Source organism: Xiphias gladius, chromosome 16 (assembly GCF_016859285.1).
Source record: "Xiphias gladius isolate SHS-SW01 ecotype Sanya breed wild chromosome 16, ASM1685928v1, whole genome shotgun sequence".
NCBI classification, from domain to species: Eukaryota; Metazoa; Chordata; class Actinopteri; order Istiophoriformes; family Xiphiidae; genus Xiphias; species Xiphias gladius.
Window position 1 is genome coordinate 10,553,325 of NC_053415.1, and position 121,983 is coordinate 10,675,307.

At 39.3% G+C, this 121,983-nt stretch overlaps 4 protein-coding genes across 7 annotated transcripts; 1 reads left to right on the plus strand and 3 right to left on the minus strand.

Moving 5' to 3' along the window:
• Window positions 1–27,535: 27,535 nt before the first annotated feature.
• On the minus strand, window positions 27,536–30,899 carry c16h3orf38 (chromosome 16 C3orf38 homolog). The gene is made up of 4 exons (XM_040149360.1): window positions 30,680–30,899; window positions 30,035–30,210; window positions 28,722–28,966; window positions 27,536–28,328 (listed from the first exon to the last, which is right to left on the minus strand). The coding sequence occupies exons 1-4, from the start codon at window positions 30,804–30,806 to the stop codon at window positions 27,965–27,967; spliced, it is 912 nt and encodes a 303-aa protein (XP_040005294.1). The 5' UTR covers window positions 30,807–30,899; the 3' UTR covers window positions 27,536–27,964.
• Window positions 30,009–39,527, plus strand: zgc:152951 (uncharacterized protein LOC569013 homolog). Of its 3 annotated transcripts, none has more exons than XM_040149357.1 (12): window positions 30,009–30,121; window positions 31,170–31,959; window positions 33,587–33,826; window positions 33,967–34,084; window positions 35,351–35,533; window positions 35,713–35,907; window positions 37,019–37,092; window positions 37,476–37,673; window positions 38,045–38,182; window positions 38,283–38,372; window positions 38,533–38,676; window positions 38,977–39,527. In XM_040149357.1, exons 3-12 carry the CDS (start codon window positions 33,587–33,589, stop codon window positions 39,103–39,105), a joined length of 1,509 nt encoding a protein of 502 aa, XP_040005291.1. In that variant the 5' UTR covers window positions 30,009–30,121; window positions 31,170–31,959; the 3' UTR covers window positions 39,106–39,527. The 3 variants fall into 3 exon arrangements, with proteins under 3 accessions (XP_040005291.1, XP_040005292.1, XP_040005293.1); XM_040149358.1 differs by having other exon boundaries at window positions 35,381–35,533; XM_040149359.1 differs by lacking the exons at window positions 35,351–35,533; window positions 35,713–35,907.
• Window positions 39,528–41,779: 2,252 nt separating this feature from the next.
• Window positions 41,780–56,067, minus strand: LOC120801966. Of its 2 annotated transcripts, none has more exons than XM_040149355.1 (12): window positions 55,917–56,067; window positions 53,412–53,557; window positions 52,925–53,006; window positions 52,464–52,599; window positions 51,540–51,742; window positions 51,117–51,253; window positions 50,704–50,845; window positions 48,940–49,224; window positions 47,692–48,837; window positions 46,808–47,598; window positions 44,994–46,078; window positions 41,780–44,880 (listed from the first exon to the last, which is right to left on the minus strand). In XM_040149355.1, exons 1-12 carry the CDS (start codon window positions 56,040–56,042, stop codon window positions 44,876–44,878), a joined length of 4,284 nt encoding a protein of 1,427 aa, XP_040005289.1. In that variant the 5' UTR covers window positions 56,043–56,067; the 3' UTR covers window positions 41,780–44,875. The 2 variants fall into 2 exon arrangements, with proteins under 2 accessions (XP_040005289.1, XP_040005290.1); XM_040149356.1 differs by lacking the exon at window positions 55,917–56,067 and adding an exon at window positions 54,457–54,797.
• Window positions 56,068–61,639: 5,572 nt separating this feature from the next.
• On the minus strand, window positions 61,640–62,836 carry htr1fa (5-hydroxytryptamine (serotonin) receptor 1Fa). The gene has a single exon (XM_040148974.1). The coding sequence runs from the start codon at window positions 62,834–62,836 to the stop codon at window positions 61,640–61,642; it is 1,197 nt and encodes a 398-aa protein (XP_040004908.1).
• Between the last annotated feature and the right edge of the window lie 59,147 nt (window positions 62,837–121,983).

Below are 121,983 nucleotides of genomic sequence, written 5' to 3' on the forward strand. Positions count from 1 at the left end.
TTACAAAGCGTGTCCTGATTCTGAAGTACTATTTCTTTAGTGTTGTGTTAAGGCTGACAGTGTTTATGAACTGTGTAACTGTGTTCTGAAGTCACCTCATAGAAACACATGACCGAGGTTTCATGTCAGACTACCAAATGATGCAGTCACTTTTCTTTTAAGCACTCAGCGGTGTGTTCTTTTGTGCAAACGTGCAAAACAGTGTGTGTGTGTGTGTGTGTGTGTGTGTCTGAAGCGCATGCGCATGTGCCGGGCTTCCTGGAGTCCTCTTTAAACTGTGCATCCAAGCATGACTAACTCGTCAGCACAAGAGTCAGTCCTTCCCCGCCATGACATTGCGGCGTCATTTAGATTTAGACGTCGCCTATCATCGCTCGGGCAGCATCTGAAAATCTCCACCCCACAGAGTTTGTATAGCAACACACTGTAGCACTATAGCAATGCACTTTGTCATTATAACTAGTGGTGATGAGATGATGCATCACATCAGCTGGTCATCCCAAGTCTACTTATCTGTCTCCATTCCAAATGATAAACATGTTTTACAGAAAAAAAAAAAAAAAAACTATGAGACAAAGATCAGACCAAAGCAATGCAAACCTCCCAGAACACCACTTTTGAGCAGGAAGAAAAGTATTAAATGTATTAGTTAGTCATTACATACAAATGCAATATGAAATACAGACAATACATATAAATATCACATTGAGAAACCATATGGTATAAATGCACAAGCACGTGAGCTGCCATTTAACTCGATGGAGCTAACTGGAGTCAACATTAGAGAAGCATACAGTAGAGGCACACCGGTATTATCCTGTATGTTACAGTGTATATCAAGGAGAGAGTGACAGTTCTCCATCAGGGCACGACTCATGACATTCAGCAGCAAAGCGCGGCTCACTTACAGTGTTGTGCACACTGCTGCCTGAGGCTGGAAACAGAATTCAGATTATAAACACGCACAAAACACTTTGCCACAGTTTCATCTTCCATAGGACTAAATATGGTACAGTAGTTGTCCCTTCACCTACTTGTAGGTGCAAGTTGTAAAAATATTTGTTTGATACAAGGGCGGTGAATTATTCAGGGATTATTTAATAATGCAGAGATGTGAGGGGGAGACTCAAAACCATGGCAGTGAAAATTGCTCAGCCTTGCCGCCTGGAAGCTCTTGCCACAGATAAAGAAACACGCCGTATGCATTGCCCTGTTTGTTTCTAATTGGTAGCCATACCTAGTCTTCCCAGAACCACAACCTTCATCCACACTTCATTTTGCACTTATGTATCCCCTTACATATACCCCATTACTGAGTAAAGTAGAGAAAAAAATGCAATTGTGTTCTGGAAGCTGGAAGTCCCCTGAATGCACCCAGAATAGCACATAACTCAGTAGCAGTAAGTGCACAGATTGTGTGTGAGTGTGTGTGTTTGCATTAATCTGGGGATCTTGCAGATACCGGTTTGACGCACAGACAAGTGCTATCGTTACAAAACAGATGCACTTGTCACCAAACAGAGAGGGCCCGAGAAAAGTAGAACTGAAACCGAGATGATATAACATCCCCTCACATACGCGCACACACGCATACACACACACACACAGCCTACTGGGCTGATCTGTTTAGGTGAGTCACCACTTCTTAAAGCGGCAGTGGGTGGTTATAGCACCAGCTTTAAATAGACTGCATACAGCATGGAGTCAATCTGTAGAGTAACAGACTGGCAGAGAGAGAGAGAGAGAGAGAGAAAAGACAGGGAACACAGGAAAGTGAGAGAGAGATTGAGAGTGTGCATTTGAGTTTTGCTGAGTGTGTTTTGCTAAGCTGGAGGGCTAGGAATCATCTCACATCCGTCATGGAGGCTGGTTGCGGGGTCAAACTCAGTACTGTGGCGAATGGCCCTGTTATCACAAAGCTTTACATTCGCTGCGCTGCCTTTTCTCAAAGGCAGCAAAACAGGGCTGGAAGACAACCAAAAATAGAGATGCCCAATTAGAACTGCTCCCAAAGCTTTGATGGAATTAGCAGTGAAAGGGGGCTTGCATAACCCACCCTCCCAGAAAACGACAAAATGTGCAGACAGCATATGCAACGCTTGTCCTATTTACTGGAAACCAGTCCTGGGTCAATTTTCTGGTGCAATGAAAAAAATTACACGAACAAACTGTGCAGTAGGTGCCTTCCTCTTTCTTGTTGTCCCTTTTTGTAAAGCAGATTTTTGCCCACTGTTACATTAAGTTTCTCCCTGTGAGCAACTGTCTAGGAGTGGGTGTGCAGATATGCAGATATGAATCCTGCTGTTTAACTTGCACATCAGCAGCAGCCTGGTTGCCTCAAGCGATATAGCCTCACATTGCAGAGGGCGGAAGCTTACAGTTATCTCGTCAGGTTACTTTATATCTAGCACTTTTTCTTAAGCCTCCTAGTGCCAAACATTGAGAGGCACAACTGTCGACACCACCAGTGTTTTAATTAGATAACACCTTTCAGAAATCCGATTTCTGAATATTAAACATAAATATTGAAAGAGTGTATTTGAAATGTGTGATGAACGCATTTATATTTTATTGGCTGGTGCACAAAAAAGGAGATCTTTGTAAAAGAGTTCAAATCAAAACTGACTACATCTATAAATTTGAGTAGCCATTGATCAAAAAATGTCACCGAATGTATTTTCAAATAAGCCATAGGCTGCTGATGAGTATCAAAAAGTGTGTACTTGTGGAGAACCTTTTTTTAATATAATTAGATGAAACCCTTGCTTGAGGATAGCATCATCTATGAAGTTCTTCTTCTGCTGTAGCTATGTGATTCTGCTTTGTTCACAGCAGAAAAAGATGTTCTTTCATGCGGTGTCCCACTGTAAATATAGCATTTTTCTACCTTTGTACAAACCACACACGGCGCTGGTTTTGCTACAGTCTGTCCCCAGGGGTTTGATCATAGCCCAGCAGTCAACAGCTCAGCTGCTGAGTGTCAACAGTAGAAACATAAAAGCAATCCAGCTGTCCTGGAAAACAAACAAGATTATCATCACTTTGGATATTCCAGGACTTCATTTCTGCCTCCTCATCCAGACATGTCATGTTTATAGAACACAGAAAATATGGTATGAATTGGCTATGAAACATTCAAATGGGATTCTTGGTGTCTTGCCATGGACATAAGGATAAATCTGAAACAAAGCCAGGATCAAAATTTTATATTATCTCCAACCATTTTAGTTTATATCAGCAGGAGCTTTGAAAAGCTGCCACATTTTTCATTTTCAATTCCAAAACAAAGGAATTTGAAAGGCTTTTAAAAACCCATCTGTGGTAACTATATTTTAATCAATAGTTACACCAGAGGAACATAAACATGTAAAATAAAATTAAAAATTGAGTCAAAATGTTTTTAGATCATTGTGGTGACACCAGTTTGGTGACTTGCTCTTTTATTCCCTACACATTTTTTTTTTAAAAAGGACTTTCATTTTCAGTTGTTTAATTGTGTTTATAATAGCATATTGCAATGAAAATGCAAGTGTGTATATAAATGTGGTTCATTTCTAAGAAGACTTCTTAAAGATGTCTGTGATCCTTATTTGATATTCAGGGGATTTTTTTAATATAACAGTAAGGGCCGGCTGTCAGCTCCAGTGTTTCTGGTCTGTGCCACCTTATTGTTAACCCATGGGTGATGACGACACAGCACCCTAGCATGACATGTGCTGACCGACAGAAACACAGGACCAATCACATGATTGGCTGACAGAGGAAAATTACAGATCAGCTACTGTAGGAAAATTTTGTCTGTTTAAATGTAACCATCCATCATTTTGACTATTATGGGACAACAAGTATTGTGCAGCCAAAGCCTGATATATCTTCCAAAAAAAATATTGGAAACACATCATTAAGGCCCACTGTAACGTTCCTTCATTGTGCATGTCTTCATAACTTCTGCACCAAACATGTATCAATCCACGGTTGAAAATAGACCCCCCCAAAAAAATTATATATATATATTCATGGCAGGTTTTATAAAATCCTCCCATAACACACTTAAACTGTAGATAACACATATGTTATAATAATAATAATAATAATAATCTTATTACCAATATATTAGTCGTACTGCTAATAACTTGTCAGGGTGAGGAAAAGACTGGACAGGCCCAGGCAGAGGCCAACCTCAGAAAAGGGGGGTTGAAGAAGAGAGAGAGAGAGAGACAGAGAGAGAGAGAGACTATGGCAATTAATGGGTTAAGTCTATTGGGCAACTCCCCTCCTGCTCCCTACCCAAGCAGACAGCGAGAGCGGGAGACAGAGAGGCTGATGTTTGTTGGTTGCTCCTCTCACTAAGTAAGGAGTTGGAGGAGGGCGGTGGGAGTGGAGCGAGTTGGGGGGGCGCCACTAAGCATGCTTAATCGGACAGGACAGTTCCTGCTTATTATAGAACCAAGCACGGATTATAAAATCTGAATCAAACTGCCAGCTGAGAGCCACGAGAGAACCTCCTCCTCTTCAATTTTTAAAGTTTTGGAAGCGCTTGACACTGAGGTGGATCAAATAGCACCAGTTTGCGTGCAAATACTTACTTAGCGAGCCACCACGGCAGGTGAGCGGCGCTGCAGCCCCTGTTAATTACACCACAGGCCCAACGACCCTCCACCCCATACTCATGCCCCCATCACTCCCACGCCCTGCCAACTCACCAACTGTCAAAATCACCCCCTTGAGTAGGCACAGTTCATTTTTTTCCATTAGTTTTCACAAGAGCGATGACAAATTCATGTTTTGGCTGCTGGGAACTGGTAGCAATCACGGAAACACCACAACACCCAAACATACAGGAGAGAGAGGCCGGGGAGAGAGCAAAGAGTGAGAGTCAGGGACAGTTAAGGAGAGGCTGGCAGCTCTGAGTGAGCTGCTGGCCAACCTTTATCTCTTCCAAATTAGGCTCATATGCAGCCTTTTTGCATTAGCAAAATACATTTTGGGTGAAATATAATGCTGTCTTGATTAAAGTATTTCTTCTGCATATCAGACAGAATGTTAATATTGAATATATCTTCGAAGTTGTCAATGCCAATGTTTCTGAATTGTGTATTCCTATAAAATTGAGTGTGCCAACACTAGTAAATTTAAGATCTGTTTAAGGTTAAGTTAAAGTTGTATAAATGGTTAAAGGGAAATTCCAGTATGTTTCAGCCTGGCAGAGTTCTCGTAAATGTTGCTGAGGTGTCTCCAAGGGTTGTCGCAAACCTCCTTTAAAGAGTTTCAGAGAAACTCATGCTAAACAACTAATATTGGATCAAGCTGTCTGAGCCTCCTGCAGCTTCCCAAACAAACATAACTTTTACCGGAATCATTTCAAATGCTTGTGCCTGAGTCGACCAAAAGTAAACACAGAAGGTAGCCCCCTGAAAAAGCCATTATTGCTAACTGCATAGGGATCTACATCTGCAGCAACTTGCCAGCTTTCACCATGGTTATTCTGACAAAGGAAGGAAACTCAAAAAGATAAAAACAGTGGCGGGTTACTAGGAAGCATTACTATGAGGACAATCATCAGTCATTTCACTTGATGAAGACGAAAGTTGGAAGCAGTTGAAAGACAACAGTATCATCCCAAAAGACAACGTACCTCAGGAAACTCGCGGTGTTCCTGTGGTCATTGTTCCCCAGTGCCAACTAAGGAGGAAAACTTTTTCTGCAGAGACTGACCTGTTCATGTCAGACTTGGATGTCCATAAATGTACCCTCGGACGAGAGTGAGACCAGGCTCTGATCAACATTGTTGTCCTGAAGTCTGTGTTTCACTTCCCCGAAATCAACTTGGCCAGACCAAACAGTTAGCTCTCCATACAGTAAGATAAAAGTGATTACTCATTAATAACTCATAAATAACTAATTAAAGGCTATTTTATATGGGGGACTGCAATATGTATAACTGACCAGCGATAAAAAAATAGCAACTGGTGTATATTATATACATTTTCCTTGACCGACATTACAATGGTAACATAAGCTGATAAGAAAAAAAAGCAAGTTGCCTCAGATGTAGATCCCTATGCAGTTAGCCAGTCAACCATAAAAGGCAAATGACTGGCTATCGTCCTCATTGTAGTACATGAAATAATCTACAATTGTATTGATCTTCATTAGAAGACATTTCATCAGAAGACATTATAAATGCAGTGAAAGCAAGATGTAGATCCCTGTGAAATTAGCTGCAATGCCTTTTTTAGGCTGCTACTTTCTGTGTTTACTTTTGGTCCGACTCAGAGACAAGCATTTGAAATGTTTCATGAAAAAATCATGTTTATGTGAAAAGCCTTGGAAGGCTTATGCAGCTTGCGCCCATTTACAATGTTTTGCATGAGTCCTCATTTCCCCAAAGCTTTACGACAGATGTGATGACTGCAAAGAAAACTCGCCAGGTGCCTTTTAATGACAAAAAAAAACTTGAAATGGGCCTCAAACTTGTTACTAAACTAAATAGCATTTTCATCAACATCTTATCCAGGTTGTAATTATGAAAATTAAACTCAGTTTTATCTGAAAGTTCAAATATTACCAATCGAGAATAGCAGCAGGCACAGCTCTAAATCTTGAACAGTATAGTATTTTTAATAGTATTTTGATAAGACAAATGTAAATACCAGCACTCACAGATAAAAAAATCTTGTTTACTGTGGGGCGATTATTTATATGTGAGTGCCGGTATTTTGTTTGTCAGTTCTGATGTATCTGACTCGGAGCTTAATAATATGGAGGGGGTTAAAAACCAAACAAATACAGGCACTTCTTATCAGCCAATGTTCATTGTTCAAGATAATTAAACCTTACCTGAATGTAAAGTGAATAGTATTATATCGTCAATGCACAGTATTTTTCACTCACACAACCAACTCTGTAAACCCTCTCGAGTGGTCTGATGATGTGGACACTCACAATTCATAAACATGGGAATTTATCCCTTCCCTATCATCCATTTAACATGACGTGAACTCAGCATTGGCACTTCAGATGTATAATTATTTCCACCAATCACAGTTTCAGTCATAATAGGATCCACATGGTCAACAAGTGAACCAGTCAGTGCATAGCAGTGCCTGTTGGTGAGTAATACGTAAAACTCACTTGATCTTTACAAATTCTTGCAAGTAAACCACTGACCTATAAAAACCACTGGGTAGTTCCAACTGCTCTGAATTAGAATGTGCAGAGTGGAAATAACCCTGCATCATCACGTTTCTGAAGTTTTTATGTTTTCAAGTGGTCTTGTGATCTGAATGGGTTGATTAAGGCAGCGCTGAGAGGATTTAAACTCTCCAATGTAACTAAGCCGGGGCTGGTAAATACGTATCCTGCTCCTTGCTCAGAAAGTTTCCCAAGTTGCTTTCTGAAGCATATTGAAATGGAAAAACAAGTATATCCTGCAATAATCCAACACATGCAACTCTGCAACAGTATATTCAATCCAGTTAAAGTTGATCTTATGCATAGAATCATGATATTAGATTTAAGCCATATAGTAGTTTTACTGCAGCAGTGGTTTATAGTGGTAGTATTCTAAAAGCTATAGCCAACTGCTAACACTAACTGCTTGAAATACACACAACAACATGCAATGTCAATCCTACATTTAAAGGGGCAATGTGTATTGAATTGACAAACTGTAAAGTTCCCACTCCAAACAAATAGGGGGAAGCATTTTCCCAGAAAGTTTGGGTGTCCACCTCATTCATAAGAAACAAGGAAATGCACTCTTTGGTCCCTCCTACCCCCTCCCCTTCCCCTGAGCCATAAGCGCACTGGGATCAGGCATAGAGGGACAAAATCCCAGTGGGACGCCACATTGGTGGGACAGTGGGTCAGTGGGCTGGTAGACCGTCAGAAATAGTGGCGGCAGGAGAAGAGGACGAGCCACGAGAGGTCAAGGAACGCAAGGTAGAGGGAGAGCAGCTAGAGCAGCAGCATCAATAGCTGAATTGAGGAAAGAGTGGAGGAATGTCGCTGAGAGAGGCTACAACACAGGTCTATAACCTACTAGCAGTTACTACTTTATTCATCCTCTCATGTTGGACTGAGGGCAGACGGGACCCTACAGTGACAGTGACAAATTATCACCTCTTGAGGTACAACGGGGGGTATATTTAAACAGGACGGGCTGGGGCTAGCTGGTTAGCATGCTAGCTTCAGTAGATATCCGCAATACAATGCATAGACGTCTATAACATAATGTCAAAACTGTTATTTCCTGGCATTCTGTTGATTATCTTGGTTAATTTCTTTTTATTTTTAACCAATACTTACGCATTGCCCACTTTAATGTGCTTTAGTTTTAATTTTTGATGGAGATATGTCCATATACAGTTATACTCTATTCTATTCTATTTGTGTGTGTAATATTTATATTTGTGAGCTGAACTTACAATATTAATTTGTGTGCACTAATTAGTTCTTTTTTTTTTTTTTCCACGACACCTGCTGGTCTCTGCATAGTATTCAAACACCCTGTATTTGACCGTCAGCCTTTGCCTATCTGCCAGTAGGTGTGCCATCTGTGCCTGCTGCCCCCATCTGTAATGCTTACTCAGCCCCATACCATATGTTTGGTCATTGCTCTGTGTCTTGCATCCACTGACTGCATCGTTATTCCACAAATCTGTCTGCTTGTCTGCTGGTCTTTGTCTGATGCGTGTAAAAGTTGCCAAAAAGCACATAACCTTCATTTATTAAGGGGAAGTTTCACAGAGAGCCAGCACAGCATTACAATCAGATAAGGCTTTCCTACCTCAGTGTAGTTCAGTTAAGTGAAAGCTTTGTGTTTGAAGGAGCGTGTCTCAAAATAAAAGTAAAAATCTTTCAAAATAACATTGCCCTTGCCTGGTCCTCCTCACTCTCACCAGTTCTTCTTTCTGTCCCTTATACACAGCGTGACCATCACACTGCTCTGTTCGAACTCCAAACTCAAAACCTTTTTATAAATGGTCACATTAAAGAGCATAGTGCAAATCAGTGGTTATAATCTACCCTTGTCCAACCCCAGAGTTTTGGGGGACTCACTTAGGACACTCACACATCTGCACAGCTGTGCTGGGTTTTGAAAAGTCTGTAAGAGGGAGGATAAGAAGAATATTCCGTGACTCACTTTGTTTTATCATAAAATGCTTTTTGATGTCTATAATAATAATAATAATAAATGTACTTATCCTTTTGGGGGGACCTCCCTTTCTTGTGCCTTGCAAAAGTTCTCCTGCAAAGGGCAGGGATTAAGTGTCACTGAGCCCAACTTGGTTTAAGTACAAGTAATTCGATCAAACCCCCGGTATATACTGTACTGAAGACAGTGACTCTTCTCACACGAGTGACTGAAAAACCCCTGATTTTTGAGTGATTATTTCATAGCACCAGAGTTTGAAAAATGGTTAACACAGGTGTTTTTGTTTAAAATGTAAAATGTGAGCAAAAACTTGATATTGATGTAAATTGCACCACCTTAATTCACCGTATGCAAAATAGCTCATTGCATTGTAAGACCAAAGGCTATTTTTTCATTCGCAAATTCAACAAAGAAGCTTTTATATTACGAAATACACTTGGGAATATCTGCACCAATTGATATTCCTGCATTAGGATTCGCCGACAGCAAACAGCTACACTAGACACTACACTGATAATCTAAGACCCATGCATACAAACATGCTCACACACACTAGCCCACAGGTGCAGGGACATATGAGCACAAACTCATATTGTGTCATCTGTCTCTCAGCAGTAATTTAGCAGTCTGTGATGAGATCTGACTGGGCCAACATGATGAGAAAGAAACAGAAATGCGTTAAAAAAGCTCTTTTGGCTCTTTTCATAGTCTGTTTGTGTGTGTGTGTGTGTGTGTGTGTGTGTGTGTGTGTGTGTGTGTGTGTGTGTGTGTGTGTGTGTGTGTGTGTGTGTGTGTGTGTGTGTGTGTGTGTGTGTGTTTGTTTTCTGTGTGTGTGTGTGTGTGTGTGTGTGTGTGTGTGTGTGTGTGTGTGTGTGTGTGTGTGTGTGTGTGTGTGTGTGCGCGCACAGGCGGACAGAGGAGGCTGTTAATTACTGTGATAGAGAAAGGAAGGCTTGTCACATTAGTCCCCAGGTGGTGATGACAAAAGAAGGTGATTTACATGAAGGATATGATGGAAGGTTAACGGAGGGCTCATCAGGTAGAAAGAGATGATTATGGCTTCAAAAGTAGTGTGTGTGAATCTGACAGAGAGAAAGAGGCAGGGAGTGTCTGGGCATTTATATGCATTCTCTGTTATTGTCCCTTTCTAGATGTGATGTTGACCTTTCTTTGTAACAGTTTCCGCTAACACTGCAATTTGAAAAACATAGACTAAAACTGCCTTCACTTTAATTTGAAATGTTATCAAGCAAAACCATGAAACAAAATTAAAATATAAAGAGAGAGCCAATCCAAGTTCTTAAGAATTTTAATGAGATGAGTGTTTTAAAGATTATTTGGTGGAAGTTTTTAAGGGCCGACAGAAATTCTCCATATGAAAAATAAAATGTAGATAAACACTGAATAAATAATAGGTTTGAAAAAACATGCAAATCAGCATCTGTCTGCCTGTTTCTTTGGGTTTATCTCAACCTACTGAACAAGTTACCCAACATGGAGAAGCAGTAATATGAAAGAGAAATCACAGTAACAAGAAATACAACACAAATCAGATGAGAAAGAAATGAGATTTGAGAAGATATGGTATGAGATGAGATGGGAAAACAAGAATCAGGATGGGATAAGAAGAGATGAAATTTGAGACAAGTCAAAAATGTGTGAGACAGCACATTTGTGAGACAAGATGAAAACAGATGAGATGAGGCAACATGAAATCAAAATGAGGCAAGAAAAGATTAAATATGAAACAAGACACAATGTCAGATGAGATGAGTTGATGCAACAGGAACCAAGATGAAAGAAGAAGTGGCGAAATATGAGATAAGGTAAATGTGTCAGGAAACGTGCAACTAGATGAGACAAAAAGACAATGAGAAATGTTCAGACAAGATCATATGTAACAGGATATGTGTGATGACACTGCGACTGGACAGAACAAGACACAATGAGATTAGAGTGTCAAAATTTGAGATAAATCAAGATAAGGCAATCCTAAATGAGAAAATAGGGGACAGAATGAGATGATGTATGGTATGAGATAAGAAAAAAAATTAGTCACCAAAATGTGACAAAAAGAATCCATCAAATGAGATGGATTGAGATAAAATTGAGATAAAGTGAGAACAAATTAGATGAGATAGCACGTCCGTCTGGCTTGGTTGGCTAAACTGTCTACTGTGTATTAAGACATTTGTTGCAGGGCATTCTTTCTCATCTTTGGTATCTTTTCTTTCTTTAGTACAAATCATGCCAGATGAGACTAAATGAGGCGAGATGAGACCAAATTAAACAGTAAGGATGCAGCTGTGGTCTTTGTTCTCCAGAAGTTCTCTGATGCCGTATGAATGAGACACGTGAGAAGGTGAGGGATCAAAAAGGGTCACCCACCAATCCACACAAAATGAGATAAGATGAGGGGAGAAAACTCAAGTTAAGTCACAATGAGACGAAAAGAGACCAGATGAAACGTCAGAAAGAGGTCCGTTGATTTGCAGTCTCCTGCAAGTTCAGTGATCCCTTCATAAATCAGGTCAGACCAGACAAACCAGGACCAGGACAAAATGAGAAAAGACAAAAAATTAAATCAAGATTAAGCAAGGTGAGAAAAAAAAACGACAGATGACACAGCAAAAAGAAGTCACTGTGTTGAGACAGTCTTTTCAGCTTCATAGCAACAGAACAGAGTCTCCAAGAAGCCTGCAGATCCTTATCAGCAAACCACATCCTGACCCCCTAATCACCGCAGATGTGATAAATGAATTATCTGTCTCTTCTGATCTTTCTAACTGATAGAAAAACTACACTTCCTCCTCTTCAGGGCACAATTCAACTCCAGTGAACTGCCACCATTTCCCAGCCTCACATCTGCACCCCAGCTCTGATCGCATATCTATGGTTCAGCAGGAAGAACAAGAGAGATCACACAGTCAATTGCCTGTCATGATACATTGGTTAAGAGCCAGCCGTGAAAACCAATGATTGCAATGTATGTCATGGCTCATAAGCAGCACACGTTTGAATATGAACACTGTGGTAAATGGTCAAAGAACACCTAAGCGGTGAGCAAGAAAGACATAAAAATACTGTACTTTCAAATTAGCTAAGATAATTCATGTAAGGTTTGTACTTAAATTGAAAAAAAAAAACCAATTTTGCTTTGCCATAAAAAAAAATAAGTGTAGTTTATTCAGTATTAGTTTTTATTCACAAAAAAATTCCATGTATTTACCTGAAGTATAAGGGAGTAATAGGGCCAACAATTTCAAGAATAAAGTTGAAAATTTACAAGAAAAAAAGTCAAAATATTTGGAGAAAAAAATCAAAGGCCTAATATTACAAGATAATACTCCATTACATAGTAGACAGGTGAGAGCAGTCTGTCAGCTTTTACATGTTAAATGAGTGGATGACCTGAGGTTACAAGTTTTACCAAGCAGCACCTTAACATGAAAGATTTAAGGATATTCCATGAATAAAATGAAACCAGTTACATGATGTATGAGTCAATAACTGGATGTATTTTGAAGCAGCGGTTGGAGCATAGCGGGGACTTCAGCTGAACCTGAGAGCGCAGTCACGGCATCAGAAATTGATTAAACCTCAGCGAGCTTTCTGAAAACGACATAAAAGCCATCCAGAATCTACATATCATACACTATACTGTATATTACTGCTCTGCACTCTGCTGGTATATCTCATTCAGACTGACACAGTGACACGACGACAGACACCTCTAGCTTAACTCTTAAATCTTTTAATAAGGCATAAATTCCACACTTGGATGTTTATTGTCCACACAAATGCTAACAGCATCCTGGAGTGCGGGAGACAGTCCCAAACTGAGATATAAACCAAGCACATAGTGACTTTCCCAGTTATGTGTGGAGGAGAGACTGACATACTGTAAAGGAAAGTGGCACTGCAATACAAAAACAAGTCTTTGAAGAAGAAATAGTAACTGTAGACTACGGTATGGACTGTCAGGAAATGTTAAGAAATGCACATTCAATCAACACAATCTTAGCATAACATATGACATTTTGCCTTCAAATCAACCTACTTTATTCTATTATGATCTGTTTCCCGATATATTACAAGTTTTTTTCTCAAAATGTCACGTGTTTTCTCCAGACGTTACTACTTTTCTCTTGTAATGTTATGACTTAATTCTCGAAAATCTCAGATGTTCTTTTCTGTTCTTGCCCTAATACTTCTTTGTATCTTCGTCCAAAGTGACTTCCGCTTTTTTCACCATACATACACATATCTGCAGCGTGCGGACAGGAGAGGTTGGGGATAGACAAGCCAACCCTGCAATGAATGGACTTCCCGCTTTACCACCTGAGGTTCAGCCAAACCCGAGAAACCTTAGACCTTAACCTTAACCTGAAAAAGGTAACGACACCAAACACCTCAGTTTATTTCAGACCTCTTTTCATGCTTGGTTTGGTTTTTGCCATGTTCACGTGGTGATTAATTTATTCAGCGAACAAAAGTTGTGGTGCATGGTAAGTGTGCACCTGATGGGGGAGTTCAATTAGGCTAAATTAAGAGACAAAAAAGGTTTAGAAAGTTGATAAGTAGGCGGAAAACACACAGAGAAGGTTCTTCGGTATGATTGTGATTCCCATCAGACCCTCTGTTTCCTTGCACTGTGCCTTTGACTCTAATGTCAATTCAAAATCTGTGTCTATGTAAACAACATCTTAAACTGTGAAAGTCTATTAGTGCAATACTACATATGTGTGTCTAATATTACATAAACTAAATACTTCTATACTTCAAAGTTTTCTTTTGTTGATCCATACAGGTGATGCCAGTGCTTACCGTGTGATATTTGAAATGATCCTCTCCTGGACATCCCTTTTGGCTCTGGTTTCTGCTCACCCAGCAGTGATACCCAGCCAGTGATACTTGAGTTACTCTTTGAAAATACAACCAGTTCCTTACAGCACCATAACAATTTCGATAGAACTACCTCGGAAGGAACTACAGAAAACCTCTAAGAGAGTTCTTTACAGCACCATAAAGAGTCGTGAAACATTTTCTGTCACTATGGTTTGATACAGAGTGTAAATTTACACTGACCTGCTGTGAGGTCCAAAAGTTTGCTTCATCGGATCTAATTCTGCTTGGCTTGATAACAATGCCACTGTTGCGTTACAGGGAAATTGATTATTGTCACGTACCTCCACCTTTCTCATCCCCTTCAAAGAAAAGATGCAAAACGATAACAGATAGCCAGTTAATGACGCATGAATGATTAAAGAGCCCCGCAGGGAGAGGTTGTCAAACACTGCAGACAGTAAACCTTTTTCTGTGTGTGTCATCTTCTGTTTATCTTCAGCTGGGGGCAGGAGATACACAGACATGTTGTGCCACAAGGTGAACTTGAGGGAGACCAGGTACATTTTCCAAAAATATAGATAGATGAACAAATAGATAAACAAAGAGAACAAGACGCAGGATAAGGGAGAGGTTTATCTCACAATGAAAGGAGTCTAAAGTAGGAGGTTTGGAGCAGAGTTAGGACCTAATTAAATGTACAGGCATATTAAAAAGAACCTAGCAAGTGACCTGCTCTAATATGAATTCAGAATGGCATGAAAAACCAAAACAATATAACGTCCTCAGCTTAACACGGGCCATTAGACCCTCACATTAAACTCCCCGACACACACTAAGACTATTAACCCCACAGTACACACCAAACACACACCTACGGTGACTCACTTTGCAACGCTGCAACCTACTTTTTATTTCATCTCTCTCTCTGTGACCCTCCCTCTCATTCCTTTGATCAGGAACTCTCAGGAAATAGATGCAGGATCTACATCCGTGGCGGCAAGCTCCTCTCATCACTTTGCTGTGCCAAAGCTTTTTCTATCAGCAGAGCATTCGAGGCACCCAACATGGAAGAGAATTACACCAGCTCTCAGGGTGCAGCTTTTCTGTCAGATAGACTATGACTGTGTCTCAGGGCTAGTAAATAATCCCTAAGTGCTCCTTATTTGACCTCAGATTGATTCGTTGGTAGAGTAAATCTCATTGCACAAAATGTAAAGCACTGTAATGAAAGTGTGAAAACAGTCTGTTGTAAATTAGTAATTTAGTTTATGTCAATGAATCAAACATTAAGAAAACAATACATTAATAAAAGCTGCATTGTAAATGGTGTTTGTAGAAATGAATGCAACTGCCCTGCTGTATGGAGATTTTCAAATACATAACAGTAGCATTTCTCTCATGCTATAAATCAAACCTATGATGTGTATATACAGCATGTTTTGTGGGTGTAATTGACAGCCTCTTTAATTTCCTAATCATATTGGATCTTATCCATCCATCTATTTTCTGCTTAGAGTCAGGTAGCAGTGGCAGCAGGCTAAGCAAAGTATTCCAGACGTCCCTCTCCCCAGCAACGCTTTTCAATTCCTCCTTGGGAGCCCAAGGAGGTCAGATGAAAAATGTCATCTCTCCGCCGTGTTCTGGGTCTACCCAGGGGCCTTCTACCTAATTATTCACTGATTTATCCGTAGACTGAATATCAGATATCCAGTTTACAGATATTCTCTACAAGTCAGACTTGTGATCTGGCTTTGCAAACAAGACTGTTCCTCTTCTTTGGAAAAGTACTTCCCCTTTTTGATGTAAGTGTTTTATGCTGTATCAGGTCTTTAACTTACAATACCCACTGAAGTTCCATCCATCCAATCAACCATCCATCTATTCATCAATTATCCATTCATTCTGTTTGGCGCTTATCTTGTCGAGGGTCACAATGTGTAGACACATACAGCATATACCCGAACAAACTAAATTAAAATGAGCACAACAAATTTATTATAGCTTGTGTTGGTGGGGTTAAAGGAAAAGTTGAGCATTTTGGGAAATAGTCTTATTTGCTTTCTTGCAGAGAGTTAAATGAGAAGTTTGATACCACTCTAACATCGCTACCACAAAAGCTACTGCCAGCAGTTGGCTTATATAAAAGACCGGAAATGGGGAAACAGCTAGCCCTCCTTTGTTTGCTGTGGACTATTTCTTATAAACACACAAATCTGCACTTTTGTGGATGTATACTGCAGACTAGCTTGTCCAGTTGCAGCCATCCTAGTCTTGTCACAACAACCTCTTTGCTGTGTACTTAATATTTTCACCTACCTCTCAGTGCTGGGGAGGATGGCAATGTGCAGATACTGTACTTTGCAACAAATTTCAGCTTAAAAATATTTCTTGGGTCTAACATTTTGTGAATGAAAGTAACACCTTTGATTGTGCCCACTGACTTGGCACTTACAGAACCTTTTTAGGACTTTGAAATCCAATTGCGGAAAACAACATAATAAAAAAGCCTTGAAAACTTGACAATAAAAATGAAATCCATAACCAGTATCACCCGTCACCTACAGCATATTTCAGTTATCTTGATAATATCCTAAAAAGGAGGATTTTTGGTGATTCAACTGCGTTGCTGATCCAAGCACCTGTAACACAGATGTGGCCCATTAATGTACAATGTTTAAACAGACGTTCACATAATGGGGGTCTCCGAACATAAATACTGTACATGAACTACTAGTGCTATATAAAGAATGATCAGAATGTGTTCTTAGTGGAGCAGATGGTTGCAATTCTGCCAGCACTAACTAGCGCTGAGCGATTATGTGTGATGATAAGTTGCTTCTCAGTTGAAAGCCTATCATTAGGCTTTAATTAAAGCAGTAGCCAGGGCGGGTGACACTGTCTGCCACAGATTCCTCGTACCCATGGGTGGGAGGGGGTCTCACACTCTCTGTCTTTCTGTCAGAGCCACGTGGTGCACATGTGTGGCATATGAATCCCTTTTTCCTTTCGTGTAAGTAGCTTGGTATACAAAAACTCACACACACAGAGATGGCAGTGTCTGAGACTGGGGGCAACCAGTATCGCCTTGTGTGGTCGAGTGTCTAGACTAAGTGCATGCCCAATGGCATTTATAAGGGGGATGGCTGGGGAGAGGGCAATGAAAAGTCCTATGAATTAAAGCAGCCTTTGACTATTTTTTGGACACAAGAGCCTGTCAAACTCATTGCAAACTCTTGTGCTAATTACAGTGCCCAAAACAAGTGCATAGTCAAATTGACAGAATGTATTCGCACAGCACAGACATTGAATCACGTAATGTGCACTGTAGCCCATTCTTTGCTACTCCTTGTCCACCAGAATGACAGTTCTCTTTACAAAATGAATGAGTACTGTTCTTTGCGCTTGACCTGAGTATAAAAACTGAAAAAAACACTTATACCATCTGTATAGATGAATTAATAAAAAACAACTGGGAATAGATGCTGTACCCCAGGCCTGATTGAAAAGTCAGAGTAGGACAAAGTTGCATTTTGACACTTTTGATGTTTATGCTTAGGAGTCGCAGGTACAGTAAGTCCTAAACTAGTCTTACCAATGTAACAGAATGTAAAGTTTTAGAGCACCATGGCTCAAGATCATCATTTAAACTGCTTCTTCAAGTGATTCTTCCTGTAGATTTAAAGTTATACAGTATCTAATTATCTATATATATGGGTCTAAATAATTAGAATTTAATACTGTTAACAGCTCACTCTTTTTTAATGTTTTAGTTCCACACAGTTACATTAGATTTGATGATGAGGTTTCAGCTTTTAGCCTCGCTGTAATTCGGTGAGGTGTTCGCATCCATATTGGTTATAGGACTCAGAGCACTTTGTTCTCAGGGTCCGTGGACTGCAATATTTCAAGGAAAAAGCAACAAGTGAAGATGGCTGTGATGAAGACGTGGCAGAGCATCAAAAAGGATGATATCATAATGTGTCAGCTAATGTCTGTGGGTTGCAGACTTCACCCAGGACTTTTTTCATTGCATAGGATGTCTAACAGAATTCTATGATCTTAGAGTTAACTCAATCAGTGTAATCAGATGTGCATGTAACACCCTAAAATCATAGTTAAAAATAAGCACTTTAACGTCACAGTTATTGTTTCATTACAAATCAAATGTATGAAGCCAAATAATAAAAACATCTCATTGTTAAAATGCTGTTTGCCCAGCCAAGCGAAAAAAAGCCAGTATCTTAAATTAATTGCTTTAGGGAAAGCGCATCGCTTAATTCTGACCGTCTTTGCGTCTCCCTCCCTTTGTCTGCATCTCACTGACTCTTAACGAGCACTTTGAAAGCATCAGGCATCAGCCAGCATCCTTATTAAAAGAATATACAGTTTAACTGGATGCCATCAATACCACTAAACTGCTGGCGCTGTATAAAATGTCAATCAGCCTGCTTGAGAGGCTGGCCATCAACTGCTGCCGCTGGAAAATGCTGATTTGAATGCTCCTCACTTTGTTAGTATCTCAGGATTTATAGAGGCAGGAAAGAAAAACACTGCAAACAGTGCTTCCTCTGTTTGAACAACAAAGAGGCATTTATATAGGTGTCGTTTTTCGGAACATCCGATGCAAGCCGCAGATCTTTTCATTCAAGAACTGCCAGCAAAATTCAAATCGTTGTGTTTTTTATTTGTAACTGGCCCTGCGAATGAAGACTCTAAAATCACTCATAAAATTATAATTAATTTATCTACCATGTTAGTTAGTTTGACGTCAGCCTCAGAGAAACTCTTGCATGCTTCCCACTAGAGTTGCCAATGATATTTGAATTTGTATTATCTGGAGTGGACATCACTTTTAACACCTTTCCTACAGGTTAGTCCAGTTCAATGTGCTTTACATTTAAACGCAAATGTTACTGACAGAAGAGCCAAAAGCCTAAAATGAAAGTAAAACTTATGCAGGGAATGCAAACAGTTTAAGACAGAAAAATACAAATTTAGTAGGAACTAAATTGTATTTTTTTTTCTGAAGTGTATTTGCCTGATATTACGTTTAGTAAAAATATGGAGAACCTGAGTGTTTTCTATGGTACCTCCAGATCCTTGGAATCTCTTTTGAAAAGCCTGTTTCCACACTTTATTTAGCTGAAGAATGTGACCCCTGAAAGTTCAATTACAGTAAGTGATAACATGGAGTTAACCCGATCCCTTATTGAAACAAATTTGACTGATGGACGTCATTTCAGACAGCTTGGGTGTGTTTACGCCAATGGAGCAAGCTATCCAAACACCTCGAGCTGTTTGAATTAATGCTGTACGCACAGTAACCACCGGGAGAAAATGAAGATGGATGACCCGGCTATGAAAAACATTCCCCGGTCAAAGGTCACACCCATCACCTTATATGCAGCCACTGACTCTCTCAACCCATAATCCTGTGTGCCAGAACCAATATAAACATACTCCTATATAGTCAGTGTTGAAAAGTTAAAGCTTCTTGCCCCAAAGCCTGGAGAAAACTTTATTTACTGGCATCTCACGGGAAGTAAACAAAATATCTCAAATGTTTTAAATCCAATTGCAAGTAATTCAGTCATGATCATCATCTCTGCCATTACCGCTGCCGCTCCTGAAATGAAATCTCAGAGTCATCTTGTCCCCTATTAGCTGTGCATTACATTACAGCCTAGGGAAGGTCACTGCAACATGCGTAGACTTGTTCTGCCCTCCTCCGTGACACACAGAATAAATTCATCGCAATAGCTGCAAAGTTGCAATTTCCTGCAATTTGCTATGAAAGGACATACTTCTAGGGACTCTATGGGGAGAAGTCAGCCTTCACTTGCACACCATTTTGCCTCTCCTCCCTCTTTATTTGTTCCTTTTGTCTTGTGTCGCTTTTTCTATGTCCCTCACTAAATGCAGTGTAGACAATTTCCATCTGAAGCCTGATGATATCAAGCTTAGAAATGTTCCACTTTGTATGATTCTGTTCTCCAGATGGCTATGATATTGTGATTTCTTGGTTTTAGCACAGTATTTTATTTCATATATACAGTGCACTTTCTGGTCTGAATGAATAAATAGTATTAAGTTCTGTCTGATGTTACTGTTGTGGACTATTATTACAAATCGTAAAAAGTTGCTGTGGGGGGCTGGATGGTGAAATTAGAAGTCTGTGGGCAAGATTCTTGTATACTTGTTCTTCAATGCATGCTTTTCTTTAAGGTTTTTCATGAACACTGTCTTTTCTGTAACAAAGCCTCAGCCTTTCTTTATAGCCAAAGCCTCACATTTTCCCCCTGCAGCTCCATACACAAAGAAAAAACTAAATAATTCATACACTACATTTGTATCAAAGGTGTATCATCCTATGAAATGGTCGGTTTGTTCTCCAAACAGGCTTAAAGTGTGTTGTCAGCACAGCTTGGTAGGACCAGAAGTGCTTACCTCTGCTGATAAGGCTCCACTTGGCTAAGAGTCCCCTTCTTTCAAAAAACAAACGCTCCCCCACGTGTCTCTTCATCATCGCGAAGAATCTTCCATCACAGGAATGGGAGGCACATCGTGGGCTGCTTGAGTTATAAGCTAATTGGTGAATAGAGCAGAAGTTTGTAAACTGCATTGGATATTCAGTGGAAAGAAAAAATAATAAAATGGGGGCTATTTTGCTGACACATCTGCAGCCGGTTACTACAGTATGCAGCCAACTGGCAGCTATGACGATGATGACATATTGACAGAGGCTCCATGGGGATACTCCGAGCTCCATCGCTTTGCTGGGCTCAGGGCAAGAGATTTCTGCTTTGGGGTTTCGTCGGGGGAAATCTAGACGGGGTTGATGACGCCTGCGGGCTTCTTGCATGAGGATGGATGAGTACATTTGGCTGTCAGTGGTGAAGAGACCTATCTGGCTCTGTCAGAGGTCCACAAGGGAATGAGAAGACACAAGGGGCCTGGTCTCAATAGGCAAATGTAGTCTTCCTACATACCTTCCTCATCATCCTCATCTTTCACAGGCTGGAATTTGTGGTATTTTTGTCTGCGAGTGGCTTTCTAATGCCAGGATGCCTTTATTGTTGAGAGAAATGGATCTATCTTCATCGATTGCTGCTTTAGTGCAGAAGGTGCTTTCTAACCCTCCCTGAACTCCAGTATCTTTAATAAATAATGGTATTTTTTCAGTGGTGGTAGGTGGAAGTTTATGTGCCAAGGGAGCCACTTTAGATGATTGGGAAGAACCCAAAAGAGCCCTGTGTGAGACAGTCATTGATTTCACTGTCTTTCTCTGTCTGTCTGTGTTGTTCGGGGCCTTCAGGCAGTAGTCTGGTAACCCAGAACGAACACTATGGGGTCTGAGCGATCCCCAGCCCAATCAACAGGGTGCTTTATCAATCAATATGACCTTCTTGAGCACAGATTCTTCTCTTTGCTTTCACCCTCCAGCATTTTTAGCCCCACAGCCTACACTGCCAACTGGGTAATGTAAACTTTTAGCACCTACGGAGCTGATGAAATCTGTGTTCATTATTTGGATGTCCTTTAAAAAGATAACGTAAAGTAATATAATGATGTGAAGTACTCTGCCTGTCTGCAGGATTCCATGCAGCCGGGAGTACATTACATTTGCAACCCACTGGCATGACATTGAGTTGTTGAGTCACTCCTTAGTGAACCATTAAAATCAGTCCTAGAAAATCTCAGGAAGAGGGTGAAACAAGCAGTCGATTTAATAAATGCATATAGCCGTCTTGGGAATTTGCGTCTGGAATGTTTTCATTTTCTCCGACTGAGGACTGGTTTGCTAATTGGGTTACGTGGGCTCAGCGAGGAAGTTGTCAAGCTTCAGGGGTTTTTATTTGTGCCTGGCCATCAACTCAAGCCCAGGGCAGTGACCCTCAGGGTGACGCCCCCATGAGGCCCTTTAAGGTACAGCTGTCTGCTGAATCAGTCCAGAAGCCTCGCTTTCCCAGAAAATCACAGGTTCTGAGGTGATAGTGTGACAGAGGCAAGAGGCCACACAGCTTGGTATTATGGGAGGGTTTTACTGCTCCTTAGGTCAGCTTAGTAGCTGCTTAGGAGGAGTAGCAGCCACACTTGGTACGTCACCCTCAACTTTAAAGGACTAAAAACTAAAAGCTGATGATAGTACTTTGGACGATAAATACACTCTGAGAACGTTTCATTTTATACACACACACACCTGCATGAAGCTTTTGAAACTGCATGTGACTTGAATGTGTTATCACGGAAAAAGTGCCAGTGTTCCTGCTTTAAATATTTCAATTGCCAGATATTTTTTGGTATTGTAGATACACACTGTATTTACACTGTATCTACAATAAACAGACACTCACATTTAGTTACATGTTCATTCGTTAAGCGAGCAAGCGAGTTTTAAAATCTCAGATTCTCTCATTGGTATTGCCACTGAGCTGCTGTATTTAACCTAAATATGCTACATTTGCTAGGTGGAAATGTTTGCATATGAGCTTGAAAATGTAATGAGTCAAAGGTATAAATATGGCTTGACATAACATTTTTCCCACCAGTTTTGAACAAAGCCTGTATATAATAACAAGGCCACCCTGCCAGCCCAGATGTTGGGATTTTACCAGATGTGGTCCACCTGCTGAGATGAGGACACTGACTTATGACCAGCAGGTCAGAGCAACTTTCTTCTTGTCCCCTGCCTTACAAAGAGAGAACCACCAGGGTAGAAACAGACACAGACCACAGCTGCTAATGACATAAACATGCTCAGCCATTGATGACACAGAGGATGTGTTTGTATTTGTGCATATGATACATAAAAAAAGGCATTACAAATATTTTAGATGACAGATATGTAGTGTGTATGTCATAATATTAAGAGCACTGCCCAAACACACTTCCTCACCCACCCAAATGTAGTCATTCTATAGCTGCCTCCCCCTTATTTTGAACCGTAATGGCAGTGTTATGTGGGTGTGCTGAATGTTTAAAACAGGCTCAGACAAAGAAATCAATTTAAAGAATGTTGAATGTTTCATGCCATACATAAAATGCAAGGTTGTGTCCATACAAATATGTATATATGCCCGTCTATGCATTACTTTGTATATGTGTGTGTGTGTTTGCCTGTCTAAAGGCAGCTCCAGTGGTGGTGGCTTCCTGGGGAATTGAAATTAATGAGTGTAATCAGAAGCACACAGCGAGCCAGGCAAGGGCAATTAATACAAGCAAGGCGAGCAGAGCCGCTGGTTTGCTCGGCCAGGCATGGCTGGAGCCGAAGAGATGAAGGATTAAGATGCAACCGCAAGCAATCTCCACAGCTTTTCCGCACACAGCAGATGTCCACGGAGGGAAGGCACTGGGAGCCTGGCATCGACACGCATCCGCCAAACGGCCACTCGGTCAGCTTGGCCCAACGCGAGCTGACAACCTCCTGGCAGCCTTCAGATAACACCATCCTCTCTGTTTAGTTCGAGAACCAAGGGAAGGCCCTCACCCAGGGCCCCTGCACTGCATACGAAAGGGACTCGGTGCAAAGCTGCACAGTGGAGCTACTATGTGTGAGAGAGAGACAGAGGAATGTAAAGAGATAAACAGAGAGAGAGAGAGAGAGAGAGAGAGGGCGGGTATTGTGTGCAAGCCCAACTCAAGTACATCTCAATGTGAGGGACATTTTTGTTACCCCTGTGTTCCCTCCATGTTTTCCTGATTGAAAGATCCTTCGATGCATGCATTCCTTCAAGCATACATATTTGCTTCAGTACAAATAAACACACTGGACCCAGCTGCCTTCAGAAACAGCTCTGCTTGTTGTTTTCTTTAATTGACACTAAACGAGAGTGTCACCGCCCAGGATCTTTTCACTCAGCCCTGGCTTTGTTGCCTTGAATGGCGTTCGTTCCCCTGTCGGTCTCGCATTTCGACTGTTTACGTGAGATAATGATGCATGTGTAAGGATACACCGCCAGGCCAAGAGAGAGGCTGATATGAACTGTGACAGCTGCCTCATCGGTCCAAACCAATTTGTGTTGAAACGGAACAATGATGTCAGCTCAGACATCGGGGGATGTAATGAAGAGAGATGCTATAGGGGCAATGTGTGATGCACACAGAGAATAAAGGCTCAGGCCAACTCCCAACAAGGGTTTAAAGGTCATGCAAGGTCAAACAAGCATGAGGCCAAACCTGATTCTATATAAAACACAATGTTTTCGAACTCATACCCTCTTTGTGTAATGCCCTTAAAATGTAAATGTTATTGCTTAACTTGCAACTGGAGTCTAGGTAGACCTTTCCAAGAAATTACCACTGCTTTGTGGCAAGACATGACTGGACAAGATGCTGTGAAGTAATGTTTTTCTCTTCAGGTATTAAAAAAGAATGGTTGGATGTTCAAAACATCACCATTTTTGTTAAAATCAACTTAACATTTAAGAATAATTCACTTGTTTATGTGGAGGTAAAGCAGTGGACCGATTCAAACCTTGCAATAAGCCACAACAGTCTTTTAGCTCTATAACACAAACAAAACCAAAAAAAATGTATCCCCCCTCAGCAAAAGATAAAGTATAAGGTTTGAGAATTGTGGATTGTGGCCTTAACACCAGTGTCAAACACTGTTGACCTCATTCCCTCCTCCACAAGTTATGTGGAGTCTCAGTGCAGTTTTAGTGTGTGCCGGTTTATGAAAGAGTGCTGGGTTAGAGGGCAACTCAAACAAAATGACAAAACAACTCCATCAAACTTTGATTGAATTCTCCTCCTAACTTGTTTGTCGGCAAGAGAAATATCATTGCCTATTGATTGATTCTCTTCCGATTCATAAATCTCGTTCTTTATTGTCCAGGGAGTGCATACTATAGAGAGTATTGTGTTAAAGCTGTCGCTGACACCGTCACCAGTACCGATAAATTACTGACACTTCAATAACGTGAAATACGTGCTCTTGTGCCTATGAGAGGCAACAGTTTAACGTGTCTCTCATTTAGAACCCCATTACTTTAATGGAGGAAAATTCAAACTCGAAAAATTTACAGTTTTCCTCATGGCTGTGGCCAGATAGAAATTGCCTGGTAACATCAGCTCACACATATTGCTCTTAGTAATTGATGAGTTTTCTCATGTAATAGTGTTAAAAGGATTTTTTCCGACCCTTCTTTTCTTGGCCAGGGATCAAAGTCTTTCTTCTCTCCGGTGTAGCTTGCCTGCCCTCTTCTGGCCTCATGTCGTCATGAGGTCAGGTCACGTTGACTTATCACTGACCAAAAATAAGAAATATTAGGTTTTTTTGTATAAATATATGTCATTCCAAAAGCAAAGTGTAAAGTGAGTACATAAGGATACTACATACCTCAAACAAACGCTGAAAGTGAAAATTAAAATAAATATCCACGATATTGTTCCTCATATTGCATAAAATGCCTGGAACTACTTCAAGGACTCCTTGAAATCCCTGACAAAATCCTGGGTTTCCCCAAGACCCACTTTTAGAATAACTGCTGTAGACATTAAAAAAAAAACTTAAAAATTCAGTTTGGCATTAATGGATCTGTAAAGCCATCAGACTGTCAGAGAGTGAAAAATGGCTGTAGCATGAAGCATTTAATAAAGTAATCTTTGATAACTAATGAGGCTGTTTCTGAGAGCAAAAGGATCATCCAATCAGTCACAATCGATGTAACAAGACATGGATTGATAATTAAAGCAGAAGTCTCTATGGTTCACCACCAATAAGCTATTTCAAAGAGCCATGGATCTAAGTTTTAGCATGTTTCTTTATGAAAAACACACTTCCCTATTAGAGAAGGGGAAGAAAAAAGAAAAAAAAAAAAACTCTAGGGAGTCAAAACCATCACCAGACGCCACTGAAGTCGTATTTTTTAACCAGTGCGTCAGAGCTGCGCCCGTGGCCAAACCACTTATTAAAACACAGAGAAGCCAAGTGCCATAAAGACAGGAGGCGAGCAGCTTGTTATTATTCTTTCTGAGAGGTGAACAGGCTGAGATCAATGGCTGTCGTGGTTTCCCCTCACCACAACTATGGCCCAGTAAAGCACAAAGGGCCATGCAGCTCCGACCCATACAGTCAGAGATATTAACTATTCCAGGCGCCTTTGAAAATAGCTGCCAAGAATAATTTCCCACATGTAACATTTACCACCGAAGCCACAGAGTCACACTGGCATATGCCGTGCCCCACCAGACCCAATATGCCCTGATTAGGACGTCAGAGTAGAATCAATGGGAAACCAGAGCCACTTCATTAATAGAGAGATCATTTGGAGCTTGTGAAATGCATTGTAGATGAATTATTATTCATTTTTGTCACATTATTGGGGCCATATAGCATATCAGTGAAAATGCTGTATTTTGCAGCTGAAACATAGCTAAAAATACCAGTTAGTCAGAAAGGAAAAGCTGCTTTGGGGATAAATCTTGTATTTCCAGAACTAATGGAGACAGTCAAGGCCTCTCATTGGTTGTTGCTCAGCTGTTTTACTGTACGGTGAGGTCCTGTGTTAATGTAATCAAACCTGTCTAAAAGGCATGGAAATGATCAAATGTAGGAATACTGAAGCTTGGGCTCATTTGATGTAGAACCTGGTGATAAAGTAAAAAGGATCTGTTCTTCTTGAAAATGACGTGATTATACTGATTTTCTTCAGGACCTTCACTAGAGAAACAGCTGATGTTGTATAGTAACCCCAGAGACATGGCACTGCACAGCATCTGGACTCGGTATGAACAAGTTACGTAATTCAAAGTAATCCCCACTTTCTGTTCTGGTTGAGGCCGAACGAGACTGACATCCATCATGCACATCTTGCGGCAAGCGACACTGTGTCCCAGGATATAGAACACACAGAAAACAAACAAGGCATTTTCCCTACAGCTGTGTACTATTCTATCAAAATGTAAAAATGTTCCGAGAACGAAACTGCATTCTGAGACAGATATTCTACACTACCACTGGGAATCACAGGAAAACTCAATAGACATTCTTGTCACAATATTTTGCGCACTGTAACGGTAGTAGCATGACACAGTTGATTCAGCAATATACGGTACTCTGCAATGAAGTCACCATCGAAGGAACATCACATAATTGTCACTACTGCACCCCCGTGCAAGTGGGAACTTTCCTGTTAAAGACGAGGAGTTCAGATGATTAGGTGTCTTCATAGCAACCGCTATAGTGTTGACTCAGCATGAGACAATCAGACAACCCTGCATGTAACTGTTGACCATTCAGTAATATCGCATCCCTCTAAGAGGAGCATGGAGTAAGAGGGTTAAAAGATTATGTTGTAAAATAGATTCTTGGTTCTGCAGACCCTTCACATGTCAGATTTGTAGTTTGTACTCTGTTATTCAAAGAAAAAAAAAAAAACTTGTGCGATTCAGTATTAAATTTCCTGTTCTCCTGTGTCTTTGATTCGGCTCCTATGAACCCAGAAGCGAATTTGATAAAAACTTATTGAAGAATCGAAGTAGACAGAAGAAAATCCACAACAATACATAGAGCACAAGTGTACACAAGTGTTAATATAATCTTTATATCTGATATAATACTTATTTACAAGAGCGTGTCCGTATTTATATTTTATCTTACAAAAGGAACAGGCCACCAAAGCACATTATGCTTTCCATCAAGGTACAGTGTGTTTGAAGCAAAATGTTTCCACAACAAGAAGCAGCAGAGACTTACACTTTCTGCAAAGCAAAAAGCAATAAGGAAACCTTTATGTTACATCACCAATTTAACTCCCAAGTAGATTTAGATGCAACAGTGTCCACCTATCTGTACAACCTGAAATGACTGCTAAATATAAGTTACGAGAGGGGTTTGAGACAGTAAAGTTGCTATTCCTAGTCTCTGAAAACAACAGCTTGGGTAAATGTGTTTGGGCAAGTTAGATGAGTGATGAGTAAAGAGAGTAAAAAAAAAAAAAAAAAAGAGTGTCATCATCTGCAGAGAAGCTGCAGTTCACTGGAGTTGTAACTCAAGGCAGGCGCTACCACCTCTGTCCCGCCCAGAGCATCCTGCCCTCTGATCTTCAGGTTGACAAACTTGATCTTCCAGCTGTTGTTTTCCAGTGGGGAGCGGATGAGGCCAAATATTTGCTCAAAGATGCCCAGACAGGCTGCATCTCTGTGGATTGTCCCAGCCACAGCCACCAGCACTAAGCCATGGGGGGAGGCAAGGGCCCTGAGGCCATGGGGTTCCAGGTTGGGGCTGAAGAGGAGGCGTTCTTCCCTGGTCAAGGCTAGGAGACGAAGGCTAACCAGTTCAGCACCCAGGAAATCAGCCATCTGTTCACTGCCAGCTCTGAGAAAGAGAGACACAGCTCTATCATCAGAGTTTGGTTTTGGGTTGTTTTTCCCTCAGTTAACTGTAACTATGTGTTAAATTCCGATGTGCTTACTGCATATTTCAAATTATTCTTATTCTAAGATTTTATGTTCAGAACAGTTTTCAGTTCAGCTGTAATGAAACTGAAAAAATTGAAAAATGTATAACCTAAACATAGTTTCTACGTTTCATAATTCAGCAGAGATCAAATACGTTACTCCTTACAATTCAATCCTTCAAGCCAATTTGTAATGAATAAATGAAAATACATAACTGCTGTGAACACTGAAAGAAAAAGCTCCCAAACACTATCAGCAACAGCTCCATGATTTAATAATGTTTCCATCTAATTGTTAATGATGTTCTTACCTAGAGACAAGACATAGCTTCACATCTGGCCAGAAGTGTTGTGGTCCCCAGTCCTGAGGCTGCTGGCCCAGTGAGGGGTTCTGACTGTTCAAGAGCTGGAAGAACCACTGGCAGAACTGTTGGCCAAGGACCTGTGGGTCAAAGCCCACCTCAGCCTTCAAGTCTGTGGTATCAGCTGCTGGCTCTGTGGGCCGTATCTGTCTGGTCTCATCTGTCTCTCCTTGAAGGCTTTCATCAACCACGGCCTTAAAAGGAATGAGAAGTTTTTGGTATACTCAAAAATACTGCCAATTCGTGCCTCAGGTACCTTTTAGTAGATATGTTCCACTAGTACAAGATTCCAACTGCTACTAGTTGACTTTTTTTTCCTGTGGGGAAACAACATTGCACTGACCACCTCTGACCCACTAATGTGACCTTTCCTTATTACCTCAAAGGCTGCAAGTTATACTAGCACAATCACGTCAGAGAAAATAATAAGGAAGTCCTGCACACTGTCTAAGGCTTGCGAGTGGAACATTTTACTGAACAGACATTGTTCCCACCCAGCAAGGATCTTTAGTGGGTAGTCTACGAGCCAAAATGTCACCCCTTCATTATATGGAAGAACACTTGATCGGTAAAACAGCAATAGCTAGTTCTTCTGCCTCATTTAAAATATACAAAGTGGGATTGATGTTTTTTTAACATTTAATTAATAAAATTTTAATTAATACATACTTAATATTTTTTCTAAATCACAGTAGCATGCATGTACTAGTAAATGTTGAACAAACTACAAATAGACCACCAAGTAGCATCAGTGGATTTACATCAGGATGACTTGTTTTGTGCCTCTGCTGAGGCATCTAACAGCCAAACGATTTTCAGCCAGTATGACCTGGATGGCATCTCGCATGTACAAAGAATGGAGGTGAAGGATCACGGCATCCTCAACGCTGCTAGTGATATTTTTGATCCTATTTTGAAATGATTTCAAAAAGTACCAATGTCTTATCCACTGGTATTAAGTCATTTATATCCTCTGAAAACTTTTCATTTGTCATACAGACTACAATGACCTTTTTTCCAGCTGTCCACAGGTTAGTTAAAAATGTAATGAGGGATGCCAACCGAACACACCTGATTCAAGAAATTATGGTTTTCTTATTATTCCAAGCAGCCCTCAAGTTACTTATCTTCTAGTCTGCCTTAATACGAGGTTGTGCTGCCCATTGCAGGCTAAATGTCACCATCTCCCGTTTATGTTTTCTCCATATATTCAGCCATATCAGCATGATGGGACCAAGTGACTTGACCTCCTGTCCCTGTACCTTCCCGGACGACCAAAGCTCCAGCGTCTTCTTGACCAGTTGGTGTTTCTCGCTGTTCGGGGGCATCGCCACCCCCTCTTTGGCCAGGTACTTGAAAATGAGGTCACGGTGAACCTTCTTCCTTCTCAGGAGTTCCTCAGCATTTTTAGTGAAGGACAGAATTGTTTCCATAGCCTCTGTATGAACAGACCGGCATTAGGCACAAGATGGTTTCATTATCTTAAAACAATATATTTTAGGCCGAAGTGAAATAACACCAGAAATTACGTTTTTTGTTATCCCTCGTGTCAGCACACGCAAAAGTCCTTTTTGAAAACTGGCAATTCATTCTTTTCTTATTGGTAGATCTGCAACATGTATCTTAGCTCATTACTGAGGGGTTTTTTGCGACTCGCTGAGGTTCTACAGAGACTTGTAGACCACGGTCTGTTTTGTTTTAGTGTGACAAGCCGACAGCACATTGAGAGGCTATGTATCTATAGCGAAGGATATTTTAACAAATGCTCGTATAAAGTTTTAATTGATGTAATACGGAGCTTATGTGTATGACATTAACTTTTTGAGTCTGTCAACATAAGAGAAAATTAATGTAATGGTATCCTAGCTATCATGCTCTTTGCTATCCGGTACAGATTAAAAACATACCTGTTATATTTTCCACAACTATCATCTTATTCGTGACTGTGTCACTAAGTGACAGTAAGTCAGCTTTTGCCATGAACTTCAGTATCTTTCTACATCCAGAACGCTCTGTTACAGACAGTCCTGACATCTTTGACAACACGAAACAAACATTTAAGGTTCTCTTCGTCCATTAATGTCCTGCTAGAAAAGTGATCGTACAGAAACAAGTACCAGTCAAAAAACGTTCCGCACGCTACTGTACATCGAGCAAAAGACAAGGGGGGGTTTGTTGCCTTTATTTACGTAGGAAATATTGGAGTATTAAATTGAAATACGCACAAACTTCCTTATAATGGAGCAAACTACAAATTTTTTACAGCCATCTTTGAACCAAACTGGGAATCTTTGATAATAATAAAAAGAATGAGAAGACTATAATAACAATAATATATGATGAAATTAACTTTAATGTCATTCAAGTTTGTTAATGCTCTAAATCCCTGTTTTACAGGCCAAATAATCATATATGGAAGCCTCCCCATTGTGCTGGTTGCTTTGGGGTTTTACCAGATATTTTGCTGATGGCTTGCAGCTCACTTCACCGACCCCACGACACAAGTCGGGCCCCCCGAAGTGTTGCCTGGGCTTGTGGGCAAGCCAGCAGGGTCGGGAGCAACTATCTAATAGACACTGGTGGCAGAGGTCCAGGGCTCACAGTGCACTGGAGCAGAGGATCCGGGGCAGGTCCAGCCTTCGGGAGCACATACAGCATAAATAAAGTGTTCCACATCTTCTGTTGTGTCTATTAGGATAAAGTGATATTATCTACTGTTACGATTGAAGGTAATTACTTCATGGCCAGATGATAAGTGAAATTTTATAATAATTTTATTAGAGATTTTAAAGGCAAAATAGAGTTTGCAGGGGTAATAATCTATCGTCATGTCAAAACATATGATTGTGGTTTGTAATGGTAATTGAGATCATGGGACTAATGATTTACAGTCAATAGCGCCAGAATACTAAATTTATGAGGAGCACCTGAAGGCATCAAAAGAAAAGATAGCTAGCTTAACTAGCATCAGCCATGTAGCGGTTTAAACGGGCTAGCCTGCGCAGTCGTGATGATGTTGCTCTTAGTGCAGCTGGTTAATTTACGTGCAAGAGAAGCGACCCTCCGGACGGCATTAGACGTATTTATTCGGTCATTTGTTTTAAATAAGAGGATCAGGACTAAGAGGATCAGTTGTACCACTTAATCTTGAACCCCCGTTTCAAGCAAGGGAGTCCAACGCTGAAAGGTAACGTCGCGTTACTGTTGTTATGATTTTCTAATATTCACAATAGCAGACGCTGTTCCATACGTTAGCTTAGGTAGTGTATGGTTGACACTATATCTAGCGTCAAATGGTTACTCACATGTTGTGTAATGATTAAGTCATTGTTAAATTTGTCGGTTAAATTGCTGTTTAGTTATTGAAAGACATTTGTAGTACCATTCCAAACTCCATTAAAAAAACTTGGGGAATTTAATATAGCCATACTGTTAGTAAGGGTTCATAACCCTTTAGATTAAACAACCATAAATGTCATTCTATAAATCGGGGTTACCTTACATCGGCTTTTAATTTCTTCATTCAAAAAATCTCAAGATTTACTTATGTCCAGTCATCTCCCATAAAGATTTGGGACCAGTTATTATTAACGTTGTTCTTAGATTATGAGCATCTTACAGGTGAACGGCGCTAAACCAATTTCATGTCATGCACTAACTATTGATAACTTCATTAAAAGAGGCAAAACTGTGAAACAAAAATTAGGATCAAAGCCTTGGACCCTGAGCCACGTTTTCCTACTGAAATCAACATTGATCCAGTATTTGATAAACCCAGACTAACATTGACTGACTGCTCGCCTAAAGCTCTGTCGGAGTGAATGAGGAACTGTGTCATTGGCTAACTTCATACAAGAGCAGTTACCAACATTTCACTCAGTTGAAATACACATTACTGGCCTGATTCAACACACGGAAATGTTCAGAACTGAAAGAAGATTCAAAGGGCCGTAAGATTAGTGGTTTTGAATCCCTCAACTGGCCAAGAGAACGTCATGCTAAACAAATATTGAGATATAACTGAAAGTACATCAAGCTGAGGACGACAACATGATTCTTTCAGTATATTTTATTGTGCGAGAGCATTTGGAGAACTGTCCCCCTCCACAGAGAACACAAAGCCATAAAGCACAAATGAACCGAACTCAGGACCCATATACTTACTGCGTATATGGGTCCTGCGCATTAATTTTAATCAGACAGACATTTTCAACTCTGTGAGTATGGACAGAAAAAACAATTGCTCTTTCAGGCAGTGCATAGAGATATACCAGATACGTAAGCATCAGCATGTGCCAGGTCTCATCAAGGGAGAGGGTTAAAATAAATCGCAAATTTTCAACCACAAAATTTTTTTGATCTATCACACCCCCCCTGAAATGTAGAAAACAAGATTTTTATTTTCTTTAATGTGCGTATATATGCAGTATATACACAGAAGTAATCTAACATATATGCACATAAACCTACATGTACATATGCACCACATGAATATACAACACATACAGTATGCACTTACACATCTACACACATACACATGGAGAACAAAGCTACTGTATTTTAAGGCTAGATTCAGGCCAAAAGGTGAATCCACTATGCTTAACATAGTTGAGATATTTTGGATAAAGCACCTACTTGCTCAGTAGCTAAGAGCAGAAAGAGGGATACTAGGGATGAACTGTTTTTGCATAAATTGGTCAAACTGTAAGCATGTAAAACAGATCATTAGCGAAACGCGTGGCGCTCAGCCAATTTTCTCTGGACAGCTACAGCTTAAAACTCTTGTCTCTGTTGTCTCACCTCTATTGCTGTAGATGGGGGAGTTTGAGAGCAGTCCTCTGGGCCGGGTAACAGTGTACTCCATCCAGGGCTGCCCACACTGTATGCAGGCTAAGGCCACGCTCAGGCGTTTGGAGGTACCAGTATGTGACGTGGACCTGGGTAGGCATCCGGAGCTGAGAGCCAGAGTGAAGGAGCTGACAGGACGCAGCACAGTCCCTCAGATCTTCTTTAACAACGTTCATGTCGGGGGCAATGATGACCTGCAGAAATTGGTGAGGAGGAGGAGAAACACCCAGTGAACTTAGTGCAATGTATATTTTTGAACAGTGTCAAAAAATCCTACTTGTATCTACGCTTATTCAAAATTGTGTTTAAACATGTATGTAAGTGTTGATCTGTCTCACCTCCTCAGGCTCCTGAGGAGCTTCAGAGGTTGGTGAGTCTGGTCAAGGAGGAGCCTCTTCCAGCAGAAGCTCCACCGCTACCAGAGGAAAACCAGTCAGAGGATACAGCTGGGGAGACTGATGGAGGTGAGGGGAAAAAGTGCAGAGCACTTGCTTTTACCAGATCACTTTGTTGCCTTCACATATGGGAGAACAGCCAATTATATCTCTGGTGAGAAATTTGGTGTAGAAAGAGTTTCTTCTGCAGTGAAAAATGTCTCTAATGCAAAGTTCATGGTGTGTTTAAGTATTGTACACTTATTTTTCTGTCATTGGGTTAAATCATTGTGCAATGTTAGTTTGGAAACAAAATCAGTTTCAGTTTGGTTTGGTCTGCTCTGGAATAAGTGTGACACTTTGTGAAATGGTGAAACTGTAATCAGTGAGGAGAAAATCGACTCCCCAGTAGAGTGAATGAATCAGGAGCGCTGGTTTTGCATAGTCATCTTTGTAAGGAGGTGAGCCAAGAGCTACGACTGGTTATGAAATAATGCTGGCATATGTGGACATGTTTGGCTAACAGCAGATTTGTGTGTGTGTGTGTGTGTGTGTGTGTGTGTGTGTGTGTGTGTGTGTGTGTGTGTGTGTGTGTGTGTGTGTGTGTGTGTGTGTGTGTGTGTGTGTTTTATCTCATCTCCCAATCTCCTGTTGCTACAGCCAACACAGACAGTTGATACAGGGAACTTGATACTCTGGATGAGTCCAGAAGCACCAGGCTGCCTCACAGTAACTCATTATATGTGATTACTAAGCTGCCTACAGTGTGGACAATGTCTGCCCACAGGAGCACATACACAGCTGTAGTGTTAGCTTTGATGTAGTATTAGCAACATCATCATAAATAGTAGGAAGTCAAGATCAAATAGGAAGGGCAGTTCAAAGTGTTGCCATTGTGGAGTTGCCACACCAACCAGTAATTCCAGCTCCTACTGCCACAGTAACTTGACAATGAATGTTAATAGCAGAGTAGCAGCTATGTTTTGGTAGTGAAGTGAATGTATCAGTCATTTCAAATCACTTTTTCTTTTCTCCGTGACACCTGCCAGCCTTCATATGAAGGCTCCATCTATGTCGACAAGGAGGTTTTCCTACATATTTTCCCAAAAGGCACAGCATATTTTCATTTATCTCAAGTTGTGTCTTTCTTTCCCCGAAAAGCTGTTTTACATTTTTCAGAAAGAAAAAATGTAAAACAGCTGTGTCAGAGTAAAAGATGCTATGACCTGACCCAATTCAGGTGACATCATTTCCTCTAACCAGATACATTTTTGTGCACATGCTGGACTGCATAGTTGCACATAATTCTCTCTCACATGTGGGTGTGAACATGTCTATTTCTGTTTGTTTGTACATGTGCGGCTTGGCACATTCCTCCCCTCAAAGCGTTTAAGTGTGAGAGGGATGAGTTGGCGGGACTGGTAGAGGACCTCAAACATGGCAGTGTGATTGGCAGTCAAAGGAGGGGGCTCACTTTATATAAAAAGAGCTTCTCAGGCGAACAGCTGGTTGACTGGCTGCAGAAAGAGAAGGGCATGGGTAAGTAAGGCTGTAGACCTGCAGTAAAACAGGCTTTCTCTGTTCTGGTATTTTTATTTAGTAGACATTATTAAAAATAATCTGGAAACTCATTGAACTACCTCAGAGTGTCCTGATTCATACAAAGTATAGCCAAATCCAGATGTTTACACTACTGACTGTGGCCATGTGTGTGCTAGCCAGGGCTGAGGCCTGTAACATTGGCCAGGCATTGTTGCAGAAGAAGTACATGGTCAGTATGCGTGGCTGTGGGCAGCAGGATGGCACTTTTGGAGAAGGGAAAGACACCATGGACACACTGTACAGGCTGCTGGAGGATGACCCTCATGCAGCCCTCAACGCAGGACAGACTGCAACCTGCAGTCCCATAAAGGGTAGGTCAGGACCGGTACAGGGTTTGGACATACACACATCGCATTCCCGGTTCACACTGATTAGTGTCCTTCAAGGCTCTCTAACCCCTGTCCCTTGTATATGATAAAAGGCTGTCATAAAAAAAAGTTGACATCATTCCATTGGTGACTTCCACCTCCTTTATGAGGCTTTTGATCCAGCATGAGCATGAGACTCTGTTCTTAACCTTGGAAATATCAGTAGCATTTTGAAAACAAGTAAATAAATAATATAACTCAAGGTCCACTTACTAACTTTTTTGCAACGCTTTCAACTGCAATTCACAGTCTTCACCGGTAGATGGAGTCTGCTCAGTTGCTATAGTTGTCACCATGACAACTGAGCAAGTGAGCAGATGGCCAATAAATACGGATGAAAGCTCAAGAAAAAAGCTAGTAAGTGGAAGTTGAGGTTTGTATTAAAAAATGTTTGCAAAGTTAGTCATATAAGTCTGTTGTACAACTTAATGAATTGACTGCAACATTTTGTTTAGTTTGTGTCCCACTGTCTCAGTGTTGTTGCCATGTTGCTGTTTTTTTTTTTCTTTCTTTAATTAAAAGTTTTTTTGCATATACTATTGGTACAAAATATCATCAAGTGTTAGTTTAAGTTCAGAAATATGAACAGAAGAAAAAAGCTGGCCTGAAAATATATATCCTTCAAGCCCTGTTTCAAAACCATGTTTTGCTTTGCTGTGGGTTTGGTGTCATCTTTTGTCAGATTACTACTTGTTAGCTTTTAATTAATTTTCAAAGATTTGTGTTCTGCGATGGTGGTGAGGCGTATTGCCTGGCTCTGTGTTGTTGTATTTGTAACTGACCGTGGCACCCCTCCAGAGGCTAACTAACAGGCTAATCTGTGCTGTGCTACACAGAGGTGGTTATAATCTCTGCTTTTCTCAGTGTGTCGGTGTTGTTATGCTTGGCTGTTTTCCTCTTGAATTGATCTGCAATGCTGTCTTTTCTCAGAGGTAATGTTTCCTAATGATGATCTCATTTGTACTACTTCAAGGGTAGCCTGATCCTTGTTGCAGTTTGTAAATGTTCTTCCCATTGAACCATCTCTCTCTTTCTCCCTCTCTCTCTCTCTCAGCTGCTGAACTCTCTTTGCTTTTACGGGAAATGATTCTGAAATTGTTCTCCGAGCATCTCTCTGCTGATGGCAAGGTAACGTCCTCATTGACTACGGAGGGCTTCTGACTCACGGAGTGTTTTCATCTGTGCACGTGTCTGTTTTGTACCTTCAAGGTTAAGTATGAATCTGTGGCATGCAATGTGTACTATTGCGTTAGGCAGGTTCAGGTTTCATGTGCAAGTGCTAGCAAATGGCTGTGCACACAGATTTACCTTGTGTGTTTGTCATCTTGTGGCCTTTTATGACCCATTTTCATGTTTTTTTTGTTTTGTTTTGTTTTTTTTTTAAGAGATTTTTTTTTTTGACATGGCCTCACATTGTACGTCTAAAAAAACTTGCCCACGTTTTGTGGTGGCTTTACTCCTGTATATTTTGAGAAACTGAGCGTATATATGTGTTCTCCTTGCTCCCCCAGTCTGTGGACTACAAAGGCATGTCAGAGAACCCCGCGTTTGAGCGTTATTCTGAGTTAGCCATTCAGCTACAGAGGGTGGAGCTGCTTTCACTGAGCCGGGAGGAGAAGTTGGCCTTCTTCATCAACATCTACAATGCCCTGGTCATCCACGGGTATCTACGCCTGGGGGCCCCAACCAACATGTGGCAAAGATACAGAGTAGGATCAGATCAAAGTTGCCACACTGTTTTCCAAAACCCTCCATACATTTTCAGATAATTATTCTGCAAAAAAGCATTTAAAGAAAACATTAAGGCTGAGCTAATATTTCTGTGCTGAAGTTCAGCATAGGCATTTTTTTTTAACTGACTTACACTAATTACAGTGTAAAGATAAAATATATGCATTAAATGGCATGAATGAATGGTATGAATCATCATGTTATCTTAACTTTTTATTGTATTTTCACATCCTGTGGGCAAAAGGGTTACCATTTTAGGATATTCTTCATTTTTGATTCAGTTCGCGTGTTGTTAAACGGGATTGGATGAAATTACATTAAAGATATTTGTTTCCGTCCCATTTTGTAGTTCTTCAACTATGTGAGCTACCTAATTGGAGGAGAGGTGTTCACATTACAGGACATTGAGAACGGCGTTCTGAGAGGGAACAGGAAAGGTGTCGCACAGCTTCGAAGGCCTTTTTCCAAAACAGACCCACGGCTACAAGTATTCAGACATTCTGTCAAATCACAAATGAAACATTTCACTCATTCTGTAACAGTATTCTCTGGAGTAACTAAATGACGCTTCTCTTGTCGTCCACCAGGTGGCCCTCCCAGATGCTGAGCCCCTCATTCACTTTGCCTTGAACTGTGGCGCAAAGGGCTGCCCGCCAATTAAAACATACACTCCACAGGTAAGAGGATGTCAGTTCCGGTGCTGTTGTTTTATTGTATTATTAGTCTGAACTAATGGGAATATACTGGGCAGTGTTCTGCACTCAATGTACAACGCATCTGGTGATACTAAGAGCTTGAATGGTCTGAAATGAAGTATGATCTACTCAAACCTGTCAGGACATTGACAGCCAGCTCCGCACAGCAGCTGAAGCCTTCCTGGAGAACGACGACGGCTGTCTGGTGGATTCTGGGAAAAGAGAAGTGCGACTCAGTCAGATATTCAAGTGGTACAAGGCTGACTTTGGAGGCACTGATGAGAAGGTAGGTTTAACTCCAGCTGCTGTATCTGTATATAGATAGAGACACTGAATCAACATTCGCAGTCTCTTTCATCTGAAATGATAGTATACTACAGCATTTAAACGTTTTTAAGTTATGTTTAATTTATCAGCTCTTGTGTCTAAGAATAATAGTGGTGGGTCTAAGCACAGTGCAAATTACAGTTACCATTCAAGCACTGCAAATGCTATCAGCCAGTAAAAAACATGCTGATATTTTCAACCTTCAACCCAACTGTTCACCTCACTCTGGGGTATCTTCTCATGACTCTCTTCACTTCAGCTGCTGAGGTGGGTGTTGGAGCACATGGGGGACTCGCCGAAGAAGGCCAGCCTGCAGGGCGTCCTTTCTGCCGGGAAGACCAAAGTCAGCTTCCTCCCGTACGACTGGAGCTCCAACAGCACCCACTGAGCGTCAACACCCAAACACCTACACGTCCAGCTACACCCTCTGTCTCTTTGCATCTGTCCACTTTCCACTGAGCTGCAGCTGCAGCTACTTAAAAAACCAGAAGGACGGTGACAGCGTGTTCGCCGAATGCAATGCACTGGTCCCAAAGCTCATGTAAATGTTTTTATGCAAAACAAACTGTAAATCCAAGTGGTGAAAGGGAGGTGTTTGCACTGTACCATCGAATCACACTTCTTTTGTAGGCTTATTCTAACTGTAAGGTCTTATTGTAAGCCTCTACACCCTGTGTTTGGAAGTCATATATGAGTTGTACTTTCAAATTTCAAGTAATTACAACAGAGAGCTTATTTTAGAGTTGCACACAGAAATTTTGTAATGCAGCATATTTAATGAGATAAAATGCACATAAAGCGTGTTATTGACTTCGCCTATCGATGTTTCCTATGTGAAATGACACTCTAAAAAATGGCATACATATCACAAATTATTTTAGAGTGTATTATCATAGAGAATGTTAAACAAGCATACAACTTAGATCATGAATATGGTTTTCATGCTTTCCAGTCCTAGTCTTTAAACACCATGTCAGTAACTCAGGACTCATAGATGATCATGATCTTCTCCGTCCAAATCAACCCTTCGCTCATCCGACCGCACTGCCTTGACAAGCCATATCAAAACCTTTTGAGCATACAAACCCACTCATTCATGAGCAGTGGACTGCAGATTCTCCACAAAGCTGCTCCATCATTCCGGCACCGTTTTCAGTGGCTATGAGCGGGGCCGTATCCTCTGACATCCCCATCTTTATGGACTGCGTCCTTTGTAGGATCCAGCTCCTGAATTAAAATACTGTACAGCAACTGTGTCCTTGTTAAAGAAACACAGACAGATGCAGTGTTCAGACTTTTGCATGTTATTATCAGTTTTTATTCATAACCCCAGTAATATTTTGTTTCTCCCTCTCTTCTCATGAACCTACATCTTTGTCCACTCCTTTTTATCCAGGTCTTCCATTTGAAATCGCAAAAGGGCTTCTACTGTGTTTTTAGCAGTTATTTAGTAAAAAAAATCAGATAATGTGAATAATGGAAACATTTATCAAAACTGCACCCATCTGGGATGCACTCTCACATTTTGCCTGTTTATCGCCAACTCTGAAAGCTGTTGAAACATATCTGCACTTTATTCACATGGAAAAATGTTCACTGTTGGTCTATCTGAGAATAATGTGCCATGTTTGTTCGGCTATTTATTCCACTATGTCTGCAGAAACTAAAAAAAAAATCTCAGTCTTGAAAAATATTTTTCATTGCCCAAATCAGTAGTCATGAATACAATTAAATGTAGCAGTTTAAATCGTAATTCATTTTCAGAGTTTGTAGATTGTCTGTGTTTAGTTTCCACCTAAACAGGCCTACAAACGTGTACAGTACCCTTTCCATTTTTTTCTCTACATGGAAATTTAGCTTCATTGGTTTTCACTTTTACTTGGCCTTAAACATTTGTAAGCATCATTTTTAACATGCTGGATCATGATACATTTTCTAGTGTGATTTTTTATTTTTTCCCCACATATTCAGTCAGTATAACTGTATGGTTGTAAGGAGCGTGAGACTCGGAAAAACTTCTGTTAAGGGGGCTTTCTGTGTTTTCGCATTTTAGGACTATCTCAGGTCACAGGAAAATGTGAGTGGAAACAATATTCAAGTTGTTTGATGTCATCAGTTCACTGTATGCTGCATGTTGTTAATACTCTTTACAGTTTTGGCTCATTCTGTATGGTCTACTTTTGTTTGCAAAGACATTGTGTCGTGTTAAAATCTTGCACATTACTGTAAGCGTTAGTTTCTCTGTCTGTAAGCTACCAACAGAACATCACCAAAGCAAAAGGTTAAATTAGCGTGTTAAAATTGGACTGCATTTGCTGCATGAGATATTGGAAAAGCCTCCCATCCTGAATGCTGGCCTGTAGCAGAACTGCCTCCCTGCCACTGCTTGTTTTCCGAGCCTGTAAGTTCAGCCGTTACTCGCCATTAATAGTTGGACCTTAATACTTAACCGTCATTTAGACGCTAGTGTCGGAATGCAACAGTGCAAATCCTAGTTTGATTAAGGCAGCCATAATTAGACTCTGTCAGCTAGAATGTGCAGCATCACCAAGTCGTAACAATAGTCTGCACTTTTTCTTTGAATACATGCCTTCAGTGACAATGCATCCTTGGCTTTAATTATACTTAACTCCATTAATAAGTGAGTGAGATTACAACAAAAAGGGAGAACACTCTGTGGACTAAAACAAACAGAACACAAGGGTTGTATTTACATTTTCCCCAAGGCGATCCCTGTATTTTTCAAATGACCTCATGTATCAGGAAAATGTGATGCAAAAACTTTTTTAAACAAACGATTCTAATATAATCATTCTATTTTCCTCCTCCCTGGAGGTTAATGAAGCAATATGTTTAAGTATAGTAAATATGCAATGCTGAACTACAATAAAGTATATATTGAGTCAGTCTGCTTTCTCTTTTACTGTATCATCTCATTGCATGTAACGTAAGAACTGCAAAACTGTCTTTGGTTGTTCATGTACATGAATAATGTGCAACAAAAAATATATACCAGTAACATAACTATCATCCATGACAACAGACTTTTAGATTCATCATTTGTTTATTCAAACAAATTCAATCTCCTTTTCTTTAAGAAAAATAGATAAGTAATCATTACCTTTACAAATCCAATCTATGAACATCTGTACATATAAATAAGCAGGTTTAAGTGCACAGTCCCATAAAAACATTACATTAAAAAGTTATCAAACAGATCAACCATCTTAAAAGTATATACATAACAAGGAACAATGAAAAATATTCTACATAATGAGTTAAACTGCGTAACAATTAAAAACTTTGAAATTCAAAGCAAACTGGTACTGTTTTTAATGTTCATCTTTACCTACAGTCTAACACTGATTCAGTCTTGGCACTAATAAAAGTGTGAATAATGCATATGCTGTACAGAGAATTAGTGTGACAGTATGAAGGCAGATTTACATGGTTTCAGACCTTTTGGTCACGGCTTTAACGAGTCTAGTGATTCATGTTGTCTTACCATGACCAGAAGACTAGTCAAGAAAGGCAAACCCAATCCTGTCTAACTACAAAAAACAGCAGCCCACACATATTAAGCTGAAAACAGCTCCTCTTACAGTTTTAAGTCGCTGTATGTGACAAAGGTTTGGAGGATGTATTCAGAATTAAAATAAAGTTGAACAGTTTAGAGATGTGGAAAGAGGACACAACCACCACACTTCCACTGTTACTGTCATGTCTAATGAACCTCTTTTATACATCCTCTCTACAAAGACCAAAGCTCAGAGTGGCCCATGATTTATTTGGAAGACTGTAAATTCTAAACAGAGAGGGCAACATGCACTGATCTCAACTTTCCATCAGTTATGCCTTTTCACAATATTTCATACAGGTGAAAACTCTGGCTATGATGTACTGCATGTAAAATCCATACTCTTAAGAAAAAAACAGGATTGCTTTTAGATCATAAGCTGAAGCCATTAAGGATGCCTTGTTTCTGGCATCATTTGGCCTCTGCCACTAAGAGTTTTTACCAACAAGGCATGAGAAAACTGATTCGAAGCTAGATCCTTTCAGTTTGCTGGCAACAATCTTTTCTTCTTAAATCTTTCCAAAAAATAAATTAAACTAAATGTTCCAAAAAGTCTGAGTGGAGACAGAGAAAAAGAAACCCTTAATAAGTTCAAATTAAATATGTGAACGTTTTAAAAATATGACTAAAAAAATTACAATCTCGCAGGCTTACTTTACCTGACTTCAGTATATGACCCAAATGGGAATGCACTATTAAGTGTCAACAGGTTAAACTGAAAGACAACCAGAAATGAATGATTGAAATGCATTGGCATTTCTAGTAAATGGCATTGAGTAATTTTTGAAGCTATACCAATTTCTGAAGGGGATTCCTCCATTGCTTTGTATGGCCGTGACTACTGAAATGTCTGATGCAGTATGGTGCAAAACACACCTAATAAAGCATTTTTTTGCTTATTTGTCAAGTGACTGACAGCAAGATTTGCAGATGAGTGTTTAGTTATAAGGTACTTCTATGTAGAATTGATAAAATACCAAGAAATAGACCAGGCAGACCTGGACTCCTCCACCTTCTTATGATTAATTGTGTATTGTGATAGATTACTGACCTCTAAGCATGTCAAAGTATGCTAGAAAAGGCAAAAGCATTTCATTTATCCATACATCCAGCTTTGCCTCCTTCTACCTAGTCACTAAAAATGAATGACTGAAATAAATTTGTCAGTACTTGCTATGGAATTTGCTTGAAATTCAGGTTGAAACTGTGTGTAGTTGCTTCAATAATGATGTTTTAGAAATGCATATACATTGAAGAGCACTATGTTTACCTAAGCAGGTTCACAAACCATTACCTCAACATGACACATACTGTTTCAAATGGTACTATAACTTTACCACAGTATGTTAAATCCAGCAAAAGTTTGTCATTACAACGCTGGCATTCTGTGAGAAAGGAATTTTTTTTTAAAAAAAGGAATACTGATATATGTGTGAAGTTATTTTATGGATGTACGTACTTTGCAAAACAATTGTTTTTTATTCTAGGGAGGTCATCCTGGCCTGTATATTGTTTCTCAGTTCCCAGACATTTTAAAGTTACTTTTAGATATGCTGAGAAAACAAAATTTGTTTTTATGACTAATTTTGTTTGAAAAGGTGAATAAATATTATCATAAATTATGAGAATTAATAGATTTTAGGGTTCCCGCGACAGTCAGTGTTACCGGGGTAACACGGTGTTCAGGCACATACAACTTTCCCACCAGCCCCACCGACTTTTTTTTTTTTTTTATATAGACATAAAACCCATTTGGTTCATTTATGCGCATAGTGGTAGCACCCACATTCATCAAATAAAAAACTCTTAATTTGTAAAATACCAGTTATAAATACTCAATGTACGCTACAATTATAAACTGAAAGTGTCTGGTCTGTGCAACAGCGGAGCAGAGTTGCATCACAGAATAGCGGAGTCTTATCACGGGATGAGAGGAGAGTTGACCGACAAGATGATGGTGGAGGATTTGGTATCAAAGCGAAAAGCAAAAGCGCCTATTTGGCAATATTTTGGATTTAAACCTAATGCCAAAAGGGAACCTGATAGCATTAGTGAGGCAATCTGCAAACTTTGTCTGAAGAAGGTGGCAGCATCTGGAGGTAACACGCATTCGTTTCGTTCAAAAAGTAAGGGGAAGATCTAAAGATCTAAAGTTAAATATCAGTAAGCGCTCTGCAGATACTGAGCCGACACCATTTCTTGAATCATGTTCAGTGTAATCAGTAGCACTGGTGTTGTCATGAGTTTATTACCCAGTGGGAACATTTCCCCACCGTGTCATCCCTAATAAATTTATCGCTGATTTTTTTTTTTTTTTTGATTGATGATGTTCTGAAGGAAAAACAATGTGTTCAAAACTGGTTTTAGCTGTCAAAATTATTGCTTCAGAAGGTTTATAAATTAATAAAATCCTCCAATTAACCATTTTGGCACATATCCAGCCTTTATATCAAACTGGTATCCAAGAATTAAATAAGTACTGTATTGAGAAAGGGTTCCAGTGTCCATTTATCTTCAAGGCTTGCCCTGAGCCATGTGATGGAGTATAATGGTCAGTCCAGCTTCAGCTCCTCTTCGTGCACTAATCTAAAAAAAAAAAAAAAACACAAAAATGATTATCCAGTGGTTCAAAGGGGTTAGAAATATTCATATAATAATGGGTTAATACATTTTTTAATCAGTGAATTAAGTACACTTACTTTCATCATCCGAATCGAAGCCAAAGAGTGCAGAGCAAGTGTTAAGGGCTTGGTGTTTCTGTAAATCTTCTAAGCTGCTGAAGGAGGACAGACATTTGTCGCAGCGATGTCTGATCTTCTGTTCAGGGGCCACATAATCTACCTGCTGCTCCTTCTCTTGGACGGGCTCCTTCTTTTTCTTATTGCTCCAGTATACATTTTTCCTAAGAGCAGCCTCATTAGTGGACCTCCTCTTGCGCATTGAGAGCAGAGATTCATCCAGGTAGGTGGAGGGTGGTGGCCGGATGAAAGGAGCTTTGACAAAGGTCGCATAGGAGGGATCTTCAGGTTTGAAGGTTTTGTGCTCAGTGATGTGTGGCTCTCCCAGTTTCTGCTGGACTCCCTCAGCCAATGTAGACAAGTCCTCAAGGTCTCTGACATTCAAAGGGTCCCACTCGATTGGCGTTCTTTTTCGACACTTCTTACTTGGAGTGGTTGCAGCAGTGCCAGTGTGGGAAGTGAAGATCGATCCATCTGACAAATTTTTTGTCACATCCTCATATCCATTGATGGTGGCTTTGCTGTCGTCCGTGGGCTCATAACTCACTGTTTTCTCAGAACAATTATCTGATCTGGAAAGGTCTTCACTACTGTTTGGAACATTTACTTCACAATCCTGCTCTTCAGTTTTGCTCATTTCCCTGAGATCCTCAAGATTAGAGGCCTCAACGTGATCAGGGGTGGGACTGTCCCTCGGCCCCTTTTTATTCTGCAGCCATAACTCCTCGACCTTCACTCTCTGCTTCCACGGAGCTTCAGCATTTTGTTTTTTCTGTCTGCTTGGTCCCAACTCTAGCTCCTCTCTTTGAGGTGCTGGGATGTAGTGTCTCCATTCATGGTCATAGAGGCCCTGAAGGGTTGAGAACAGCTTCTCACAGTCTGTGAAGGGACACTGGGGTCTGAAGGGCTGGTGGGTGGTGACATGGTCCTTCAATTCTTGGTGTGTCAAGAAATGCTGGTTACACTCTAGATGGTAGCAGAAGTGCTGGAGAGGAGTATCATGGAGCTTCATGTGGTCCTTATAATGCTGGAGAAACTGTAACTGCCTGTTGGAGGAAAGCACAGTCAGTACAATAAGTTCTTCTAAAGAACATATTTTGCTGTGCAGAACATTTATCAATGGACTGAGTAATAAAAATAACTCTTTTTGAATATATAAAGAACAGTGAAATTTAAAGACAATTTTTGTACATTTGGCACCTAGGAAGGAAAAAATAAGGAATTCTGTACAGTTACAGACTTTTAAAGAAAAAAGCATATCAAATTTTTTCCCCAACATGCAGGTTTTTGATGGTTGTGAACCTGAATATTCATTCACTTGACTTTGCCACTGGATTTACAAACAACCAATGGTTGGTCTTTCAAATGCTGAAATCCAAAACAGAACCAAAACTTGTATTTAAGATAGAAAGGCACTGCTTTAATCTCTACTAATGTGTCATCATCCTCAGTGTTTTACATTATCTGTCCCACACGCATTTGCTAGGAAAGTATGAGTTGCTGATTGATTCATAACTCAATTAAATTTGTGATTTAGGTACTAGATGTAGAATTGGAAATCTGTATTAGTGGCCAGCTATACCAGAAATTAATACTACACATTCTGTAATGTATGAGCGATCCAATTCCCCACCTTTTAATTGCACCTTTTACACAGTTGAAGATTTTTTTTAATAAACAAAGAAGACACAGTCATTAACAATCAGTTATGTGAAAATTGTGACATTAAAGTCTAGGTAAGTTAGTCTGTGATGCTGATATACTGTACATCTTACCTGAGACAGAGGGTACACTTGTGCTTGGCCCAAACAAAAGTCTTCTCCAGCACTTTCTCTTCATTAATATGGCATTTGATAGCGTGCTTTGTTAGTGTGGTGCTGATCCTCAAGAATACTCTATCACAGGACTCTGAAGGGCACAAGTGATATATGATGTCCAAACCATAGCCATTTTCTCCTACTGGGTTCTCCTTCCCGTCTCCTTCCACCTCGTTCTTCATTACAGATGGATCTCTTACAATCACCATGCCATCTTTAATGACTACCTGCTCATCCTTGAAATCTACCTGCTTGAAAATATTTGAATTAGGGTTCTTGCACTTTTTGTGAAGCACAGATGTCTTTTTGATGAGGGTGCGCAGGTTTCTGATGATTCGATCTTCCCTCCTGAGGCTGGAAACTTTAGTTTTGCCTCCAGGTTTCTGTTGAGGAGTTTCCTCATCAGAAACAGATGTCGGATTTTCACCCTGAGGCTGGTTCTGATTTTCCACATTATCTGCTATTCCATTAGCAGCTGGAGTGTCCTCAGTGCATGGGTCCTTATCAGGGGGTTTTTGCTTGCACATTTCATCAATGTGTTCCAGAACATGCTTTTTGGCAAAAGGAAGCTGTTTAAAGCGTTTTCCACAGAGTATACATCTTAGTTTAGTACTTTTAAGGTGGGAGAGAGCATGCCTCATGACATTCAAGCCTTTATAGTCTTTGCGGCAGAAGTTGCAGTGGTGGGTCAAATGGGCATATTGTTGAGTTCGGAGTACTCTGTCCTTCCATGTTCTCTTGGCTTTCACCTGAAGAAAAGACAACAAACCATTGAAATCACTGCTGTATAGTTTATTCAAAACAATACAACTATTAGATAAAATTAGAGACAAATAACTGACCTCAGTATTTGAGACTTCTGTTACCACTGTGGGTTGGGGCTCCTGTTTTGCATCACCATTAAGCTCATCTGTTGCTGAGGATTCTTGAGGTTGGAGTTTCTCATTGTCAGGCTTTTTGGATTTAAGGGAGTAACTGTGTAACAGTTCTATTGGACAATCCAGTAACTCTAAAGGTGGTCCATCAAGCTCAGGATCAGCTTCAACAGCAAGCTCTGAACTAAGCTGTGTTTGAGATTCCTCTTGGGTTTGTCCACTGAGCCTGCTAACAGAGAACAAGTCAGTATGTTTCCCAAGTCCATTTTCTTTCTCAAGGTCAGTCATCTGCTCAAGTTGATTTTCTTTTTGTTCACTTTTTTGTCCAAGTTCATTCTCCAGATGAGGCATATCCTGCTCTGTGACTTCTGTGTTCAACTCAAAACCAGATGTGTCCTCAGTAAGGAATATGTCATTATCAGGGTAAGAGAGTTCCAGTTTCAGTAAAGGCTTCCTTCCCCTTTTTTTCCCTTTAACTTTGACCTTCTTCTCTTTAACTGTCTGTACCTGCTCCACTCTTGGAAGACCCTGCAACCATCTTTTCTTCTGACCTTTCCTTTTCAAAATTTGGCTCTTCACACATCTAGACAAGTACTCTCTCTTGCGGTTTAGAGGGAGCTTTGCAGAAGCAGAATTTTCCATGTTAGTGTGATTGCCTCTTAGTGAGTACATAGGCTTATTACCCGAAGACGTGGATTTGAGATTGTATGTGATCTCTGGATCATCACCAGGGTCTGCCTCATCATCAGACACAGAATGTTTTCTCCTCCGCAGTCTTCTCCTCCATTTTCTACTCTTCAAGAGATCATTATTTGATGGAGAAACACACTTTCCTACCTGTCCACCTATAATCTGCTTTTCTGGGAGGTCTTGTTTAACAAATGTAGCTTCAGTGCACTGGCACAAATTGAAACTCTGAGTGCATGAGTCATTTAAACAATTATTTGTTAACAGCTCTTCACTGTATTCAGTATACTGTATACTCTCTTCTTCCTTCATCTCATTTAGAACAGCAGCCTTCATGACCTTGTCACTTATCAACTCCAAGCAACGGGTCCTGAGGGTCAGGAGGTTCCAAAACTCAGGGTCAAAGCACAGGCGCTCCTTCAGCATCTGAAAAACAGAGATGTTAAAATGTTAGGCACAAATCCTAATGCTAATATATCCAATATATCATATGATGCTGAAGGTATTCCCCTCTTTACCCCCTCCAACCTGCAGAATATGGAAGCGAACATTGGTCCGGACAGGGCTGTTGTGGGGATGGGGCTCCTGGTCAGGATGCATGTAAAGCAGGCAGACAGTTCGGTAAGCCTCCAGGCTGCGTTCCTGGCAGAAGACCAGTAGGGCACACGCTCGACAAATCTCCAGGTCATGAGGCAGCAGGAAGGCGATGGTCTTGCAAACCAGTGACCGGGTTACAGAGTCAGCCGGCATGTCACATAGCTGCAAGGCCCTGGCACAGAGCTCCACACAGACCTGGATTCCTTCACCACCCACCTGTTCAAAAAAATAAACATTAGTTATTTAATAAGATATATATATATATATATATATAATATATAATTATATATATATATTATATATCTATTATATATATATATATATATATATATATATATATATATATATATTATATATATTATATATCTATTATATATATATATATATATATATATATAATATATCTCTATATATATATATATCTCTATATATCTCTATATATATATCTCTATCTCTATATATCTATATCTCTATATATCTCTATATATCTCTATATATCTCTCTCTATATATATATATATATATATATATATATATATATATCTATATATATATATATATATATATATATATATATATATATATATATACACACACACACACACACACACACACACACACACACACACACACACACACACATAGATAATAAAATGGTGGATAGAAGGAATGACTAGAGCCAAAATGAAAAACATGTTAATTTTGACTGCACAAGTGTGCACTGTTTACATTTTATTGCAGAGAATATTCAGACTTCATCACTTTTTGCACACTTTATTGCATTGTAGATTTTATTTTAGATAGATAAAATTGATATTTTTGGTCATCAAATCTCATCAATCTATACTCATTATCCCATAATGACAAAGGGAGAATATGTTTTTTAGAAATCTTGGCTAATTTATTAAAAATGTCACTGTGCTCCTGAGAAAATTCTAAACTTTAGAAATGGTTTTATACCCTCGACATTGTCTCTGCCTCACCACAAAATTGTGTTGCAGAGGCCTAGAGAGAGTTCCTTGGACCTTTTTGGCTTGTGTTTTGTGTTGACATGCAGTATGAATTGTGGGTCCTTATATACACAGATGTGTGCCTTTCTAAACAATGACTAATCAGTTTGATTTGCTGCGAGTTGACTCTATTCAAGGATTGATGGATAAATCTCAAGGATAATTCAAGCAAACAAGAAGCACCTGACCACAATTTGGAGTACCACAGCAAAGGGTCTGAATACTTTTGTGCATGACAGATTTACATTTCTGATTTTTTAATAAAGTAGCAGAAATGTTTTAAAACGTGTTTTCACGTGTTCCTTATGGGTTACTGAGAATAGACTGAAGGGAAGAAATGGCACTTCTATCCATTTAAAATGAATCTACAACAAAATAAAGTTTGCAAAAAGTGAGGGGGTCTGAATACTTTCTGAAGCCACTGTATATAGTTTATGGCTTTGTTTTCTGCTGGAGAGTGACAACACCAAAGTGAGGCTGTGTGCTTCAGACGGTTAAGTTCTAATCCAACTAATATCTTCCTTAGGTATGAGACATTGAGTGAGACCCTTGTCAGATCAAAGTGTTACCAGCTTGTCAATACATGATTTAAATGCAAGCTTCAAACAATGTGCAGAATCTTTTCTTATCCATTGTCCTGAAAAGCACAATGTGGGAAAAGATGATGCTGAGATGTCATGTCGCACCTCTGTGGTGACCAGTTTGACGAAGGGGAAGATGGCTCTGACATTGGTAGCAGAGGCAGCAAGTTGTAAGCACTCAGCCAGGAAGCCCTGTCTGGAAGGATGGGCCCTAAGATGCAATCTACTCCAGATGAACACCAGGTCCCTGCAGGAAGGCAGCAGCACATCTAGTTTTGTTATATTTTCATTAAACAACAAATGTCATAATTCGTGAGTCAATTAACAAAGGGGCACTGAACCAAATTAAGAAATCAATGTATGTATCCTGCCAATAACTCCCCTTACTGTAAAATTCATGTATATACCATAGACATATTGAGCAAACACTGGGCAATTTACAGAATGCTTCTGAAAGTTACTGAAAGTATATATTTAGTTATATTAGTGTGATGTACTTGTCTGAAGATTATACTTACCAGATGTAATACATGTCTCCATTGTGTAGATGCTGGGTAAGGAAAGCTTTACACAGTGACAACAGGAGCTCATCTTTTTCAACGCTCTCTGTGTTGCAGATGATCTCCACTGCATCACGGCCATCTATCTCCGCCATCTGAGGAAGTAGATATGTAGAAGGACATAAATACATATAAAAAAAAACACCAAAAAAGTAAATCAAAATACATTACAATTAATGAGGGATACGAGGAACAGAAGAAACTATTTTAAATATTCTTGTCTATCAAATGTTATTCTTAGAGAATGTCTTTTTCATGACTCTATTCACATCATCGTCCAACAATCTATACAGACCAAATCATTAACTTTTTCTATTCTCCATTTTGGCTAATGTAATCTTTTCCATTTGCGCTTTCCCTTTGCTGCTCTTCGTCTCTTACCTCCTTGTGAAGATGTTCATGCAGTGAGGCCTTATAGAGGCAGGTCAGGTAGGCCTGATGGAAGTACAGGTGCTTTCCAGCCTCATGATTTTCCAGGCAGCTTTTAGACAGGGCCATGGCCTCCTGTATTCGTTCACAGGCCTGCAGATAACGGACCCGCAGCTCCAAGAATACTGGCAACTCTGAGCTCAAGTAGTCCTCAACTACATGGGAGGGAATCACATGTGTTAATGCACATGAAATGGGGGTATTTACATACAAGTGTGGGCTAGGGTCATTTTAAATAGAATAACGCTGATGGGGGTGTCATTAGTATTCCATAATGGCCAATGAGTTTTGACGATCTCCGATACAAAGGGTTTGATGTATTGTAATATCTTAGGTATGTAAAGACGCACCCACAATCTGATTGGCCAGCGGTTGTCTTATTATCTAAGTAACCAAAAATATTTTGATAACTTCTAACCACAACAGCCTGGAGAGCCTGCAAACAAATCTGATGAACACTGGCTGAGTGGTCTCAGAGGAGTTTTAAAAACTAGAATGGAACAAAACAAAAAATAACAGAAAAAAAACTGCATAGAGCATGACATCAATAGAACACAGCAGCAACTGAACCTCTCCATCAAACAGTGTGGACTAACAGTGTGATAGTGATTAATGAATGACAGACAGGAAGGTGAGGCTAGAACACAATCTGTCACGCTCCCTATCAATCCATCCCTGCTGCTCCAGAGCTGTGTGCTCTCACAACTCCTCTCCTACCTGTACCACTCTATTAAGCTGGTTACTTTTATTGATGACACAGCCCCAATCGGCCCTATCAAAAGTGAGTCTGGTCACAGGAGCGGAGTGCCCCACTTGACAATGCAGTGCTCTCTGTGTTCATTCCCTCTCAGTTATTAAACATGATCACGAGCCTACCCTCTTTTGGTGGAAAGTCTGCCTCCTTGAGGATTCCTTGCAGCACTGGATTCTCCCATGGGCCTCCTGCTTTGATGATCTGCTTCACATGCTGAAAGTAGCCATTCCTGTGCCTCAGGAGCTGAGAGTGACACTCCTGCAAAGAGTGGTAAAAAACTGGTTTACTAAAATTTCCTTTCAGAACACACACCCTTTTTGTGAGATGAACAATCACAACATTAAGTGTTAAGATACTTAATGGCATACTAAAACAGTCAAAATTATGAGTAGCTGTGGGAAACAATGGCTCATAAAACATTGGTGTAAGACTGACAATGTTATATTGGTTTCGGCTGCTTGTAACTGTTACTTAACACTGAGCACCGCTTACTAATGACGGGTACAGCAGCTATGTCTTATGAAAGTGTGTTGTGTGAATAAGAAAAAAAAAAAAAATGAGACAGTGGGTCAGTTTTTGTCACCTGAAAGGAATCAAGGATGTCTTTTAAAGGGTCTTCCACAAATTCTTCTTTGCTGAAAAACAGCATCAGTTCAAAGAAGCTCCTGCAAGACAGTGAGAGAAAAAAAAGTTTGCCAAAAAACAGCAACTTACTGTGTCACCCCTTAAGGCTGTGTGGTATTCACACAAAATAATTTTTGTTTACAGTTTTAGTCTACAATTATTATGTTTTTCGCACCAATTTATTGTTTTGCACTCATCCTTAATTTATGTTCTATGTTTCACTGTGGTCCACGAAGAACAGCATTTCGTTAAAAGAAACTGTTTTTTCAACAGGGGTTATTCATGCTAAAACAGATCCACACATCGCTCCGAATGGCAGCAACTGGTTCTGTCCTGAAGTTGACGTACCATGCTTTCTGGTAAGAGTTACTGAACTACGAGTGGAAAATAGAGTATGTCTGTTCATCTACAAAAAATATTCAGTTTCCAAGTAAGAAACTACTTACAAGGCCAGACTACTGAGAACATAGTGGATATGCTGACAGTCATCAGGGAAGGCAGCAGTGGCTTTGGTGAAACTGCAGAGTGCTGTCCGCAGCACCTTCAGCTGGGGAAGAGGAACTTGCCATTGCCCTGTGTACTCCTCAACCAGCTGTCCAGAAAGAAAATAGAACGCCACAAAAACAATGAAGATATTTCAATACAACAAGAGTTGCGAGTTAAGAGTTATCTTACATCTCATACAATCCAACACTACAAGCGTTCTTTTACTTAAAAGAAATGGGCTGCAATTGATCACCACAATTACTTTTTTCAATTTAGCAGTTAAACACTTAGCTGACAAAATTCAGCACAGTCATATTTTTTCTTTTCTATATACGCATTTAAAAAGGTAGAAATTGCCATTTTTGCCCATCAATCTACACTCAATAACCCATAATGACTAAGTGGAAACATGTTTTAGAAATTTGTGAATTTATTACAAATCAAACCTGAAACCTGTCAATTACAAAAGTATTCAGACCCTTAATTCAGGACTTTGTAGAAGCCCTTTTGGCGGCAAGTACAGCTTCAAGCCTTCTTGGGTAACACTGCACACCTGGATTTGTGCAGTTTATCAAATTTTTCCTGGCAGGTCCTCTCAAGCTTGGCAACTGGGAACTGCCATCTTCAGATTTCCTCACAGATGTTCTATGGGGTTAAAACTGATCTTTGGCTGGGCCACTCAAAGACAGTTAAAGACTTGTTCCAAAGCCTCTACAGTGTTGTCTTGTATGTATGCTTTGGATCATTGCTGTGCTGAAAGGTGAACTATCGCCCCACTGTCAGGTCTTGTACACCCTGGAGCAGGTTTTCTTTGAAGGACCTCTTTGTATTTGGCTGCACTCATCTTTCCCTCAGTTCTGACCAGTCTCCCTGTCCCTGTTGCTAAGAACCCCCCCATAGCATGTTGCTGCCACCACCATGCTGCACTGTAGGGTTGGTATCTCATCACAACAGAGATTTTTTCCTCATGCGCTCAGAGTCCTTTAAATGCTGCCTTTTACTCACAAACTGATTGATGGAATGATGCCAAGATGGTCGTCCTTACAGCAGGTTCTCCCATCTCTGCAGAGGACTTCTGAAGCCCTGTTAGAGTGATCACTGGGTTCTTGGTCACCTCTTTGGCCAAAGCCCTTCTTGCCTGGGTACTCAGTTTGGCCAGACGGCAAAGTCTAGGAAGAGTTGTGGTGGTTCCAATCGTCTTCCGTTTCATAAATATTGAGGCCACTCTGCTCCTTGGAACACTCAAAGCTTTAGAAATGATTTTATGGCAATTTTAACACGGAGGTCTGCAGAGAGTTTGTTGGAATTCATGGCTTGGTTTTTGTCCTGACATACAGTGTGAATCGCGGGCTCTTATATAAAAAGGTAGAGGCCTTTTGATACTACTGTATGTCCAATCATTTAAATTTGGCACAGGTAGACTCCAGTCAAGTTCTAGACACATCTCAAGGATAATTAAAGCAAACGGGATGCAATCTTTAACACAATAAAGCGGCAAAAAGTGAAGGGGTCTGAATACTTTCTGAAGCCACTGCAAATGACTGTTTATTGTAGTACTCCCTGAGCACAACATGATGACCACAAAGTCACAAACTACTTATATTACAAAACATCTTCCTAACTTTCATACTGTCGCAATCAGATTCTTAAGCAGTGTTCGCAAACGCTGTAAAGCTGCACCGTGTGTAGTGTGGTGTAATACCTTGTTATGTTTTACAGTTCAACATGCCCTGGCTCTGTTCTGACAGACATCTCCATGGTAACAGACCTCTCCAAAAGGAGGGACTCACCAGCGTTAGATGATTGTTAGTAAACTAATTCGGCTCGAATATCGTTAATCACAGTTTCTTAAAAACAAGGCTGAAATCAAACTGATTTGTGACAGGGGCACATCCAATGAGTTCACAGTCCTTCTGGGCTGTAGTAAGTTTACCTTGTACTATTTAAGCTAACGTTACTGCTGATAACGTTATGTTACATGATGACTGAAAAAAAATTAAGTTTTCCGTTGGTGGCTATACATTTGTATGTATTTACGTTACCTAACCTGGCATTTCATATCAACTAGTGGTATTTGAGAGCAGAGCATGTAGTACTGTCTCATTGTTTAATTAAGGGTTCATAATAACTGCAGTTAAACAGGTCGCTGGAAGACCTGATACCGTTAATTAGCTTAGCTTAACGGACTTGCTATAAAGCTAAATATTATCAAATATCAGGCAGCGATCTCTAAAAACACATTTACTACCTGGAGTTACTTAGCCAGGAGCTCAGTTTATATCTATCTACATGCTGTTTACCATGTCTGTGGCGCTGCTGGTGGGTTATGCCACACTCTTAGCTAGCTACACAACTGTATTAATAGAGCTAGTCTGGAGGCTAATGTTAGCCAACGAAGCTAGTAGCGTTAGCAATAAACAGACGCCGACTCGGTAGACCACAAAACAAAATGGGGTCTAACATACCTCACAAAACTCAGAGCAATAGTCTTTGCTCTTCAGAGACGACTCGTCGCTGCAGTGTCTTTTACACAATGTGTCCAGGGCTGATTCAAGTCCGTCTGTTTCCAAATCACTTTCGCTGTCCGCCATACTGGCTGCTGTATCCAGCGCATAGTCAAAGTTGCCAGGTTTGTAAGATAGCATCCTCCTATCTCCCACGACAAAACACAACCAACCTGGCAACACCGTCACGACACATGTATTAATAAAGTTTTTTAAGTTTATTGACACCATACAACAGACAACCATGTCCAACCTTTTAAAATGTCCCTTAAAGCTTAAAAGGATGAAGTCTGGTTGATTAAAATTAAACTATTTGACAAAAGGGACTATTGACGGAATAACATCTAGAAAATATCTGTAGCCTGTTGGCCCCTGGTTGGCCCCTGTCTATGGAGGCTGAATGTCAATTTGCTACATGATGCCATTGGTTTGAGGCGGAAACATAATCTTGAGCAAAAGATATGAATATATTGATTATCCACTGTCAAAAAAAACAAAATAAGTTATAAACCATAGCCTACATTTTTACTGATGCCCTAACCTGCAGACAGTCATTGAGATGCATGTTCCCTATGAAAATCAACTTGTTTAGACTCCAAACTTGCTTGAGATAGTTATTCCATCATAGTGAAGACAACTGCTATTGACTTTTAGCTCTCCTTCTTCAAATTAATTTAATAATTTATTTATTATTCTGACTGTTATACTAGTTTACTACAAACAGGATATCAAGATTGCTGAGACTAGACCATTCTGCAAACTTTGGTTCAATTTTATATGAGATGGCAGTTCAAATATCAGAATAAATGGTTGACATTTATGTAGTCATCTAACAAATTCTCTTTCTGTGAAAGATCAGATTACTATTATCTTAGATATCAAGGAAATTGTTTACAGTAGAATTTACAATAAGCCATTTTTGAGTGTTACAGGCTCAAATGTAGATAACCCTTAAAAACAAGGAGAATAATTACATACTCAAGTACAAGGTTACAGCAATTTTGGCAAAATGTGAAAAAACTATATAGAAGAGATGAATGTTTGGCTTTCTTTTACAAAATATAATATAGTCAGTAGTGATGAATGTCAGACATTTCACCTTAAAAAAGATTCATGCCCATATTTGCCTATAAACTATGTCACTTAAAAAAGAAGAAGAAAAAATACAAGTTAAAACAAAAATATAAAAATAGGAAGAGAGCAAAAGAAAAGAAAAAGCACAGGTGATAACTCTTCTCCAAAGAGTCCTTTGAGCCTAAAAGGCAAATTGATGTCAATTATTAATGGTAACATTAACATCAGAAAAGAGCATGAGTGTCCTGTGCAGAGTATCCCTGTACCTTGTAATTGTTTACTATTAGTGAGAAGGAATTTGGAACAAACTTTACCATCGAGGACAACAGTAGTTATTTTAGGTCTTGCAAAACTCAGCTTGAGGCTGGAGAAATAGAGAAGACTTTGTCTCGTCTTTGCCTGATGCCTGCATTGATGTTCCCTGGTGAGTGTACATACAGTTATGCTGCAGCAGTTGTTTGTCTGCAATTGAGAAACACTAGGCAGCAAGCCCCTTTCATAACAGATTGTGGGCTCAGTGGGTTTGTGAGAGCATCTCACAAGCCTGTGTGTACATGGATACATTATATATAATACATTATATTCCAGACTCTGTGAAAAGATTTGAAAAAAAGTAGACACTTTAGTGTGGGTCATAATAGCTTGTTCAGGGGCAAAACACTTGTAAATCGCTGGTGAGACCGGTTCTGTTCCTGGCAGTGCCCCCTCTGTTGTAGTTGTGTTTTCCAGCACCATAGTCATGAATAGTTTTGGGAGGGATAGCGTACACTTCAATTTATTCAATTTCTACAGCCTCCCTTAGTGAGCTGTGGTTCAGAGTTAGCACTTTGCTGCCTGTACGTGTTCCACAACAATGGTGTGTGGAGCTGGAACCGGATATTCATATTGTTTCTGGTGAGAATAGGTTGGAATAAAAGTGACATTCTTCTTCCCACATTTTCAAAGTAGACGACTGCATCTGAATATGATCCTCGTAACAATAAGTTTGATAAGCCAGAGGAAAAAGAACTCTCTGTGTTAATGAAGATTAACAACTGGCTTTGATGGGAGGGCTGGGTAAGATGTGGATACAGGAGGTACTCTATTACAAATAGGCAAGAGTAAATTTAGGTATTTAGTTTATGGTTTACTGTTATCTTTGGGAATATTTCTTGTGTAGTTTTATAAGATAACTTATCCGTTCCACGAAACATAGCCTATGAGACAGAAAGAACATGTACATTTATGCATTTTTGTTATTAGTGAGGCCAAATTAACAATACCATAATTCCAGATTCATGAATCTCTTTGTTGTGGCTGTGAAAGAGAATGATGCAATTTATCGGAGCCGACTGAAAAGTCTGCAATCCTTCTACTGGCCACAAGGGGCTGCCATCATATCAGAATATGGTAACTATCACAATCAACAGCAGAACGTCAGGAGACGAAAATATGGGGTTGCAGTTTATCCTATCAACAGTCATTTACACCTGTACATTATCAGTGCGTTATCATTTCTGTTATTCCCTCTACTACTACTATTACACATATCAACTATACTGTAGTCATCTCACACATCAGTTCATCACTCAAAGAAATTATTTTTAACTCAGAGAAGAACGGGGATATCATTCAACAGTAGACTGTTTATTATTGATTATTGAGACAGAGAGACAAGAAAGAAACAATATACAAATACTGGTCATACTGTCAGAGATGTATGTAAATATATGACACACTGTGTATTATCTCCCTGGCATACAGTACACCCTCTCACTTGACTCATCCACAGAATTTCCATCAACATATCATGTGCCCTCTTGGAGGCAGTAAAGAAATAGTAGTTCTATTCCAAGTACTTGAGTGGGAGTAATGTAATGAGGATCTCTCCACCAATGGTTCTCACATTCATTAACTTAATGCTGGTTCTGGTGTAGGAGTGATATGAGATGAGGTGTCTAATGGCTCCAGGACAAACAAATAAATAATACTTTTTAAAAAAAACGGAACAGAACATAAAGGCTTGTGCAAAAATATCAATTAAAGTGGCCGCATTTTATAGAACCTGTAACCCTAATACCTTAAAACTAAAAAATATGTGTTATTAATGATATGATTGGGTCCCAGAGCTTCAGACTTAAGGCATTCTTAGCTGTTAATCTTATATAGTCCTGGCTGAAATCATTGGCACCCCTGAATTTTAAGTACAGAATTTATAATATCTTCAGAAATAAATGCAAATGAACCAATTTTGTATAGTCATAATATTTTAATAAAATGTCCAAGGTTACTAAACAAAAGATAATAAAAAGAAAACAAAACTTGTGTACTAGTGAAAAAGTACAAACACAAAATGTACACCGGACACAAATATAGGCAGCCTACACTAATATTTGGTTGCAGAACCTTTGGAAACAATGACAGCCTCTAAATGTTTCTTGTAGCCATCTAAAAGCTTCTTGCACCTGCCTGCCGGTAGTTTCTGCCACTCATCCTATGCGTTCAAGTTTTTTTAAGTTAGCAGGAGTCCTTTTTGCAATGGCAATTTCAGCTCTCTCCAAAGGTTTTCAAAGGGATTTAGGTCAGGACTCATTGCTGGCCAATTTAAAACAGTCCATCTTTTCCTTTTCAACCATTCTTTTGTGTGCTAGATGTCTGCTTTGGGTCGTACTGCTGAAAGACCCAAGACCTTTGCGTCAAACCTAGTTCTCTAGCACTGGGTAACACATTTTCCTCTAAAATGCCTCAGTAATCTTCTGATTTCATCATTCCTTTGATACATTCAATGCCTCCAGTACCAGAGGCAGAAAATCAACCGCACAGCATGATAGATCCTCCAACATGTTTTACTGTAGATAGGGTGTTCTTTCCTTTATGGGCTTCATTTCATCGCCTATAAACAAACTGATGCTCTGCATTTCCAAAGACCTCTACTTTCATTTCATCTTTCCATAGAACATTATCGCAGGAAAGACTGCGACTTACCTTGAAAATTTTTCCAAATTTTTCCTTTTTGTGCCTTTTTTTCAATAGTGGTGTCCCCCTAGGCCTTGGCCCATGGAGCCCTACTTGGTTTAGTGTGCAGTGTATTGTATGGGCTGAAACCACCAGTCCAGTTTGCTCCAGGTCAGCCTGAGGCTCTGTCTTGCATGGTGTCTTTTTCCACAATCCATAATCAGCCTTCGCAAACTTCTCTCATTGAGTTCCTTCTTAGCACCACATCCTGGAAGCGTCTTAACAGTGCAATGACTGCGAAACTTCTTGATAACAGTACAAACTGTTGTAACAGGAATTTCAAGATTTTTGCTGATTGCCTTGTAGCCTTTGGAATTGTTGTTTTCTGATATTAGAATTTCTCATGCTCTCAGAGAGCTCTCTTGTCTTCGCCATTGTGAAAAAGAAACCAGAAACAATCAGCCCCTTTTTATGCAGTAAAATCATCATTCATTGGTTAATTCAGTTGATGTGAACACTGAAAATTAAGCACAGGGGAGTCCTATTTGTTTTTTTTATTTTGTTTGAATAACTAATTTAAATTCACCAAAAGGGTGCTAATAATTGTGTCAAGCATACATTTTATACTTGTATTTTTGTTTCATTATCTGAAAGGTTTTTTTTGTTGTTGTCTTTGTTCAGTAACTTTGGACTTTTTTTTATTAAATATGCTGATTATACAAATTGGTTCATTTGCACTTCTTTCTGAAAATATTTTAAATTCTGTACTTAAAATTCAGGGGTGCCAATAATTTCAACCAGGACTGTATAAGATTTACAGTTAAGAATGACTTAGGTGTGAAGATCTGGGACAAAATCATATCATTAATAACACATATTGAAATGTGGTATGGTATGTTAAGTTCAGGTGTTGTGAAGTTTATGAAACCAACCAATAAATCCATCTACTCTATAATCCGTTTTTCGGATTGTCAAATGAATTAAGTCAGCATCATTACCATTATTTAACAAGGAGCTTCAGCAGTCTACAAATCTATATTTTAAATTTGTTGGAATGTTTTGCGAGGCTGAATACATACCACATTCAACAACTACTTCTGTTAACAATTACTGTGACAGTCAGTCAGGTAAAAGTCACCTCCCTTAACATCATGGCCACAGAAAGTCACAACTTGGTATGCTGTGGTATTTTATACATGTTCTGTATTTCAGCTAGCAGCTTGGACTAGATAGAAGGGAGGTCATTAGATTGAACAGACATGATGGTCAGCCATTTCAAAACCTTTGAATGGGGCTGATCACTAATACTCAGAACCCAGACCTCAAAAGGTCAGCAATTGCCAATTTTCTAAAAACCAACACATCAGTGTCCCTTTGTACACACCAATTAACATCAAGGAGATCTGGCTGTTCTATTAATAGGACTTGGATTTCAATGTGGAACATTGCTGTAAAGCTGATTTGCTGAGCCGGTGCCATTTAGGCTGTTGAAGTGCCTGTTGGAGTGTCTGGAAATGGGTGTCAGTCCTCTCCTTTTTGAGATTATTCTCTCTCAGGCACATTGAAGTCAGTATTCAGTCAGTTTTCTCTGACCTGATATTAGTTTGTCCCCTCCTTGTTTTGTTTGTATGTTAGATGGTGTATGGGCATGATCATGTTCTGTGTAACTGTAACCATCAGAGATAATGACTGCACCTAACGAGTCTTTGGAAAGCTTTTTTGAAGTCTTCATTAAAGATGGTGTAGATGAGGGGGTTGATCAGTGAGTTAAGGTAGCCCAACCATGTCAGGAAGTCAGCCATCTCCATTGAAGTACTGCAAGAACTGCAAGTGTTGACAATCACCTCCTTTACAAAAAATGGCAACCAACAGATGACAAAGGCCCCTATTATCAACCCCAACGTGGATGCTGCTCTGCGCTCCCGTGAGCCAGATATCCGCGGTCCTTGGTAAAACTGGCTCCGACGTGACTCACTACGTGACTCATGCCGGCGCGACTTGCAGTGGAAAGCCTTCACTGAGACTCGTACACGTTCACGTGGAGGTTCCTCGGTTGAGCCTTCAGAGAAGGACTTTTCTGGTGGGCTTATGGGCTCTGGACTTCGAGGCCCCCCATCCACATCACCATCTCCAGCAGGGTACGATGAGGGGATCATGCTCCCATTGGTCATGCATGAATGACGGCTGGCTCGGCTGGCCTCCCTGCGCATATAGAGGGTCTGAGCTGCCCGATAGATTTTGTAGTAGAGGATGAGGATGAGCATCAGGGGGATGTAAAATGCTCCGAGGGTGGAGTACAGGGTGAAGGCCATGTGATGGTGGATGATGATGCACTGGTCTTCCTGGTCTGCATCCCCGCTGTAGTGCCGCCACAGTAAGGGAGGAAGTGAGATAAGGATGGACAAAAGCCACACCACCGCCACCATTGCACCAGCCCTGGCCCCTGTGCGTTTGCGAGAGTACTCCACTGCATCAGTGATGGCCCTGTACCGGTCGATGGCAATTGTAGCAAGGTGCAGGATGGAGCATGTGCAACAGGTGATATCCACACTTAACCAGATGGAACACACCACCTGGCCCATGACCCAGCTCTCTTTCTGGATGTAGATGATACTGAAGGGCATGACCAGCACAGCTACCAGCAGGTCAGTCACTGCTAATGAACAGATGAGGTAGTTGGCTGGGTGGTGCAACTTGCGGGTCACTGCGATGGCTGTGATCACCAGGCAGTTGAAGAACGTAGTCAGGATAGCAAGTACAGACAGAGTCAGCGTAAGCAGGATCTTACTGGGAGGAATTTTAGTGGTCTCCAGTGAGTCATAACCACCGCTGCTTGTTGCAAACACCCCTTCAGTGCAATTGGGGAAATCCATTCTGCAAGCAGAATGGAGAGACAGTTGTGCATTAGACATAAAGGGAGCTTAGGGAAAATGTGCTTGTAAAATTCCTTTTTAGGAGCAGACAAATGATTTATATTTATTTTATAAATATTTATCTTGTGAGGTTATATTTTCACCCTTGTCTGTCTGTTGGTTTATTTGTCAGCAGGATTATGCAAAAAGTACCGACCTTTTTTGCACCAGTTCAGTGTGGATCTGGTTAAAGGGGCAGATCCATGAATTTTTGATCACTTTCCTTAACATTGCAAGAAAGGGCATTTTTCACCTTGGTGGAGGTATGCACTCTACTGAGTGCCAGTGTAGTTATTTAAAATGTTCATAATCTGAAATGGAGTTTACACAGTCAACAATTTACAGTGCTGCAAAATTCACTTGTTACAGCAATTCTGTTATTCTTATTTCTTATTCTGGTATAAAAGAAGGTTTTCATTCAAAATGAACTTAAAATGTAATGGACTTTAAAAGTCAATTATCTAAGGACTGTGTTCAAGGTCTTTAAACTTGGTTGGCAAAGCACTGACAATCTTTATTTCAACTTGCCCACAAAAGTTTGACGAAAAGTCTGAAATCTAAGAATCCAGTTCTACCTGACTAGGCTATATTGTGTTGCATCTAGTGGTTTTAGTGTGCAGCAGAGAGTGTGCTCTGATCTGTCCTGCCTGCCAGCTCTGCCATCACATCACTACTGTCACTCATCAGCACCTGGGAGAAAGGAAAGGGAGAGGGAACAAAAGAGAGAAATAATGAGAAAGAGAGAGAGAGAGGAGGGAGGGACGGAAGATTGAAGACAGAAAAAAAACTTACTTAAAAGCAACAAAGTAAAGATACAGCCAAGGACGAATACACTTACATAACAGTAAAAATCACAGCAGATGCTGTGAATGTTAATGTTAACATGTCTATGTTAACCATTTTCTCTAAGCCTGAATTGCGAATCTTCTTGTAAAATGACCAATTGAGTATTCACCAATGTCCCCCCCCCCCACACACACACACACACACACTTCCCCCTCAAATTTGGTTTTAGAATGATAATGAGGTGTTTGGTTTTTGGTTTTTTTTGTAAAATGACAATCTAAGTTTTGTTCTAGATGCTTTTAAAACTTGATAAGATTCAACTTCTGTAAAAAGCACAGAAAGAATCAATTTTTTGAATTACTGGCATGAACACACTGAATTCAAACTCATAGAACACCAAACAAAAATGTTCTGAATCTGCTGCTTCATTACAAAAAGATCAAGGTTTTTATACTGGAACTATGTGAATGTTGGTTGACCATTACTTTAACAACAACCACTATGATTTAATCAAAATGTTCAGGTATGACTGTTATTGCAGCCCTCCTTCACGCACTGCATTGCTCAGTATCCCGAAGACATGAGTGGGAACTGTTGCCATAGAAACACAAGAAGTACAGTAGTTTTACTAAATGTGGTTATGGAGCAGAGGAAGCCAAAGTCTGAGTGTCAGGCCTCTACTGAGACCCTTTGATTCCCAGGTGGCAGGTCATGGGGTAGGTGGATGGGTAAATGGGGTGGCAAGGCTAAGGCTACATGACAACTAAATGAGATAAGACATTTCAGTTCACTTAACCCTCACATATGGTAAAGTCTGTGTTAATATAACTTACCATGAACACTTCCAAAATTTGTTTTTACCAGTGGGCCATAGCTAACCATCACTGGTGCACAATCTTACCCTAATATGAAATGCTCCAGGTAGCATCAGATGACAAATCTAGGTGGAATTGGGTTATTTTCATTACCATTACAATGTTGACAATCTTATATGATATGTAGGAGAAATTCACCGAGAGCAGTGGCATATGATGAGTAATGTTTTACTACCTCCCTCAAGGTGTGGGAACTGGCCATCCCTTCTCAGACTGAGTCACCTGGGTCATCTCTGCTTAGTCTTTTACTGTATAAAAGAAATCATATTTCTACCGTTTAAAACAGGTGCTGACACAATGAAGCGTTTGGGTTAATTCACTTTAATTTCTGTCACTACAAATCACAGTATGTATACTTAGAATTTTTGCTGTATACACAATTTGTTGGAGATACAACTCTTGTTTGCTTTTCCCAGCTCACTGCTGACACTGTCAGAACTAGTTTTGAAAACAGCCATTTTAACCTGTTGATTTTATAATTGCTTTCGGGGTCGTTACAAGAAAATTGCTTCCTAAAGTGAAGTTTCACCAAACACTTTATTAAAGCAGACTCTTTAAAACACGAATGGTTTCAGCTTATCCAGAACAAATTGCATCAGAACAAATGAATCAGAAAAGAGTATATGTTTACTTATACCTGTGATTCTTGTCTTTAGAGAAAATACAATTGCCTCCCTCTGTGTTCTGATGGAATTCTACACTTTACCCTCGGATGAATTTGGAAGAAAATGGTACTTAATATGCAGATTACTTTGCACAGAATAAATAGATGATAATTACTACTTCACTTCTGCTGCACTCTATGTCACTGCACTGATGTATTCTCAGATGTGCACCTGTTATTTTTACAGTTATTTCCACAAATGTATATGTAAATATACAGTATGGGCATAGTGCAGTGTTTTTCTATGAGTGTGTCTGTGTGCACGCATGTATGTAAATGCAGTAATTGACAGCATTCGTTAACAGTGTCAGCCTGTCATTATATGCAGCAAAGAAATCTACTGCTTTTGTCTTGAAATGTTCTAAAACATAGGCTTTCTGCTCAAGGCCATCTGAAGATAAGCTACAGTGAGCCAGTGTGAATCTGCTCTCTGCTTTATTCAGAACAAAACCAAGTGCCCTTGCATAAATTTGTGAAAAGAGGAAACAGCTTCATTCACTGACTGATAGCCACATTGTTTTAATATTATACAGTAACTTTCAAGTTTTTTTTTTTTACAGTATTGCTACATTACTTTCCTTGATGAATTATCTACTCATTAACCGGCACACCCTGATACTGTTCAGTGATGTTTAATGGGCTTTGTGAGCTACAATAAGCTGCAGCAATATTGTATGATGGTGCAGTCTACACGCAACAGCTTCAGGTTGTGCAGATAACAAAGAGGCTGACAAAGCAGAAACATGTTAAAAAATACTTAAATATTTCCACAACTTTCATAGATGAAGATATAGAGATTAGTTTAATCCATCTTCAACTCACTCACAGCTCAAACACATATGCCAACCTGAAAGCACACACAAACCAGTATACATCTACACACAGGCAAACTACAACTTCACTCACTTCCCTGGCATTCAACCCCTCTTTGTCTCCCTGTACAAGAACAGGGAAACTGCATATCTCATGTGGAGTACAGTCTCTGAATAACAATCAGTTTGGCCCAGGCAGGACATCAAGCGTCCTAGTGTTGTTGTGAAAGAGGACAGTTGTGAAAAAGCTGACTGTAGGAGTGACAGCTCTGGAAAGATGCAAAATAAATGACTAAGTGTAGCAACATAAGGGGGCACAGCAACTCTGGTTTGTCTATGGTTAGGTAGTAACCATAACTAGGTAGTTTTTGGAAAGTGACACAATGTTCATAATTTTACACCACCACATCGATTTGAAATATAGCCATTAAGATATGATTGAAGTGTAGTCTTTCGGATTCAATTCAAGGGGGTTTAGCAAAAATATAAAATTACAGCCATTTTTATAAATAGTCCCTCATTTTCAGGGGCTCAAAAGTAATTGGACAGACAAAACTTGGATGAAAATCCTTGGCAGTCAATGACTGCCTGAAGTCTGGAACCCATGGACATCGCCAAATGCTGAGTTTCTTTTCTTGAGATGCTTTGCCAGGTCTTTACTGCAGCTGCCTTCAGCTGCTGTTTGTTTGTGGGTCTTTCTGCCCTCAGTTTTGTAAGTAAGTGAAAAGAATGCTCAGATGGGTTGAGGTCAGGTGACTTACTTGGCCATCGAAGAATATTCAATTTCTTTGCCCCGAGAAACTCTTGGGTTGCTTTCATAGTATGTTTCGTGTCATTATGCATCTGTACTGTGAAGCACTATCATATCAGTTTTGCAACATTTGACTGAATCTGAGCAGATAGTAAAGCCCTATATACATAAGAATTCATCCTGATACTTCTATCAACAGTCACATCATCAATAAACACCAGTGACCCAGTTCCATTGGCAGCCATACATGCCAATGCCATAACACTGCCTCCACCATGTTTGACAGATGATGTGGTATTCTTTGGATCATGAGTTGTTCCTTTCCTTCTACATACTCTTCTCTTCCCATCGTTCTGGTACAATTCATCTTGGTTTCATCTGTGAAAAGAATCTTGTTCCAGAACTGGGCAGGATTTTTTAAGTTTTCTGGCAAAGTCTAATCTGGCCTTTCTGTTCTTGAGTGTTACCAGTGGTTCGCACCTTTTTTCTCTTGATTGTGGACTTTGACAAAGATACTCTTTCTCTATGGTGTTCTTGACCTGGCTAGATGATATGAAGGGTTTTTCTTCACCAAAGAAAGAATTCTGCGATCATCCAATTCAGTTGACTTCTGTGGTCTTCCAGGCCTTTTGGTGTTGCTGAGCTCGCCAGTGTATTTCTTCTTATTAAGAATGTGCCAAATTGTTGATATGGCCATTCCTAAAGTTTCTGCCATATGTCTGATAGGTTTGTTTTGTTTTTCAGCCTAATGGCTTCCTTCATTTGCACCGACACCTGTTTGGACCGCATGACGAGAGTTCCAATAAACAGCTACCAAATGCAAATTCAACATTTGGAATAAACTCCAGACCTTTTATCTGCTTAATTGTTCATAAAATAATGGAGAACAGGTCACACCTGGCCATGAAACTGACTGTCCATCAATTGTTCAATAACTTTGGAGCCTCTGAAAATTAGTAACTGTGTATTAAAATGGCTGTAATTCCTACATGGTTAATGTGATATTTTTGCTAAACACCTTTGAATTAAAGCTGAAAGTTTACACTTCAATCACATCTTTATGGCGGCTTCATTTCAAATCCATTGTAGTGGTGTAGAGAGGCAAAATTACAAAAACTGTGTCACTGTCCAAAAACATATGTACCTTATTGTGTTTGCATCTGCTGTATCTATTTAATTTGGTGGACAGAAAAACAAAATGCTGCTAAGGACACTCTAAGGTGATGAAATATAATTTTCGTATTCTCCTGAAACTAAGTAGAGATTCATTTTATACATAAGTGAAAGTAAATATTAATTCTAACTTTCTGGGACAGAAAAGTGCCCCACACAACAACATGATAATGATAAAGTAATATAATAAACTGCATGTTTATGGAAAGGTAATGGCATGGTGTGACGCGAATAAGTAAAGGTCTCAGTTTAGGGCTAACTACTTGTACTAAACATTTCCATTATATTCCAGTGTTCCTTTTTTCATTCAGCTGTTGTTAATTTTTAATCACATTTTGACACATGATCAGAGACTACTAGCAAGAAAATGTAGCTCCATACCAAGGATGAATAAAAAGCAAAATATTTCACATAACAATCACAAGTGACTAAAAAATACTATATCTTCTAATTGGTACTGTGAGTCTTATTTTTTAGTGACTCATACCCAAAGACCTGCATTTCACAAAAGGGTGATATCATCCCCATTGTTCTGAGTGGGCTAAACTACTGTCATGTCCACTTTGCAGCAGTCACTGTTCACACTCATTGACCTGTGTCCTCGTTTCAAGCCTGACTGGATCATTTCATATGTGCCACAGCTGGGGTTTCACTGCACGAACGGATGCACACCATGTTAATGTCAGGTCTACCTACCTGCTTCATGCAGATAGAAGTATTAGCTGGTCCGATGCCCCCTGAGGACTGAATTTGATGGAACTGGTTCAAGCACTCACCGGGTCCAAACAGTGAAGAGGTGGTGCTTCTTTTGTTTGTTTGTTTTTATTCATTCTAAACACGTAACTACTGGTATTGTACTGTTGAGTATATACAGTACGAGTGTAGTTGATAAAAGGTGACATAAGGCGGATAGCTTGCTGCGACTCATCTAAGAAAACACTGAGCTTGTGCAATAAATGGACGAGGTTAATTGTTCTCCCACAGTCAATGTTGTTTGAGTTGTGTTAACCAGCTTTAATTGATACATTATGTTGCACACATCTAGATGTGTTTTGGATTTGCATGTTTTAAAGCAACATTACTTTCAGTGATACAGTATTTGGTTTTGAATTAAGTGGTTTAAGGCATTTTCTGGTATGCTGTGTGTAAATTTTAGGTGTTCAGCATGTTTTAACACAACAAAATACTGTGGTTGGGATAACAATTTGTGCCTGCTATGATTTTTTTTTTCACAAAATGCTTTACTTTAAAATTTTCACGTCAGAACACAGGATGTTTCCTACTTCAATGAAAAGTCAATTGTGCTTGTCAGTTGTGTATGTGCACTGGAGGGTTTAACTTTCCACATCACACTTGTGTATGTTGCAAACTGGACCATGATGTGCTTACACAAACCCCTGCTTGTATGTGCATGACTTAAACTCTGGTTTAAGGTGAGCGAGGAGAAATTTTCTGTCTTGAATGAATTTCTTCTAGTGTCAAACTCTGCGCATACACCATACTGCTCATTGGGGGCCAAACATCCAAGTAAAGTAACAATAAACAAAACAATCTTTATTTTAGTTTTGAGTGGAGGGTGGCTTCATGTGATGTTTGTGTTGGCTGAAACTCTCCGAATGATCTATCAGTGGCCTGCTGTGCTGAACATGATGGATTGGTCAGTCTGAAAAGCATCTGTAGGTCTGTACGTCTCTCATCTCTTCTGCAGTTGGTTTATGTGTGCCCCCTACACTCAACCCCTCTGAGGTGAATGAAATTTAGGCAGAACCCTCCAGGAATTTAGTGCAGTATAGACTTAAACTTCACCATCGTGTTGACTAAGGCAGATATACATTATGCATTCCTGGACCTTAGCTTGAATTGACTTTACATAGAAGGCAGCCATTCCAAATGTCTACCCTATGAATGACTAACACATACATGCCTCTGAAAAGTTGGTGACATTACAAAGGCCATGTGACAACAGAGTTTATTTACAGGAAGTGTTATCTTCCTGCCATCTCTGCTGTCAGAACGTGTATAAGTATTGGGGGGAAGAAGGTAACGAGCAAATTTACGGAGGAGAACAAATGTTGTAGTAAGTGGAGATATTTTGAGTTTATGTCAAACGAAGACATTAATTTCACCAGTAAATGTAAGCTGAGTCCAGGTCAGAATCACCTGTCCACAGCAAGAAAACGATTATGAAGCAATCTGCCAAAGCACTTTTAGCACTTATAGCAGCATATAGATGTTAAACATGGTGGCAGATGATGGCAAGAGCGCCTCAATTACTGCTAATCCCACTACGATTCGTTTTAGGAGAGTTGTGCGGCAGTAATACAGGGGAGGCCTGTGGAGGAGGTCATATTTTGCATGGCTATGGTATAATCATCATCTGTCAGGCAAATTCTGAAACAAAACAACAAAAACAGCTAATGGTTGATATGGCTTCTAGAAAGTAGTTCTAGGTAATGGGATTGCTGTACTGTACCAGCGATCAATCAATCACATTACCTACAACTACTTTCTCGAAGCCATTACAATTTTAGGTTGGTAATAGTTATACCTCTACAAAGTAATTTCCCCAACACAGCTCAACATCAGCATTGTCCACAATTACAGGAAAAAGCATCCACTCCAGCCTTTATGTAGTGAAGAGAGAATTAGAGATTTTCCAACCAGAAAACATATTTGGAACTAAATCAACAATACGGGTTTAATGCGACTATGGCAATAAATGCCAAAAGCAGTCTGTACTGAGTTTAAAATGAATGGGTAACTGTTAAGAGGTGTCTGGCATCAACAGTTTTGTGAAGACTGCATGAAGGCATTCCCTTTCAATATGCTGAGTACCTTTGAAGCCGACATGACTTGTAGCGTGTTTGATTTGTAGTCTTTATTGAAATGTGAAAGTGCTGCATCAAAGCACATTATCATTGAACTTGCTGATCCACAGTTTACCTTGATTAAGTTTTCAACATTTTTTTGACTTTGTGGCATACAGCCCTAAGTATCCAGGGGCTTCAAATCTACACACTGCAAAACGACCACACAAACCTCAGACACTGTGGGGAGGAATTGGACACACACAGTTGCTTGAAAAATTACTTTCCTCCCTACATCACTGAATATCCTGACAACACAACCTTTACAGCCCAGTCCCACCAATCCTCTCTCTGTGTCCTCATCCAAATCACCAGGTTATTGAGGGAAACAGCTGAGTGTGTCTTAGTATATACTATATTAGTATAGTGTGTTCTTGCATATAGACCTTTATAGAATTCTACAGACCTGAAGCCACCCAGGTAATGAGTATGAAAGGAGGCCAGTTGGGCCTATTTTAATGCAGCACTTGTCAGCTGATTATCACAAGGACTTAAAAAGACATTCTGGATGTCTATAGACAGGTTTTTAAAAATGCTTAGAATTTACTGCTCGGTTAGTTAACTTTACACAGCCCCTTAGAAAGTCAAGGGAAGTGAGTTTTATTGGTATAGTTTATCCCAAAATCACAAATTCACACCCTTTAGACTCTCTAAAGTATCACTTTGTTTCTTATTTCTTTAGAGCTGCCCTTTAATAGTCTGTTAAAACTTTTGTATGTTTTTTCTTTTTCTTTCTATCTTTAAGTGTTTACTGTCAATAGAACAGGAGCTCTTTTAGAAGTCAATGTTCGCCTACAGTAATTGCCAAGAAAAAACAGAAGTTGTTATATCCCTTCAAATTAGGGTTACAGAGCCACATGCTATTTTGAGTTAATGAGAGTACTTTCCTAAATAACACAGTGCGCATGTAGTTTGATAAAAAAATTAATGGCCTGATGCCAAAATATTAAAGCTATTAGGGTTGCTAATCATGCTGTTATACAGGAAAGGTAAGGTTTTAATGAATTAAAATGGTAACTCCCCTGGAGAAGAATTAAGATAAGAAAACTCCAGAATAAAATATCAGCGGCTAACCATAATAAGTGAACAAACTGTTTGCCTCACTAAATTGCTAGCCCCTTAACACTGAGAAAGACCAACACATGCCACCAGATACACAGCCGCCACATACAGTATCACCCCCTAATAAAGTTGTTTTGGCAAACATGTTGGCCATAGTAGCCCACAATACACATCCAGCAGACAGAGACACATTATCATTCTTTGTTCAGAGTTGCGTTTCTGGTAAAAGGATTTCATATCTCTTGGATTGAAATCAAGGTTGCTGGTGAATGTAATCCAGAGAGCAATTATATTTCTGGAAAATATACTTGGCATTGCACATTGGTTGTATTTAAAGATATTTTGTGGTAGATTTGTTTGGGTTAATAAGAGAGCCTGTGACTCAACCATTGTACATGTACAAAAACCAAAACAATGAATGAAAAGAGACCTAAAAGATCAAAAGAGCTGCAGCACAGAGGTATAATTCTCTGATCTCAGCACTTCGAGCAACCACTTTCGCATTGCAGTAGTGGGATAAAAGAGAACTTACCGTTAAATGACTATGAATATTGCATTTCTGCATAAACAATGTTTGTTTTTTTCTCATGGACCTCCCATCAATTAAACAGCCATTTTATTAAAAGTTAACATCACAAATACTCATTAATGCAGGCACAAACAATGGCTATTGCACAATTTTTCTTTTTCAAACAGTGAGCTTGTACGGCTACCTTCGGATGTATGTTAACACGGTAATGTCTGAGGAGTATAAAAGAACTTTCCAACTGTAAGGCATACATATGTACTCTCCCTCTATCTCTCTTAAGCATTATGTGAAAATAACACGAACAACCCCCTAACACACATACACAGACACACAAGTTCCCTAAATACTGACATAATCACGAATTTAATTAAACTGCAACTCATGCATAGTTCCTCAAACCTGCAGAGACTAAAATCCTCTGCCGATGTTCACTTATTTCCACAGGAGTTACCCGGTAACGAGGGCACCTTAGTGTAAACGGACTGGGTGGAGGCAATGAAGCAAATGGCCACACTGATGGGAAGTCAATGTGAAAAAAAAAACCAAAAACAAAAAACAATGTTTATGCAAAAACGCAATATTCATAGTATTTCAGTGGTGTCCTCTTTTATCGCACTAATGCAATCTTGTTCTATCTTAATCTGCCATCAAGGAAACATCTGCACAATCAGAAGAATCATTTAGATGTTTCTTGAATTAAAAAGGTTGCTGTTCAGCTGTGTTGCTCACTATACTGCATCTGAGTTTGCGTGGAAATGGACCCATCATTTCAGTAAGTCTCCTTGAAGTTGTCTGGTTCCGATCATTGTTATACTGGTAGAAATTACACCCTCATTCTATGAAGATATTTTTTAGAATGATGTTGAAAAATGTAAAATTCAGGAGAGGAACTGGGCGATAAAAACAGAAAATAAGAAGGTACTTGGCACAACTCTGTACATGATTTTTCTAGGTAGATTTATTTGTGTGACAGAAGGGGTATGAGAACTTGGGGGTTTTTGCTTTGTAGCATACAGTATATTAGTAACATGTTGATAGAGAAGAAATGATCAAATCTTCTGAACGAGTAAATGAAGTCACTGAATTTTCTTTTGATGTGCTGCTGACTCGAGCTGCATGCTCTCCACTGTTGGAAAGAGATGAATGATTAGAAGCGGCAAGGTGAGAGGAATGGCTTTGAGTGCAGCAGCCTGCAGCTTTAGAACTCAAATATGCTTAAGAATGACTTTAAGATAGCTGCAGGGGTTGGATAAATCCGAAAATTACCAAATGAATTACGCTATCAAGTCTTGAGACTTCTGGCTTTCAGAACTCATTGTCAGCAGGTATTAAGCTCTAGAAAAAACTCTCATCACTGGCTGTCTCCAAAAAGTTAATGTCCAAAGCAGACCATATGCACTGAAAATGGTACATGAAAAGCCACTGTCAGTTTTGAATAACTTTACAGATTTGGTCATTTGTTTCACCAAAGTCACTAAGAAATGGAATATGAACTTTGAGAAGAAATTGTAAGCTTGTTAACCGGTTCCCTCACATTGAAAATCAGGAGAATTTGACTGGGTCTTTGGGTTGATGAAAGCCCGAAATGAGGCCTGTAGTTAAGAGAAGCCTTAGACTTAATATATCTTCCTTTTCTGAGAGATAGTAAATACATATGTGTAAATGGGGTCTAAGTTCACAACATGATGCAATGATAACGCCACTCTCTAGCACCATGAATTTCTGTATTTAATGCAGTAAATCATTTCAGTTTATTTTTTAGAGTAGGTTTAGTTTAAGAAATGTCTAATAAATTCTGTTAGTAGTGTAAGTTTAGAAGAAGCTTTTATTTTATTGATTAGTACTGAGTTGATTAATATAAAATGAAATATAATGAAAGAAGAGAAGAGAAGATTCATTTTCAGCAGGTAAACTCATATTACTGCCGTGCAACACACAGCCGAACGAGGCAAGTACAGTGTTGAAGTTTTTTTTAACAAGTGAAAAATGTACCTGTTGGCTAAAATTAATTTGATATAGACTAACATTTGCATAAAGGATCTCTTACGGATCCTTTTTAAAGGATCTTTAACATAAGCTGTTTTTCGTTTTGTTTTTGTGATAATGACAAAGACGTATTTGAATTGCCTCAGTAGGACCTGATACATTGTTGGATTATCACTCTGTGACACGAGCTTTCAACTACTTTGGGAGGAACAGGCATTTCTGCAGACTGGGGCCATTTCCAAATAGACAGGCTAATCTGGGAACGAGGTTCTCCTTTCCTGACAGAGAAAAGAGGACATATGGTCCATAATAGCAGAACATGAACATGAGTATGGACAAATGACTGCAATTTTCACAAAAACAAAGGTAAGTAACGGTATTTTTTAAAAATAAACCTGTTACTTTAGATTTTAGGCTAAAAGCTGAAATATTTTATCAGATATGAATTTTGTATGTTTTTAAAAACATGTGAGTATTTAATGATCTTGCTTTTTTTTTTATGTATTAAATTCTACCTTGGACTCAGAGAGTGTGTTATTAGCAGTTGGTCTGGGCCTCCACACTTAAAACGGTTTGTTGACAAAGTTTACAATAAGATTATATCACAGTACTACACTGTGAGATTGGATTAGTGTAGTGGTAAATAAGACAAATATGAAGTCAGTTAATGGATGTTTCTTGTAAACCCAACATCAACCAGTCCAATCCTTTCTAATCAGAAGTTAAATTTCCTAATTATTGAATGATGTCAAGCAGCAAGCTTACAAAACATTAAAGATATGAAAATGTCGTCTCTAATAATGCCTAATCTATTTTATCCATTATCTCAACTCAGACCAAACCTTTTTTAGTTAACAAATTCCTTTCCAACACCTGCAATGCAATAAGCCAAACTCAGAGTTTAAATTAGCCAATTTTCAAAAAAACTGATTCAGTGAACTGAATTTACTGTAGTTCATGTTCAGAGAGTAGCAAAAACAGACCTTTGCTGTGTATTATGAAAAGTATCTTTCCATTACCAGAACAACATCCAGAGGATTTGCTATCAAGCCAATGGATTTCCAGTTCCCCTCTCTGTCGCTGGCTCATATTGACATACGTCAGAATGAGGGTGTACTGTATCAATATGACAGCTTTCCAGCTTTGATTCAGCGAGCAATAAAAGTGGACCTAAAGGCTCAGGTAACAAACACACAGAAGATATACTCTGGCTGAAAGCTAAACAGGTAACTCTTTTGAGAACACAACAATATCTCTAGATGGAGGTACCAAATCTTGGTCTTTATCTTTGTCTTTCTACATCCTGTCAAGACACACATCTTCCCAAACACGTAACATGTAAACTCGTTGCGCTTTTCCTTCATACTTGTGCTGTATACTTACCAGAAGTAGAAAGACAGAGACGCAGTGCAAGAAATGTATAAAAATCACAGTTACAGCATAATTCACGAACACACAGTTACATACAACTACTCATGCAACATTATCCTGCCTGCATCTACAGCCCTCCCACACATACAAAGTTAACAGCTATGAAAGTAGCTGGGATGAGTCGTGGAGGTCACTGCAAATTCTCATGAGATGAGTAATGGACAAGTGCCGCACAATCAAATATATTTTTTCAAACACTCTTACACATGTCAACCTGTTAAAGTGCTAAAACTGGGCACATCACTTTTGCAAAATCAGATCAAGTACTCTTAATTTATCGGGCATTCAGAATTTATTCAACAGTTTTGTCCTCAATAAGAACTCCTGAATGGATACATACACTAACTTGTGTCCACAGCAGAATCTGAGTTGAAATGGAACTACAAGCAGAGGGAATTAATAGACCTTTTAATGGGAAGTTTTTTCAGCTCAAACTGCCGAGAGGCTCTGGGAAAAGCCAATGTGAAATGTGTATTCAAAATTTCTGGCCTTTCAATTACACAGCACAGAACTTTCTTTTTGGAATGCATCACTTGCAGTGTCTACCATTCAAGGCTGGACTTGCTACAATGCGCCATAGAGTCCTTTCTCAATCCCACTATTCACAATAACAGCAATTACTAACAGATTAGCTTTGATCTTGATTTGTCACACATTCAGGAAATAAGCTTTCAATGTTTTGTGTTTTGTGGCAAATGACGCTGTTTAGCCAAAACTCAGCACAAACATAAACGTAATTGAAGTCAAGCAAAGAAGAAAAAAATCAGCCATTTCATCTTTCTTTGAAACATCAGGCTAATATTTTAGAGGGGAAAAATGGGTACAGATAGTTTTGTGTTTTTAATAATCAAAGAAAAGAGCTGGAATTTCAACCATCAGCTGCCATGAATGTCAAGTTTGTGTTAATGGCAGAGGTTTTGAGACAAATCCTTTGTGCAGATCCTGTTTTAATTGCTGTTTTACATAAAGGCACACGCTGCATGTATGCAAAGTGGACGATTTACATTGCCCTGCTGCTAATTCCATCTGATAAACTGATTGTTTTTGCCATCTTAGCAACTCGGTTTAAATGATGGTGATGTCAGTCAGTTGGGCTACCTGTCCTTAAAAGCTTCATAGAAACGCAGCCTTCGGTATCCACAAGCCACTTTGTGCTTGTTGTTTGGTTCTGGTGGTGATGTATTATTAATAGATATATCAGATCTTTAAAGCAAAGTATAGGATGTAAATATGGAAGCCAGGCACAAGTTCAACTGTTTTTTCTTGTAGCTTGAAGATGTTGTCAATCACATTGTGTTACTTGGATATCAATGGACTACTATGGCACTGAGACATGTATCTCAGTTCAAGCTGTGGCTTCTAAGGCAATCCTGGTTGGTGGGTTTTAAAAATGTGTCACAGGATATGTTGATAATAGTAAAAATGTAAAATAAGAAAGACACCCTGGTGGTAAAATGGAGTGCCTAAACCTAACGAAACCTCAACCATGGCATCGTCAGATATAACACATTTATTTTTCCAACTGTGATTTGAAACCCTTTCGGAAGGCACAGACAAATGAAAACGCTAGAAAGCAAGGACAAACAATATATTTTGTCGCCCAGTTTGGAGCTCGAGCTTAAATTTTTTTTGGTTTTTCAAAGGGGAGAGATCACAGAAAAACTCCAAAAAAGTTTCCTTTGGGAAGAATATAAATGTCCTGCCTTACCCTCAGGTCTCTAAAGGACTCAACTTTGTGGGTCATGTCTATGGTCCACTCCCTGAACTGGGACATGCCTGGTCACATCCTCAAGACAAACTTTGCATCTTTAGCCCCACTACACAGAAGGTTCCAAGATGAGCAGAATCATTAATACAGTATGTTGTTTATTCCATCCACCACGCATTCTGTGGAAAGTAAGGGACTTTTGAGCCTCGAGCGCCCTCTTGGAGCTTTAGACTTTTAGTCTTGTTCCAGTAGGAGTCAATTTCATATAAAAGGCCATGGGGACAGCGATCTCTCAGACATGAGCCACTCTATTAGATGTGCTCAGTTGATGGATGGTCTCTTCAGGTCTACTTCAGCCCCTACAGGTTATCCAGTTTTAGGTACTAGTTCACCTTTACAAAGTCAGTTACTGTATAGAACCCCAGAATTAATTTTGGCTAAAAAGACAACAGCTTGCAGGTAAGTGCTCCCTCCATCTGTACTCTCTCTCACACACACACACACACAAAACAAGTCCTCTAACCAGAACAACCCCATAGGTTGTTTGTCACTACCCTCTGATGCAATCCATATGAGCATCTTATGAAATAATGCCCCTACGGCGGCAGGTGTACCAGACCTTCATTGTCGTGGTTACAATATTAAACATGCAGTTAAGCTTATAGAACAGTCACGGTTGGTCAGGTTTAGGCACAAAAATGACTTTGTTAGGTTTAAGGAAACATCATGGCTTGGGTTCAAATAAGTACTTCATTAAGGTTAGAGGACATTCTTCATCGTGGTTACAATAATAAACACACAGTTAAGGTTCTGGAACGGTCATGTCAAAAGAAACAATGACGACACTGGTTTCAAACGGAAAACAAATAGCGGCCCACCCTGAACTCCTCCTTATGTGGACTTTGTCACTGTTTTATATGTTACCTGACTTCCTCCTTTGCTCCCTTAATAATTACCACCACTGCATGAGGTTGCCTAACAATCAAACGTAACTATGGGTCATAATAAGCTGCTTGCACAGACGTGTTATAGGGTCGTTTTTTTAGGGGAGGACAGTCTTCTCTCTCTCTCATACACACACATACGCGCGCAAACAAACAAGAATCTGTACAGTAGTGCTGCATGTTTGCTTTATGCTGCCTTGGGTTTAAAGACACCTTCAAATTTCTTCAAAGATCCATGAAAAAACAATAAGAGCTTCCTAGCATTTGCATACATCTGGCAACTAACGTTGGCATAAAAATCTCTCATTTGGATTCTCATCCGTCATGGATTGGTGACAATTAATTAAACATTGGTTCCTGAAGGCTGTGGGCTTTTTTTTTTTAGCAGAGAAGCATTTATGCTATTCTTTTCATAACAGGCAGTGCTAGCAGACACATAAGGGAAACAGAGAGCTCAAAAAGGTATATTTTCATTGTCTGCCATGAATAGGTAAGATTTATCCAGCCAGATTTTGACTGAGGCTTTCACCTCTGTGACACGTCAGTACAATAACTGTTTGAGTTTTATTAGTAGCAGGGGACAACAGAAAGACATCAAGAGCAAACTCAGTTAAAAGATTTTTCTTAAAATCCACATAAGCCAATTTTTTGAAAAACCACTCATGTCTCATCAATCTAATTTAGGTCTACATGGTAGGACCATAAGAGAAGAGCATTTCAGACTAACTCTATTTGTCCTAATGGAATTATGCTATGAGGTAAAGACAGCTCTGTCACAGGAGAGGACAATTGAAGAGGAAACACAAGCAAAAAACAAAAAATAAGGCTCTCTACTTTATGTGGCTCTCTGAATTATGTGATATTATTGGTAGTGCAAATAGCTTACACCGAAACCAGCAGTATGAAAACACAGTGGGCCAAATTAAACATATTGAGCTGTGTAGATTGCCCATGTCAAATGTCCAGCTATATAAACTACAGATACTATAAACCTTTCAACTTTTAAACAAAGCTTTGTTTCAGATCAATAAACTTTCAGTTCACCACTGAGCTCCATCGTATAACAGAACACATTTACCTGAGCACACTGAATATAAACAGAGGAAACACTGCACAGGTTAAATATCTTTGTAAAAACAAGCAAACATGTCTTCGACACTTTAAAATTGGCTGACCTACAGTATTTAATTTACCAGATGCGTGTCACAGGCTGTAATTCACCAGTCAAGGTTTATAAAATACTTATGGCACAATGCCACAACACTCTGTTAAGTGCTGATTGAGTAGAGACATACTGCTTCTCTCTCTCTCTCTCATACACACACATACGCGCGCAAACAAACAAGAATCTGTACAGTAGTGCTGCATGTTTGCTTTATGCTGCCTTGGGTTTAAAGACACCTTCAAATTTCTTCAAAGATCCATGAAAAAACAATAAGAGCTTCCTAGCATTTGCATACATCTGGCAACTAACGTTGGCATAAAAATCTCTCATTTGGATTCTCATCCGTCATGGATTGGTGACAATTAATTAAACATTGGTTCCTGAAGGCTGTGGGCTTTTTTTTTTTAGCAGAGAAGCATTTATGCTATTCTTTTCATAACAGGCAGTGCTAGCAGACACATAAGGGAAACAGAGAGCTCAAAAAGGTATATTTTCATTGTCTGCCATGAATAGGTAAGATTTATCCAGCCAGATTTTGACTGAGGCTTTCACCTCTGTGACACGTCAGTACAATAACTGTTTGAGTTTTATTAGTAGCAGGGGACAACAGAAAGACATCAAGAGCAAACTCAGTTAAAAGATTTTTCTTAAAATCCACATAAGCCAATTTTTTGAAAAACCACTCATGTCTCATCAATCTAATTTAGGTCTACATGGTAGGACCATAAGAGAAGAGCATTTCAGACTAACTCTATTTGTCCTAATGGAATTATGCTATGAGGTAAAGACAGCTCTGTCACAGGAGAGGACAATTGAAGAGGAAACACAAGCAAAAAACAAAAAATAAGGCTCTCTACTTTATGTGGCTCTCTGAATTATGTGATATTATTGGTAGTGCAAATAGCTTACACCGAAACCAGCAGTATGAAAACACAGTGGGCCAAATTAAACATATTGAGCTGTGTAGATTGCCCATGTCAAATGTCCAGCTATATAAACTACAGATAATATAAACCTTTCAACTTTTAAAAAAAGCTTTGTTTCAGATCAATAAACTTTCAGTTCACCACTGAGCTCCATCGTATAACAGAACACATTTACCTGAGCACACTGAATATAAACAGAGGGGAAACACTGCACAGGTTAAATATCTTTGTAAAAACAAGCAAACATGTCTTCGACACTTTAAAATTGGCTGACCTACAGTATTTAATTTACCAGATGCGTGTCACAGGCTGTAATTCACCAGTCAAGGTTTATAAAATACTTATGGCACAATGCCACAACACTCTGTTAAGTGCTGATTGAGTAGAGACATACTGCTTCTCTCTCTCTCTCTCTCGAGTGCTTTTGACAGATTTTTGTATAAAGCATGCTGTCAAAAGTTCACTAAAATCACTTCTCAGAACTTTTTCGCCCTCCCTCACTTTTGGAGTCACTGATGTGCAAATATTGATGTAAAAGGCGGATTTACATTAAAAGTCGTGAGGATGCTTCTATCTTTTCTCATCTGGACTACCATAATGCACTCTGGGAGAATTAGAGGAGAGCTTTTGTGAATGCTTGACATGTGCATTCGTTTTGATGGTTGCACCCTATTTTTATGTTATTTCATGCTCTCCATTTGCTGTTACAAAATGGTCCACATGTTTCATGTTTTGCTTGTTATTATTGCTTCTCTTTGCTTTTGCCTGAATTTTTATAGCTTGCTCTGTATGTTTTTTACCTGTAAATCACGTTTTTAATCTTGTTAAGGAACGTGTAAGTAAAGATTATTATTACTAATAAAGCTGTAAAGGTGGTGCAGTTTTAAGATGTAAGCTTTCAAATTTCTCATCTACCCCTGTATAAAATGGACACTAACATTGTTTCTTTTTAAAAAAGAGATAATAAGGTTTAATGATCCCCTAAGGTACATTAGGCAAATTCGGTGCATTTACCATAATACAGTTACTCATAAATGTATCCTATCTACAAATATGTCTTGCATATAAATGACGGATTGGTATCGCTCTCTCACTCAATGTGGTATGTAGATTTTAAAATGAAAAGCAAAACAGACAAACAGTTCAAGCATCAGTGTCAGCATCAGTAGAGAAAAAGTGGCACTGGTGCATCCCTATATAGTATGTAAAAGCCCAACTGGCTGAGTGCTACAGGATGAGCTACACTAAATGCTTGCTGCTCCATGGCCTCACATCATCACCAGCCACAAAATGTCCTTGGTTTGACTCTGCCACTCATTACTGGTATCCATTATTTTCTTTCCAAGATGAGACCCTCGCTGTGGTTAAGTACTGCAAGTAAGTGTGTCTCCTTGACCAACAAGAGCCTAGTGTGGGGACCTTCTTCAGTATTTCAAATCATTAAATGAACGGGTTCTCAATACTACCCTCCACTGCAAGGAAATTGAAGTTTTTATTGTACATAAATTGAAAGCCCTCCTTTAAAGGACTTTGCAGTGGGGCTATGCATGGACCAGCCCAGTATCCTGTGAATTACATCCGTATTTTCATCCGGTATCAGTGTTCAGTGCCAATGCAGGAAGTGGTGTATCTTTTATGGAGTGAGGTAGGAAGTTAGGTGGTGGAAGTCAGGGTGGTGGATGGGTGTGTAGCATGTCCAACATTCATGCAGAAGACCAGAGTGTGCATCCCGTGACTGACCTGAAATTTCTATTGTAACCACAACCTTTCCCTAACCTTAACCATGTGTTTTTATGGATTAACCATAACCACAGTTTATTTTCCATAGCCGTGTTTTTTTTTCCTCTAACTGTATCCATACTATAGTTGCGATGCACAGATACTAAAGTAATCAAGACATTGTTTTTTTAATTGCTCATTAAAAAAAAACATTAGCATTGAACTTGGATCTTGCTGACTCATCCGATCTTGATATCCTTGCCTGACAACAGGGTTGCATGGACACACACATGCACACTCTCAGCTGTGTGCACACGCTCAATCAGGGGCATGTGCATGAAAAAGCCTGCAAGTCACTCACCCACTGTCTCTTTATCACACCAATCTAGCCTGACTGGTAAATAAATCCTGCACAAATGCCACACCACACACTCCCTTCCGATGCAACGCTCTCCCTCTCTCCCATTGTCGCTAACACACCCACCCTCCTTCTTTATCACACTTGATATAATGTTGTGGGTTGGTCTTCCATGGCTTGGTCCAGGAGAGCTTCCTAAGACAAATAACCATTTCATTGCAGCAAAACTGATTCCCAGTTGGATTCCAGCAGGTCTTTGGACAGCACCTTGCTTGCTTACTTTGAGTAAAGTCTACCTCCAGATGTGAAGTTCATTGTGAGCAGATTCGGAATACGCACATATTGGGCATTCACAAACACACATGCAACCACTACGGAGCCCTTGCTCTCACATCAACCCTCCAGAAGAAGAGGAATCTCCACACCATCACTCGCTCTTGATGAGCCAGGTCTGGTAAAGATCCAGGCAATAGCCAATCAAGACAAATCACTCTACACCGGCAGCAGAAACATTGTTCTTTGTTTTGTTTTGTTTTTTCCTCTCCTACATAATGAAAACCACCCCTTGATTATTATGTACAGTAGGGATTGTGTTGGATCCTAGAGGGGAAAAATAAAGAAAAATTGTTATTGGGTCCAACTCCACTGACAAATTTTCATTAAAATTTAGAAGAATAAAGATGCATGGATACATGATGCTCAAGCCTATGGGATCATTAAGCCCTGACTTTATCATATCATATGCATGGAAATAGTTATGCTCAGCACAAAGGTGGAGGCACAGTTCCCTGCTTAGGTGTAGACATGAACAGAGACAACGGTGATGAGTGCAATATTTTCAAGAACCAGCTAAGATGACAACGGCAATGTTTATGCTCATGTCAATTAAACCTAATGTGCATCTATCACATAAAGCACATGTCCAGTAACTACTTCCCAGTTTTCTGTCCACGAATTCAGAAACGGCATGCCAGCCTTAACACATCCCCTCAGAAATGTATATCCTTCCTAAAATGAACTTACCCGGCTTCCGTTGCAGAGATTATATGACAGAAGAAACCAGGCAGTGAGCGAAGAAGACTGTTACATTCCCCATTAATGTCCATTCACAGCACAGCGACGTTCACGCCGACAACCGTTTACTCTTTCGACGGATTGGGGGGGGGGGGGGGGCGCGCAGACGGGAGCGCGCTTCTTGGCCATAGACAGAGCTCAGAGAGGTGCGTCAGTGAGGAGGAGGTGTGAAGACAAGACAAGAGTAAAAAACAGCCCTCCAGTAACCACGGCTAATAAGGAGACGATTGTTTTCTCCAGCAATTCATGATATTTTCTATAAAACTTCCTCAGATAAAAGCTCGGATATGTGTCTTTGGTTCACTGGAATCCCTCTAATCTCACTATATACATTCTTCATGTAGCCTAATGTGGAAAATGGCTAAATACATTTGGTATATATTGATAAGTATTCATTAAAATTTAATTTTAAATCGTAATTTTTGATGAAAACTTTGAAAAGTGCTGAAAACAATAATCATTTTAAAAGCACGTAGTTACCTCCTGCAAATGAAGTTCTCCTATTTTCATGATTCATAATTTAAGCTCACTCTTCTAAGTCATAAATCTACTGAGTATTTAGTGTGACAGTGGTAAGTCATGAATATAAAATGGGGTTATAATGGGCTATTTAAGCAATACAGTGTAATTTCATGAGGGTTATTACTAGCTGATCTTTCAGTATTATTCTGAAACATTTTTCACACTGCCCTTCAGTAGGGAGGGGAATTAAATACTCCAAAAGTCGAGTAAATCCAGCAAGATGTATTGACAAACCCCTGAATTTCCCTATTTGATGTTACTTTTTATTGTAAAGATTTGGACCAACATTTGTGCCGAGAGACAGTGTACACAAAATGCCCAATAGACGAGGCTGTGTGAATTTGTAGAGATAGTATGCCACGTCAAAAAATGCACCCTGCTCACAGAAACAAGTTGGTTCATAGTATCGCAGGGACACATTCACTCATTTTACAGAGAAACTGTGAAATCTCAGCAGGTTTTCCAGCAGAGGCGATTAAAGGCTTCATTAAAGGACAGAAACAAGTATGAAGCTACCAGAAAATCCTTTTAATGTCAAACCGGCAAGGTGATGTTATATATCTGTGATATTAGGGTTTTTGATGATACTCGTAATTAGGGACTTGGAAAACACTGGTTATAAAATGAGCTGGCTCGTGATGTCTAGTTGGAGGTGTTGTGTTTCCATCATTCTCTTAACTCACCTCCCTCTGAGCACTGCAGCTCTCTGCTGTTTATTTAGCTGGGTGTTATGTAAATGTGTAGTCACTTTGTTTCCTGTAAGAAATCACTGACTGATGTACAAATTCCGCTCTAGGATGTAGAATGTTTTTTTTCCTAGTTTGCTATGGAGATTGAACGTGGACAGTCGGATGCGATATGAGGGCTGATGTGCATTGAGTGGGTTTGATGAATGGATGGTGACCACCCACTTATCTTTGCTGAAATCAGAATTTTTCTTGAGATTCTTTAAAACATGGGAACCTCGATGGGGAAATGTTGAATTTTCTTACCTGTGGAACACTGTCATCTTAAGGCTGATAAAGAAAATAGGTTATTAAGCTTTACGTTTTCTGCAGTGCAGTCATTTGTGTTGTTTGCACTGATAAAGCAGTATGATGGCTTGTGCCTACAACAACACTTCAGTGAAGCGCAAGCTCATATTATTCACTGGGAACAAAATGTCTGCTGCCGAATGATACAAAACCTCAATTGAATCGAGTATTCACAGAGTTGAAGATTATACCTGGATATTGGGGAGCATTCTTGAACAAATGTTCAGTTTCCTTAGAGATACGGGAGGCTAAGTCTTAATATGAAACTGCAAAGTGTGAGTGACTGTGTGAGGACTTTGGTTTACATTCAAAACAAACTTACCAACCATTAGAAAAGTATTGAAGCAGAAACCATTGAATGACGAGGACTGTCACTCAAAACAAATGCTACATTTTGGCATTACAGCAGTGCACCAGCTTCTAACAAACCTCAGTTAAAAAAAATTTTAAAAAATGGAGATTGCGTCTTCCTTCCTGAAATACATCTACTACAGTTGCTCTCGGGCTCCTCGTCTAGTAGCTGTACAGTGGGTGGTAGAGAGCTCTCATGTTCCCTGGGAGAACTGTGCTTGAATAACTCTGGTAAGTCACAACACTATCATAAAGGAATTTTTCTCTTTCTTTATGAAATGCTGGGAGCGTGAAATGAACCCTAATCCTGTGTGAGAAGCCATGTGTGAGATGTGCTATAAAGTTTTTATAATATAATGTATATCTGTGACAAAACACAGTGTTTCATTTTCGTTTTACTGTTTTTGCAGTAAATGCTTAGACTGACTAATAGAACATGTTTATAATATCGCAGCCTTAGCTAGAAAATTAGAAAACCTCAATTTAGGGATGATGGATCCTGTGCTTGAAGTGCATTTAAAAGCTTTATGATTTATAGTCTCGGACAGGAAATTATTCTTCAAAAAAATGAATTATTTCAGGCTGGATTTGTCACCATTAATGTTTTATTTATAATATATAAATATAACAAAAAGCCATTAAATGCTAAACAAAAAAAAGGCAGTAGTTAATAGGCTTAAGCTGCAATGACTCCTTATTCTCCTTTAAATCAGCCATAATTTTGCATTGTATGTTATATGTAAATGTTAGAATAAATGAACACATCATCTTTACATATTAACACAAAAGAGCAGAACAGTTTTCTCATATACAATTAATCTGCATAAGCAATTTACACTTGATCGATATGGTTTTAAGTTTCCTGCTCTTAGCCTTTAACTTAAATATGCAACCCATAACTGCAATCCACTTATTCAAAATTAAAAACCATATTCTTGCATGCACCACAGTCTGACATACAAGTATATAAAACAACAATATTATAATAGAAAATGTAAATGATTTCAGCTTTAACTGCAGGTTAGCTGCAATGCAGATATTGTGGGCATAAGACATTAATATAACTTTAATTATAATAATGAGATGGAGGCAAACTGAAGGAAGACTTGGATGTACATACTTTTGTGGCATTGGACAAAATGCAAATATGTATATTTGATATAAACAGATAAGTTTGTATGAAAATTTGCAGTAAAAGACTGTACAGTATGAAAGATGTTTTGTAAGTGCCTAATAACTAATTAAATGATCGATTGAACAAAATGTGGTGAATGTAACTAGCATATGTGTATCCTCTCCTCTGGGGTCTTGAACGTGCAGCCTTCAAATGTGAACAATAATATCATGCTTCATGAACTGAAAGAGGGAGGTTTTGTACAGGTAGTGCAGTTTGTATTCATGACAGGTCTTACTGACTTTCCTGTCACCTCAAAAACTGTCGTTCCATCGCTCACTGCCAAGACACCCTTCACCTAATTTCTCTAATCCTCTTCCCATCTTTATTGTTTCATTGTTTTGAAATACTGAAGCTTCATACTCACACCAAGGCTGTATTTTCATTCTCTATTACAAAAAGACACAATTAGGATCCCTTCATAGAGAAATGACATTAGTTGGTGCTGATTAGCAGTGACTGTTTTTTTTGTTTTAAGTTTCTCATCTTGTCACTTTTTAAGATTAAAAATTGAATTGATAAACTATGATCATGGTTCAGTCATGCATGTGTGACCGTAACTGTCTTGAACTCTACTCCAAAGTCTGCCATTTTCAATGCCGTCTTGCTTATTAACGATTAGACACTGAATGAAAATTATATCACCACCTCTGAATCATTAAAACATCTCATTCCACAGTCATCACTGACTTCTCTAGCACATCTGCAGCATGTGTAATTCGTCTAGTCTCCAGGTGTTTCCTTCAGCAAAATATACGGCGCACTGTAATGTGGTAGAGAGCAGCAGATAATCTGCTCCGAGCGACAAGGTTTCTATGTATTTGAATTTTGCAACAGTACAATAAAAACACAGGATTTGCTCGTCTACTCCTACTTCTGTCCACCCTATTCTATTCACTCCTCTATGTCATCATGCAGGTTATGTAACAAATTCAGCAGATTTGCCACACCAACTCTGCAGGTATCCTCCAAGACTGTAGAACCGGTGTGTTGTCAGCTATTAATTTTGATAACAGAGAATTTCTAAATAGCTCACAGTAACAAGGGGTTATGTCAATATGGCCTTCTCACTGAGAATCTTATGTTTTATTCAGTGTTGTTTGTCTTGTTGCAAAGATTTGAAACGGGGGGGGGGGGGACTCTATCAATTTGGATTTGTTTTAGAGCTACTTAGTATAATTGAGATTATTGAGAACATTTTGGATAATTAAGATGGAATTACAAAATACTCAGTTTTATGAGAGAAAGCAAAAGCCCCCAATGGCCATACTTCCTGCATGTGAGTAAAACACATCCTTATCTGTTCACCTTACGATTGGAGTAAGTAGAATCCAGAAATAACTTTGCATTCATTATGCTGTGGAGACTGGCAACCCACCAAACGTACAGCATAAGCATGCAGTGGTCTCATATAGCACATAAATTCTCCATTACTTAGCCTGAGGTGCAAATTTTAGGTTTCCTTGAAGTAATCTAAGACTGACCCATACTCACGTTTCACAAATATGATATATTTTTTTTCCAGTGCACCTGACTTCTGTGTCTCTGGACTACAGGAGTAAAAATTTGCAATGAGAACATGAACTGGATTTCGGAGGGACCAGGCTGAACATTTGCACTCAGGAACTTCTTGTTGCGAGTCTACAGTTACGACCACTAAACCACAATGTCATTTCTCTCACACATGTAGATTTTAAGCAACCTTAAAGAAAAACTGAGAGAAGTGAATGAGGATCCTCCATAGTTTTTGATATTTCTGTCAGTCCTTGGGCTTTGTAAGTATTTCATGCAAAGTTGGAGTCGTGTGGATGCATAGTATCAAATCAATAAAAGATGCTTAAGGTGTGATAACACCCCTGCAGAGATGCCAGGCTCTCATATGTCACAACACGGCTCCGGTGGCAATTAGGGCTCATTGGAACCATCAGAGTGTGTCTGCAGGTGTGTGCCTTCTGTCAAATCTGATCTACTCATAGATTGAAACAAATTGCTCAAGGGATGTCCATTCTGCAAACGCACTTACTTAATTGTTTCAATTCTTTCTTGTTTTTGTATACACACACTTAAACTCTTACTGTATGCCTTTGATCACGTGAACTGCTATCCCTCTACAAGAGTGATAAATTAGAGGTTGGAGGACAAAGGAGTACTTGGTAAAAGAGCATTCAAATATATTTTTTTCTGTTTTACTGATCTGCAGTCCATTATTTCCACAACAAATCAGCTATTTCACCACCTACACAATTGCATATCAAGAGCAACACAAATAATTTGAACTTAATGTTCTATCCACAGCGTGGGAACAGTAGTGAAGGTAGACAGCGTGACACAACCTCAGGTCAGACTTGTGAGAGTACCGTGTTCATCAGCTATTAGTCATTAAAGAGAGAGAGGGGGATGGCACTGTGTCTTTAATGTCATCATGACATAATCATTACCTAATAATTTCCAACCCCTATGGCTTGTGGTAAAACAGACGTTGTTCCAGCAGGTTCTTCTTTGAAGGCTAAACAAGAAATGACACGATGCTCTTCTCTTACTTTCTTTTGTTGAAGCCTTCAAGGGAGAACGACCTGCACCACTAGTACACTGTTGCTGCCTGGTAATCATTGATGTGCAACCTAGACTAAAGTTAACATGATTTAGATACCTGTTAATCCTTCAAGAGGTCTAAACAATAACAAGGACAAACTTTCTTTGATACATTACTCCAACAGGAGTAAACAGTGCATTTGTCGGGGACTATTTTCAGCTGTGGATTTGCTCCCTTTTGGTGCACTAGTGAGTATTTATGGTAGCACGACACTGTATATGGGATTGAGCTAAAATAAACTACAGGTACAGGTTTCATGGCACAACTGGAGCTCCATGGCACAAAGTAATAAACTATATCAGGCTATGGCTACAGAGGTAAGCATGTAAGTAGAAACAATTCATTGACCCAGGCTCTGCTGAAATCATCCAGTAGAGTGGCCGCAGTTTCAGACCCGCAGTTTTGCACATGCAGTTTGGAGACGGTCTTCTTGAGAAAACGACAGCTTGGGATGTTTGCTCAGAACAACTTCAAAGGACCTGTTTATGTTCCAGACCAAAGCAGAAATTTGTGGGATGTTTTTAAAGCAGCAAAAAGCTGCAAGGAGGACTTCATGGTTTGGATGGATGTATAAAGTGTTTGGTTTGTTACTATGAAGAAGATCTTTCCAGAATGCCTTAAAAATAACCCTTCTATACCCACTGGCTTAGCGGAATAGATTATCTTTTTCCTGTTAGACATGGGTGGTTTGTGTTCAGAATTAGCGACATGGTAATGAGTGTCAAAACAGAAAACCTTTTTTAATGTTTTATAGTTACTACTTATTATTGCTACAGCTAATTTTTTAAAAATAGCTCAAACCACGCAATTTTGTCAGTATAGTTCAATCAATTAAAAATAACTGGAATCACTGGGAATACTGGTGTGGTGGGGTTTTCACATGGAAACAGCATTTCCCTGAATTAGTAATGGAAAAAAGAAAATGGAGATTGCCGCTGCTTATTCACTGTGGTTGGTTCCGGTAAGTGGGCGTTTTCAGGTTCTGGATAGTTACTTGTCTTTTATATGAGAGAAACTTGGACTTTGGGAACAATTGAGATACACACATAAGCAAGCGCGCACGCAAACACACAGGAATATAAGCAGAAACATGGAGAAAAGCCCAACGAATTGCCTTCTAAAATGATTTTTTATATTTTCAATGAAGCTAGTTTTCCCATATGTCTGATAGAATTGAAGAGAGGGAAGTAGAGTCAGATTCACACACAACAAAATTTTGATTTTGCAAACAAACAAAGCAATCATTTTGATCGCTTGTGAGTACCCTTGAATCAAATGGTGCTGTATTGTAGCTCTGAATATGATGTGAAATGTTCAGAAGAAGAAAGCCCTCGGTCTCAGGAATACCTTATACAAACACCAACAGCACAAACTACAGCCCAAAAAATTACCAACTAGCTGAATTACCACCACTTTCACTCAGTCTCAACAAAAACACAACTTTAAAAGCTTCATATTTGCAGGGTGATTGCATTTTAATTGCATTATACTGTGCAGGCATTCACACATTCCACATTTTGTACAGTATTGAAGCTCAATGAAGAGATATTTTCAAAAATATTTTTGGTAGTTCTTATTTGCTTTGTTTTATTCAGACTTGTAATTACAGTTTGCTGAGCATAAGCATTCCCACTCATAGACAAGGAGAGCCTGGATGTTCTTATTGCTGAGATGTATAAAACGGGCAATAAATTAACACTTGAATGCCCTCATTTAAACAGAGGGTGGAATTTGAAAACTGTAACAGGACTAGAGTCTATAGCAGCTCTTTGAGGCAGTAGTTAAGCACAGTGGTGATTTGAGCTTGCTAACTTGCTCACAAGGACAATGAAAACATTCTTATGATAAGTAGATATTATGTTTACAATGTTCACCATTTATGTTTAGCATGTTAGCAGGCAAACAATTGCTAATTATCACTAAACACAAAGTACAGTTGAGGCTAATGGGAAGGTGATTAGTTCTGCAAGCATTTAGTTATAAACCAAAGTCCTAGGCAAATTAAAAGTTTGACGTGATGATGGCACTAGATGAATAGTTAAAGGGTCACTGAAGTGATTACAATCAATCAAGAGGGGAACACGAACGTCTGTACCAAATTTAATCTGATAAATATTTAGAAATATATATAATATAATATGGCAATGGCAACGGTGGCAACGTAATCGTCTGTGGTTAAGTAAGGCAACAATAGTACTTTGGTTAAGGTTAGACAAAGATCATGGCTTTGGTTAAATGTAAATAAACGCATTGTGTCTAAAGTCACTGTAAACATTTTTTGTATGAAACCAGACTACAATCTTTCCCTAACTTTAACCAAATGCTGTGAGTGCCTAAACATAACCAGAAAAAAGTAGTCATCAGTGGATATTGTACTGCAAGATAGTATAGTCTGACATTGTCTTTGAACATTATGTTTCCTTCAAAACATTATTTGGTGTTACAAATTAGCAGTATATAAATGCAAGTTTCTCGGAGAGCCATGCCACTAGCATGGCAAAAAAACTTTTTTTTAATACATAAGACTGGGCTCCAAACTCATAAAAGACATTCCATTAGCATGAAAATAATATAACCAAACACCTTGTGCTGCCATAAATTGTGGAAGTGCTCCCAGCTAAGCCAACATCTCATTGTTTATGAAATGTAAGGAAACCTAATCCAAGCATTTTGTCTAGTGACAAAGCCAAAACTCACTCTGCATTTATAACACGTTAGTGGTCTGTCCAGCCTTTCTCTGAACTGCTACACTGTACTTGCAATTCACCAAGTGCAGCCTCCAGTAACTACCACGAATAATTTGTCCTCTAAATAACAGTTTGCATTTTGCATTAGCTGTGTAGGAGGTCTTAATGAAACCTGTGTCACTCTGCCTCATGGACACAAAACCCATGGCTGGCTTCATTTATCTGGCTTTCTCCAGTATGTTTGATGGTCCAAAAGCTGTTTCAGAGGCTTTTTAAAGCTGTCCATGTATCCTTATATTTCAGGGGAGCCTTTGGAAAATCAATAGTCAGACCCAAGTATATTCTGTGTCAGCACAAAAATTTGGGCAGCTCCAGTCTAAAAAATTGATCATGGATATCATGCATCTAAAAGCACTTATCTGTGAGACCCTATAGAGGTCCATGCCAGATGAGACATTACTGCAGATTGCAGTGGGTTTGGCTTCCACTCAGTGCCCTCTCGGTCTAGCCAAACAACGCAAAGGCAGCCACAGAAAGTACCCCACCTGAGAGTGGGCTCACAAATAGGATAATGCAGGTTGCTGGCTCACACTAAAAAGACCACACACACGCACAAAGCATCTAGTTCAGTTGAGAGGAGGTGAGTCACTCTATGAAAGCAGTCACTCTCACACCTCGGCGATGACTGAGGTACTGCTAAAAGACATGGGCAGATACAGATAATACCAGTCCAATCTGATGAACTGCATAGAGAATGCACACTGCTATTAAACACAACCACATACTCACTGAACGGGGAAATGACGGCATCTTCCACCATTGATATGTTGTAATTGGCATGGGAACATACAGCATTGATTTGAGACGATAGTCCCTGAGAGAAGTGGCTGTGTATTGTTTTTTTCTCTGCAGCAGAAATAATTAAGCCTGTTAAAACACATATTGTTCCAGCTGGCATTCTTTGTTTCTAAATCTGGTCACTGGCAAGAGTGGTTCTTATTCCTACCAGCTCCATGTCCTTGAGGTCCTCGCCAAACTTCTTTTGGGCACAGATGTCTCTGTAGCAAACTGATCAAATTGATCATTGAAAAGTGAATCTACATTGTTATTCCTGATCAATTCACAGTGCCTTCACATTTCAGAGGCAATGTCTGTCTTTTGCTCATAGTGTATTTTCTACTCATCTTACCTTAAAATGCCTTTCAATCAGTCCACTTAGCCTTTTCAGACTCTTCAAATTTTACCAAAGTCAAATTTAATTGACGCTCTCAAACAGGGATATAACAGTATCATGGCACAATGTTTTGCAATTAAGACACATGGTAATATGCATCCTAAAGCTGAGTGGAGCAGAGTGGCATGGAGCACTAATAATGGCATTAATGGGTTTTAAAGTTGGAGAGTTTAAAGTTGCATTTTCTCTCACTCCAAAACAAGCTGCATTTAGATAAAAAGTGAGATGATTTTTTGGCCTGCTAGAGTGGTTTTGCAGTCTGTGTCTTATTGCCAATAACAGTCAATAGATGAATTCCCTGTCTGGCGTTTGCAGTGACAACAAGCTGAAGCTGTGTCACAGCTCCAACAGACTAATTTCCAAACCTACCACCCAAACTTCAGTTTCTCTTATTTTCCTCCAGAGACTCTCCTTTCTTCCCTCATGTCTGTCCATTAATGGATTCATACAATTCAGAACAACAACACAATTTCACTCAGGTTGAAAACGTTTTCAAGTTCCCCACACCTCTTGAAGAGCTTTTTAGCTTCTTTCAGCTCATTGTTTGGGTTTTCTTTCCCACAATTTTACGGTTTGGTTCACCCTCACTGCTGTCAAGGTATTGTATTCAACAGCAGCAAGCAGCTGTTATCAGTGGAAAAGATCTAAAAACTGACTGTACACTACCTGCCCAGCACCAAAATTAATCTGCTGAACATAGTGGAGCATTTAGGAGCAAAAGAGCCAGATATTTCCTTCAGCAAAGCCTCCAGTTAGTGGAGACCAAAAAAGACCTGTGAGGTTAGGTAAGGTAGCCCAGACATCCCTATCCCCAGCAGTGTTTTCCAGCCCCTCCTGGGGGTTCCCAAAGCATTCCCAGGCCAGATGAGATATATAATCTCTCCAGCATGTTCTGGGTCTACCCCAGGGTCTCCTACCAGTTGGACATGGCTGGAAGACCTCCAATGGAAGGAGCCCAGGAGGCATCCCAGTCAGATGCCCGAACCAACTCTACTGGCTCCTTTCGAAAAAACAGCGGAAAAAACTCCAAGCTCCCCGCGGATGTCGGAGCTCCTTACCGTATCTCTATGGCTAAGCCCAGCCACTCAGCGAGGGAAACTGATTTCAGCCACTTGTATCCACGATCTAATTCTTTGGGTCATTAGCCAAAGCTCATGACAATAGGTGAGATTTGGAACGTAGATCAAATGTTTCGGCCTCTACCATCCTACCCTCACTCATGATCAAGACCCCGAGATACTTAAACTCCCTCACTTGGGGCAGTAACTCCATCCAAACCTGAAGGGAGCAATCCACTGGGTTCCAGCAGAGAACCATGGCCTCAGATTTCGAGGTGCTGACCCTCATCCCAGCCGCTTCAAACTTGGCTGCAAACCGACCCAGTGCATGCTGTAAGTCACGGTCTGATGAGGCCAACAGAGCCACGTCATCTGCATATAGCCCCCCAAACCGAACATTCTCCTTCCTTGGGCTGCACCTTGAAATCCTGTTCATGAAGAACACAAACGGGATTGGTGACAAGGGTCAACCATGGAAGAGGCAAACAGCCACCAAAAGCTAGTTTGACTTCCTGCCAAGGAATATGGAAACAGTCTTCACTGTGGTTATATAGGGAATGAATGGCTTGTAGAAATGGCCCTGGAACCCCATATTCCCGCAGTGCCCACCCACAATATCCCCAAAAATTTCAAATTATTCCTTTAATGTGCAGCTATGATTACACAAGTTAATGCTTCAATAACATTTAAATTTGGTTTGCTCTTTACAAATCTGACAGTATTGTGCCACTCATTATATGCTCTGTTTACAGATGTGCTCAAACGACATTGTCCTGGCATGGTTGTAATTCCCTAAAGAGGCTTCTGCTTATCTTGTACCTTCTCCTTTCGTCCTTTCTGCGCTGATTTCAAAACAGATGCCGGGTCATTACAAAATCGTACCAAAGTCGTTTTCTCTGTCCACTTTCATTTAGATCATATGCTGTCAAATAATGGAGACACAGACAATGCCTTTGAGGAGCAGACACTGGCTGCCAGGTAATTTGCTGCTTTATTAATTTGAAGCTGCCTTCCTTTTGGCTGAAACAGAATACACTCTTAGTTAAAATGGTTCTTTTCATTCGAAGCAGAATCCTTTACAATACCATAAAAGCATAGTCATCATGTCACTGATCGTATATAGGATTTTCCTGTGGAGTTCGTACAAGCGGGATGATTTCTTGGTTTTTTTGTAGCTAAATTGGTCTGAACTTACATTATAGCTCAATTTAACATCAATGTCACTTTTATTACACAGGGCATTTTAATCTGATTTACATTGTATGTCTTAAAGGAATTAAAGCAGAACATTATTTAATGTTATATTTAGATGACCTCCACTAACCAAACCCCAGGGGAACCCCTCTTTATGACGAGCCACCCATTCAGCTTTTCTTTGGTTTATAGTAAGTGGACATTCAGTAACATTGCACCAGTTCCCCTGATTGGCCAAATCAGGAGTAGCAGCTGCACTAGGCTTTTATCACATGCATAATTATTCAGGGGTTGCTGCTAGGTTTGTGAAATAATTGGTTTTTCAAGAACACAAGTACAGCCTCAGGCCAAGGGAGTGAACGACTGCAAAATTTGAAAACCTTGTTGCAACCATCTGGCAAGAAGCCAACGCTAGAATAAATTAATTGTATGCGATTATGATCAGCCTCTCTCTTTTCTGTTCTCAAGCAATGTTCTGCAGTAAAATCTGTGTAATTACATCATGGAAGAATCCAGCCATTTCTTTTACAGTAAGTGTAGGAGTTTACACAGATGTTGTAATGTCTCTTCAGCAATAAAAAAAGCCAATGCATTAGTTGGTCAAACCACTATTCAAATTATTTATACACTATTTGATGTACAGGAGAATTTATTACCTTTGAGACAGACAATTAACAAAGTATGTTTTAATCTGAAATGATAAACCAGAAAAAAACTTTTGACAAAAATTACTAAAATTATGTTAAGTTGAAGTTCAAACATATTTGTTTATTGCTTGTTGTGTGTGTGTGTTTCTCTCTGGTAACAGATGCCAAACTTAGTTTTTCCATACAACATGTACAAAGACAGCTGGTCCCATTGACGTTTTAACCCATTGACGTTCATGAAAATACACCCACACTTTGTTGCTTATCTTGTTATTTCTCACTGCTACTGTTAAACTGTTAAAGTTTTTCCCTAGTCTCTAATTTGTAGCTTTTTAGACATCTGGAGGGCAGGCTTGAAGATTTACAAGTATGTTTTTTTCTATTTTTCCATGCAAATTACATCTGTGCTTACATGAGTGACCACCAGAGAGATATGCGGAGACAGAATGATTGTGGATCCCATATGAACTTCTTTTTCACATCTATCACACCATCCGTGTTTCCTGGACATACATAAAAATGCCAGACCGAGACAATTCAATTCTATCTGTAAAACTGAGAATCATACTCGCCGAATGCTTTTAGGTCCAAGGATTTGCAAAGTAAAGCTACAGATTGGGTAGTCAAGCCTTCTTTTATTGTTAATACAAAGTAATTGTGGTTCGGAAAATTACAGTAATTTTGTAACTCACGTTGTCTCAGCACAAGTAATGATTATTAAGGGTTCAGGATATATGTAGGTGTATGTGTTTGTGGGGTTGAGTATGAGTGAAAGCCATCTTGACTCTCATACACCAGTTAAAATTCCTCTTCTGATGATCTCTACTACATTTGGCTCCGATAAATCTGTTTGGTTTCACTTTGCTTCCTGTGGCTACTTTACATTATTTTCTATCTGGTTAATTATTGCTATAAGATCACTTCATTTCTGTTTAGTTACATTGAATGTTCCTCCCAAGATTGAATGTCCCTCCCAAGAACCCACAAATAAATAAAATAAAATAAACGATGATATAATGAATAATTAAGTTCGAATAATGAAAATGTAGTCTACTACTATGTGTAATTGTATGACAAAAAGTTTAATAACTTACTATGTGACATTTAAGTAATATATCATGATCTCCGATTTTTGAGGGTTAAAAAAAAACCTGCACAACAGATTCACATCAGTGGCTTTTGAGGGAGACAATACAAGGATCAAGTTCTTACTGTGAATCTTTTCAGCAAATGTTAAGATGGTAGTAGTGTGTTTGGTTTTAAGCAGCCATTGTTTCCAATTACCAAAGACATTTACATTAAATAGATAACAGTGAACATCATGTTAGCTTCTTTATTTGTCAGGTTGCATTACTGTTTTGTGGTAATGCAGTGCCATGTTTTCAGAGTGAACTTCATTACAGCCATGTAACGATGATCACAACAGGTGAAGCAGATATTCAAAGTAAATTCAGTCATGTCTAAAGGAACAGTCAGGGGATCATCAAAGTCATAAAGATAAATCATTAGAGGGTTACCAAATCAATAGCATATATCCTCATGACCATGAACAAGTGTATCAAAATTTCACAGCTCACCATTCAATTGTTATTGACATATTTTAGTCTGAGGTGGACCGACGGACCTTGCGATCACTAGGTACACGCCGATAGCAAGGCTAAAAACAGTTACCAGCAGTGTGTGTGTGTGTGTGTTTTTAGTTAATAGCCTTGTTTGGCTGCACAGAATCATCAGGGTATTGTAGTGTAGTTTCCCCATCAGCTGTTGCTTTTCAAAATGAATTGGCATGATCAGTTTCTAATACATCATCAGGGGGTCGTTTACAGGCAGTGTTGCAGTGTCATTAGGTTTATCGACTTTTCGGACCCCTTTAGCATTTTTTTTTCTTCAAAAAATCCCCAGCAACAAATCTAGTGACTTTTTGGACAAGCCTTGGCTACTTTCCGTAGAAGAGAGTTATAAAATCAGGATTTCTAGCAGTGCAGAGCATCAGCTTGGAAATGGCTTGGAAGTGGCTTCTGGTTAACTTGTAGTTATTATTTCATACTTGTTCCATTGTCTGACAATAGAAACAGACAAACATGTAAATGAGAGCAGCTTTATTGGGAATTCAGCTGTATTAAAATACAGTATATGTGAGCACAGAGAGAAGGAGAGAAGCAAACAGATAAAGGGTCGCAACCGGTTGACGCTAGGCAGAATGCAAATATGATGCAATGAGGTGATGAATAAGCTAATTAGTGTATTAAATCGTCTCGCAAAATTTAGCGACTTTTTGAGCAGGCTTAAGCTATTTTCCATTGAAAGCAGTTGTTTACAGCGGTTTCACAACAGTTTTCATCAACATTTTCAATTTCATACATTGACCATACACGCTCCAGCAGTAAACTAGGTTTTGACCTAGTCTTGTTTTCTTAAGGGAATGTATTAGCCGGAGTGAGCAACTGAGCTAACGGAGCTGTATTGCCAGGAAAGTGAGTCAGAACCTCCTGTTTAGACAGCTGAGGGGTGTGAAAGACTACCTGAAGATGTGAATAAAATGTCCCATATTGTCCCACTGCAAATGTCACAATGTGACTGCATTAACAAGTGAGGTACATCATTTGAGGATAAATTAGTCATTTATGGTTGTGGACAAGATGTGAGGAAGAGAAAACACGTAATGTTCCAGATTGAAGTCCAGTTAAAATTGTTTGCCGAAGCCTCTACTTGCTATCTTTACGATTGTTTCTTGCTAATCTTCAAGACTCATTTTTTGTTAATTCATTTCATTAGTTTTTCACAGTCTAAATCTTTGCCAACTACTCACTGGTTGTGGTATTTCTAGATTTCTCTCCACTCTGAGATCTTTCAGTCCGTATGTATCACCACATCCTTGTGTTTGACTCACTCTTTCCTCTGTCTATTCATCCATGATGCCTCTCACTGCTCAAGCTACAGTAAGCACCCGACTTTTAAAATATTGTGTATGGAGGGGTGATGGAATCTGTTAGAATTTATTGCCATGTAGGATGTTGTCTATACTGCCACCTGTGAGTGATAAACCACGTTACCACATTAACCTCATCACATGAAATAGACAGCCTCTTGACAGAATAGCAGACAAATGCTTTTGTGAAAGTGCCAACAATTTAAAAAGTTTACACTATTTTGTATATTGAAAACCTTTTCATTGTGAAAGGTCGAAGAACCCAAAGGGCACAGGAGATGAAACAATGATCATTCCTTTACCGTAAGACATCTGGGGATATACTGAGCTCTGATTATCTGCGTTCATGTGCTGAAACTGAGAGCGAGTGTATATTTCTTCATTCATGCCAGCACTGGATTATCTCTGCCTGAGTGACTTCCTGCTCCATTCTCACTCCAGAAGGACCTCTATTCATTTCCACAGTGTCTATTAACCACAGAAAGGGAATGAAAAAACCTGGCAATTACAGAAAAAATATTCAACTCCCAAAAGAGTAACTTTTCTCTGAGAAATGGTGCATTTCTTTTACTTTTAATTTTTCCAGGCAAATTAAAATGTGCATCATTACTCTTTTTCATCAAAAACTGGTTACAATTCATTTCAGTGCACCCAAAATCTGACGGGGCAACTCCCTCCCCCAATTGCTACCTAGTTGCACCAGTCGTCATGATTGTAGTACCAATAGTTGTTAAGGGATCTCTCTCTTGCAAAACACTGCACACTGGGGTTTTCCAGTGCGCTAAGGAGGAATGATTCAAGGTGATTATTAATTTGTGTGAATGTGTCCATGCAGTAGGGGAGTTATTAGAGTCAGGCTCTTTTTTTTTGGAATCAGTTGTTATTAGTCCCTCAATAACATAAGCAGATTCACGTATACACTCTGGTGTTCGGTTGGTCTAAATGTCAAGTGAGAGGCACAGAGGTTGGATGGTATTTCATGATGTCAAGACAGTGGGGAAAGAAGTTGCACATACAAATTTCCTTTGCAGCAATAGTCGAGCAATTTTGCTTTTTAAACATGGCAACAAGTGCAAGCAGTGAGACCCTTTTCACATCCAAATACACTGAACAGTTTATGGCATGACAAATTTAAAAACAAATAATAACATACATTTTAATGTTAGAGCAGCTAAAAGAGTGTGTGTGCTTGTGTGTGTGTGTGCTCATCTATTTGCCTGTTTTTTCTTAGAGAAGCAGTAGGAGACAAAATACCAGAATGGTTTTCATTTCTACACAGAAAAGACTCTCTAATTGGCCAAACGCACTGTGTGTTGCAGCAGCGAGCTTGAGGTATTGCTGTGGTGACTCGTTAGCTCCAACACTCTGCTGAGCTCATTAGAAAGCCACAGTGCAGAGTCTTTTGAGCAAAGTAAACCATATACCAACAGCTGCCTCACAGCTGAACATTTCCAAGTGACAGGATCAGCCACCCAAAACTTGTGTCTTTGATCAAAACATGGCTCTTTTTAATAGATTTAGCAATATTGGCTTAAAAAAAGATTTCGACTTTGCAATTTTGACTTACAACAGTTATAAATAATAAAGTACAAGTAATTGGATTGCATCTGAAAGTTAAAGTCTTAATTTTTTTTAATCACTGAATTTTTGGTTAAAGCAGCTATAACAATATTTTTCATACAAATACCAATGTATCAAACGACAACACAATGTGTGAAAGGGGTTGCTCACAGTTATGAACCCACAGAGAGGCATCACCCAAATCTGCTGCTCATCTCAGCTTTTTACGGAACTTTATAGTGAGTTTCAGCTCACTGTTTCCTTTTTCGGCTGCAGCAGGCAGCTGCTTTGGGCAGTAAAGCTGTACAAACCCACTGTACATTACCTGCTCAACACCAAATGGTAGACAGACACAGTTAACAGCTAAGCAGCAGCTAAGGAGCCATTTTCTTTAGGATGGTAGAGACCTAAAACAGAGTTAAGAGAGAGTGAATATTCGACATTCATTTTGCATTCATCTATGCGGCCATAAACATGATTTCAAATGAATGATAATGTTTTTCTGTAACTGCTCAATGTGTAAGTGAGCCACTGCATGCTAACAATTTCACCATGTCAGCTTAAAAGGTGATGATATACCAATGTTGTGCTCACAACTTGTTTCCACTGCCCCCAAGTACAGTGGTTCTCTGGCAATGTAGCAAGCACCAATTACTTGACACTAATCAAAAATTAAATTAAAAAAGTCAAGAGTAGATGCAACATTTTATACACAGTTATAACACATCTGCTTGTAGACATGCAAATAAAAGGTTTAGAGAACTGGAATGCTTTAAATGGCTGCTGTATATTAGCCATTTTGTCCATTTTGCAATTGCAAAGCTGAGGCCAAAAACTCGCAAATTAGTAAAACAAAAAAACGGAAATGAAAAAGTATGAAACGTTAGCTGTTAACACCTGTCAGCAAATCAAGCTTATTAGGAAGAAGCTTCACTTGGTTGTTCAGCTCTATAAGAGATATACAGTATGAAGACCAGCTGACTTGTTGACTTGTGTTGCTAATTGTGACTGCAACCTTACAAACAAAGCTGGAAGGGATCTTATGTTACCTAACAAGTCTATGAACTGCCTGAAGGGTTTGTACTATCTAAAACACCAGCCTCAATAAAAATTACAGCTTACATTGTGTATTTGGTGGAGGTCTTAGTTGGTGTTGTACAGTCTTTTAATTGGTGCACTGATATTTTGTAGTCCCTAGAGAAAAACCTTTGTTTTATTTTCTCACACTGAAAGTGTTGGTGAATCTGTGGCTTGGCAAATGTCAGGCACTAAGCATCAACTTCCTGTCAGCACCACCCTGACCTGATGTGATATTTTGATCCAGTACTCAGTGGTTTGATTACTATTTCAAACTAACTGCGACACTGTAAGATGAGGAAGATGAGATATAAGGACGGAAGAAAGCACAGAGGGAGCAGGTGGGGCCGAGGCTGTGCTGCTTGTGCAAGCCATGTGGAAGCTCGTTGCCATGGATTTGTAGGCTCATGCACCAGCAGTTTACTCGGGGAGTTTGGGGATTCATGGTCGGGATTACAACTTCTGAGGGAGCGAACAAAAGTAGTCAGTGGCACCAGCTTCAAAGAAAGGAGAGGGTGGGTCCAAAACATGCAAAGTTATTCAGGACAAAAAACTTAATTTATACATTATGCGAACACAGGCGTGGTCACACTACGCACTAGTTTCTATTTATTCTGTGTAGGTAACTGTGCTTGACCTTTTGTGTTTTTGTCCCCAAATTTTCATTGCCTGAATTTTCCAGTTGACATCTGAATTCAAAGTATAAACAACCTTTGTTTTTTGTGTTTGTTTGTTTTTATAGTGGGAAGTAAGAGTGGATGATAGATACATTTCAGACACAGTTAATTCATTAATCATTTTGGATTATAAATTCATCAATCAACCGCCAGTATATCAGTGATAGAATTGATTTGCAACTATATATGACCCAATGTTGGGTCCTGACCCCAAGGTTGAAAAACATATTAATACACGGTTAGCATGTGAGAGAGAGGAAATCTTAAACCTGCTGAATGCATGGTCTCTAGACCATGACCTATTTATTAATTTAAATATTTAACTCAAGAGAAAGATTCCCTGTGCAAAATCTACACCATGACACCAATGGGACTAAAATGTCAAACACTGACATTGAACTATTCCCCTATTGAGCTTTGTTTCACACTATATTATCCATCCACAACAACGACATACAATGGTAACAGTAGCTTAAAATCACAACTTGTACAAAGGCTATCAGTAAGTCAAAATGAATTTTCCAGGTGTGAAGTGTTGTTCTTTAGGGAACACTAAAACTTATTCTTGGCCTGTTTTGCTGTAACAGTGGTGAAGGAAGGCACCCATCTGATAAAGTAATCACAAGACAGATGGTAATGGATGATTAACTTGACTTTCAATCCAAAGCAAAATAGTGCAGATCCCAAAGTTTCCAAAGATACCAAATATGTTGGATGGATTTGAATAAATATGTAGTAGAAACGTTATAAAAATTTATTGATGAAGACATTACAATCGTACTTAGTTTATACATTGTTTATATCTGTGATATTGTCATACATTGTGTAAAGATGCGGATTAATAGAGAATCGTAAGGGGGTGTTAGGTGTATCTCTGTGGGGTAATCAGGACTGTGCACAGATTTTCATTCCCAAATGTGAATGAGATGTGTGGATGTCTTCTATTGATCCCTGCTTTCTTACAGATGGACTCAAGGGGATGGTGGAAGCTTTCGATGAGGCGATCTAATGAGAAAAAGATGCATGGAAATATGCCAGAGTAAGGAGATACTCATTCTTCTGAAGTGTGCCAGTCATGGTAGAGTACAGTAGAGTTACTGGAGTGGAGTGTTTCTTTCCCTCATTCTCATGTTGTGTTTCTGTCAAAGCAACAAACACCACAGTCTGTGAGTGTCTGTGTGTGTGAGTGTGTGGGCATCATGCAGCTGGGCTGGGAATAGAGGCACGCTGATGTGTAGTGTATCTGCACTGCTCGAGCTCAGCGCCAACTGACTCTATTTCTAACACTGACTGTGATCTTTTTCTGTTTTGTGACACTGACAAGAGGTCAAACCGCCAGGTGAAGAGGCTTTATTACCAGCCGTGACAGCGTAGCACACAGCGTCTGTGTGTGTGTGTGTGTGTGTGTGTGTGTGTGTGTGTGTAAGTGTGTGTGTGTGTGTGTCACAAATGGCCAGGGCAGGCTCATGGAATAGGTGACATATAAGGTTGCCTAGGGTGCAGAATGTCACGGGGGAGAAGCAAGAGCATAATATACCACTAACATAATTTTCTTAATCATGGTTACGGTAACAACATTGTCAACAAAAAAAACTTTTTATTTACAATAATAAATATACTGTGCCCCCCTCAACTGTGAGTCACAAATTGACAACATGATGGAACTAGAATGGTGCTCGGTTGAGTGCATACTTCCACCAAGGCCAATGTCAAACAACATACACCGGATTTCAGAGAAAAATTCAAAATCATAGTAATTGGTCTGGATCTGCCCCAAAATTAAATGGGTTCCATCCAGCAAGTTTGTTGCAAATTGGTTCAGAACCTTTTTGTGTAATCCTGCTGAAAAGCAACCAACAAACAAACACAGGTGAAAACATAACCTCCTTAGTGGAGGTAATAAACACTGTTGCTCCTTACAGCTTTTCACCTGCCCTTTCACTCCAACTGTGCGCACTTCACACTGAAAGTAGGGGATGATGGGTACCGTTAGATGCACAATTGTGCATTACTCAGCCCAAGTTCAGGATGTAACACGGACAGACTGATGGCAAATGCTAGATTGGATCAGCTAGAGGGGAAAATTCAAGTGCACAAGCAGGAAAATGGAGAGGTGGAGGAAAAGAAAGTCCAATATATAGGTATGTCGTCTTATGTTAGCATTAAAATGCCGTTTTCTGTGTAGACTTTGGGAAATACATGTACATAGTAGTCATACAGTATATTAACATATAATTTGACCGTTGGTTTTTCAAAGCCCAAATAATGAACAGTGCTTTCTGTTATTGGTAGTATGGCACTTCCTCTACCTCCTAACCATTGCTGCAACTGTGCCATGTCTTATGTTCAGTAGCCTGCTAATGCTCCCTTACCCTCCCCACTCTTTGTGACGTTTCACAGTCTGGTTTCTCACTTGTTGGCAATTCCTTACCATGTAGAGCCATGTTGTATTAGACACAACACAGGCCAAGCCAAATCACAGGGAAATAAATGAGAACTGCGCCTTCTGAGCTATCAAAAAAACCAAAAAGGTCCTGGCTTCTGTGCTTGGCACATTCAACACACGTTGGAAGAGGGAAGGCTGAAGAGGGCAGTCCCTAGGGGGTCAGTTTTTGACTCCCCGTACGGTAAGAACCTCTTACAGTATCACTTTGATAACCTTAATTGGGTTATATGACGATATGTCGATCTTGAGACTGTTAATTAGCCTGACAAGGTTGAGTTGTTTTGATTTAGCGAACGCCGACCATCACAATTTGGATGTAATTTAAGGTGTTAACGTTATTTCCATGGAGTATAACATCAAGTAGCGTACTTGTTATTCCAAATTCCATTTGTATAACATTACTGATGTTAGGGCTCTGGGACTACTCATTTAACGTTACTAACTACCATTTTGCCGACGATTACAACAGAAATTGAGCTCTTCAGCAAAAGTACCAACTTAACGTTCACAATAGTCACTGATGGTTCCATTTTTTTTATGATAATAATATATTAGCAAGGATAATACTGTCATAACCATGACGAAGTTAAGCAATTTGCTTTTGGATTTGTTTGGGAACATGAGACTAATTCATGAGACAATGATGCAGACATTTTTAGCTAAAATGGACATACATTGTTGTAACAGGTGTGAAATCAATTTATAAACGTTATATCTAATTGACCAAATGGGGGGGTCGCATCTTTGTCACCTTTTTTTAACCTTAATGAGTTTAAATCCCTGATTGATATTGCACAAGGGTCTACGCAGTTTTGTTGTATACACTACAGTATATTCAAAAGTGCCATGTGCAAAATCCGGCTGGATGAAATTATGTTTTAAAAAGGTCAGAATGCAGTATTTCTTTTTTTGCAGATAACACAAGACAAGAACATCTTTCTAATGATTTATTTGTTTGTTTTTTTTAACTCACGGCATTTCACTGCAGCACCAGATAAAGAAAAATGTTGCTTCATATTGATCCCTGACTGTCAGCCCCCATGCATCCTCTTTTTACTTAAAAGATGATAACCAGGTAAATGAGTGACATTCTGTGACGGCACAAAAGCAGGAAAACCACATCTCAACATCAGATCTGATGTTGATCTGATGGGGAATGTGCAAGTTTCGCTGAGAATGACAGCTGGTTTCTCATTCCTTTCCTTGCTGACACATTTCACCATTGTACCAGCATCACCCCAGTAAGTACAGCAGTTGTCATCCGCATTGCCGTAGTGGCTGGTACAGTGTGTGAATCGTTGTACAAATACATCACATGGGTTACAGTGGTGAACTAACAAATTACATTTACTGAAGTAGTTGACAATTCTGAGGTTTGTCTTTACTTAAATAATTCCATTTTATGCTACTAATTATGCTTTTAATTCAATTTCAGAGGCAATCGTACTTTTTACTCCACTACATTTATTGGACACTTAGAGTTACAATAGTCAGAAAATAAAATATATAATTATATAACAATGACAGATATTTAAGTATATTTTGCTAATAATACAAATGTACTATTTATCAAAGCAGTTACAATTGATATATATAACAATGTATCAAATGGCAATGTGGAAAAAATGTGACATTGTAAAAGGGGTGGCTCGTAGGGATGAACCTGCAGAGAATCATGACCTGAATCTGCAGTTCCGCTCATAGCGTTGCTTTCAGCTGCAGCAGGCAGCGAAAAAACTCAAAAAACCCACTGTACGCCACATGCTCAGTAGACGGACACAGTCAGAGACTAGCTGTTTAACAAAGTGGAGCATTTATATGCTAAAAAAAAAGATATTTCCCTCAGTTGTTGGTGGAGACCAAAAACAGAGCTAAATGACTCACTGTACATACTCCAGGTGGCCAGAAACTCAACACATAATACATCTTAATGTTACCGCATGTCTTATGGATGTGTAAATACGCAACACGTATGCTAAAAACTTTTCCATATCAACTTTAAAGGGTGAAAATATGTCAGTTTTTTTAGTTTGTTCTGCTTCCCCTAGGTCATTTATGTACAATTAAAAAAAATACATAGAATAATTCCCTACCACACACAAAAGTAAAATTAGCCACAGTATTGATGGCCAAACCTGAAATAGAGAAAATGCAACCTATGGCATCATCTTCAGTTTTCAACTGGTTGTTGTTTGCTTTTAAATAAACATGAAAATTGGACTGGGTAATTAAAAGTGACATCGTTACTTTTAATTGTCATTGCCTTGGTTTCAATTGGTTCAGTTAAATTCTGAGGATATTAATGTTTTAGCATTAAAGTGAGTTTTTTTTATCCAAAAAAATATATATACAAGCATCAGTTGCATTGATTCCTTCCACTTTCATCAGTTCAGTTCTGTTCTCATTATCTGTCCCTACCTTCCTTCCATAGGCTGACTCACATCCTCTCAACAGCTCAACTCTCCTCATTCATTTTCTCTTCTAGTTTTGTCCAAATTCAAAATATTTTTCCTCTTCCTTTTCCACTCCTCGTTTACACTTCAAAGTCTCCTGCACTCTTAGCCACGAGCTTATTTCTTATTTTGCAAATCAAGTGCTCTCAAGTGTTTCTGCTCCCTGTCAGAGCAGATATGCAGATATGCTAGAAACAATGATGCCTGGACAGAAACCCATGTCAGTTCACTTGAATAGATCAGCAAATTAAATCGACCTTTGGGCATATAGACATTTGCATTGTACTGAACATATTTACACTACATGCTTAAAACATATTTCTGAACCAAGTTAAACCAAGTATGACTATTGATATGACATTTATTTTCAATATGCAGCAGGATCAAATTTTGTAAGTGTTTTTGCCCCTTAAAGTGATTTTACCAGATTGACTCCCAGTCTCATGATTTGTGGCAGGAAAGATGTAAAAATCTTAAAGGTATGCACAGTTATAAGGCACAAACATTGATCTAGATCTAAAAAAAAAATCAAAAACACAGGATTGGAGCCTACCACCATTTGACTGACAGCCAAATGCTTACTCTAAACATTTAATTGAAAGAGGTGCTATCTTATAGTCTTACCACTTTTGGTGAACAAAAAACTACAACTCCCCTCATTGTTTGCTGTTAAAGAGTTACACAGAGTATTACAGTTTTATAAAATACATTGCAGTCCCTTAGATTTTTGGTGTTCTCACCCTATATGTTGTCATTGAGAATTCTGTAGAGTTTATGTTAATTTTAAATTTCCTCCCCACCACGATCGACCTCTTTAATACACCTGTTTTTAGATCTGATATTCAGAAGCAGAGAATTAACTACACAAACCTGAACCTCATCAGTTGCAAAAAACCTTAAAAACCCCTGTGGAATCCCTCAAATTCAAATTACGAAAGAGACACACGGTGCATAAGGTGTTTAGTTAATCCAGCTGTCAGTATTACCTGGAAAACAAGTGAAAATGCTTTTAGTGGTTGGTGAGAAAAAAGGAACAGACCACCTCTTAAATGACCCAACTAAAGTGTTGACTTAGACCATTTCTTGAAATGGATGAACTGCTCTTCATAGCATCAAACAGTTCCGATGTGGGACTAACCTGCAGTATACAATGCCATTTGAACATTTTCTGGTTCTACATTGAACTCTTTTGTTGTTGTTTCTTTTTCTTTTGTTTTAGAAACATGAGGATAACTATTCTCATATTGTCGTTCCAAGTGGTTATTGCAGGTAAGTTTAGATTATTTTTTTCATGATAAAATATAAAAGTAAAGAAAGAATAATATAACCTGGTTCCCTTCCCACACGTCAGATTTTTTTTCAGCAATTTAAAGGTCTGGTTTTGTGCTCCTATGGTTGTTTTCCAGTTGGAAAAACAGCCGAGCCAATCAGAATTTTGTAGACGGGATTAAGAACGATGATGTCATTTTCCTGTGCCAGAGCCGGAAAAAGGTGATTGAAAAATTGTCACAAAACATGGCATCAAGGGTAGATGAGATTGAATCAGCTGTACAGGTCTTTTAAGGGGCTTACAGAATTGACAACTCTGAATGTTTTTTCTTTAATCAACATGACAAACAAAGTTAACTTCTCCTAGCAAAAGCTACTGCAGCTTGTTTGTGGACTGAAAATCTATGGAATGGATATGTCAGTTATTACTGATTGGCTGGGGCAATACTGTATATACTACCCCTCAAGATAGCTGACATGAACTCAACGTTAGTCTAAAATAATAGTGACACTAAGATAGAAATGAAGGCTAAGGGTGACCAGTCTGGTCTGGAACAGTAAGGTCATGTGTTTAATGTCAAAGAAGAAAATATTGGCACATTACAGCGTTTTTCCTCCTTTATAAGACTTAGGGGCAACGCCAAAGCATTTTTGCAGAGCCCTAAACCAAATGAACACAAAAACCTTGCTGAGAGTCCTCTGTGGCTCTGGAGAGACAGTACACCGTATTGGCCTAAATATAAGACAATACTTTTTTTCTTATATTTCAGGACTAGACAAGTACGTGTTCCTTCATTACAACAGATATTCTTTTTGAATGGAGAGAGCACCAGTGTAACTACTTTTCTCTTACAGCAAGTTGCATTATGGATTATTTGTAGTCTTATTATGTTACTATGCTAGCAAGTGTTTTTGAGTACATATATAGTGAGTCTTTCAGAGAGAATCAGCTTTAAAAGTGTGTGGGTAGTCCAGTTTAACCTGCAGGAGTTTCTGAAGGCTGGTGTAACATCCTCTGCTGACATCTTAGCGGGTCCCGGTGTATTTACTGCAGAAATGAACCAGGGAGAAAATCTGTCACACAGTCAAGAATTACGTCCGTCACAGATGATGACCTCAAAAAGACGGAGGTCTGAGAAATGTTAACTGTCAGAAAAAATAATCATGCGAGAGGAAGGAGAGGAAAGAGAGAGAGAGAGGAATCCACACACCATAGTAATTCAGCCAGCTGACTAGTGGCCACTGACAAAATGAGCTGTCTAAAGATGTCCAACCGAACAAAGTTTTGGCAAGCAGCCAAACACTGTCACACTGTCAGATATGGAAGGATGTGAAAATTCAAATCCATCAGCTATTCTGTAAGTCTTGGTTTACCAATTTTATTTTTGTATGGCACACTGTGCGATCACTCAGAAAAATGTGAAGGATTACTTCAGGACATAGCGCTCACTTCATCAATCAACATATTTGTTTGGCTTTTCTTCTTGCTAATATCTGAGCTACTATGAAACCCCCCCCTGTGTTTTTTTTTTTAACTATTGTGATGACAATGGCCCAAAATGATGTAAAAATGCATATATTCAGAATGCACAAATGACACAGCTGGTCTTGTTGCCACGTGCTTGAACACTACAGTACAAGAGTTATAATACATTTAAAACTCTGCATGTACAGTAGAAATTATAAAGTATCTTAATTTTGCCATGTTTTACATCCAGATGCTTCACCCTGGAAGCAGAGGAGTGCAGTGTAGTTTAATAGGTTTGATGAATTATTCTTTTTATTAATCTTTTTTAGCATGTAGAAGCCTCTCCAGCTTTCTTCTTCTTTCTTCTATCCATGAGATCTTTTGATTGACAAGTGATCGACTGCTGGTGTGTCATCTGTTGTTACCATGGTGACTCAGTTGCATTGTCTATAAAATGAATGTGTGTTTGTTTGTTACCTTTTCTTCTCAAGCCACTCGAGTCTTATTTCACCCTAATGAAGCATTTTTTTCTAGTCAGTGTGGCAAATGCTATGAGACGTCAGGGAGTCGCCCGAGCAGAGGTGTGATAGCACAACAGGTGCTGCAATTCAAAGCCATTCAGCTGAACACGCGGTGTTTTCCGTACACACTATACAAAACGAGACTATGAGCCACCAGAGTATAATACATACAGATGACACTCATAGACAAACCTAAAGAATTCGATATTATGTTTTCCTGACAAGTGACGTTTTTCTGCAAAACCTTTTAAGGAGGAAGTCAAGGTGGATGGTTTGTGTGTATGTCGAAGGGAAGGGATGGGAATTGGTACGAGTTCATTGATACCACTGCCAATATCGATTCTGTTTAACAGTCTGAATCTTTATCGATTCCCTTAATGACTCCTGATCAATTTTCTGTGTGGAAAGAAAAGTAGATCTACACAGGTTTTCAGCAACAACGCAACTGTTTTATTAACTTAGTTCATCTAAAATGGATGAAATGTGAGAATAGTGTATTTGTACAGTACTCGTTTTCATTTAGGTTTTTTTAGCCAAAAAAAAACATTTGCTAAGCATGTCTTCTCCTAGTCCAGTCCTCACAATATTATACAATTAGCTTTGGCTATACAATGCAAACATAACCCAGGCTATGGCTGCAGATTTATTATTCATTTTTTCAGCTGCATCAGACCCATTCAAATTGGCCCCCACGATTCCCTTTCATACATTTTCAAATTTAAAATACTATTTATATCATGGCTTGGCTGAATACTTTTATTTACTGAAAGATAGGCATCTATATAGCCCAGTATATGCCCAGTTAATCAGCATTTTAAATACAATATTTAATCATAAGTCAATGTCATTCCATTGCATTCCATCTTGCATTAGTTTAGAGTTTTAACTTAGCCTTGACTGAGAGACTGGATAATCATTGTTTTAAAATTATGTGCGCCCATGTCATCACGCCCATATATTATCTGGAGTGGTCCCCACAGAGGCTGCTGCTGGACAGCAAAAATTTAATTTCTTGGAAGCACATATGAATTTATGTTACCACGTGACGTGGTTATCTTTTTTGTCCATTGGCGTTTATCAAACGTAATAAATAGTTGTATTTCACAAAGTCACAGAACACAGCCCTGGAAGTGGCTGGCATGCAAGATACAGAAAGACCAAGAGACACACTGCCCAATGAGGTTAGCAGGACAGACAGAGAACACAAGTTCAAATGATTGCTGTCCCCGCAATTAACTCTAAAGGTGTATTTTTCTTTCCGTGACAGGAAGAATACAACTTACAACTTCATCATCCCATCAAACTTGTAAACATCGACCCCCGCTTTGACACGAGGGGATGCGGGGCCCTACGCAACTTGCGTAGTGAGCGTATAGGTCTGCCCAGCTCTGACTGTCAGAAAAACATGCATAGATAAAAGAAATTGTTAAGCTGAGAGGCATACGATTCACATGGTTCGGACAATTTGGAACCGGTTCTCAACTGGAATATAGAAGGGGCGCCACTGTGTTTACTATTGTTTGTCATGACAAAAAAAAAAGTTAATAAAATTCTGCTACAATTTCTACAAACATTTGTATTTTTCACTACATACTACGTACTCAATCAAACATAGTTCACTTCAGCCAGAAAGTGTAGTGCAAACATCTTTTCTAGATGGGGGGGCAGGCAAACTGTGTCAGTGTAACATTAATTCTCTGAATCCGTATGATGCACGATGGAAGCAAAGCCCAAAATTTACCTTAGATTCTCTTTATGTACTTTTCGGCCCAGAAAAACTCACTCCAGAAGCAATTGCAGCTGGAATTATCATAGCTACAGGCAGAACGTGCCTGAACAAATCTATAACTGCTACTGCAATATCATTGCAGCTGTTTTCTAATATTACCCAGTATGTCAAGATTTGAGCAGTTTAATCTTTAGATGTCACAGCTAAACAACTTTTAGCCTGTAAAACATGTCTAAATATTCTTTAGAACTTTCTCCCATCCTCTTCCACAGTTGTGGAGAAGGATGGCTTGAGGATAAATAGATAACAAAAACATATTAATCGTGGTGTTAATCATTCCGTCCACACACCTTTGGATTTATTATATTAAAGTTTACAAGGGTCCTCATAAACAATTAACAGTTTGCCTTCAGCAGCTTGGGTACATACCAACCATTCAGCTCACTTCCCTTCAAATCCAGTTTTTGTGGAGGTGGTCTTCAAGGCAACAGCAGCAATAGAAATTAGGTGAACTGCAATTTGTAAGCCTGTGAGTAATTTGAAAATATCTTCAAAGGTAAGCTGACTAAGGGTAAAATTCATTTTGCTGCACAGGCCCTTCTGTGGTGCTTGAGATGGTCTGTGTACAATCGCACAATCTGACCAATGATCTTGAGTTAACGCTGCGACTCTTTGAAGTTTTTTAGTTACAGTCTGGATCATTAGGGCAAATTAGCTTTCATTTGTTCCTTCTCTCTGATCTCTGTGGCTCGTCCCTTCCTTTCTCTATCAGCCCTCGGAGACCTGCTCTTTTCATTGCCTTGGCCGTTTGATCTGAGCCTCCGAGCTCTGGTCTTTATCACACAGGGTGGGACTGACAAAGAGAGGGAGAGAACACTCATTCTTTTAAAACTGTATTGTGCTGCCCATCCTCCATTGATATTTGTGTTATTGTCTGTGTAAAAATCACTCTTTTTAATTTACCTGCTATTTGCTTTTATGGTATCAGCTCTTTGAATTTAGGAGAAAAGAGCCACAGGCATACTGAAATGTAATGCTGTCTCATTCTTCCTGTCTTCCTGTCACTACAGACAAAACCTGGGCTGCATATTAAACACAGAGCTGTCCTACTAGACTGCCTTGTCTGGTGCTCATCAGTGTACCAGTGGCAGGCCTTTCCAGGTCACACTTTCATGTTTAATCTGCCTCTATGGCACAATCAAAGACAGTCAGGGGCATGGATGGCCTATATCCCCACTGGTACTGTTAATGCCATGTGGCCAGAATGAGCCTTGGCTGAGTGATGGTTTCCTCTAAATCCAGAGCTGGTTCCTTTACTGACAATGTCAGTTAAAAAGCTTGAATCTCAGGAAGGTCAACTTTTTAGGAACCGAGAAATTGGCTTGGTTTATTGCTTGGTGAGGATTAACTTTTGAATTGGAGGATCAGTAGGGATTTTAAAAGATTTTAAAGGGTTCTGTAGGTCTAAAAGGCTGCAAAAAAAAAAAAAAAAAACTTCTTAAATTTTAAACATGCATTAAACCCTTCAAAACTTAAAACAAAAAATGCACAAAGTTCAATATCTTCTGCATGTGAAAATGAGAAGTGTTTGCTAACAGGTTTGGCCTATCAACTAAAATCGTGATGATATTTCAATGTTGTATCCATAACTTGTTTCTGCTGCTGCCAAGAGGCCCAAAAATCAATTATTGTTATTATTGTTATGAGTATTAATTGTTTTGATCTTTTCAGTAACCGGCTGTAAGCACAACATTGACATATTATCACCCTCTAGTTAATTGACAAATGTGTTAGCAAGAAACTGCTTATTTAGATATCCAGCATACATGGAACAACATTGGTATTCATATGGTGTCATGTTTGTGTGCACTTGATGAATTTGAGTCCACTATTCACTCTCCTTTTAGCTTTAATCATCTAAATGCTCAACAGTTTTCACCAGCCAGTTATTAATTTAGTCTGTGTGCTTTTTGGCACTGGGAAGTAGTGTACAGAGATTTCTTAAAGCCTTTTTTTCTGTCAAAACAGCTGCCTGATGCTGGAAACAGGGTTTACGAGAGTGATGAGACTGAACCAAAACATGGAATATGCAGAGGAAAAAAAAGTAGAAAGACGCTATGAACACTGCAGAGCCGAGAGTACTGCAGAGTCAGGACAATTCTTTGTGGAACTGTCACTATGAGCATCCTTTTTCACATTACATTTATTCATTTAACCGAAATGTTAATAATAATTATTATAAATTTACAAAATGCAGCTTCAAAAAATACATCACAACAAATGTGTACAATTTTGAGGTTTCTGAAAAAGGGAGATTGGAAATGAGTTGATGGCTCGGCTGGTGTTGCCAGCTTAGCGTTCCCCTCTGTTTGCACTGTAGAATTGACTCAAAGAGCAAAAATGTTCAAAGTGTTCCTTAAACACTGGCATCTTAAATTTGTAAAGAGTTGAGAAAGCCCATCTGGCTCTGCTGCACTGTCTTTCACACAAAGACTCATTCGTTGGTAGCTCAGCAGAATGGAACGGGTGGATAATTTTTACTACTGCATCAGACACTGTAGTATGAGTTGTTGTCTGTCAGGGAGGGATAAGCACGGCTGGGAGTTTGTTGAGCCTTACTCTACACTTTAAAGTTAATGCATGTGCTTTTATATATTACCCTGCCTTTTATTGTATGTGAACAGCTGTCAGTAAGTTACAAGCCTGACTGGATCCGGATAAATAAATAACTCAACATCAAGGTAGCCAGCTTATCAGTCAGACCGTCAGGAGCCTGTCATCATTTGAAATACATTTTGCTTGAGCCTGCCAACAACAAATATCCCATGTAATGATTTTTCCCTCTAACATATCATAGGAAGTTGCTTTCAATCTCCATTCCCCTCTGTCTTTCTCTTTTTCTCTTGTTTTGTGATTCTCTCAGTGCTTGCTGCTCTGTAGCCTCCTGGTGGTCAGGTGAGACAAAAGCCCAATCAAGGAAGCAGACGGTGAAATACAATTTTAAAGCTGGATGCACAGGCTTCATTTCATTGTCATGAAATTTACCATATGGTAGCCTGGATGAGCCCAGATTTAAGCTAAATTGTTACAACGTTATAGCATCAAGTAATATATATACTATACAAACCACATGAAAAAAATCATTTTCTACAGGAAGCTAAAAGTTTAGTAACCTACTCTACAGAGTCGAATCAAGTAGAGTATAGTAAGGTGAAACTTTAATGTACCTGTAGGGCAATGTGGCTTAGAGACAGCAGTCAGTGAATAATACGCACAGACCAGTACCAGGACTGCAAGTGCAGCACCCTTGAAATCATTAGAATGATTTATCCCACTGAGCAGTATCTTCTCCGTTGAGCATGTTTATGATAGTTCAAGTGGCAAAAGTGATAACAGCTGTTTCTAACTTGGGTTCTACTCTCTCCTGTAGGTTTGGGCTTTCTTGTCTCTCTTCTCTCTGTTCCTGTCGCTTTCTGCAGGTATGTCAGCCTCTGGAGCCTCAGAGTCTGGATCTGTGACTGCAAACCACCCACTGTCCCCATGATCCTGCTCAACACGCCCTGCTTCAATTATTATTATTATTATTATTATTATTATATCTAGTCTGATTGTTATTGTTAATCTTATTATTAGCCCCACTAATATCAATATTGGTTTTACTATTGGTTTTATTATTATTATACATCTCCATCTCGAACCTGCATTGTGCCCCTTGATAACTTCTGTTATGATTCGACACTATATAAATAAAATTAAAATTGAATTGAATTGAACTGAACAGCAGAAACGCAGTGATGCATTGCATCACTCAGAGTTCTGTGAATTTCTGTCTTGTGACTGAATTGCGTTTAACAGCAGTAGTTTCATAGTCAACCGAAACATTTGTTACGTTATCATCTGCCCATTTCATTTCAGCCCTTGCTCAGCCAATGAAGGGATGGATGGAAACTCATAAAGCTTGTAGACTTACAGGGCACATGAGTAAACTGCCCTATCTTGGTGCCTGTTGCCTAGCTACCGACATCCATCCTGAATGATTTTTATTCTATTTCTTATCTGTTTTTCCTCTTTTTTGTTGTCAGTACAGACAGATGAAGTTGCATATGTGCATGTGTACACGACGTACTGTACACATCTTTATGTCTCATTCTTTTATTCTTCTCCGCCTTTTACAGTCTCTTTTCCTCTCAGTCCATTTGTTCCACTCTCGACACTCTCTGCTTTTTATCTCACACCTATTTGAACATTTTGCATCACAACCCTTTGGGAAAGATGGCATTGTGCATCAGGAACAGCCTCGTTTTTTAAGTACTACTGGTGCACAGCGCTTGCGGCTTGTGGTGTCAAACGCTTTTCTCCCAGTGGAAAAACAATGTGAGTACACAGCATCCTGGGAAGAATGATTTGTTAAGGATTTAAATACCTCTTCACCAAGTTTCACATATGTCTAATGCAGTGTTACCCCCATAAAAGTGTCACTTTCAGTGTTGTTTCTATTTATTTTTATTATTCTGTCTTATCCGGTCCATCATACACCCGTGTGTCACTGTTGTCCCTTCTTTATTCCTGTCAGTTCTTTTCAACAAAGTCGTCTATCTGTTAGATTTACCTATTCTTCTGCAACATTGTGTTATTCAGCTGATTTGTCCTTCACACTGTGAGCACTGCAAAGAGCAGAGAAGAAAAATTACAAGAACAGTCACAAAGAACAGTGTGCCGACAGCAGTGTTGACTATGGAAACGCTAATGGCAAAAAAATCCTCTGGTGTCAGAATTGTATATGGATTGTAAAATAAAAGTCTCTTTAAAAATTCAGCATGCTGTGCAATAAATATATTTAGCAAGTCCAATCATGTGTGTGTGATTTTCAGAAGGAACAAGGGGACAGTGTGTGCTCATGGCTGAGGCTCAGTGGCTGAAATGTGGCTTCTGGGTTCAAGGGAAATGGAAGAAGCTCCCAGCTGGAATTTCACAGTAGGTTTAAGCCATAATTTTAATCTTTTTTTTTACTATGCTGCTGTCATTTCTTAGCCTTTACAGTGAATCATAATGATCGGATAGATATTAGGTAATGCACATAGTTGCTTTTGCACTGTCACGTTGCTGTTTGCAAGCACTTATGAATACTTTTGGTGGTAAATTGAATGGTTTATTCACTTTTATGAACTTGTATGGAACCTTTCATGCAGTCTGTGTAGGGTTTAGGATTAAGTTAATGGTAACTGTGGCTGAAAGCCCTTCACATCTTATTTCCTCTTGTACCGTTGGTGGAAATGAGAACTTGTTGAACAGAGCTATAGAGAGTATTATACAGGTCTGTGCTCTACTGCATCTTTTTTATATAACAGATATTTATTACTTGATTTTGTCTTAGTATATCTTCCCTTAAATGAGGAAAAGTAAATCAAAAGCATGTGCCATGAAACAGGATTTCGGAACATTACGGAAAACACTTGTGGAGTGTTTCTTTTATACTAAACTGAGAGCTGTACATCCATGTGGGAAAACTGTTATTTAAGCAGCAAATATTTGATGCTGACATTTACTTAATGAAGAGAGATAGTAATCTGCAAGAGAAAAGGAGAGCAGATTCAGAACCTGCTCTTGTTTCCTCCTATGGATGGTTAACCTTTGCTGTTCTCAGCAGGGTTCGCTGAATATGTTGATGAAATTAGCCCTCTCCGATGTGTTTGGGTGGTGTTTGTGCTGTGGTTGGTGAGTCAGGCGCAACTCTAGGCAGATGGTGGTCGGAGTGGTGCATAACATTTGCTTGATATTCATCAGGAGAGCTGACCTCTGCCATGATGTTTTCAAACGTCCAACAAACCTCACTCAGAGTTCATCCCCGCATAACGAATGCATGCAGAAATTCAAAAACAAGACAAAAGCCATTTTCAGCTCTCAGGTTCACTCCCACTTCCCCTCTCTCATGGTTTAGTTGGGTTAAAAGAGGGATATTCTGGTAAAATTCAGTTTAAATGTTTATGTAGGTTCAGCGAATGAACACTGGTGCTGACTGACTTATTCAAGGTTGATTATTTGAAGAATTTAAGGTAGTGGCACAGGGCCAATCAACAAAGAACACTCCATTTTATTAAAAGGAAATGCACACAATCACACTCGACCATCAAATTCTCTCTCAAATATAAACCTCAGAAAAGAGGCAGCAGCAAAAAGCAGCAGTCAGTTGAGTTTTCTTGGCTGAGAGAGATCTTTGACATCTGGAAGAAAAACACTTTTTGCTTCACACTGTATTATCTGCTTAAAACTTTAATACACGAGAAATAGTAAAAGCAATGTCAAGTTTTTTTACTGACTTCTAAATCCGAGGAATGCAAAGCTTGATTTGAAAAATTGCTGTATTATTGCTTATTACCATTCATAAGCATTTTCATCAGATGGATGAAATTATATGGTAACACTTTGACTATGATTTAAATTATCAAATTATCAATTATGTTAATGTATACCACTGACGTTTTTAGCTTTGTGCATGTCCAAAATCTGTTACCTACACGGTTAGAGATGAACTGTATGTACAAGATTTGATCATTCTCTGTTTTTGCTATAGCCATACATACAGTATGATTAGTAAACTTGACTCTTGCTAACATTGTTCACATTATTCACTGGGTCTTACTGTACAATAGTGCATAGGTACACAGAGACACAGACACAGAGACACATACACACACTATCTTTTCATTAAAGGCTGCTAAACTGCTAATAACCAGGCAATTCATTTTATGCAAAATGTTTCAGGGTCCTTTATTTATGTGTTGTAAAGGGTCATGATATTTTCCTCAAGCACAAGGACACATACACATAGACTTACTTACACAAACATGTTGGCAAGATCAGCATAAAAAACCCCTGAGATGTGCCGTCTCATTTTCAACACACTTTCTCGTTCTCGTCTTCACACATGCACTCACATGCAAACACACACAGTCCACCTGGAACAATGTATGTACGGACGTGATACCTGTGAGAATGTGTCACCGCACTCTGTTCCCACTGCACCGGTGGATGGATCCATGGATCTTTGGCGTGTGTTTGTGTGTGCATTTGTTTGTGTCTCTGTTTGTGTGTGTATGTTGTGGGGAGGGGAATATATCTGTGTTTGCCATCTTCTGTTTTTGTGCTCATTACAACATGTTTGTAACACCTGTACGATTACGCTAATAGTGTGTGAGTGTTTTTGTGTGTTTGTGTGTGTGTGTGTGTGTGTGTGTGTGTGTGTGTGTGTTTGTGTGTGTGTGTGGGGGGGGTACCTAGCGGGTGTGAAGGGGAGGGAGGAGGGGGATCTAGGACAGGTGCTTTAAGAGAACCCCTTTGACTCATAGTCTCTCCACTAATTAAGTTTAGGCTCTTTATGTGTATATGTATGTGTGTGTGTGTGTGTGTGTGTGTGTGTGTGTGTGTGTGTGTGTGTGTGTGTGTGTGTGTGTGTGTGTGTGTGTGTGTGTGTGTACATGTGCATGTGTGTCTACTTGTCTATCCATGGGAAAGGTTTACCTTTTCCATTCCCTCGCCTTTTGATTATCTTTTTTTTTTTTTCCCGTTTACAAGCCCATTCAGTTGACAGAGGTTTGAGCCAAGATCTTTGAAGATAACATTCACTAGTATAATAGTAAAAAAAAAAAAAAATCAATATATTATGAGATGTCCAAACACTACAGTTCTGAAATGTGTAAGTATTTTGTGTTTCCTCCTGAATTTTAGTTGAGTCACCTCAGAAACAGAATTTAGAACATCACAGGACAATATGTGCTTGTGTGCAGCAAAATTAGGCACTACAACAGAACCCGTTCAGGGTAAAATTTACCTATTACCCATAACCAACTTGTGTGTTAAAGACAAACTATATTCATCATATCATAGGTAGACAACATTGTGTGGACGATGTCTGATCAATGAGGAAAGTCAATGACGAAAAAATGAATTTTTCTTAATCAGAGCTCACTTTCTTTGTTTATGTTGTGGCAACATTTACTGTTGTTTCCACCTTGAATCATCTCAGCAAGCTGTTACACATCAGCTCCCTTCATGTAATGCTGATCTGCACATTTTAGCAATATAATGTCAGCTAAAAACGGAAATAAAAGGACAAGTATAAGTATGCACGTCAAGTATGAAAAACACTTGTATTTTTACTCCTTCATTATTGTTCACCATTATTCATTACTTAGAAATTTTGGAGACTTTTCATGCAAAGTTTAAGTTGCTAAAGAATGATTTCCATTATCTTTTGTTAAATTGTTTCTGTGAGATGTGCAGTAGCACACAGATTGCCATAAAACAGAGGTGGTTCAGTCTCAGTGTGCAAAAATAAGCCTGCATTCGCCAGCTGGGAAAATGCTCTTTAGCCTGAGTGGGAGTATCTGGCTGAAATGAAAGAAGAGAAAAAAGTATTTTAAGGATGATACTTCTGTTGGTGAGATATTTTTTCAATTGTCAAACAGCATTATTATCCGTTGTCTCCTTAATATTGAGGATTTGTTTTCTGTTTATTTCAAGCCTTCAGTGGGTGAAATGACATTTGTCAAAGTCCATTTTGATTTGTTCTGCTATTTGTCACAAAGGCAGCCTCATTAAATCTTTTTAATCAAACATCTATTTTAAGATAACACATTTATCAAGGTTGCATATTGAAGGGGGAATGCAAAAAGTGACTCTATGTCATTAGTATTTTGGTTTTAATACCTACAAATGTGGCACACGCAAGTCATAATTAACAGACTTTGAGATAATTTCTTTTAAGATTCTTTCAATATTCTAACATGGAAATCGATTAAACTGTCCCTAAAACATTGAAAAATGAAAGGATGTTCATCTTAACCCACTTAACGTGTTGATTTTTTTTACCCTACAGTTGAGTGAATGAATGAACTAATTAACATGCCTAAAACATTTAAGAAAAAAAATCATTTTGCAGAGAAACGTCAGATGTTTATCCACATAACATTTAAATTTACGTGCTTAAGCAAGTCGACTCATGTCTGAACAAGCTATTTTCCACCAGCTGCCCACCTACATTAACAATAGTGAACCAGAGCCCAGGATAAACACAAACACATGCAGACACAACAGAGTGCACATGGTGGCCACGCTCCTCCGATTAACCTTTATCCTCCCTTTTGTCTTTACCTCGAGCACTCTGCATTTGACACAATATGGACACCAAACTGAAACAATAGTAACCTATTCTTCCGCCCACTCTCGTCGATAATACGGCAGGAGTTTTTGGTTGTGGGCTCAATGGGTAGGGTTAAAGCAGTGCTCCTCACCTCCAGGTCAAGCTGGGGAATTCCGGACAAAAAGCATCAAATTTACTTGAGGGTAAGCACATGCAAAACAAAGACGAACAATCAGTCTGAGACAATTTAAGTGTTCACTTTTCTTTCCCATTGCTTCTACAACTCAATCCTGTAATCAGGGAGAGGGACAGAGAGATAACAAGAGGAGAGGAGAGGATCAGGTTTCTCAGCCGCTCTGTACCCTAATCCTGGATTTGGAAGCGGGATGAGAAGAACGCGGGTAAGGACAAACACAGGTAATAACAGCACTGACATGGGATTGGTAGGTGGGGGTGAGCAGCTCGATAGGAAATAGGGGGCCTCATAGGTTGAGAGAGGGGTGGTTAGCTGTAGAT

What these genes read in the sequence shown, in the direction of transcription:
- htr1fa (XM_040148974.1), bottom strand. Translation starts at nt 62,836, where the DNA reads ATGGATTTCCCCAATTGCACTGAAGGGGTGTTTGCAACAAGCAGCGGT.
- LOC120801966 (XM_040149355.1), bottom strand. Translation starts at nt 56,042, where the DNA reads ATGGCGGACAGCGAAAGTGATTTGGAAACAGACGGACTTGAATCAGCC. An exon ending in AGACTTTCCACCAAAAGAGG is followed by an intron (nt 51,743 to 52,463) that starts GTAGGCTCGTGA and finishes CCTCCCATGTAG; the next exon opens with TTGAGGACTACTTGAGCTCA. An exon ending in ATGAACATCTTCACAAGGAG is followed by an intron (nt 51,254 to 51,539) that starts GTAAGAGACGAA and finishes CTACTTCCTCAG; the next exon opens with ATGGCGGAGATAGATGGCCG.
- zgc:152951 (XM_040149357.1), top strand. Translation starts at nt 33,587, where the DNA reads ATGGGGGAGTTTGAGAGCAGTCCTCTGGGCCGGGTAACAGTGTACTCC. An exon ending in AGCTGGGGAGACTGATGGAG is followed by an intron (nt 34,085 to 35,350) that starts GTGAGGGGAAAA and finishes TTGTTTGTACAT; the next exon opens with GTGCGGCTTGGCACATTCCT. An exon ending in TTAAAACATACACTCCACAG is followed by an intron (nt 38,373 to 38,532) that starts GTAAGAGGATGT and finishes CAAACCTGTCAG; the next exon opens with GACATTGACAGCCAGCTCCG.
- c16h3orf38 (XM_040149360.1), bottom strand. Translation starts at nt 30,806, where the DNA reads ATGTCAGGACTGTCTGTAACAGAGCGTTCTGGATGTAGAAAGATACTG. An exon ending in AGTTGTGGAAAATATAACAG is followed by an intron (nt 30,211 to 30,679) that starts GTATGTTTTTAA and finishes CTGTTCATACAG; the next exon opens with AGGCTATGGAAACAATTCTG. An exon ending in AGCTTTGGTCGTCCGGGAAG is followed by an intron (nt 28,967 to 30,034) that starts GTACAGGGACAG and finishes ATTCCTTTTAAG; the next exon opens with GCCGTGGTTGATGAAAGCCT.